The following is a 111,427-nucleotide window of genomic DNA, read 5'->3' as shown; positions in this document are numbered from 1 at the left end:
ATTTAATAACAGAATTATCTGTAACACATTTCATGATGATCAGGTTCGATTTCATTAAATCTACAATAGAAAAAACTGCAGTAAAAGTAAGTCTAAATCTGCATGTAAAAAGTTCATTGTTTTAGCCAGCAGATGTCACCTTTGCTTTGTAAGTGGTTGTAGAAGCTGTGGCTCCAGCTGCAGCCCTTTCATTTCAGTCTGTGTGGTATGTAAGCAGCCAGATCATGAACTCTTCTATGATTTAGTCTAACTTATTCCATCAGTACAGCATTTAGAATATCTGATCTGACTGATAAAATTCCTTTTCCCTCTTTCTCACAATGCACACAGACACTTGTGTAGGAGAAAGAGCTTAGACAGAGCGCAGGGAGAGGGAACAATTTATGTGGGTAAACAGGGAGGTAAGTACTGACCCACAGAATAAAAGAAGCATCTGAGCAGGAGGTGGATTAATTTAACCGATCTTTACTCCGCTGTAAACTTGAAGCCCTCTCAATACCTCTCTGGCCTTCATGAAAGAGCACTTGAACGGCTGAAAAACATTCCAGAGCGAGAAAGTACCTGGTGACAGAGAGCGGCTTCAGTTTAGAGAGAGAGCGGGAGGGAAAGGTTCTTATCATGAGCATGAAACCATTCACAGGCTAACCCAAGAAAGTGGATTCTGTGGGATTTTTTTAATTTTTTATTATTAATGGCAGCTTTCTTTGGAGTTCCAATATTACTTTTGACGATACAAGTTATGGATCTCCCTTTCTGCTGTGTTCACAGGAAGCGCATCCAGGGGAGAGCTAAAGATAAAGAAGAGATGGCACAGACAGACAGAAAGCTTATCTTTGTGTTTGTTAATTAAAGATAAGACATGGGAGAAAAACCATTGCTTTGCTGTTGCTCACACATATGGGGGACTGATTTTTTGTTTGCATATTACAGCGCAAAGCAGAATTCCTTCTCCTAAATCCCTGTGCTTGCCACATATTTATTTGTGTATCCTGATTTGACAAATTGTAGAAGCATTTGTAAGCAATTAGGATAAAATGGAAATTCAGTTGTATTAATAAACCGCTGATGAAAGAAAATGAAATGAATGAAACACACAGAGCATATGATTTACAAAGAAAAATAAAAAAGGTATACCATTGTCGAATATTATAATGGATGGAAAGGTTTACCGCTTCTTGTGAAGGGTTGTGGAAAAGTCAGGGGGGACTTTCTAATGTACAAGTGATGATATAGAAGAAGAGTCAAAATCGAATTACAGAGTCTTTTAGCACACTCTTCACTCTCCCTCATCTCAGTTTCTCAGAACACATGACAACATATAGCTTTCAACTTGATGCACTGCACTCAAGGCAATATTTTCTGAATGAATTTAGAAACAATGGGAATGTTCAATGCATTTTTACTCACTTCAGTACAGAGCCAAAGAGACGTGCTATAATGCTCGCGTGTACACGGACGTGCGCAGCCGTTCACACTATAGAGCTGCAGATGAATGTCATGGTGGGAGAGTAATTGTATCCCCTGTGACGCGAATTAAAGCACTGACCTGGTTAGCTTTCTGTCAGCAAGAAGGGGTGGGGGTGCTGCCCCCACAATTCCCAGCCCGTCCCACCCACATTAACTCTTCAAAGATTAACTTGTTGACTGACTGAACCATGAGGAGCACCCTGAGCCACAGAATCATGGAAGTGACACACCCAGGGATAGCCTTGGGAAGAGAAAATGTTAACAAGTGCTTAATAGCCATCTTCTTCTCATCTGCTGATAAAAACAGAACACGCATTGGGAGATGAGTTGTTTCTTTCATTTTAGTATATAGTGATAGTAAGGCAGGTTTGGAAGGGCTTCACTACAAACCCCTGAACGCCACAGATACATTGCCCGGCCGGTGGCATGCCAAATCATGCCAGTTTCATGAATTTAATTTCTTTACGTAGGGGCCACGAGCAGGTTAAACAGCCTTGACCTTTGTTTTTACTGCAGACCTTTTGATTTGTCATTGCAGGAAAAATAGAGGTGGAAGTAATAACATTAGCAATGAGTCAGTTAGATGTAAGTGTCCCAGAAGGGCCATAATGACTTGCTCATGCAATGTGCCATGGAAAACCCACGCTAAATGTAACTGGGGCATTATTAATGCTATTAATTACACCTGCGCCGCTCAATAACCAGTGAATTACAAGCATGAATGCCTTTGCCACCAGCACCTTTTACATAACAGTTCAAAAGGAAAACAGAGGACTGCTCAGAGTTATCGGGGTTGATGTTTTTTGGATAATATCTTTAATTTTCTTTAACAACAACAACAAAAAAAAGCAGGGCAGCATGCTAGTGCAGCGGTTAGCACCACAAGAAGGTCAAATTCAGCCTGGGGCCTTTCTCTAAGGAGTTCGCGTGTTTCCCCTGTGCATCTGTGGGTTCTCTCTGAGCACTCAGGGTTCCTCCCACAGTTCAAAGACATGCATGGGGTTAGGTTAACTGGTGATTCTAAATTGTCTGTAAGCACAAACAATGACAGACATGAAAAAGCAAACTCCTCTAAAATAAAACATGGCAATCCACATTTCCAAAACAAGTGTTTATGAAAAAAAAAAAAGAACACCAGTTCAATTACTGCATGGTTGAGATAAAGTCCAAGTTATTTACAAAGTCGAGAATGTTCCCAAACCTTTTCAAATATTTTTGTTTGGTTAATTTTATTCTGTTGTTTTGGTTCTTACAAAGCAAAGCTCTTATCTTTTTAGCACTCAGTAAACTGACAATGATTTGTTTTTGTTCATTTCTATTATAATTATTTCCTTTTGGAAACAAACCAAGTAAAAAACAAATTAGCTGGATCTGAAATACTCTTCTCACATCACCTACTGCTTTCTAAAATATTTTAATGTCTCTCTACACTTCCAAACACAGTGAAACAGCATTACGGTGAATTGTATGTCTGGCATGTTTTTATCATATGATTTAATCTGGCAGGAGTTACATATGTTTAAAGGAGCCAGTAACAGTTTGTAAATCAGTGTATATTCACCATGCCAGTCTGAACTCCATGCATGCTGATTTCCAATCCTATGCTGAGATTTAAGTTTTCACATATTTGTCTGACATTTTGTGAACTCCCTGATGAACAGGATGTCAGCACTCTGATATGATGCCCTTTTTAAAAAGTACTCCATCATCATTATTACGACAAATATATTTAGGGGGAGGTCTAATACATGAATTATGATGTTTTAATCACATGTTCAACCGATTTTTTTTTTTTTCAGAGAAAAAACAGATGGGAGGAGGAAGCTGCCTTGTGAAAGTATTGTCAATCATATCAAATAATACTTATAAGAATTTTTAAAGGGTTGAATGGTATGAAATGTAATCCAATTTTGATAGTATTGGTTGAATGTGTTGCTCAAATTCAAAATGGTGGTGAATGTCTGGAGTCAATGGTTAGACCACATATGTCAAATAAAAAATGTTTTTTCTACATTTCGATGTTAAAGAATTAGAGTGGAAGACGTTGCATGTAAAATAAGTTTAATTACTAAAAGGCCAAGCCTTCCGACAATTTATTTTTAACTAAAATATGATATAATTTAACTGTAAATCCTGGTGCCTATTGAGAAACAAAGAAAGTAGACCGAATTCATATTTTTGGCAGCCGCAAAGGATGTGGATTTATTTATTTATTTTATTTATTCTGTGAGAAGACACATAAGGGGGGGAAGTGATTTGATGAATCAATATAATATGTCGGGTTATCAACAGAGATGACGTAATGTGTATACTAATGGAGTATTCCTTTAGGGGGAGGTTGCTGTCGAACCTCGACAAATTACCATTTACATCAATTGTCAGGTGAGCCCCCAGTCTCCCCGCTCCACGATCATAGATGGTACAGTCCGCATGCAGTTCGGAGTTGTTGCTGAGGAGGTTCCACTGTTCCGCACATACTGTTAGATTGGCATGCATCCTACGCTTTGGTCCTGTGGTAGAAGGCTGCACGGCTTTTGAAAATGTTACCGTCTTCTCAAAGGAGTTACTTCAGACAGCAGAGGAAGGTTGCATTATTCCTCCTTTTGTTCAGTATTACAGGTGAGTGCTGATTTTGTGTGTGTGGTGATTTTTGGGGGGGTCCTACCAACGTTACAGAGAAGTTTTGTGAGGAGCCTGCGTGAGTGTCTCGCGCATCACGGAGAAATGTCAGTCGGCAAAACTAGCTGCCGCCGCGTCCTTATTTGAAGCCGCAAGTCTAGCAAGTTTAGCCGGTGGCATTTAAAGCCCCAAACTTGGTTACAAGTTCACTCCGACGCCTCGGGAGTAGTAGCTAGCCAGCGCCACCACAGCGGATGCTGGTGCGAACCCGGGCTGCCATAGAAACAGTCCGGAGAAACCGCCGAGGAGCGCGAGCGGTGATAGTCAGTCAGATATACCGTCCGCTACACAGCCTACACTTAGGTCACTGCAGACTCAGTGGCAGCCATATTAGCTCCCGAAACAGTTTCTGTTAAAGTAACATGATGCGGTGAAGTATGTCACGCCAGCTGCTCGTGCAGAAATGTTGAGGAACTTCAAGTCGTGTCACCAGAGAGGACAATGCTAGCGCAGCACTCCCCCGCCCCACTCATCATCAGGTCGGGATGAGGGTCAGCCACCATGTGCCTGCAGAGGAGCCTGAGCTCATTATGGTTTAATCAGGGAGTGGGGAGTTTCCTGACTCCACCCTGAAGCACGCCAACTTTGTGCTAAGTGTTGACTCAAAAGCACGAATATGACAGTGTAGCTCTAACCCTGCCTCTAAACTGCTTTTATCAAGTATGATGCTAAAACTATCTGAACAAAATATACTTCTTTTTTTTCCAGTGGAACATCTATAATTAAATCTTTGTCATGCCCAAGAATACTGATGAGCTGCAGCCAGGTATCCCGAGCTAGAGTGAATCAGAGCAAGCACTTTACTTCACTCAGCAGTCTTTCCATATCTAAAGGGCCATGAGACTGACTAAACGCATCAACAAAGTAGATGTATACACTGCTTAGAGGGGGGAACAAAAAAAGCAGGTACACATGCCATTGTAGGCTACCTGTGTGGACACACCAGCACCATATCCCTGTTTTGATAGTAGAGGGACTCTCTTGTAGTTTTGCAAGCAGACCAAAAAAAAGCTCTGGTCTCCTACACTACACCAAAACCCAGTGAAGCTCCATAACTCTCTAAAGACCTGACATGAGTTTACTGAGTCATTCTAAGACTGCGGTACATTTCAATGAGGAGGTTGACCTTGTGTCTTTGTTGAATGCAAAATAGATGCATATACATTTATGGCTAATAATGTTTAAGCCTTAAAGGGAAATAAACACTGTTTTCATAAGAGACTAGAAATGTCATGAAAACTTGCTCTACCAAGAAGTTGATGCCAAAATTCTGAAAATATGATGAATAAAAATAAAACGTAACCAGACCTATCATAGATGTCATAACAACAACATGTGGCGCAGAAGTGTTAAGTACAAGTTCAGCAACAGGTCTGGTGCTATGTGTTTGAAAAAATACACCAAGAGTCATGTATGGAAATCTGGGTTTTTCTTGTAGTTTTGGAGGAAAATAATGTTTTTGTGACTGGAATATGGATGGGGCATATACTGATTTCAGTAAAACGGACTCTTTGCCTTTACTGTGGGCTAGTCACACCTCTGAAGGCCCATTCTGAGGTAGGACCCCACCCCACAATCAAGTGCTTGTGCTTGAGCTTCAGATAATCGGGTTCAACAGCCAAAATCATCATGCCAACTATTCTGCAAAGCTTCCAGAACAAACAGGAGGCCTCAAACTTAGCTTAGCACCTCAGAGAGAGGCATGTGGGCATATCACAGAGTGGTCACATACATTTTAAACTTGTAACAATGTGCTGTCATCAACATGTTGTGATTCTGAAACAGTTACTTTTATTGTGTGGGAACTGCAGCTGTAGCCATCAGTTGCAGCAATGCTCTGCACAGTTTTCACCATGACTAATGATGTGTCCCATTTGACTTGGATATCAGAGATGGGAGTGACACCACTCCAGAGTTGAACGTGTTCCTGTAGTAAAAAGCAAGGGAAAACGGCAAGATAGAGCCATTCATGCATCACTAGCCATACCCAGTGGGTTGATGCCATAAGGCAAATGCAGAAACCCGGGTTCAAAGTCAACCTTGAGGTTATGTACTGCCCATCTTCTGCCAGGTGTTTCTTTCCTGCCTTCTCTTCACTGGCCTCTCACAATAAAGGCTCAAAGCACAAAAAATGTATATCAAAAATAAAATTCTAACTGGAAATTCAGAAATTTTGACTTCAAATGGCACACACAATAGCTTTATCTGTGCTTTGTTTATTTATCTTTTTTTTTTTTTTTTTTTTTTTTAGGGTGAGCCAAGTGCTTCTCATAATTATTAGGCAACTGCCATTATTATGTGTATGTGTTTGAATATGGTGTTTATGGCAGTATTTTCAAGTTTTAATATTCAAGGTTTCAGTTTAATATGAAACATTCAATATTCATTCATTGTTTTATCTGTTTGTTTATTTTCGATTGTGGTGTTGGATTTGTACAGGCAACATAAAAATGTAACTTTACAAGACGCAAGTAAAAAAAATGCCAAACGTTCTCCTGGAGTTAAAAGAAAAACACTGCAACATGTACACAAAGATAAGCTCAGTGTTGAACTTGAATAGCTCCTGCTGATTCACCACTGATGGACAGCCATTTTAAGACTGAGTCATTTGAAGTAAGAAGTTGATGTGACTATGGGTTAAGATCAGCTTATTAAACAGGTGTTTAATGCACTCCTGTCCTGCTCTACAAAACTGGATTCCCATCTTCGGTTCTATAACCATCACCTATTATGTTGTGATTTCCACTTTTAACAAGACATGGTGTCCTGTACCAAGATATTGCTGCCACACATGTAATGCCAAATAAAGTGAGAATGAGTAGCAGAATGTCCCAAGGAAGCAGTGTGTCCTTGATGCCAGAATATCTATAATCTGTTTTCTGCTCTGTGTCAATGAGAGACTGTGTTGAATTTGCAAAGCAAACTGAAAGTGTCTGAAGATTCTGCTCTTTCTGAGGATTTAAGGATTGCAAGATCTAAAAAAAACACTTTCTTTTGGCTGTCTGAGAGCATCAAAAGGAGAGGGAAGGAATCGCTATTATGTGAAGATAGGCTTCACATAAGATTTGATAGACTTTCTCTTCACTTTTTTTTTTCTTTTTTTACTCCAAGTTGGAGAAAACGAGGGCACGCTTATGTAAGGTTGTCGTCATGTCACAAATAAAAATTTAATGCAGTCGCTATACCTCTCCATTACACATTCAGTGCAGGAAAAGTGCTGCTTTCTTCCTTCACTATGCCTTCACTCAGGCAATTTAGTCAAGTCATTCAAAAGCTTGTACAACGAGCTTTCTTTTAACTCCAGGAAAAGGTTTGCTTACAGTGTGCTGTACTGTAGTTACAGTCTGGCATTTCACACACTGTATTAATCAATATTGATATTTATTTCTAAACCTTGTTGTGGTGACATGCATCTCGTGTCCAATTAGATGGCTTTCCCTTGTTTCGAAGATGCTCTGTTTGGGGGAACTTTCTAATTAATTTGAGCATCTGAACGAATAGCAAACATTTGCTGTGGGGTATTCTTTTATGTTCTGAACAGCTTTTCCTCCCTTGAGGAAGTTGTTAACTGTGTGTTAGGCGAAATAGGGCATACGCCTGTTTTAGAGTAGCTCGACTGCTGATGGTTGGTTTGCAGTCATCCTTATCCATCTTGTATTTGTAATTTTTTCTTATTTGCATAAACATGTGGTGCCTTCCATTTGTGAATAGGCTCAGTATGCTTGTAGAAAGGAATAGACATAGCTTACAGTCACGCTTTTAATAAATCATTTTACTCTCTCCAGAGTAGTGTAGCATTGTTTGACAGAAAACTGGCTTCAGATGGCAGCAAACCTCCATGTAATGAGCTTAATGGTAATGATTAAATCATAGTAATATTTGAAAGTAATATGAAAATGTTGTTAGTTTCTTAATAGGAGTAGATAAAATATTCACAAATGTTTGAGCTTTGATGAGATAATGCCATTTTGTACCCGTTAGCAATAAAAGGCTGATGGGGTATTGTCGTCACCCAAGTATGTGAATGCAATAACTCGAACGTGGCGACGTAGAATTTTCAAATTGATGCCACAGGTCTTTCTAATAAAAATCTCAGATGAGTTTAAACCTTAGTGACATCGATCTCAAGGTTAAAGGTCAAGATTTCTGAAATTCTTGTGAATACGTTAACTCAAGAACAAAGTCATGTAGGATTTTCAAATTGATACAGTAAGTGCATCTATTAAAGATCTTAGACAATTTTAAATCTCAGTGAAATCTTGTGGATGTGATAACTTGAGAAAAATGTAGGACTTTGAGACTGATAACATAGGAGACTGAGGGGTAGCGCTGGCAGTCACCAGTATTTTTCCATTATATTTATCCTGAGTATTGATGCACCAGTTCCAGCAGGTTTTCTTGGTCTATTACATACACAGACACAGACACAGCCACACACATACACCATGCTGCCCTCTCACTGACTCTTGGTGCGATTCTTTTCAAGTGACTTGTTCCATTCTCTCCAGTCAACTAGCAGTATGTTAAACAGATGGACACAGTCTCTCCAAATGGTTTTGATTGATAAATAAAACAGAAGGAGCGCTGTTTGGAAAATTTTGGACTTTGAGGGAAATAAACACAGGGAGACAAACAAGCCGTTACACAAATGTTGCTACAGAGCAGTGCTCGCCACCTGATTGCAACCGAGGGTTGGTGACATAGGCCCTAAATTATATCAGGATATTTCTGATGACAAGGAAAAGTGTAAGCAAATTCATTTTCCATTTTGTTTCCAAAGAGAAACTCTCATTGATGACACACTTCCTAGTTTAAAGTGTGAATGATGGCTTTGGATTGCTACTAGTTTATCTTATTGACCCAAAGAATTTTTATTTCCTGTTTGTTTGTTTGTTTGTTTGTTTGTTTTAACACAGGAGAGCATTCATAGCATATTAAAGTTCTTAAATTGCCTGTCAGTTCCCCTACTTTACATGTCATCCTGTTTCTCGAATATAGCTACATATCTATGTTTTCAGCCAAAAGTTCAAACAAAGAAACGCTAAGGGCACAACAATCTATACTGCAGTTTGTAAGGTAGATTATTCTATGTCATAATGACAAAGTCACATTATAAGCAACTTAGCTTTGATTACAAGAGTCATCTGGAAGTCCTAATGATTAACCTGTAATTAAATGAATCTTAAATTTTAGTGAAAACTAGAAAAACTGATAAATAAGTACAGTGTTGTTACACAACTCAAAAGGCTCCAGTGACGGTAACATTAGAAAACAGATATTTGCTTCTCATATTGTAGGGGTAGGAAAAATTCCTTGGGCTGTGCCAGTATTTGCGGACATGGCCTTTTTGAGGGAGATTGGTCGGAGACTGAGCTATTTTTTGGCAAAACAACAATAGAATATTTGAAGTCTGTTGCCAAGCAGCACAGCAGGTTTTGATTTATGATGATGTCTTCCTGCTGGCAGCTTGTTGCAATTAGCGTAGTTGAAGGCATTGGCAGTCCTGCAGTGTTGTGTTTATTTTTATTTTTTTTAAACCAGTAATTCCTCTTTTTTTGTACAGGAATCCTGATGGTGCATTTCCTTCCCCTGTGTTTTATATGACTTCGCTCTTGCTTTTCCTCACGCTCAGCTTTCTCTTCTCTCATCGATGATGTCATCATGTTAGCATATCTCTTCCCTTCACCGTTTTTTTTTTTTTTTTTTTTTTTTTTTTTTCCCCCTCCTTCTCTCCCTGCCCGGTCGCAGTCTGTTGTCTTCATATCTCTTTGACCTTCCACAACACTGAGCTCCTGCTTTCAAGACATGCCACATTTCTGACAAGCGCAGGTGACAGAGTGCACGGGTTAGTTATATTTGGACAAAACGCATACAGGCAGCCTGCTTTGAAGTCCTGAATTCAGGTCAGGAGGAGGAACACTGTAGAGACAAAACAAACTCATCAATGGGAACACTGAATCACAGAGTAAACTGTATTATTTGTTGAAGATCCGAGTGTCTGCTGTGGTAGGATCAAGTTTGGATTCTAGTCTGATACCCACAGATGTCAGATAGTTCTGTATAGATATTAAATAGATTTTTTTTTAACTAGTAAAGCCAGAAGTAACACCAGAAATACCCTCTTCTCAATGGAGGTATGATAGTATTTTTGAATTCCCACATAGTTTGAGCACAATGGCTCTGGATTCTGTACTCGTTTGTTTTTCCGTCTTTAATTGCTTGAAGTTTCGCCAGTTAAGAATTCAAAAACAACACAAAAATAGTTATTAATAGCTAAAATGTTTAGTTAAACCCTTGTTTACAAATTATCAAGGTGATTTGTATATCAGTGTTATTTTGTGCGTCTCTTTGGCAGGTGTGTGGTGCAGCCAGGTGGTGGTGCCTAAAAGAGTGAGTGCCGTGCTGGGGAAGAATGTGACATTAGAATGCAGGGTAGAGGTTGGCACAAACCTTACTCTTACTCAGAGTTCCTGGGAGCGCCGTCTGCCTTCAGGCTCTGTCACAGTGGCTGTGTACAACCCGGAGTTTGGCACCTCCATCCCTCCAGAATTCATCCATCGTTTGTATTTCCGCTCACCCTCCTCCCATGATGCCACCATCGTACTGGAAAACGTGGGCTTTGCTGATGTCGGGATCTATACCTGTAAGGTAGCCACATTTCCTCTGGGAAATACTCAAGCATCCACCACAGTCAGTGTACTTGGTAAGTGTGTGTCTTCATTTGATGTACTTTTCTTGAGAAAACACTGGCTTTCCTTTAGGCGGTTTTTGGTAGAGATAAAATAATTAGATCAATTATTCAGTTTTTATGTTTCTGTCCAAATCTTTTTGGGAGGAAAGTTTGTTTTTTGTTCTTTAATATTTATGCTCTTTTGTGTTCAAATGTTCAATGTAGGTAATGTGTCCTCCCTCGTGCGTGAACACATGCTGTACTCTACAAAATGTGCAATCATGCATTGAATACACTGAAAAGGTCTAGAAAAAGACAGAAAAAACAAATTTAGTCAGCATCTACTCCTGATGCTTGCATAGAAAGCTTTTATGTGCAGGTTAAATCCTGTGTTTCTAGTTTTGTGTTGCATTTATAAAACAAATTGTCATGTCTTGTGATATTATTTAACAGAATAGTACTTTATGTATGTTTGCTGTTGCCATTATTATAGTGAAGTGAATAGAAGCCAACAAACGTAAAACAGAAATTCACAGGATCATCATAGATCGTCCTCCAATATATCACACATTGCAGAATTGCGGTCTTTTGAGAGTCATATAATTAAATAATATTAGTTACTCTGCGTTCTCGATGCCTAGTGTGTTCTTTGCTTTCACAGAACAGATCACAGGTCTAACTGCTAACATTAACTTGGACAAAAAGGAATAAAATGCAATTAATAATGCAAGAAAAATATCAGTGTACTGTAAACATTTGAAACTCAGTAAAGCAACCTCAAAGTCTTTACTGTTGTCTCTGTTGATTCTGTTTTCACTCTTGTTAATAACAGTGGAGCCGAAGGTTTACGTGTCTGCTGGTTCAACTGCACTGATTGACGGTGGCAATGAAACTGTGGTCGCTACTTGCATCGCTGAGCGAGCCAGACCACCCGCTGAAGTGTCCTGGGAGTCCAACCTTTTTGGCCAGTCAGAGGTGCAGCTATTTGATGAACCCAATGGTACTACCAGCACACAAGTGCGTTACATCTGGCAGCCTACACGTCATGTTCAGGGCAACACACTCACTTGCGTGGTCCGCCACCCAGCTCTGCAGAATGACTTCAGGATCCCCTACCAGCTCAATGTGCAGTGTAAGTGCCTTGTGAGTGACTGGTGTGGGCTAACAAATTAAAAACTGAAAGAATAATAAATATGTGAGGAATGTGTTTAATAATTCTGTTCCTGCCAGAGTTAGTAAGTTAAAGTTTAGAGAAGATTTTGTGCTGTAAGATTGCAATAATCATTAAACCAGTTACCCATTGCACTTGTGGTGTCACAACTTCACTAAATTAAAAAAATAAAACACACAAACAAACTCCAAAAAGCTGATTATGTTTTAATATTGGTTTTCTAGAAAGTGTTCTCTTCCAGTCAGATCCTATAGATGTCACAGTAAATGTACTCAGCGTAGTACAGCTATTTTGCTACATAACATGTGCTACCAACTGTAAAGTGACCACCTCCAAAGTCTTTGTTTGACAGATACTTTTTTTTTCTTTGCTGTGATTTACTGCTTTGTGACATATGGTAACTATAAAGGATTTTCTGCTTATTCACTGAATGCAACAGTGGAAAAAATGTGGCAACAATTTTTCCATGTAACAAAATCTTTTACTTTGTAATAGTATATTTGTGTGAAACAAATGCATACCAGCAGAAGAGCCAGGGTGGTGCAGATGACTTCTCAGAAACCTTGTGAGCACCTTAATGAATAGATTTGTGCAATGTCAACACAATATTTCAGTTACATTATTTTCATAATGAATGTGCAAATGAAACCAGTAAACCGGTAAAAATGGGGGGACACTGTTTCATGGTTGCAGTTGTGTAGTGTTGATGGTTCTTTTAGGATTGTGAAAAACGTTGCAATATACAAGCACTCATGAATGTTTGCTTCTCTCTGCAGATTATGTTTATAGATTATCTAGCATCTTAGTGCATATTTGCAAGCTTATGTCTTTAGCCCATTACTGACCTCAGACTCACTATAATGCTTCAGACCATACCAGGAAAATGGTTGTACTTGGAGCACTGTTCTCTAAGGCCATTTACTGTGTCTGGCCATTTTGTGGTCATGTCACATAATTGCTTTTCTCTCTCTTCAGTTGCTCCTGATATCTCCGTCGTTGGGTATGATGGAGACTGGTACATAGGCCGGGAAAATGTTCAAATGACGTGCAAAGCCAACGCTAACCCGCCAGCTCATCACTTCAGATGGATCAGGTATGAGTATCTGTATGTCTGTGTGTAACGTTCACGGTTTGTCTGGGATTGAAATTGACCCAGCGGGCCAAATGCTGATCGAGCTAGGTTGAATTATACTCTGATATTTTAGTAAGATAAAGCTTTACATTTGATATAAAATAAACAGTAAAATTAAGGTTTTTACATCCTTGAAATAATTTTCAAATGATAATTTATTATGCTTTCCTCATGAAATGTCCCAATCAATTGTGTGTCCCTCTGCGTGTCTTAAGGTTTCTGTCTCTTGTGTGTCACAGGTTGGACAGAGAGATGCCTGAAGGGGTTGAAATGATAAACAGCACTTTGCTTTTCCTGCGTCCCCTCCAGCGGAATGACTCTGGCGTTTACAGGTGTGAGGTTGCCAATGACATCAACCTCCGCAGTCGGGATGTGCGTATTCTCATACAAGGTGAGCAGAGTATACACACCGGAACAAAGCTGACTCCTATTGCCTTCTCTTCCCTTAGGAAGCATTGTGTGTGTTTGCACGTCATAGAGGGTATCGGTGCCTGTGTCGTTGTCCTTCAAACTGAAATGGGACACTATCACTCTCGCTCGTTCTGTACATACTGACAGTTTATCAAGTAATCACCCATAGTACACTGTGTTCATACTGATATTATTACATTTGGTCTTAATTGCATGCTTATTAGGCTTGATTAACATTACGCCTCCAGATGTTCAAAAGAGTTCCTGGGCCAAACAGCTGCAAATAATTTCGGCCTCTTCAGACCACAGTGCGCTGCCTCTGCTCTGTCCTGCTGGCTTGGCATCTGAGTGCGTCGTGTCTCTCTGTTGTGAATGATGAGCATGTTCCTTTGGTTTCACAAAATCTGTCTTGCCAGTGGAAGCTCTCTTTCTGAATGAAGTTCTGATTATGATGTGATTTCCTTTTTCATCACTCTCTCGCCTCCTTTCTGTGTTTCTTTTATTCCTGCATGTGTCATGCAGTGAGAGGCAAAAGCCTGCAGCCTCACTGTGAGATGATGTCCCAGATTCATAAAACATTAACTAGTTCTTTTCAACTCCTATTTATTATTTATCATTCATATTTCATTTTCCTTTGAGAGACCTGTACGGGTGTTCACAAGCTTATGCATGTTGGTGTACCCTCCATTGTGCGTGCGTGCGTGTGTGTGTGTCGTGTTGTGGGTGTACTCATCAGTTCACTCTTCATGGAGTTGTACATTTCACATACTTGGAGACCACAGACCTCCGGGTTCATGTGTTTGCTCTTTCAGATGTGAATCTTTGCCTCACATCTGGCCTTGCACCAGGGTTAAAGTGGCAGAGCAATTTTGCAGCACCATTAAAGCTTTTAGACTCCGATTTTTTCCATTACTCTAGCTTCTTATAATTATAGGCTTTGGCTTGTCTGTTTGTGGATAAAACCCACTAATCCATTACATTTTAAGGTTGGTGTTCTATTCGTGGAATAGTGAAGGTTTATACTTGAAAAGTGCGGTCTTAAATGTATGTTCTTGATCATTTAAAACGTATACCCAAAATAATCTGCTTATACCATTGATAACCCCTACAGACTGCAGAATTTTAAGGACATCGCTGATACTGTTTGGTGTTTCTTATCATGTAGTCAAGTCACTTGTTTCTCTCTGCATGTAGAAAATGTGCTGAGCTGGCATCAGCATGTGCAAATACTTAGAAGTTATAAATTGATTGAGGGGACAGTACAAAGCCTGTTGTCATAATTTTTTTTAGTTTAAATTAATACAAAAGTAGCTGAAAACGTGACCTGATCCTTTTAGACAGTTTCTAAAGACTTTGATTTATGATAGAGATAAATCCATAAAAGTGTTTTCAATGGGGTTTTTTAATTTAGCAAAAATACCAAAAGTTGTAGCCTATGAAAAACAAAGTGTTGAACACATGGCATGGCCTGATTTGCCCAAAGTAAAAGAATGCACATTAACTTTAAGTAACAGTTTGAGCCATGTTAGGTCTGCTATCGCTGTCACCTGCTTTTTTCCTTTTTTGATCACAAGAGAATAGCTGTTATGTTGTGGTGTCTGGTTGAACTTTACAGAGATCTAGTGCTATGATTTTTGGGTACATACAAACTAACTCTTAGGTACAGTAAACTCAATCCCAATAAACTCCATTTCAAGTGGAATGGAGTATGTAAGCACAGCATACTACACCACATAGAAACACAGTGCAGTGTGGTGGTGACATTGCTGGACATATGTGTGCATTCCTGTTTTTCTGCGGTCAAAGAAACAAAGCAAACTCAATCATGCAGAATTTACTCTACAATGCACTCATTTTTCAAATAAGCATAGTAAGAATGACTAGTCGGCTGTCCATGTTGGCAGAGAGTATGCTTTTATTGTTAAGAGGATCTGGAAAGACATTACTGAAAATCAGAGTATGCTTAACGATACACATAGTGAGGATATAGTGATTAGGACAGGTTTTTAGATGCAACTTTTCTCATTAATCCATCATCTAATAGGTCAGCCCATTGTTCTCTGTGATACAATTTTATATTTACTTACTAATCTGTAACAGTGGGAATTTGCAAACCTGAGGCTGCTATAGTTTTAGATGTTTTAGTCAACCTCTTCCTTCTTAGCAAAATGTAGTTGGCATTGACATTCTGCTTCTGTCTTTCACTCTTTATCCCCCTCTCACCCTCCTTCCTTCCATTAGATCCTCCCACCATGCCTTCCACCATTACCACTCCTGTCCTAACTGGCTTCTCCTCCACTTTTGTGGATGATAAGGGCCACGTCCTTCTGAGCTCCCCCACACTTGAAGCCCTTCCCGAAAGTAATCTTGGTTCCATAGTGGGTGGGGCCGTGGGAGGAGCCTTATTCCTCTTGCTGCTGCTGTCTCTGGTTGGTGTGTGTTACCTACGGAAGCAGCAGACCTTTCATGGGAACTACTACACCAAGCAGTACCTGGGCCCAAATGATCTCCAGAAAGCTCCCACTCAGCACGAACTCCATCCTACCAAAGCTGGCAGCAGATCTCAGCATCGGGACCATGATCGAGAGGAGTGGGGCGACCGCCAGCTGAAGCAGGAGCGGGACCGCCGCCACCATAGTGACTATAACGGAGAAGAGTATCCTGTTAATGGGTACACTAGGGCAATGAGGGAGAGCAGGCGCCACAGTCATCAACAGAATCACCATCATGAACACACACAGTATTCTAGTCCACAGCAGGCCAGATGTGTCAGATACCCTCATTCACCCAAACTACAGGGAAACGGCTCCCCCTACATGTCAGACGACTGCTACGATAGCGGGCCCGACGGTGATTATGTATCTCATAAAGATGGCTCAGTCATTTCACGCAGGGAGTGGTATGTTTGACAAGGTACCTAGTTCTGCAGGAACGAAAAAATGCAACATGAGTTGGAAAGTTTTGTTTATCAAATTAGGGGGAACACATTATTTTCTTCTGTATACACACACAGCATCTCTAATGTGTGTTTTGTAGTTTCCATGTTTTTTGTTTTTTTTTTCCAAGCGTCCTGGATGACACTTGAGATGTAATGTATACGTTTCTGTTTTGAGTGTGGGCTGCCTGTGGACGGTGCGTGTGCGGACTAACAAAAGAGCCGATGTATGTGTTGTCTCTGCCTTACAACATGGACTGCTACAGCTGATTGAGCATAACTAATGTGTTACCGAGCAGAAGCCCCGGTGGCTTTAAGATCACGCACGATTGTCTGAGAGAAGAGTTTTTTTTCCACAAACTCTGTATTTTGTGTTCATGTGGCTTGTACTCGTTTGTTTAAATGAACTCTGGCCTCTTAGTGCAATTAGATGATGTCATGTAGTTATTGCAGGTAAATCCATAAAATTCAGATGGTCATTTTTCTTCAGTAAGACACAGCTGAGCCGCAGTACATCAGTTTATTTAAAACAGGATTTGTCTTCCTGAGAAATCTGAATTCCATTTTGACTAATTACCTAAACGCACTCTTGGTCATAAGATTTATTGAACTGCTGTTTTTGCAGGATTTTGTAATGGATTGCTGAGTCATCAGACCTTTTTTGTTTTGTACTAAAATCTTAGGTAAATCACAATGGAAGAACTGAGCTTGAGGAGTTGACCAGTAAGGTTTTGGCACATTTTGTGTAAACCTTGTGAGCGTTTCTCCTGCTTGTCCTCAGCTCGTCTTTTATCCCTGTGATGAGAGAGCAGGCAGGAGGGCTACATGAATGGGGCACAGTCTGCTGTGCCAGCACACTGGGTTTGTCATATCGGTCAAGCTTTGAAGCCTGGAAAAATATTTCTCTAGTTTATCATTTTTATTAGAACTTATATAAGCTACTGGTTTTTGGGAAGAGTTTCAGGTTAAACATTCCCTTTAGTTAACCACATTATCATGTTGTCTATCGGATGATAATGGATCTCTTTGAGAAGTTTAAGCCTGGCACTAAACCAGGACTCTTGGCATTTCAAGAGCGCCATCAGCAGGGGCATTGTTTAAAGAGGCTACTGTACGGGAGCCACCGTAAGCTGGCCTCTTAGTATTTTGTAGCACAGAGAAACCATGCAGCCAGTACACACTACCACACTCAACCACGTTGGACTGTTTGTCTACTTTGAGTAATCTATAGAAACAAGACATGACTGTGTCACAGATCTGTGACATGTATCGTTTGGAGTGTGCGGCCGCATGCTCAGACATTCACCATTTCATTTATAATTTAAACATTTGGTACTCACAAAATTTAAAAAAAAAAGTGTTATGTAGTTTTTGTAATGGCTATGTTGTCACTTTCACCTGTGATTATCAGCACTTTTGACTAAACTCCACAGCACAGGAGTTGGAGACAATATTTTGTTGCCATCATCATTAAACCTTTAACACACAGTTATCCTTTGAGTAGCTATTAAATAATAATGATACACCCTATGATTTTTCTTTTCCCCAAAAACATGTTTTATTCATTTGGAACCAGTCACCTTTTATTGCCAATCAGGACTCTCAAAAATCACATGCCATACCAAGAACTGTGATTAAACTGCGGAGAAAGCATTGTACGTGTTAGTGTCATTGGGCTCTGCAGTCCCAGTAGTTCAGGAATCAAACAAAGCTATAATGGATTTAAAGGTAAACTTAGGTTTTTGTACAAACGTAAAAAATTAGAGTATTTTGGCACATGCACCTGTTCACCAGACTGCATGGAAGAGATCTGACTTTTCTTTCATATACACTAGATGTGAATACTTGCCAACTTTAGTAGTATGGTTACTTATACAGTATTTTCTGCCAGATGCCAAATCTTTGTTTAACTTGTGTATATATATATGACGATGACAGTGTCTCACATTCGTATTACCGACTAGATAACAACTGATGATTAGCTTACTTAAATGACTAATGCATCACTGTTGTAAACGGGGGTTTTGTAGCCCGAAATAGGGGGGGGGGAAGATGCTTTAACATTAGAGTAACAGTTGTCAAAATCGAAGCTAGTTATGTTATAATGAACCTTCACAAATTCTGTCAGGGTGTGAATTTTGTGCAGTGGATCGGCTGCAGTTGTTGTCATGAGATTTGATAATGAGCCACTGTAACTATCAGTCTGAGACTCTGGCCCCTGACTGTGTTTCATGTTGTTTTTGAATGCTGTACAGTAGAAGTAATTTATAGACTGAAGGTGCACATTTCTATGACTTCCTGAAGGTTGAATCATGTTCACACTTCTGAAAACTGAGCATGTTTTCTTTTTCGCGAAAGGTTTTAATTTGCACTAATTTCCTTGGTAGAAAGTAGTTGAAATGATAAAGCATTTATAGTGGGGGGGGAGAATCTGCACAGCAAGGTTGTAATTGAGAATGTGAGAGTCTTTGTAAATTGGATGACTCTTTAATGGAGGTGTCACGGAAATGTACAGTTGGTAATTTGTTAGCCCTGTAGCCTCATTTTGACTGAATAATTACATGTATTGGTCCGCTGCTGACACCTATTCTGTCTGCCCTTCTGGTCACTTTCACATAAATGCAGAAACTAACAGGAAGCACGGTAGCCTAAACCCTTGTTGTGTTTGCTCCTATGCACTAAAACGGAAATTCCTCTGATCGATAGACTTTTTTTGCTTGGCTCGCCAGTTTGAAGCCCTGCACTTGGATTAATGAAGTACAGTTTTACTGTGACATTTTGTCTACAGATCAGTCATCAATATCCTTACCTTGAGAAATGCCCTTCACTTTCTGTTGAGAAATACACACCTAGTGCCTTAGATATCTAGCAGAAATGTGTTTCTTATCGTTTACCTGCGTATGTCATGACCCGATGTGTCACGTCTGGGTTTTGATTTTCATTGCATTCTGTATTTTAGGAGGAATTCGTAGTGCCAAATTCACTCTTTCTGCCCTTGTGGCAGTGAAACGCAGTATGTTTCCAAACCTAAAGGCACTAAGAAACAAAAAAAACAAAGCTTGAATACATCTGGATGTAAAATGACTTGCATCCTCTGTACTGTTCTGTCAGGGGTTTTGGTTTCTGTATAGCCACTGTTTTTTGTTTTGTTTTTTTATTCAGAGAAATGTATAATTGCCTTCAGTCTCAAATTGTCAATGAAAAGCACCTTGCAGTCATGTTGTTTGGTTTTTCAGGGGATTTTTCTTTTTTTGTGGGTTTTTTGTATATACAGAAAATGTACATTTCTTGAACGAGGGAAAATATTTATGTCATCAAAAGCAGTCGAACATTATTTTGTCAATCTCTTTGAGATACTTTAGTTCAATAAAGCACCTTAGCACCTGTGAATTCTTTTTCTTTCTTTTATTCTCTGGAGGTTTTTGAGCTTCCTATTACTCAGACTGCTCAGTCTCAGCCTCTTTGTTCATCTATAAATGACATCATCTCTAGCGCCGTAACGCGTAATGCTGCATAACCTCCCCCCCTACACACACACACACACACACACACCTCAAATCCAGTATGCATATGTGGGACACCACAAATGATGTAATTCCTTTTTTTTTCCTTCCCCTCCTTCACTTCAACTGATCCTCATTACACTTTAATAACTAAGATTTATCGGATGTTACCCTATTACATTTGCCATCTGGTTAAATACTGAACAGTTAATCTTCAGTGGTATTCCTGTGGTCGGGGGAGACCCAGCACCTCATGTGCTCGAGGTTCCCTCATTAATAGTCCTAGTTTGCTTTGTTTCAGGACAGAAAGGCCCTTGCTCTCCCCTGCAGCACCTCTCCTTTGTAAATCCACCACCTTCCCACCCCCATGTCTTTCTCCCACTGTCTACCAGCTGGTAAAATTAAACGCTGAGTGTTTCTGACTGGCCCAAAGTCCCTGCTCTCCAGCCCGTTGACTGTCCCCATGGCAACAAGCTCATCTGGAGGTGCTGATGGAGGCTGTCGTCCTACGAGCTCTACCTGGCCACACAAAGTAGGGGCCTGCGTGGAGCTCAGAGCTGGGCTGTGCTGTTGTGACAGCTCGTGCAGACAGACTGAAAATGGCCCATTACTCCCTGCAGCACTACAGAGAGCTCTTCTGGCTTATAAGGACATATACAAGTGTGACTCAGTGTTGCGCTGGCACTCTAGGTCCTCAAGACGCTCTTGCCATAAAAGTCTTCATCAGCTGACCTGTCTTGTCTCCTACAGATCTTATCATGGTCACAGCAGCTTCTCATCCTGACCTTGAAACAGGGCAGTGTGAAAACGCATGGGGAAGCAGCTCAGTGGCAGTAATGATGTCACCCCCCAATGCTTGAATTTGTTTGAGACACTCGTGCAGAAGATCAGCGGATTCGCTGCCTGCGACACAACAGTTTCCAAGGATACTTTTCACGAGACACAAAGGAGTGAGCGAACGTCTCAGGCAGCGCAGAGGGATGCAGTTCTGACAACTGTGAGTGAGGGGAGAGACTTTGATATTAACTCCCCAGCAGAGGTGGCATCACATTGTAACCATCACAAACTCAAAATATTGAAATGCTGCTCTAACCTCCCCCCCATCCCCCCCATTGTTATTACACCAGCATCTGCTCCCCAGGGGGGTCTGTTGTCTAGGCAATAGCATGACCCCTGAGTATCGGTGGGAAGGGGGGAGGTGTTTGGCCAACTCACTCTGTCTTACTTCTGTTTTGGCCAGAAAGGGTCCGTCTGAAACTGACCTCACTGATCAGCATGTGCTTCTGCTGGATTCACAGCAGCATTGTTTGTGTGGTGAAGTGCTGAAGCGGGAGAGACTCGAGAAGGGACGGTAAAAAGCCTGAAGCCGGATCCCAGTGTGGGGCAGTTGATCCACCACTAACACCAGTAATCCGAGGCCCACCACCCCTCCCCAGAATACATGGTATTTAAAACAATGAGGAGAAAATGTCAGGACGGAACATGCAGGATTGTTTCAGAGTACAATTTGTCTCGATATTTCTTAGCTAGAAGCATGCACGAAACACTACCTCCGTTAATGAACTCCTACAGCTGCTCCATGCGCTGTGGCTTTAAAGCAGCCACCCTGTGCAGGTCCCCTGAAAATGTCTGTCACAAGGCATTAAAGCAGCCGGCTTGATGAACTACATTTTTAAAGGCGTTTTGATCAACTCAAGAGGCCCTTGACATAGTTCAGCAGCCATCAAAGGTAATCGAATGGTTATTAACCGTTAGAGGATGGCAGGAATGGAGGAGGCAGAAGAAGTGACTTTCGGGGGTGAGCTCAGAAATCCCAGCTTGTTCAGTATGCATCATAATTGAACTGTTATTTAGATTTCTCATCTCAGCACATTGATTTTTTTTTTCTTCCCCCTCTCAAGAGCTAAATCAAGGGGAATTGACCATTATGCTTATGCCTCCTCTGTCACCTTTTGTCCTTCAGTTCCTTTAGTGTCCTACATTTGGTTTTATACATTACTGCTGATTTGCCAAAGCTTGCTGTTTTGCGAGTTTAATGCATCCTAATCACGATTAATCCTTAATCCCCTCTCTGGACAGCATGGAGCATATGTTCTAACAAAGCTAATTCAACACTTTGATAATACTGTTACACACACACACAAGACTGAGGTAAAGCAACGGATGGATTCAGTGTTTTAACCCCGACAGTGAATTTTTAGTGAGTAACAGAGTTTTTAAATGGCATTTTTATACCTCAGTTAAATTGCAAAAGCCCTTTCATGAATACCAATAATACAGGGCTGTCCAGTACCGACTCGGACACAGTAAAAGGCTACTGGGAGCAAAGTATCAGCACTTTTTCTTGGCCAGTAGTGGGTTTTTTTTATTTGAAAAGAGAAACTGTCTTTGTAGCTGCTGAGAAATATACAGATGAGGAAACAATTATTAGTTTCCCTATGAAAACTAAACTAAAAAGTCTTTCCCAAGTGTTGCTAAATACCTAATTCCAACATCCCACTAACACTCATGGGTCCTGAGCATTCCCACCCCATTCTTCTTTGGTGAATCTCTCAACCTCCTCCAGATTTGATTGTCTAACGGCATGGACCTTGGTTTTCAGTTCACCCCACAGATTTTCAATGGGATTTAAGTCTGGGCTTTGTGCAGGTCAATCAGTAACATTTATTTTGGTCCTCTGGAGGTAGTTCTTCACCAGGAGTGACATGTTTTAGGCCACTGTGTTAGAAGACAAACTAACTGGCCAGATCCAGTTTTGCTTCTGACTGCTTGAGGTTTTCTTTTGAAATTGTCACACATCCATGTTTATTTAATCTTTCCACATCTTTCCACCTTGATGAGATTCCCAATTCCCGGCGCACTGACATGTCCCCCCACAGTGTAATACTCCCACCACCGTGTTTAACTGTGGGAACGGTGATCTTTGGGTTGAACTACTTCCCTCTTATCTCTGTGGCCAAAGGGCTCTATTCATGTTTCAACTGACCAAAGATCATGCTTCCAGTATGCATAGTCTTTCTCCAAGTAGTCCTTTAGCATACTTCAGTCTGGACTGAACAATAAAGGGTTAAAACCCTCAGTTTTAACTTGATTTTACAAGGTAAAATCAGATCATTGCTCAATGATGGCTAATAATGGCTCAATAAAAAGCTCAGTTTTGGGGAGCTTGTTATTGTGTGCAAATCTAAAAGTGGTAAAGGAGTGTGTCACAGATTTATGCAATTTATTTGTTTAACAAGACAAGTTGTAAGAAGTGCAAAAATGCATTATGGTGGGCTTAACTGTTCCCATACTAGCCACGCCACTAGCCTACTAGCTTAATATTCAGCATGTAGAAATGACAGTGGTACCCATGTTAAAAATCCAAGGATGCTTGTTTCAGTTTGAAAGTGAATAAATAAAGAAATAAGCATAGAATAAATACAAGTTTGCAAGGCAGAGTTGGGAATCACAAAATTTCAACTTTCCGCCTCAGATTTCAGAGTAAGTTGTCACCAACAGCCCAAACCTAACATATCTGAATTACTGAAATGACAAACAGCAAACAGCCATATTTAAAAGGCTGAAAGCATCAAAAGTTGTTACTTCAGTCTTTACTTCAAAGACAACTTCAACCTTCACAGCTGTTGAGATGCTGGTAGTCTTTTAAACAAGAATTTGCTGGGTGGCTAATCAGGTAGGCTTCTCCAAACATTTTGCATGCGCGTGACTTAGAGCTCAATCAAATATATTGAAGTAAAAACAAACAAAAAGGGGTGCCGACCTGCAAAGTGTAGGTCGGAGGGGTTTTTGTTTTCTTTTGATTTCCTTTTTGAGCAGTGACATTTTTCTCCTGACTCTTTTTCTTTTTCTACAACTGTTTGATAATTGAGTTGATGCATGTGACAACCAATCACAGCTGAGCAGTCCTCTGGCTGACCCAATGTAGCACCAACCAAAGTGACAGCAGCAGTTTGGACTCTCATACTGTAGAGAAGTAGTGCTTCTAATTATAGTCAGATCTTTAATGTGGGCAGAATATTATCTCCATAAGGTAAGTAAAATAAACTGGAACAACTTAGTTTACTCTCCTTACCTCTAGGTCTAAACTGCTGCTGCTCTACTCTAATTGTCTTTATGGGTTAAAAGTTGTAAATTGGAACTATGAATGAGAATCTTTGAATCGACGCCTGACTGTGTGTACACTTTGATTCATTCACTGCCAGGATGTTAGTGGTCTGTCATCGTTGTGTTGTTGGTGGTATCCTGGACTGTTCTCTGTCCTCTCTGTCTCAGACCAGTCTCAAGCAGAGAGGTCAAACTCCATCACCGTGGCCGGAGCTGTGATGGGCGCAGTCCTCGCTCTCTTCCTCATCGTGGTCTTCATCATTGTGATCCACACCGCTCGCAAAGCCCCACCACCAGCCTTCACAGACAAAGTGTAAGTGGACCGAATTACTCATGTCGCATGCAGAACATGCTCAGCTGGTTAATTAATTGCATGATACAGTGTGAGGTGATGGGAGCCCACCGGTGGGTTCAGGGAGTTGCTCCTTCCTGCTGTGGAGAATGCTGCATCGGTGCGCGCCCTGGAGCAGGGAGTCTGCAGGACAAGGTTGAGGGGTGGCGGATAATTGCTGTCTTGGCAGCAAGCCCTTGTCCTATTTTGTACAGTGCACCAGCACTCATGTTAATGTTAGAGCAAAGAAGAATAACTCTGAGGTTAAATTATTTACAGGAGGAGCTGGGTCACCCTCTGCCAGAGTCCCATGAACAACATTAAAATCTTTGTGTGTGTTTTTTATACTCTAAGAACACAGATCTGAGCAGCATCTTATACATGTTTTTTGTGGACAGAGATGAAGCCTGGGAGGTTTTGATTAACACTATTTTTGACTTTGAAGTTCATGTAGCATCTCAAAAGGTATGTTTAATGTGTCCAGCAGTGCTCACAAGCCTAATACCCATTATATAAGAAACATTGCCGTGTACCTGTGGAGCATATCTGCAAGGTTGCAGGCTGATCCTCTCATCCATCCCTGTTAGTGTATGATTCAGCATGAACACTCTACTCCAAGTATTTCTCAAGTTAGGCAGCTATAAGGGCTAAACGCAGTAGCAATTCTGCAGTCTCTTTAATACTAGTGGTTTTATATCCACTGCAAATATGTCAGTGACATACGGAAAAAGTGGCAGTAATTCAACAGGTTTGACCAGCCCACAACCCCCCCACCCTCACCTTTACTACAGAGCCCTCTCCCTACTCTCCTACCTCCCTCGCTCCCCCCCCTCCTGACACTATGACACCCCCCCTCTCCAACCCCTCTCTCAACAGCAGAACTCCCCCCCCCCCCGCCACTTTATTCAGTATCGATCAGTCCAAGAAACCTGTTGCAGCTGATTTTTAGTCCATATGCCACTGTGGCCACGTCTGCCACTGTGGTCAGCAGCACAGGAGCACCACAGGGAACTGTGCTGTCCCCTCTTCTCTTCACCCTGTACACCTCTGACTTCTGCTACAACTCTGAATCATGCCATATTCAGAAGTTTGCAGACGACACAGCCATCATGGGGTGTATCTGGGATAATCATTAAGAGGAGTACAGGAGTCTGGTGAGGAACTTCGTCACATGGAGTCACACAAACCACATGCAACTCAACACTTCAAAGACCAAGGAACTGGTTGTGCACTTCGGGAGGTCCAGAGCAGGTCCACTGCCAGTTCAGATAGAGGGGGAGTAGGTGGAGGTGGTCAACAAGTACAAGTACCTCGGGCTGTGGGTGGACAACAAACTGGACTGGTCATGCAACACAGAGCACCTGTATAAAAAAGCCCAAAGCCGACTGTACTTCCTCAGGAGGCTGAGGTCTTTTAACATCTGCAGGAAGCTCCTGAGGATGTTTTACCAGTCAGAGGTTGCTGGAGTACTTTTCTATGCTGTGGTGTGCTGGGGGAGCAGCACAGCAAAGAAGGACTCATCCAGGCTGGAAAAACTGATCAGGAAGGCTGGCTCTGTGGTCGGCATGAAGCTGGACACAGTGGCAGAGAAAAGGACACTAAAAAAACTGCTGGACATTATGGACAATGCTGGGCATCCTCTGCACATGGCCATAAGCAACCAGAGGAGTCTGTTCAGTGACAGGTTGCTTCTCCCAAAGACAAGAACCAACAGACTTAAAAACTCCTTTGTCCCACACGGAGGGGAGAGGGAGGGGAAACAGGAGGACAAAGGAGGGGGAACAACTAAGCTGTAGTGCCTCTTCACTTCACTGTGCAATACTTTTTGTTAATAGTCAACGGTGCAATAGACTTCAATACTTGAAATGTGCAATTCCCTTGTATTCTTATTCCTATTTATTCTATTTATCCCTTTCGTATATTTTATTTATATATGTCTCTGTATTTATATATGTGTATATATATAATATTCTGCTCACGTTCTGTAACTTCTGTCGGTGCTGTGCTTGGAAACTGAATTTCCCAGAGGAACCCACCCGAGGGATTAATAAAGTTTTATCTTATCTTATCTTAATTACCAGGACACAAGTATGTGTTCTGTCATCGTCCTAAATAAGAACACTCAGTCATTTGTTCCCTCAATCCGATTTTATTCTCCCATGTAAACATTTACATCCTAATTTCAGCGACTGCGTCGTCAGAAGAAATCTAGTGTACATGCTCCCAACTGCGCCTCAAAGGTGCGGCTTGAATATGAACAATCCATCAGCCTCTGGGTGCAGGTTCAATGTATGTAGCCCGTGTGTCAGGCTGGTCAATGCCACGACAAACTTAGCATCTTAAGTGTGACCGTGACTGGAAGTCCCAGTGGAACAAGGCGTGGGTAGGGGGAGGAGGAGGGTGAACGCAGTCTTCATCACCTCCTTCATCACACGCAGACATGAGAGTAAGACGGCGGGTCAATGAGAAGCTCTGACTGTAATCGGTCACTTCGAATCCCAAATATGAAAGAGAGACTCGGCATTAAGTGACACACAGTGTTAGAAAATCGATGCCTGTCATGACGCTGTATTGTGAATGGCTGAGGTTTGTTCTTAGGCTTCAGTTTAGCAGGGCAGGGGGATTTCAGCCAGCGAGGGAGTGAGTCTGACTTCAGCGTCTTGCAGGGGTTTAGAGGAACAGCTGTCAGAAAATGTTCTAATTTACTCGTCCGCGTGGAAGTCCGTCACTTTCATACACCTGCTGTCATGTACACTGAGCCATCTTCATTTAATCATCTGTAATATTGGATTCCAGGGCTTCGAGGAATACCCTGTCTAGGACTATTAAACTGCAGGACTTGCAAGATGCATTTAAAAATAAAAAGAGAGGTAAACTTTCATCAAGTTTCAGACATGCAGTAACTGTACGGTGGCCCTCAGGTGCAAATAAAAACTATTTGACGAAACACACAAGACAAACACAACCACAGCAAAAGGAGAAAAAGTGCATCGTCATTTTGTGATTTTTGTTTGTTTGTTTTTGTTGTTGTTGTTGTTGTTTTCTGCCATGTTTTCTGAAATCTTGTGCCTTTGTGTTGTTGTGTTTTGCCCCTCAGGGCCTCTGTAGGCTCCGATGTTTTCCACAGAGCGTCTGTTTTTCATCGTCTCCGCCTAAAAAATTCTCACATCTTTAAAGCTCTGCACATCAAGTTGATTTTGCTGCCTCTTCTGTTGTGAATCCATCTCAAAGTTTATCGCAGGATACCATAAACAACATCAATATGCCTCAGAAGGAACTCGTTATAGTGGCTGCCCTTCAAATTTGATCCAGTAAATTGATTTTGTACCGATTTTATCTATCGCTGATCGTTTTATTCTGTTTCTTTGTGAGTACAGTGTTTTTCCACTCTGAAATTTGTCTCCATTGCCATTTCTTCTTCCCCTTTTTCTTCCTCTGAAGGATTGACCTTCCTCCGACACACAAGCCGCCTCCTCCCTACTCCGAGAGAGCACCGGCTGTTCCTATGGGAGTCCACGCGTCACAAGTGGCCTGGCTGTGTCAGGTAAAACCCCACTTTCTTTTTACAACCAGTTGAAAGTCACGTATGTGAATCATGACAGCTCGACACCACAATTATTAACACTGAATGAAGCGCACTGAGTCACAACAAGCAGCAGTAACAACGAGCTAACTCATGTCATAATCTGTTTATATTAAGCAGGAGGCTCTTTGGCTTTATTAATTTAATATGTTGGCGAGTTTAATTTTTTATTTCTCTGTCCTTTTTTTGGAGTCTCACACATTATAGAGGTCTAAAGGGTGACGATGACGATGAGCTAGGTGATGATTTGGTTTTTTTGCTTTTAATATACAGACTCGCAGGGCAGAGCACAGGCACGCGCTCACGGAGAGGCAGCACCCACCCACAGCAAGGCGGGGAGCCCAAAGCCCCACCCATCAGCGCTCCCGTCTGGAGTGGGTGTGTCATCAGAGTGGGACAGACCAGGTGTACATCAACCACCGTGAACACTACGTGTGAGGAACAGTTCCAATCACAGTCCACCAATCACCCGGCAGTCACTCTGCCTGAGCAGCAGAGAGCTTATAGGCTTCACCTGATTCACAGAGCCAGTCCACAGAAGGAAGCGGGTGGTAGTGTATGAGGAAAGTGTCTCTCTATATGCAGGCTTTTTTTTTCTTCTTAAAACATAAATCCTTTCTGCTATACGCTGGCTGTCACCCGTAGACTGTACAACGAAGATGGACATCGTCATGTTAGCTCCTTTAAACCAAATCTCACAGTTGCAGGCAGATCTGAATATAAAGCTGAGGGACACTGCAAGCTCATACAGTAGAAACCTGTCAGTCACAAAGTAGGCTCACATTAAAGCGTTTATTTTTCATACAAATGGGGACTAAAATGTACAAAAACTACATTATTTTGTATCATCATAGATTGAAAAGTAGAGCCTAAAAACTCATCAGATAAGTGTTCAGTGAGGGCTCATCAGCTGCTTTCCCATAGACTTTTATGAAACCGGATTTCTTTTGAAATCACAGGCGACGCCTTCTTGCTGGCTGTTAAAAAGCATTTTTAACCTCCTAGGACCTGGCATCCACATATGTGGACATCACATTTTGTGTTATTTAGACCAAAATACTAAATTTTGCTCTACAAGGGCCTGATATCCACTTATGAGGACATTATACTGCTGCTGTTCGATCGAAATTTTAAAGGCATATCCTCATATGTGGCTCTCATTTTTCTTAGAAAGAAAAATAAGGCACTCCTAAAGACACTCCTCCAACGCAAAAGCTACATCCATCTTTCATATACAGTCTATGGTGACACACTCTTGTCTATACAGTAAATATGTAGCTATAGCCAGCAGTCTGTTAGCTTAGCTTAGCACAAAATTAGAGATAGTAGGGGGAAAAGGGCATTTCACAAAAGGTCCAACTATTCATTTAATTACCTTTTGTTATAGGTTCTCAGTGTGTATCACTTAGGGTACCGAAGTGCTTTGGAAGAACTAACTGCATCAGTTTATATGCCTATACATAAGTAAAAGTGCTTAGAGACTAGATTAATGTCAGAGTTAGCCTGCAAAAATAAAGTTTTCTTCTTTTTTTTTCCTTGTTGGAGAGCATAAATCCATATTCTCAGTTACATCACCAGACCAAACTGTGAGGTCCAGTGAGACTAAATATTCTAGCTGCAACACAGACATAAAGGGATTAAAGTACTTCTATCGCAGCCCTGTGATGTGCGGTTGTAATGTTATGATGCTGTACTTTTTTTTAGGAACAAAAACATGTAGATTTGTAATCCTGTGGAGACTTAACTTACCACAAATCAGGGAAACGACGATATGCAACAGTAGAGATTACTGTTTTTTGGTTTCATGTGCACTGAAGAAAGATGCTTGCATTGTTTTTGTTAAACTAAAATAGATTACATAGTTCGTAATCCTGTAGGATATACAGTGTCGGATTATTATTGTGAGGAGCCAGAGAAAGAATATTTTTAAAGTGCCATTATAACATTTGGCAGGGGGGAGGGGATTCCCTGCTGATATGTGTATGCTGTAGTGCTCACATTCCTCCACTGTGACTAGATGGTTTTGAGCTATTTTTTTTGACTGACGTATGTATTAAAAGTGCATATTGTTGCCAAGTGTGTTCTCAGTTGGAAACATATCAAAACCACTTGAAAAGCTATAGGAATAGAAGAAAGAGTCTACTGAATTGCTGTGTGAAGACAGAACGCTCCAGATGAGGGTGTTCAGTGACCTTTTTAAAGTAAACACTCTGAGAGATGGAAGCTCTGAGTCACGACACGGGGAAACAAGAGAAGAAGTCCTTGAAGATTTGAAAAAGAGTTTGTAGTGACGAAGAGAGTTTGGTTTTATTTATTTTTTTAAGGGAAATAAAAATCATCTCAAGGTCACAGTCACATTGCAATTACTGTGACGCCCACATCAAAGAGAAAAGCTCTTATTATTACCGTGAGTCAATGATGTGGCGTTTGTGCTGTGAGAAGCCAGAGCTCACGTTGCAATGACACCACAGTGAGGGTGGAGATGTTTGAAAGAAATCAGTGATTTGTTTAGATCAGTCCTCGTGTTACGGGCTCTAGCGAAGACTTTCCTAGGGTAACACCTAGTGGACAAATGGGTCAGCGCAACCCCCGATAGAGCGTGTGCATCACTGAATACATAATGCGACCCTTGCCTGCTCCTTGTCAGAGAGAATTAAAACTTGGATGGCTGCAGTCTTACCGTCGAGCCTGTTTACACAGTGGAAAACTACTAACCCTTTGGCACAGACGTCGTTTTCACAGCACAAAACTACAAACGATGGAATAAATGATGCATTAATTCCATTTAGATGTTTCTCTATCAGAGTCCTGGTGCTGTGATTGCTCCCGCCGTCATGTCTCACTGAGTGTTGTTACATTCTTTATAACACCAGCTGAAATATACACTATAAAAAAAAGTTAGCTTAGGCAGTGGAGGAAAATTGATTAATTAAACACTACTGTGCAAAAGTGAAGAGTCACCCCTCCTTTCTTTATGTTTTGCTTCCAAGGAGCCAGACTTTCTTTTCATTTAAAAGTGATATTTAACAATGGATCTGATTTCAGAAGTTTTTCTCTGCTTCAGCTGATCCATCTGCTGTTCACTGAAGTCTCATCAGAAATGGTCTCAGTGGGGTGGGGGGTGGGGGGAGGCTGTCAAAAAGCCATTCTTAAGGAAGGGAAACAAGGAGAAAATGCTGACATATGGACTAAAAATCAGCTGCAACAGGTTTCTTGGACTGATCGATACTGAATAAAGTTGGTTTTACCAAATATTGACTTTCACGTTCAATGGAATTGTACAAACTGATTTTGCCTTATATACTGTATTTTCACGTATACTTACTTAAACAAATAAATGAGGGGTTGAGCTCAAGAGTTTTGCATGGTACTGTTTGTGAAGGCACAGAGGAAACTCGTCTTTATTTGTAGTAAACAAGATTTTATTTGGGAGCAAAATTACAATAGAACATCACAATAAAAAAAAAAAATCCATTACAAATACAGAGTAGACCTAAAACATGGGTTAGCAGATGATGCCTGACTTTAGGCAGCTGTTATTTAAGACCATGTGTTTATACTGATAGTTGTTATTACAGTGACTAAGAGAAAAAAGTCTGCTAATTTCACATCCAAAGTGCGCAGTACCACTGATACTACACTAATTCTGATATTGCACTAATGCATCATTTATGCAATCAACAGTTTTTGTTTAGAATATCCACGTTTTACTCTGTATACTGCAGAGGTGGGTAAATATGGTTGAAGATTAGAAAAAATACTCTTTCTAAAAATAAGACTTTTGAAAATAAATTGACAGAATATTGTGGGTAAATAAAAGCATAACTATCCAACATGAGTTTTACACGCTCATTAAGACACATTAGTATGAGCAGCAGCTTCTTTTTTATGGTCTAAAACACTGAGCGTTAGAGGCTTAAACGACACTGCTGACTACTGGCTCAGGTTTGGCAGCTGGTTGCTACAATAACGAAAGAGTTCACCCAAACTCTTCTTTCCCATTCGCCCACATGTCATGTTGTTTTCTGTGCTCATGTTTGTACAAAGTCACCTAATTTCTATGTTTACAGCATGTGTTAGCAACTACTTCTTGATAAGTGGTAAAAGTGTAAAAAGCATGTTTTATACTTCACAAACTGTAATGCTGTGGGGATATATTGATTATTTTTGGGGGAAAGAATGAAATTAAAGTCCACTATTTTGCCATCAGTGCTGATAATTCCATGAAATTCCTGAAACTGCACCAAATTTGACTATAACTGGGATTTAATGGCTTCCTCAAATGTTCCCTGAAAGCAGTTTAAGCATCTGGTTCCTGCAGTTATGGACATGTGATAATTGATTAGCTAGTTAGTGATAGCTTAGCAAGTCGTAACTCAAAACAATGGAAGATTAGTGAATACAGCCATAATACTAAATTACTCTACACAGCGCTGTACTCATATTTATATTCACAGCGAATCACATGCTAGTAATGTAAGATCACCCGGCTCTGTAGCTTTGGAGAGCCTTCTGGGCCTCGTTGTTTTGTTTTGCAGACAACAAATTAATAATAATGGACTTATATTCCAGGTTAGAAAAGTGAAGCCAGTGTAGAAGTGCCTTAGACATGTATTTCTTTGAATGTTCAAACCGAAGATAACGTAGTTTTTGTAAATTTTAGTCATTTAAAATGTCTAAAAGAGAATTACCCATGGTATTCTCACTGAATATCAACTTGTGACTGATAAGTCGTTAGCCAATGAGCATGCAATTTCACAATCTGACCCCAACCAATGTTCTTACAGTACATTTCTAAACACCAAGATCGTGGTGGTGAAAACACTCATTTCAACACTTTATAAAGGGGTTTTATTAACCACTCTTACCACTCACCACCTAATACACTAGGCATATTCCTAATAACAACAGTGACGGTTTAGTTGTATTTAGACACAGAAGCCTAATTAATTGTGATTAGTTCTAATTATTTTTAACTAGTATTTCAGAGCAAAATGGCTGCTGTGAAATGGGTTATTTGGAAACTAATGGAAGTCCTGTCTGTAAATAGACATCTGTTTGTTGTTGTTTTTTATCTTTGCACTGTAAACCAGCTTCTAAATGGTTAGAGCATAGCATTTCTTTCTAAGTACCAGCAGGGGGCGACACCACTGGTTGCAAAAAGTCACAGAAGTTTATGGGAAAATGTTCCTCAGCTTCCTTTTCTCTGTGACCTCAGTACAGAGAGTTGATTGGCCCAGTCACTACTTTTAGCCTTATTAAATACACCATCAAGTTTATTTTGTAAATTATTACCCACATTAGTGTCCAGAAGGACAATAAAGCAAGGAATGCTTTACCATTTGATTGACAAGTCATTAGCCAGGGAGCGTGTGGTGTCACCCAGTTACACAACGAAAACCGTCCCACACTCATGTCGTGTGGTTTAAAAAAACATGGCAATTTTTTTTTAAAACATTGGGTGATTTCATGGTTGCTATGTCTATCTTTTGTACACAGTCTAAGATGTTATCCAGAAAGTGCCTTTTTGTGTTTTGATCAATCAAAATGAACTGCATTTACTACAAGAGTCAATATTCCTCCCACTAGTTAAGAGTTGTACTTTTTTTTATTAGCAAACTGCTTTCCCCACAAATATGAGGTCACTGTTTGTTTCTAATTAAAAGTGATTAGCACTAAGATTAAAGGAGAACACTCTCATTTTTTCTCATGTAAGTCTTTTAAAGGTTGTAGGGCTGGCTGCTTACCAAGCTTTTTCCTCGACTTAGCAACTGCAGCACTATTAATGCTGATTAATAGCAGGCAATGTTCATGTCTTTTTATTCTATGAAGCTAACAATGAATGATGCTTCATAATAAAAGCAGCAATAATGCTGCAGGGCTTCATTATAAATACTTCCACAGTTTGACAGGAACACAGCGGACTAGTTATGTAAAAATACACTTGTTATTAAAGAAAAAAAAAGCTGTGATGTTCTGTGCCATCCATAGCCCACTCGAAGAGTATGACTGTGTGAACTGGTTCTATTAGACGCTGCCCACAGAGAGCATCACAGTAAATAAAATTCCCCTCCTCATACACCTCCTCATCCTCTCTCTCCTTCAGTGAATGGCAGCTTTGTTTAAGCTGTCAGGATCAATTATATCTTGCTCCCATAAACAAACATCATGGTGGAGAAGTGGAAACGAGCAGCCCCTCCAGCCGCCCCCCAGAGGATGTGCCCTTCCAGTCTTTCCCCAAATCCCAAAAGCTGGGTGTTTTCAATACGTGACCAACACAGTTACTTTGACTTGGCTTTCTGTTTGGGCACATTCGCAGCTGAAATTGCAGGTTTTGGTGCAGGAGCTGGAGGGGGCCTCACCAAATCGTACACACTGGAGAACCTACAACAAAACGGGGGCATCACAATGAAGAAAATACCAGCACCGAAGAAAAAGCTACAATTTTGCTAGCATGACATGACCAAGAACAGAAAACAATATCACATAAATGGGTAGCTCACTTACAGGCTTTTGACTCTCTTTAGAAAAGCTCTGACGGCTCTAGCAATCCTTCTTATCCGCACCTGTCACCAAAATATCACAAAGGTCAGTGCAAACCAGCAATTTCTGCATCTTACATAGAATTACATGCATACATAAGATATGTTTCTGTTTTGTTTGGTTTTAACTATTAATCAACTTTGCTGAATCATTTTCATTGAAAAAATTTTTTTAACATAAAATAAACTCACCTGCTGCTTTTTGTACAGCAAAGGAAGGGAGAAAACAGCGATCACAGCTGGACAGACAAATTATTCATGTAAATGACTGGACTGCTACTTTTAGAGCACTCTAGCTGAGCACTCAAAACACTTTCTACTACCAGCCACATTCATCCATTCACACACACATTCAATCTTTGTTTTTGAGAGCTTTGTCTAACATTCACACACACACACACACACTTCAGTGGATGCATCAGAGGCAGCTCAGGGCTCAGTATCATGCTCAAGCATGCTTTAATATGCAGTGTTGAGGAGCCAAGGATCAATCTACCAACCTTCCAATCAGTAGATGACCCACTGGGCTTTATTTCACTTTAGCTTTGCACAAAAATAATCTAATTGGTTCTAATGAAAACATTCTCCTACTTAAATAATTGGTGCAAACCAGTCATCTGAGGCGACTGATGGAGGCATGACTTCAAAAGGAACTTGAGGTTTGCAGTAAAAGTTATTCCTTAAATCTTAACCGTCACACTTTAACTACTGAGATGATAGATCACTCGTGAGTCTTACAAACAGGAAGATACATTTGAAGGTGCTGGGAGCTTAATATATGTAGGTGGAGGAAAGAGACATGGAGGAAATTAGATACGTGTGTTAGCACAAAGCATAAGTATACACCGGGTGCAACTTACCACTTATTACCAGGGTCAGTCCGTTAGTTTGGATGCCAACATAGGTCAGCAGATACAGAAGCACAACAAACTGAGAGAAAGAGCACAGAAAAAGATTACTGGACAGTTTAATAGTTTAGTTTATTAACTGTAATTTGATTTGTGAATGATGCTGCTTTAATACATGTCTCACTGAGATTTAAAGCTGTTGAATGTAGTCTTGATCCCATGAGAAAATGAACACTGCATGGTGGCTCTGTTTCATTTTTAGCTGCTTTTAAGCAATATAGCCTGGATTAAAACAGTACAGCTGCTCAGAGCCCCACACGAGCGTGTGTGGTGTGTAGCTGCCACCAGGTGGCACCAAAGTCAAAGAGTCTTTTAATCTTGGCTTTGTGACATCTATACTATTGCTTTACCATCACACTCATACCTTAATAGAGTCAAATATGTTTTCAATGAAAACGAGCCGTTTGATTTCTGTGACAGCAAATGCGATCAGCAGCACCGTCTCCTCCACCAGCATCACCGTCTCCTTATTTGTCAGAGAGCTGTCGTAATCCAGACATGACCTAAGCACAGGATAACACATTTGTGAGAAAGTGCAACATGCTTCCAGAAAGCAGAGGAGCAGCATTTTTAGCTGGAAAAGAAAAGCCTGTGTGTGAACACTGATGGACTCACTGAAAGGGGTGAACCCCGGGGTTCCAGCGCAGGAGCTCCAGGAGCTTATAATAAAAACGGAGGGGGAAGGTGATGCACATGATGCCCAGAAAGACGTTGGAGACCACAGTGACGGCACTAAGCTGGAACAAGCTGGCCAGACCGATTACCAGACCTGTAAACACCACACCAGTCCTCCACATGTGGCGCCAGTACACCAGATCCACAACTGCAAAGCAATTAAGCACAAGACATCATCTTAAATGAGTGAACAGAGAGCGGGGGTATATCTGAGTGAATATGCAACTGAAATGGGAAGTTGTTAAGCTTAAATTAGTTACAGGCTAATATTTCTTATACTTCATGACCTGACTGTGAAGCAGGGTTACCAAGAGTGGTAACATGACAGAAGGTTGTAGAGAAGTCGATGAAACTGGAGGGGGGAGATAAAACTAGCAACGAGGCAGTAAGTAGTTCAAAATTAGGAAAGTACTGAAAGACCCAGGAAAAGAACTTCTCTATCTCTACTTATTTTAATCCCACAGAGGTCAGTTATATTGTTGATAGTTTTACTTCTTCACTGTGTAGGACTCTGGATATTGTAGCTCCTCTGAAAAAGACTTCCTACTAAAACTCTCAAATCAAATATGCACCTTAAAGCAGATAACTCCAAAGCTGGAGAGTAAATAGGATCTCAGTAATTTAGAAGATTGTCATTTAGTCTGGATAAATACTGCTGCTTTGTAAAGCTAGAAAACCTTACTGTTCATCACTGATTGAAGGACATAAGAACAGCCCTAGGTTTCTCTTCATTAGTGTAGCCTGACTGACAAAAAGTTAGAGCACTGTTAAGCTAACCATTACTTTAACATTAACATTATTTGAAGAGTGTCAGTCAGGTTTCAGAGCTCATCACAGCACAGAAACAGCTTTAGTGAAGGTTCCAAATGATCTTCTTATGGCCTCTGACAGTGGACTCATCTCTGTGCTTGTCCTGCTAGACCTCGGTGCAGCGTTCGATACTGTTGACCATAATATCCTATTAGAGCAATTAGAGCATGCTGTAGGTATTACAGGTACTGCGCTGCAGTTGTTTGTATCATATGTATCTAATAGACTCCAATTTGTGCATGTAAATGGAGAGTCCTCTTCACACACTGAGGTTAATTATGGAGTTCCACAGGGTTCAGTGCTAGGACCAATTCTGTTTACATTATACATGCTTCCCCTAGGCAGCATCATTAGAAGACATAGCATAAATTTTCACTGCTATGCTGACGACACCCAGCTCTATCTGTCCATGAAGCCAGATAACACACGCCAATTAGTTCAACTGCAGGAATGTCTTAAAGACATAAAGACCTGGATGGCCGCTAACTTTCTGCTTCTTAATTCAGATAAAATTGAGGTTATTGTACTTGGCCCTGAAAATCTTAGAAATATGGTATCTAACCAGATTATTACTCTGGATGACATTACCTTCGCCTCCAGGAACACTGTGAGGAACCTTGGAGTCATTTTTGACCAAGAAATGTCCTTCAATGTACATATTAAACAAATATGTAAGACTGCTTTCTTCCATTTGCGCAACATCTCTAAAGTTAGAAATATCCTGTCGCTTAGTGACGCTGAAAAACTAGTTCATGCATTTATTACTTCCAGGCTAGACTACTGTAATTCATTATTATCAGGATGTCCAAAAAACTCCCTGAAAAGCCTTCAATTAATCCAAAATGCTGCAGCAAGAGTCCTGACAGGGACTAGAAAGAGAGCATATTTCTCCTGTTTTGGCTTCCCTTCACTGGTCCCCTGTTAAATCCAGAATTGAATTCAAAATCCTGCTCCTCACATACAAGGTCTTAAATAATCAAGCCCCATCTTATCTTAATGACCTTGTAGTACCATATCACCCTATTAAAGCACTTCGCTCTCACACCTTCAGTTTTCAGGCCCCTCTTCTGTGGAACCAGCTTCCAGTTTGGATTCGGGAGACAGACACTATCTCTACTTTTAAGATTAGGCTTAAAACTTTCCTTTTTGCTAAAGCATATAGTTAGGGCTGGATCAGGTGACCCTGAATCCTCCCTTAATTATGCTGCAATAGACGTAGGCTGCCGGGGGATTCCCATGATGCATTGAGTTTTTCCTTTCCAGTCACCTTTCTCACTCACTGTGTGTTGATAGACATCTCTGCACTGAATCAAATCTGTTATTAACCTCTGTCTCTCTTCCACAGCATGTCTTTTATCCTGTCTTCCTTCTCTCACCCCAACCGGTCGCAGCAGATGGCCCCACCCCTCCCTGAGGTTTCTTCCTTTAAAAGGGAATTTTTCCTTCCCACTGTCGCCAAAGTGCTTGCTCATAGGGGGTCATATGATTGTTGGGTTTCTCTCTGTATCTATTATTGTATGATCTACTGTACAATATAAAGCGCCTTGAGGTGACTGTTGTTGTGATTTGGCGCTATATAAATAAAATTATGAAATGAAATAAAAAATGAAATACAAGATCTTGACTAATCAGGCCGTATCACCCCATTAGCTCTCAGACTGTGTGCTTACTTGTGGTTCCTACAGTATTTAGAAGTAGAATGAGAGACAGACGCCATCTGTTGGGCTTTCCTTTTTGCTAAAGCACATAGTCAGTGCTGGATCAGGTGAACCTGAATCCTCCCGTAGTTGTGCTGCAGTAGGTGTAGTCTGCTGGTGGATTCCCATGATGCATTGGGTATTTCTCCTTCAATCACAATTCTTACTCTCTTTTTGTTTATACATCTCTCTACATTTAATCATTACTTATTGTTAATATCTTGCTCTCTTTCACAGCGTGTCTTTTGTCCTGTCTTCCTCCAGTCGCAGCAGATCGCTGCCCCTCCCTGAGCCTGGTTCTGCTGGAGGTTTCTTCCTGTTAAAAGGGAGTTTTTTGCTTCCTACTGTTGTCAAAGCGCTTGCTCACCAGGGCTATGTGATTGTTGGGGTTTTCTCTGTTTTCTTGGTATTACTGCAGGGTTACATTAGGGTTACCTTACAATATAAAGCGCCCTGAGGCTGTTGTTGTGATCTGGTGCCGTGTAAATAAAAATTAATTCATTTGGTTTTTAAGACATATGAGGTATACAAAAGATGCCATGTGCTACTTTTGCTAGTACAGTGAATGTTTTAAACTAAATTTAAACAGCTGCTATGAGTTGCTGTATCATATTCTCCCTTTTCTCTCTGATAAGTCCCACTGTGGATATTTGAACTGTTTTGAGCCATAAATAGAGACTAAGACTTTTTCACATGGTCTCATAAAAGTCATCTAAAATTCTTTCTACCACAACGACCACAGCTAATGGGTGTTTGGACACGTGGTTATTTAAAGTGTGGATAAGAAAGAGAAAGGGGTAACAAAGAGAAATGACAAAACAATTTTACAGAAAATGAAGGACACCCTCACCTCGTTTCATGCCATGCCATGCTCCTTTAATAAAGGAGAAAATCTTTCTGAATGAATGCTGTTTTTACGTTTTACGATCTGTACGTGTCTGAAAGTAAATCATAAATCCTCAGATTAGACACTAGATCCTTACCCACCAACATTACATGCGCATCCTAACTGCAGCACAAATTTAATATAATTTTATGATTAAAACAGATTATTTAAAAGCAGCAGAGTATTGATGGTTTTCATAGTTGGGTTTCCTGAGAATTATAAAAGTAGATGTATTCTTATTCATTTATAAAAACAGAAACATTAATGCTGTCACGCCAGTGAAGTCACTTCAAAGCTGGGCACAAGTATGCCCTCTCATTCTTATCCGAATAACTGGAGTTATGTGTTATCAGAAGTAAAACAGCCCTGACAAGACATCATTTCTTATCTCCTATAACAATTTAAACCTTTACAAATAAAACAAACTACATTCAGTCAGCAGTGGGCTCTCGTTTAGCTCAATCCCATTCAGCCCATCTGTCGACCAAATGAAAGACACACTGGATTCAGTGTTTAACTTGCCATCCTGCCTGCATTCACACCTGCACAGCGGAAAGTAAATAAATTCCCTTCTTCTCCACCTGACAGCTGCACTCTGACCCCGTCTGCTCTCCTTCACTTTACTTAAAGCTGTCAATATTGATTTCCTTACGTTTGGTGGCCATTTCAGCGGCGGTCCTGCTTGCTCCCCTCTCTTTCTTGTGCTTCCACCGTTGGCTTGCACTCCAGGCTTTTTTTGGCCACCCCAGCTCCGTCAGCAATATAAGGCCCGGCTGGCCTAATTTTATCCTGTATTGGATTCACACACACTCAAATTGGGAACCTGAGACTTGAGCATGTACATGCCCCACAGCTTGTAGAGGCTAATGCTTCCTCAACCAGTTGGTGGCTGATTTGCACACAGAGGCCTTTCCATGCACGACAGACCATGACAGTTTTTTTAACGTAAAATGATCATCATTCCAAACTGATAAGAAAACAACTAATGTTAGCAGGAAGCTAATGCCAAAAGCTGCGTACTACAGCACTGACATCAAGCTGAATACATACAGTCACTGCAGTCACTTGCCACGTTTTACAGATAAGCAAGAAAGATGAGTTTCTCTATAGATTTCTTATTCACTCTGCACAAATGTCCCTCATGACACCTTCAGTGTGTCAGACCAAAACACGGAGCCAAACTCGCCTCGCCATCTGTATATTTAACACTTTCACTCACACCTTTAAAGCTCTAAAGATAACATAAGAACAACCTTATAAAATAGGAAACCCATGTTAGAAAAGCACAGGCTCAGATGTATACTATAAAAGGGAGCTGTACTAACATTTGTATTTAAAAAAGCCATGATGTGTTTGCTCATTAAGGGTGTTATATAACTGTTATTCAACAACTGATACATTGCTAATTAATAGTGTCTAATACACATGTGAAAATAAAAGTATGTACTTTTTTTTGTATGTTTTTCTACATTTATGGTTGTAGAGGGTTATACTGATGTGTCCTATCAGTACAGTTGTCTTTTGAGTGTAATTAGCAAGCCAAAAAAGTGCCAAAACACACAATAAAGCCTGGCGGCACAGTGGTGCAGTGGTTAGCACTGTGGCTTCATATCAAAAGGATTCTTGCTGGACCCTTCTGAGTTGCATTAGGATGTTGTTCCTGTGCTTGTATGGCTCTCTACAGTTACTCTAGAGAGCCATGTAAGCAGAACAAGGACATGTATGTTAGATTAACTGGTGATTCTACACTGATCATACATTCAATTCAGACTTATTTATATAGTATAACTCCAAACCACAACAGCAGTCACCTCAAGGTGCTTTATACTGTAAAGTAAAGACCCAACAGCATCAGAGAGAAAACCCTAATGATCCGACGATCCCCTATGAGTGGACCGAAGGCAACAGTGGGAAAGAAAACCTCCCTTTTAACAGGAAGAAGCCTCTGGCAGAATGAATTGGACAGGTAGCATTATTGTTACATTTCAAGCACAATGGCAATGTTGTTAGCGAAAACGAGATCTCTGCAGTGAAAATCTGACATTAGCATGAAAAAAAGGACGGAGGCACATCTAACACATCTATTCTGCCTCTTCTTGGCAGGTGGTGACAAAACAAACTAAGATGTTTATTTTTATTGTGTGTATCACTTTGACAAGTGGTTTTTACACCATCATGACTTATTAGGTGTTAAAAAAAAAATTCCGCCCTTCTTGTCTGATTGCAGTTTTACTAATATCTGTACCCAAGTCAGAGTAATGTGGAGAATTACACAGTGGTGATGTCACTGATGTTCACTGCACAGATGTAAGCTGTTGTTTGGGGAACGGGGCCAAACAAAAACAGCTGTAAGTCCTGTTAGGGTGATTAATCATGAAAATAAAAATTGCAGTTTAAATGGCAAAGACACGCATATTTCTGCCTCTGTGATTATTAATCACGCAGGATTAAAACGCAGGAATTTTAACAGTTTAAACAGTTTCACTTTCTAAATAACATCAGAAAAAATAAGTAATAAAATAAACATTTTATTACTGAGCAGATATTGCAAATGCAAAAATAAAAATACAGTCTATCTCCCGCCTAAAGAATGAACGCAGCTTTGATTTGAGGAAAAAACACCTCACCCTGTGGTTTGAAATGTATGTACTATTATTGTGTTTAATAAACAAAAAGATAAGGACGATATACGATCAGTTTAACAGGATCAACCTCCAACCTCTGTGTGTCTTCTTCAAACCATCTCACACTTTGTGCTGCGTGTCCGACAGTACTGTAATCCACAAGCCTATAATCCAACCGATCAAAGGTTGAGATTAGGAAAGATGTGGGAGGGGCAGAGAGCTGCAGACAGGAGGATGGTGAGTGAGAGTGAGCGCAAACATGACAGTGGCAAAGCAAGCCAGGCAATCATTGGTGCACACAAATAGCCAGCCAATCACAGCACGGGCAGGGAAAATAACAAGGCAAGGGAGAAGCTGGTGAAAGAGGGAAGAGCTATGAAAAAGCGAGGGAGAAGGTGAAATCTCAGCAGCACAGAGAAGAGGCCAAACAAGCAGGAGCGGAAGGATGATCGGAGGTAAAAGCGCTGATCAGTGAGGTTTCCAGAGAGGGAGAGGAGAAGAAGGAGATGAGCAGCGAGAGGGCGGTAAGCAGCCAGCACACACAACATCCATCAGCTCAGGCAGCCATGCTCTGAGCCCTGGAGCAGCAGGGCTACGCAGACACTGCACAGGCCCCACATCAGGCCTATAGCTCAGCTCTCCATCCTGGCCAGCAACACCAGGGCAGGGACAAAACAAGATTCCCTTCACAACACCTGTGCATAAAAGCCATGAGGACAGCCAGGAAGGGCAGTGTAGAGATGCCTGCGTTTGTGCGCCAGCTGGTGAAAGAAACAGAAAAGAGGGTCAGCTCTTTCTTCAAAGGGGGCCGTGGAGGAACAGCAGAAGGAGAGCAGCAAGGGGAGGGGGAGGGGGAGAAGGAGGAGGTCATCCCCAGTCCCTACTTAGACAGGCCAGTCCTGGACAAGCTCACAGAGGAGGGCTGTGCCCGCTGGGGCCTCACCTATGCCCTAGGAAGTATGCAGGGCTGGAGGGCCAACATGGAGGACTTCCACAACTGTGTGCCACAGCTGGGTGGAGAGCTAGCTGACTGGAGCTTCTTTGCAGTGTTCGATGGCCATGCAGGCAGCACGGTGGCTCAGTACTGCTCCCAACACCTTCTGGGTCACATCCTGGCTACGGGTGAGAGATCTTTTCAGTGACACCTGACAGTGTGTGTGGGTGTGTGGGTGTTATCTTATAAGGATATTATTTTATGAGATATTCAGAATTTTAAACAGACTGGTGATTTTCCTTTGTTATTAGTCATAATATGATGACTGCTATGGCTGCTGGGTTTAGAAAATACTGTTTGTGCTCACAGATGGAATAGGACCAGAAGATGACCCGCCAAAAGTGAAAGGGGCCATTGAAGAGGGCTTCCTCCAGACAGACAAGCACCTGCACTCTGTGGCCCGTCGAGAGGGCTGGGAGAGGGGCGGCACCACTGTGGTGGCCACTCTCATTTCGCCATATTACATCTACTTTGCCAACTGCGGTGACTCAAGGGCCATGCTGTGCCGGTCTGGGCAGGTCTGCTTCTCCACTGAGGACCACAAACCTTACAGCCCTCTGGAGAAAGAACGTATTGAGAGCGCGGGTGGCTCCGTGTCCTTCCAACGGATCAACGGCTCCTTGGCAGTGTCACGCGCTCTGGGAGACTTCGGCTACAAGGGGGCAGAGAACCGGACCCCGAGCCAGCAAATGGTTTCACCTGAGCCAGAAGTGTGTGTGGTGGAGCGCTCGCCGGCAGATGAATTCCTGGTGCTCGCCTGTGATGGCGTGTGGGACACCATCAGCAACGAGGAGCTGTGCGCCTTCATCCACAACCGGCTGCGTGTCTGCACCGACCTGAGGGACGTCTGCACTCAGGTCATTGACCTCTGCCTCTATAAGGTCAGCACTGTTACACATACTTACTGCATGCGCTTGTGTTGCTGTTCAGTAGTCTGAATAACAAATCCTTTCAACTGATTAAAAACACAATTTCAGTTTCAAGCTGAGTTACATAATTTTTAATCAGCTTTGAATTTTATGGCTTCTAATCAAGTAAAGTAATCTACTACAAGACTGACTGTGTTTTTAAACAAAGACATAATGGACTGGATATTCATTTTGATATACGGTAATGGGCTCTGCTTCCTCTTTTAAAGATAACCCTTTAAAAGTTCTGAGGTTGTAAAGGGTGCAGAGTCACATGTGGAAATATTTTCTTACTACATAAATGTTCATCTCTGCAACTAAAAACTTATCTTGAGGTAAAACTGTTTGAAATCAAAAATAAGCACGAAGTCACCATTAAAGTTTGACCCATGGTGGTCCTGAGAACCCATTGAATTTTAGGAAAAAACACAAGATAAAACAGAAGCAGACTAAGTGAACTTCCTCACTAATTCTATAGCACATGCAACATATTTGTGAAAGGTGCTCCAAAGTCAATAAACACATCCATATATGGAAGCTTAGAATATAAAAGGGTTTTTTTTTTTAATCCAAAGATAAGAAATGTTCTTCTTAGAGTGTGCTAATGTAAGCTCTCAGGGTCACTTTCTCATGAAGCTGAGGGGAGCTGCAGAGTGAGATGATAACTGAGGCCCGAGCAGAGGCACATACAAGACGTGCGCCTTTTATTAAATGTCTTGTTTTCATCTTCTTAGTTTAAAATGTCATGCCAGTCCTGTGTGGTTAAATGTGGCTTTTCCTGATTCTTTTCAGCAAGTTCTGCCATACTTATCAATCCATTTACAGCCTACAATTTCGTTCCCATATGGAGGGAAAAAAATGAACAGGATCTTTGGCTGAAATGGCAAAAGTTAAAAATTCAAAAAGCAACACTGACCTCAGCTTAAGCTTTGGTTTAGTCTCACTGAGACTGCCGCTGCTGTTCATGGTACAACAGTCTATCAGACAGCCTCAAAATAGACTGCAGGGGTGTCGGAACAGGTTACATCGCATTATTCAGGGTTCCCATGAGGCCTAATTACCGACACTCTCGCTCAGAGATTTTACAGAATGTTACAGGAATGTAACGAAAGAAAGTAGATATTGGATTAAAATTACATGACAGATTACAAACACAGAAACACATTAAGATAAACTTGAGCCACATGTGCACTCTGTTGGGTCCTCATGTCACGCTTATGTAACAGTGCTTCAGCTTGGATGTGCACAATGACCTCAAAATGTCATGCCTTCTTCCGCACTCCATTTCCATTTTGCAGCTCCCCTGAGTCTGTGTGACATTGGAGTGCAAACGTTGATGTGAAAAAAAAAAAGATCTATTTGTAAAACTGCTCAAGTGGGATGTTTCGGAAGTTGACATTTGTAAGGTCAGCCATCATTACTCACCTCTGCTGATGCCGTTTTGTTCCACAGGGCAGCTTGGACAACATCAGCATCATCCTGCTGTGCTTCCCTGGAGCCCCCCAGCTGTCAACAGAGGCATTACACCAGGAGGCTGAGCTGGAGGACCTGCTGGAGTCCAAGGTGGCAGGTGTGTGGGTAAAGATGCTTTGCAAGTCACACTGTGGACAGTGAAAACCTTCATATTAGCAACCTGGAGTCTGTTTTTGCCATGGTGTAATGTTTCAATTCTGACACGCTTTGGTGTTTCAATGGTTTGCAAAACAAGTTTGAAAGATTTGTTAATCAATGTTTTTTTTCCAAGATAATTATTTAAATGATTTCTGACATCACGTGTCAGGGTAAAAAACAAAAGCAAAACACCAAATCTGTGATTCTTGCCATGAACCTATTTACTTATGAACACAGGCACTATCATTTATTCTGACTAAGTCCCACAATTACCCTAGTGTGGTAAATACTCATTAGAAATCCTGATGTGTATTGATCCACAGCTGAAAATAGTCCTAAAAACTGTGCTCTTTACAGACTTTTGCCTAAATCTAAAGTGTCCAGTGTATATTAGAAAGAAACTCTCTAAAAATGCATCTTTCTTTTTAATCAGAGATTTATGATGAGCTGTGTGCCAGAGGGGAAGAGCCTGAGCTGCTGTCCGTCCTCACAGTTCTTGCATCCACTGTCATCCCTGGATTACCACCAGGTGGAGGCATACAGAGCAAGTAAGACACAAATGAGCATCTATGTGCATTTGTACATGTAAACCACGTTCTGCTGGATGCAGTAGTGGTTACATTGTGTTGCTTCTGTGTGTTACAGGAGGAACTGCATTATCTCTGCTTACTATCAACAACGTGATGCGCACAAGCCCATGATACCAAATGTGAGTGACAGTTACAATTAGGTCCATACGTGTTTCTTCAGCTTTAATTAAAGAGGCTTTACAACAGGATTTACAATAATGTGCAAACCACTGGTTACAGTCAAAAACAAGAATGCAAGATTAGACATTGCCCGAAAAACAGCTGATAGAAGCAGCAAGATGAACTGTGAATGTACAAAGCTGTACTCTCAGCTCAGGTTCAGCCAAATGCTGCAAAACTGATCAGGCAGCTCTTCACAGTGCAAAAAGATAAGGACCTAAAGCATTGTGCAAAGGCAACCCAAGAGTTTCCTAAAGCACAGAAAAGGAATCTTTTTCAATGGCCAATTCAGTCAACTGATCTCACTGGGTGAGATCAGTTGACGTGATAGTGATGGCAGAAAGACCCACAGTCAAGCTGCAAGTGAAGGCAACTGCAGTTTGGAAGAGCATCTCAAGGGAGGAAACAGCATCTAATGGTGTCAGGGGCCTCTCTGTCTGCAACCAAGCAAAGGATTTTTACCTCAGTCATAAAAACAATCCTTATATGCACATTTATGGTAAAACCATGTCTGCACAGTCAATGCAAACTTTTTTGATAAACCCCTTGAATTAAAGCTGAAAGGCTGCACTGCAATTATATCTTGATTGGTTGATGTAAATATCCACTGTCATGATGTAGAAAGGCAAAAAAAACAACTAATGGACCTAACAATATAAGTAAAAAGACATGTTCAGGGTCTGGGAGGCTCTTGAGAAGGCCAAGGGATTTAGATTTTGTCTCCAAAGTTCCTCAAAGGAAAGGGACAGTAATAAATGTGAATATTAAACCTGTTTTTTTTTTCATGTGTGCAGTTTCACAACAAGACAATGGTGTTTGTTAGCGAGCACCATCTTGTCATGACAAAAAAATGCAAAAACAGATCTAGTAAAGCCTGATACTTTATATTTATACAAGAAAGATATTTTGTAAAAATGACTCAGAGACACTGACCCAGCAACCAAACCTCAACCTCAATAAAAAGAAAGTGCAGATGACAAATTGAACTGAATAACAACCAACTGTGACATAGTTTGTTTTCATTGGATAAAATAAGAAAGATTAGTACATGCAGGGTTGCATTTTGAAAATGATGATTTAAGACTATACATATATGTGTGTGTGTGCGCGTGTGTGTGTGTGTATTAAAGAATGAACAGGTTTACCTTTCCTCTTCGGGAAACATTGTCACCATTAAATAAAACCTAGCATGCAGCAAACATGTGTCCATTTGTTGTGACAGGAAATGCTAGTAGTTCATGAGACAGCTCGTGGGGATGCACACAATCGTTTTCCCTCGTTGCTGTAAGTGAAAGGCAAATAAACTCATTAGATATCTGACTCTACTCACAATTCATGTCACGGGATCTAAAAACTTTTTGACAAAGTGTTTTACATTTTCAAAAACAAGAACAAAATATGTCAAATTTGAAATACTTACAAATGGAACTAAAAGTCTCCCCCCTAAAATGTGTCCCGCTGTGATTACTGTCTAAATTTACATGAATGCGTTCAGCATGTACACAATTTGCAATTCTTTCTAAACATATATTATTTCTAAACACATTCAAAGGTAAAGTTTACATGAAATGATGCCTTATTCCCCTTTTTTTACAGCTGACAAAACAAACAGCACAAGAGTGGGTCAGTTTCTGGATGAGTTATTTTACTGCTTACTGCATTGTAACATTACGTCAGCGAGTCATTTTCTGTGTTACGTTAAGGAAATTACATTAAGTGTCACTATTGTTTTAAATCTAAATAAAGAATATTTGTCTGATGACTTTCTGTGCTCGTTTCTTAAATAACTCATTTTGAACACAGTGAAGACAAAGTATGAGCTGCGACTGCTGAAAATGGGTGATTATGATTTTCTATGGAAGCTTTTAACCTCACACTCATCATCTACTCACAAAAACCCTCCTTATAAATGAATGAATTACAAACGGCTTTTGTTGCATAGTAAAGGATTTCATCTAGTTACCTAAATCTTTCTCTCTGCTCTGCTGACGTGATCCTGTGACTATCTGCAAAGCCCTCGTTGACATAAGGACGTCCTCTACAAGTCATGTTTCATTAGATCTCAATTAAAAACCCTGGATCTCTTTCATGATTACTCTGAATTTCAATGACGTCCAATTGAAAAATGTCTTTCTTGGTGCTTCTGAGCTCCTGCAGTTTGTTTGAGAAGCTCTGTTTAAATACAAATCATATTTGAACTGTTTTATATATGCAGCTAGTTATCTAAGAGGAGATATTTTGGTTTCTACGTTCACTAACTACCACCTTATGTACAACGATGTCTTCTGAGGAGCTCGGGGAGGGGGACATGTGCAGTGTCCTTAAATCAGCAGTCCTCTTTAAGTGCTCCTTCAAAGCTTCTCTCATCTGATTGCGTTTCTGTGAGTCAGTCACTTCAGGACATCAAACCCCTCTTCAAATGATGCTGAAGTCTTTAACACATATTTGTCCTTTAGCTTCCTCTTTCTCCTCACCAAACAACGTATGAACAATTATTTGCTGGCTACAGTCCGCTTTTCAGAAACAAAATATTCTATTCTTGGATATTTTTTAATACAGAACAAATTACTCATAATAATAAAAAAAAAATCCTAAGGAAATGTAAGGCTTAAATATAGAGAACCCAAAGAACAATTGAGGTGTTGTTATGATGCTATCTATCCACACTGGTTTCCTGTAAGCGATTATTCATAATCCCCAGTGCTCCCACACCACCAGAGAAACCATTCTGATGGCTGTAGCTCTGCCGCGGGCCCTGGTGAGCTGTTTCACTCAGCTGTTTCTGCAGCAGTGCCAGAGACACCTTGTTGGACACCATGAACTCATTGACTGAGATCATCTCCCCTGACAAACGACGCCCCACTTGTACTTCAGCCAACGCGCCCGCATCCGTCTCGCTGTCGCACACAGTCTCAACCGAGCCGTCTGTGTAGCGGTGGTGGGATGAGATGGGCTGCACAGCGTTGCGTTTGATGCGTTTTGGCCTGAAGTGTGCCAGTTGACGCAGTTGACGCCTCTGTTTGTGATTTTTGTTGTGGGGACAGGGGCAGCAGAGCCACAAGCAGCCAGGGGTGGAGCAGGAACAGAGCTGATGCTTCCCTGAGCAGACCAGCTTTCCCAGGATCCAGTTGAGAGTCTGCTTGATGACGATAGAAATGACGTTGAAAAGTGAGTAGATGCAACAAACCCCCATTAAGATGAAAAGACAGTTTCCAAACCGGTAGGCCTCCTGAGAATCGTACTGCTGCCTCTGGCTGCTCACCAGGTCCCCGAAGCCAATGGTGCTGAAAGCCACGAAGCAAAAGTACAGAGAGTCCACGTAGCTCCAGTTCTCCATGGAGCTGTACAGAGTGGAGGCACTGCAAGCAATCACAACAGATGCTATCCCTAAGATCAGCATCACGTAATAGACGGATGGCTTCCATCCTTCCAGACTGTCCTCTTCACCAGATGACTCCTCCCTGCTCGACACCACCCCAACTCCAGCACACCTCAGCCGACGCTCATGACACCAGCGCATGATGTAAGCTAACATGGTGATGATCCTCTCCAGGAAGAGGTTAAAAAAGAGGATGGTGGCAGCACAGCCAATGAGACCATAGAAGATTAGGAATATTTTTCCTGCTATGGTTGCTGGTGTGGTCATGCCAAAACCTTAGAGAGAAAACACAAAATACAAGGTTAAATAAATGATCACAACCGTGAGCAAAACTGAAGAAAAATCAGGAAAAAAAAGTTAAGTGGAGACTTACCAATAGTGGAGACCACTGTGCCCACAAAGTAGAAAGCTCCAGAGAAGTCCCAGCGTGGCCTTAATGTGTCCACCCTGATGCCAGCTCCGTTTGCCTCCTCATACTGCCTCAGCAGAGTGTGCAGGGCGCCCAGGTTGACCCTGTATCTCCTGGTGAAGTTGTCCAGCTGCTGTTTCCACAGGAGGCGTGCACGGAGCTCAAACGGGTGTTCCAAGGCTGAGAAGATGGCAGCTCCGCACAATAAGTAGAGCAGGATGAGTCCGGCCAGCAGGCAAAAACGAGCATTGTCCTCTTTCATGGGCGCTCTGGGGCAGCAGCAGCAGCTACCTGCAGCCCTCCTCTTAGCCATGAGCACAGCAGCAGCGGCACAGAGACACCACTGAAACAACATGCACCGCCTCTGCCGGCGCTGCCAAGTCACAGACTCACCGTGTGTGTTACATGCATCAACAGGCACAAATATACATGCACTAGCAGAATGAAACTTCTGGTTTAAACACGCATGCATACATTTGGCTCTAACATCTCACAGGCAAGCTTTCTGAAGAGGTTTTTGAGGACAGGTTGATCGTTTTGTTGAAAGAATTTCACATCAGATGAAATATCTGTAATAAAATGAGCAAAAAAAAAAAAATAATGCAGATGCAGATTAGTCAGATGTGGTTGCAAAATCTTAAGTTTAATAGGTTGACTCATTTAACATGACAAATTGTCAGAAAACAGTTTATGTCTTATAATAATGGATTGGATTTATACAGCGCTTTTCAAGGCACCCAAAGCGCTTTACAATGCCACTATTCATTCACTCTCGCATTCACACAACATAAAATACTGAAAGTTTAAAGTAAATAAAAACCACAGTACCTGGTCTCGCTGGCAGCACCGTTCACTTAAGCGCTGCAGATCTGCGTGTGCTCATTCCATGGACGTTCTGAACAATGACCAGCCAAAGGAAGCCTCTTGATTTTGTGTCTGTGAGTGTGTGTGCGCGTGTGTGTGTGTGTGCAGAGAGACTGTCTGATGTTTCATCTGTCAAACACTCACATCATCATCCCTCTTCTCACCGCCTCCTCCTCCGAGCACACCCTGATTGGTGCAGTCAACTCTTCATTTGTAAAAGTGCTTTTTTTTCTTTTCTGTCATCAAACACCAGTTTAACATTTTAAAAAAAACTCTCACGTTTGCTTCAAATAACTGATCGTGTGGTCATTTGCTTTCATCAAAGCATGGGACAAGAATTTCTTCTGATAAAGTAAAACTAACATTAAAAAAAACATTGTAGTAACATGATTAGAAGCTTGCAAGTTCTGCTGAATTAATCAAAGTGGGCAAATTTTAGTTTCCCCTGCTCTCTTGTTGCCAGTGCTCAGGTGCCATTTCCACACCCACTTAGAGTGCTTTTTTGTTATCGCTGCAGACTGTGTGGGAGGATTTGTTGAGCGTGGCTATCGGTTCCTCTGTCTGTTCGTTCCTTTAATCTTGTCTGGTGCTGCAGGTAAGGGCATGGGGTTCCCCGCGCCTGCCGACTAATGGCTGAACGTCAGCAGCGGACAGGTGTGGAAAACAGACAGTCCATCTGCCTTGTCACGCAGAAAAGCAGCAAAGCAACAATTTCTCTTGATGCTGGTGTTTCAAACGATAAAAAACAAGATTTAAGGCAATCAGCTTTCACAAGCAAACAAGACGTAAAAGATCACATTTGTGGAACCTTGATCATTTTATATTGATGTGAAATACTTAAAAGTGCATAAAATACTAACTACTTGCTTAGCTTTAAAAAGATAGAAGTGAAAAACGAAATATAGTGCTGACAACAATGCAACAAATAACCATCTACAGAAACACTGACCCTGCTAACACAGTGATTTTCAGCTGGGGTAAGGTTGACTGAGTTCTCTCTTGGCTTTTCTTGTTTCTCTACTCTGTCCTCTCTCCTCCTGCCTTGGGCCCATGAATGTATTTCAGTAAACCTTGTTGAAGTAGATTTCCAATTCCTAAAATATAATAAACCTCCTCTGTTCTCTGTCCATCGGGACAGCAGGCCTGCTAGAGAGGCTATCATTGAGAATGCACAGATGTATCCTTTGCATTAGTATTTTTACCTGAAACATGTAGAAGGAACACTGTATACAGCTGAAATGTACAAACTGTGGAGGGCAGACGGGGTCTTCAATCAGCTAGTCTTTTGTATTCACACATTCATTCAGGTATTTTAGATGATTTATTATGTGATCAAACATTCTGACCTTCACTGTCTGTGTGTGTTTTACTCTTGTTGTGAATATGACTAATAAATTCTTTTTTTTTAAAGTCTAACACTGTTGTACCTCATAAATTAGATCTGAATATGCAGCTGGTTAAATTCATGACGCGATCATGACACACACATCAAACTGAGGATGTCTCATCTTTCTAACTGCTTGTTGTGTTGACTCCTCTCTCTTCATGTCTCTTCCTCTCCTCCTCCACTCTTACCTCTAATGGGAGGGACTAAGACATCAGGGGAGGAGTCTAGGAGAGGAATCAAAGACGTCCAACTGCCAGCAGGATTCAATGTTAATGTAATGCGCAAGTTTGGCTGGCACTGGCACACCATCCAGATTTACTTTACAGGTTTACGCAGACACACAACCAAGTCAGTAGCACAGTGGGAACATTTTCCAGCATGTAGCCAATCAAAACAAATAAATGTCAATAAAAATATTGAACTTTAAAAAAAATTATGCAAAAAATGTAGCTAAAGCTATCTTGCTGAACCTTAAGGGCCATCCTTCTCTGTACTGATCATAACTATCAATCTTAATCTGTTATCCGGAGTTAATGAAACAGTCGCACATAATGTCACTGAGGGCTCAGTGTAAATTTGTCAAAACCTTAAATTGCTGATATCAGTATGAGATAAGCTACAATGGTTAATATGAAGCATTATTCATTCCATTAATGCTTCATATTAACCATCATTACCATCCATCTATTTGCTTCTGCTTCTCCAGTTCAAGGTCACATGGGTGCTGTAACCTAACCCAGCTGTCACTGGACGAGAGGCAGGATACACCAATCTGTCACACCATCCGTACAAAATAAACACTTAAATTAAATTAATGGGGTAAATATTTTTGGAAAATTTAACAAACAGTTAATAACTGATGTATAAAACATTATATTAGTGGCTATTATAAAGTTACAACTGATGTTTCTGAATCTTTGTAAATGCTCATTATCAACTATTAATAATGACAATATCAAAGCAGAAAGAATATATCCACTTTTCATATACTTTGTACCATTTTAGTGATACAATGTCACTTTTAAACTGATCAACCCAGAGGGGATGTCCATATTTTTAGCTTGTAATTGGTAGAGGCATGTGTTTCCTGAAATAGTGAGCAGGTCAGCTCAAGACAGAAATGTCAGACATCTCTGGCTGAGGCTGGAGAAAACTGCATTTGTGTTTGGCTCTGCAGTGCAGGTGGGGATAATTTGTAATGCTGGATTCACACTGCATGCCATGAAGCTGAGGCCATCATCAAACTATTAACAAAATATGGTATGTGCAGCAAACAGTAGTGACTTATTTAGAGTAGAATAGTGTTTACACTACTTTAAATTTCCATTCATGTAAACTCATTCTGCCTGACCACTTGCTGATGTTTCATATAAGTCATAACAAGTTCCCAAAAGTTCTCTGAGTTTAGTTCTTCTCGGAAGGACTAAACATCTTCAGCCATCCTTTAGTACACATACAATCCATGTCACACTGCGCTGATCCCAGTGTGTGTGTTTTATTTCCTTTCAGACAGACAGCGAGCACCTCACACTTCAGACTCAATCACTCAACTTATGGGTGAACACTGTCTCCATGGTAACAGTTCCTCACCCAGATTGAGCGAAGGCAAGCAGAGGTCAGGTTGTCCAAACGTTTAGGGGGAGGCACTTGTTTCCGACAACTAATATTAACCACTTAACCAACCAGTGGAAAGTAAACACACACTTGAGACAATGTCAACACGGTTGTTTTTCCTTTCTTGAAACACTGAGCTGACAAAATGATGTATTTTTTTTTTTTTTTATTATTATTAAACTGGTAGCAGCTTCAGAAACACGAGGAGATCCTTGGTACTGTCTGATCATTGCACAATAGAAATATACTCTAGCAGCACTGTTTGGAATTACTTATCTAGATAAGAGAAACATGTCACACAAGAACTAAAACTTTTCAGTAAAACATTAATTTTATTCTACTAAAATAAGTGATTTTACTATTATACTAATAATAATACTACATAATTCTAATACAATATGTTGTAGAATTATATTATCATAATGTAGACAAGGAACAGTTTTTTGTTTGTTTTTTCAGCATGACAATGATCCCAAACATGCTAACAATCCAGCAAAAGCATACCTGGATAGAAAAACACACAATGCACACAACACACAATGCAGTATCAGTCATGGATTGGCCTCCCCAGAGACCAAACCTCAGAATTACTGAAACATTGTGGGGATCTTGTTGCACCTATTTCCCATTTTCCAGCAAAATATGAAGAAATGAGGGCTCATATTTTTTCACATTACTTTATAATGTATTGGATGCTTTTAGCAAATTTTAATACAGCTAATATTATCATTACTCGTTCAATTCAATTCAATTCAATTCAATTCAATTTTATTTATATAGCGCCAAATCACAACAAATGTCGCCTCAAGGCGCTTCATAGATACAGAGATTATTACTGTTACATTGTCGCCGTTACACTGCTGCATCGTTACATGATTAGCCTATCTGACATTTTCGTGCACCGTGAACATTCACCGTATTCCATTTCGTGTGGTTGTAAGAGCAGTGTCTGATCGGTACCTGTGGAGGGCGCCCACACGCCTGCGAGGCGTCGAGCCTTCATCTAATCGAGACAGAGGAAGAGGCGACAGCGGCAGAGAGAGGTAAAGAAGAAGAATTTAACGGTTCCCGGTTGTTGAACCGCTCCGGTCTCCACGGTGCCCTGCGGCTTATGAACAGTTTGGGGCTTGGGATGACGGTCATTTAGTCGACTAGCAGTTATAGTTACTTCATTTAGATAGGTCACCACCATGTTTTTACTAAAGGTAGAAATGTTTTGACAGCTTACCACCCTAAGGAGCATCACTGCACGCAGAGGTAACGTTCATTTGTTTGATTGCACATCTAATAACGCTGTGTGGTTGATGTACAGATAGCTCTGTTAGCGCTCTGTGAGTCCACTAAGATAATACTTGTGCTAACTAACCATAGTGTCAGTGCTAGCTAACCCTAACTAGCGCTGGTCAGTTGACCAAAGATGTAACTCTCGCTAGCTGACGGAGAAGTAGGAGAAAATGTAGCACCGTAGTTTAGAACAGTGCAATTATCTCTTCCAACGAAACCGTGCTTAAATTTAACGCTTTTTCACTCGAAGTAAATCTTTTTTTCCCCAATGCGATGTGATAAAATGTTGCACATATTTTATTAGCATTTTATTAGCGGAGAAAGCGAAGTCGAGCGCGAAATCTTTCAGCGTTTTAAAGCCACAAAAGAGACGCAGTTAATGACGTACTTTATTAAACAGTGGCTTAAGATCACTGTCAAATCCCTCAAGTCCCATACCGTTTGACTGAAGCCATCAATCAGAACTTTTACTGTAACAATGTTGACACCTTTTAAAATGAACTATGTCCGCTGCCGCCCCCTGCGGCTTACTTGTGTAATAACAGGCTGTGCGAGAGGAGCCGAAAAAATAGAATTACATTTAAAAGATTTAAAAAACAAGAGAGAGAAATGGCTATTGAAGATATCTATTTGAAGATAAGAAATGCATGTATTGTGAATAATATTTTATGCTTTTAAAATTAGGTTCTTAAGGAAGGTATGGCTTGTTTCACTAACCTGTGAAAATATCAACCCTGTGCAATCAATAATGATACAAGCACACATGTTTTTATACACACTAATATATTTATATTGTTTTATTTATTCGAAATTGTGTTATTAGTCTTTGTACATATGAAAACTATTTAATTAGATATATTGCTCACTTTCTACTGAATGGGACTGCGTACTTTTTTTTTTTTTAATTTTTTTGTTTAATGACAATAAAAATTCTGATTCTGACTGTGATGCTGAAAAAAAATCTTAATGTCACTGTAATAAGACCGAGAATTGCAAACATTCCCAAAATGTTGGGATATTTTTGTGAGATGCATGGAATGATACACTATATTTTTCACAACATATCATTTAATTCCCATTTTATATATGATTATGCATGTCTCCTTGCAGATTTTCCCTGTTATCCTTCGAACAATACAGTGTTGAGATTTATCAGTTGCTCAACATGATCTTAAAGGCTCTGCTGTGTGTGAAGAAGCGTGGGTCAGCTCAGGATTACGATTATGCTTTATATTTTGGCTCAGGTGTCAGATGTACGCATACATCTGTCTCTGTTTTAACAGGAAAGGAGTTGGTTGATTCAGTTGCTTCTAATCGATTGGAATAATTTGTTTCTCCGATTTAGAGCCGGAGCAATGGAGGAAGGCTCTGAGCTGATGGAGGATATTGTATTTCGGGGGGTGGAGTTTTCTGTGAAGATGGAGGTGGACAAGGGTTTGCTCTTTGTCGAAATCTCTGATTCAATGACAGCGGATCAGTGGAAGGGGGAGTTTGATCCAGCATGTAAGTGGCTTATACATCTCAGTTTACATATCACTATAGCCAGTCATTCATGCTGTTTAACTTTAACTGCTTTTTTGTTTATTTAGATATTGAAGACCTCACTCGCAAAACTGGCAACTTCAAGCAGTTTCCTATTTTCTGTAGCATGCTGGAATCTGCAGTGAGAAAGGTGTGTGGGTGTGTGTGTGGGGGGGGTTAGAGGCAGAACAAATGTAAACACTGTTAATAGATGAATACAAAGAGACAGATTTCCCTGAGGCTGTGTGAGCCGAAGAGGAGACTCGGTTGTGTTCATTGTCTCCACTTAAGCGAAAAATGCCCAGTTATCCCAGGATGTCCTACTCCCTTTTTCCTTTTAATTAACGTGTAGTAGCAGGGGGAAAAGAAGGAGCCTGGGGGAAATTAGGAGAGACAAACGGAATTTTTGGCACATTTTTAAGTCTGCTGCAACTAAATTGTCATGAAAGCTAGGTATACACGCACACTGTAAATGTTAAAGCAAGACAGAAAAACATGCTTTCTGATATGTCTGAAGATGCATTATTAGAAAATTAGATCCATGATCATTAGAAGAGATGGCTGATATTTTTTTGCCATTAAATTGCTGTAAATTGGGGGGGGGGGGGGGGGGGGGGTAAATATAAAATCAGGAGCCTACGATCATAAGACTGTTCCCTAAGGTGATAATGGCATGTTTTATTATTCTGATTGTTGAAAGAGATGCTTCTTTGCAGACGAGTGACTCTGTTACGCTTGACCTCCTGACCTATGCTGACCTGGAGCTACTGCGAAACAGAAAAGCAGGGGTGGTCAGTCGTCCTCGCAGCCATCAGCAGCCATCTGCTCTCACCGCCAAAAGATATCTCATTCTCATATACACGGTGGAGTTTGACAGGTTTGCTCACAGCTTTGCTGCTTTATGCCCTCTGCGTCTGTAGTAGAAGCTGTGCTGATGTTCTGATTTTCTGTCCATGTGTAGAATTCACTACCCACTACCTCTGCCCTATGTGGGGAAGCCTGACCCAGCTGTCCTGCAGAAGGAAATCAGAGCGCTCAGGGCTGAGCTCAGTGCTCTCACCTCTCACGGAGTTAACAAATCTGCAGATCTAGAAATACAGCGGCTACGAGCAGAGTAGGTTTAATCTCTACCAGTGTTACCAATATTAGCAGATGCTGGAAGTTTTCTTCTTCTCTTTTTTAAATGTCTCTTGCTGTTTTGAAGGCTGGCTCTGGTTAAAGAGGAAAAGGAGAGCATGGCGAAGGTTCTGGAGCGACTGCAGTTGAGTGGAAGTGATCCCACGTCTGGACGAGAGGACTGGAGAATGAGAGATGTGGTGAGGACGCTGGAGGAGCAACTTGTCAAGGAAAGGGCCAAAAGTCAGCGCTCGATGAGCAAGAGATGTCAGGAGCAGCGACTGCTAGTGGAGCAGGTGATGCTGCTTTGTTTTTTTTAACTCGTGTAACGCCCCCTTTTTAAAATAAATCAGCAGGTTTTAACTTTTTCTTCTTTCCATTCCAGTTAGAGGAGCTGAGAGCATCAGAGTGTGCTCTCCGTGTTCGTGTCAAGAGTCTCACCAATGAACTGGCGTTACTACGGAGAGGGTTAGACAATCTAAGCGTGTACTATATCTTTACTTTCTCTCTCTTTCATACATTCGCTTACACACTTAAAATTTCAAAACCCGAATCAAGTCACCCACTGAACACTCGTGCTGTTTTTCTTGTGTATGCAGCAGAGTGACTCCTGTGTCGGGTCGTATCAGCTCACGGGTAGATGGAGAAATTTATCGCTCCCTTTCTCGGGAGAGAAGGTCTGGGTACGGGACAATCAGGGCTCGCTCGGGATCTAGAGAACGTACAGAGGATAGAGGACAGAGGTCGGTGGATAGAGGAAGACGTGCAGACTCCTCGGGACCGCGTGCTCGCATACCCAGGCCATCACCTTCCCCCACAGGTACTAGCTCTGCTCCTGATGTCATTTCTGTGAATGAATTCTCAGTAATTAATCCCACTGATAAAGATTTGTACTTGATAAGCACTTCTGTTTTTCCAGGGTCACGGGTTCCACGCTTTGATCCAACAGCATATATCCAGGACAGGCAGCGCAGACAGAAGGAGGCAGAAATCAAAAAGTTGGTTTCCTCACTTTGTGAGTATACGCCAGTATTCCATGTAGTAGCTGCTCAAGCATGTTTTTCTGTGTCAGACAGAGGAAGGTGCGAAGGGACATGCTGGCATCACCCGTGCTCCCCGAGAGAGGCCGTTCACGTTCCAGAGAAGCCTATCCTCAGCTAACCCGGTCAGGCAGCAGAGGCAGGAGTTTATCTATGGAGCGGCGAGGGAGCAGGAACTCCTCTGAAAGCTCGTTAGTGGACATGGATGAAATGACCAAAACTCTGTACAGGTGATAGTACTTTGGATGGATTTGTGAAGGCTCTGTGGGTGTAGCTGGCTATTTTAATGTCTGGGTTGTTTGTTTTTTTTCTTTTCATGTTTTCAGAGGAAGAAAACAGACTTACAATGGACCCAATGTGGTGAGTTATGACTTTCCTGTTATTTATTTGTTGTCCTCTCCTGTATGTATTTGAAAAGGGCTGATACCAGCCTTTTTTGGGCATGAAAGCAGTGCAGGTAGTAGATGTTAGTGGAATTAAATCACTGAGAGTTGTAGTTTTTAATGGTTTTGTAGCAACTAAGTACAGAATATTACAAGCCTTAACAGTTACAGTGCAATTTATCTGTCTCTAGTCCAGGGGAGGCCTTCTGTCCCGGAAGCCGTTATGCAGCACACCAACACTCAGAGTCAAAGACAAAGGTAACTTGTACTCTTTTTTTTTTTTTTTTTTTTTGTCCCCATCAGTTTACATGCATTTTTGGTTTTTTAAAGTCTAATTTGTCATTTGTTGTCCCAAACCCCAGAAAGCTCTGCAGATACAGGTGCAGAGCTATCAGAGATTGATGCGAGGCTGCAGGCACTGCAGGAGTACATGAGAGACTTGGATACAGGACATTGACCTGCTGCACAGGATTGTCTGATTTCGTCATCTGCATAAAACTGAGGAAGAAATCCTGATTTGGACCTGAGCTTCGGGTTTAGCAGAGTATGCACTAACATCAGAGACTAAAACTCCCTCTGGAAGCTCAGACTTCTGGAAACTACAGCCACGAAGGTCATTGGACTACTTTTTGTGGACTAATTTCTTTTTTTATGTTTTTATAAATTAACTTAAAATATGATTGTGTCTGTGTGTTGCCAGCTTTTTTTCCCTTTTTTAAGCCCAAACAAACTGATACATGTGTGTAAAATTTGGCATTGCCTGGTAAATGTTGATCTTTCAAAGGCTTGTTTAATAGTGTGGGCAGAGTTGAGTCCTTTTATATTCAGTCCATGATGCAGAAAGGCGTTTCATCACTGGGTTTGCAGGTAGATCATTTGTTTATCTATCAGCACGCCTACATCCATGTCTGATCCTTGCTTTCATCATCAGTTTAAAATGCGGAACTTTTTTTTTTACGATTTCTCCGTTAATGAGTTGGTGTTAAAAAAGTGGTCCATACATCTTTTGATACATTACATAAATGTCCATGAGTATGATGGAGTATACCAAAATGTTATAGTACATTTAAACATGTAATGGGCTGTTGTTTCTACCACCCAGTGCTTGCTGGGATGCCCTACAGCTCCTGTGCTCTGAATCAGTGGATGACATAAGTGATACATGGTGGTCAGTTGTTTTCCACCTTTTTGTTTTATTATTATTATTTTACCTTGTCTTCCCACTTTGAAGTAAGGATTATCAGTGCATCTCAAGTATTTTGTTACCACTATACAGTCTCTAATTGTTCCACACAGTGCAGTGCAATACAATACAGCCTTTTCTGCCCTTTAAATTCAGCATTATTTTGATGGTATCACAAACTGATCCCAAACTTGTTAGACATTTCTATAAGGGAACAATATTTACCATAAAAACAATGTTTTAATAGGCTATGCTGATGGTGCATGTAAAGTGTGTAAAAACTTGGCACATTTTTCATAACAAATTGCCAAATATTTTCTGAAACTGTTGTCTGCAGACTGTTACTAGAACTTTATCCATTGTTTTTATACCACCTAAAATATAATTTATAAGAAAGATATGCTGTGTGTAAGGAGTCTTTTTTTTTTTATAGTTTTATACATACTGCTTTCCTTTGGATTAGCATTCGCTGACAAGAAGCTTGAGGGGTACCTTGAAGATCTTCCAGCACTGCAGCTGGTCTGCTTTCACTAATTAACAAGTCCTCTTCTCAGGCAAACCAGGCAGTGTCTGAACAGCTGCCGTGTGCCTAGCAGGACACTCAGGAGGGGAAACATGAACACCTTATGTTGGTTTATGCCATGCAGAAATTTGGCAGTCACTCACATCCACAATGTGTTGCAAGCTTCACCTTTTTTACACAAGAATGATTAAAAAAAGATTAGTGTAAGACATATTTGTTTTGTTTTTTATGGCAGGTTAACCCTTTATGTGCCAAACAAGTAGCTTCTTCTTCTGTCTGTTTGATTTGGCAGATTTTTTGTTGATTACGCCTTTCCTGACACAACACCAAAGGGATTTGTGTCTCCTGGGACTGAACGGGGGATCTTTCACTTGTTAGTCCAAAGTCTAGTGGTTATACATTTGGCTATCTACTACTGTCAACAAATCTAGAACAATTTCCTTTGTGGGATCAAAAACATATCCATCTGTTACAGCTTTATATGATTCAAAGTTCAATACTGGGCCTTGGTTCCATCATTTTACGTTCATCTTTTGAAACAAACCCTTTAGCTCTCTTTCAGCTTACATTGTAAACAGAAGATTTGTATGTTTGACCCTAATAGGAACACTTATGTCATACATATTAAATAGTTGGGGGAAAAATCCTCTTGACACAAAACATTCAACGTAGCCTGAAGCCTGGATTAAATGTACAAACACTGACCTCGTTATTTGAAAAGTCATATTTAATGATCAATACCATCAACATGTGACAGGAGATAAGGAAAATATAAAAGGTGTATTTACTATATAACTTTAATTTAATATAGAAAAATATTAGAAGAGTTAATCAATCAACAGGTCAAGGATTAAGGCACGTACCAGTGTTCACCAGTTAGCTTTTGGTAGCAGCGAAACAGCCAAGCAGCTGAACAACTACATACATGATAATGTTTCCTGTGAAAAGGCTGAAAAAGTGCTAAACCAAAGTGACACCACTGGCCTGTTGTTTAAGTTTTAAACAACTTTGGAAGCTCAGTGCAAACTACTCTTGTAAAACATTCAATCTTCTGGAGGAAATAAGTAATAAAACAAAAACTACACATTTCTCCTCCTACAAAGACACAATTTTCTTGCTCAAGTCTGTCCAGGCTGCTTCACAGTCATCTGAGTCGCATCATTTCTTCGACTGTTCAGTATGCTTTGTATTCTGAATGTGAGCTAAGAAGGGGAATGATATAAAAAATGTATATTAGTACAATAGTATGTACACACAGGTGCACTCACAGGTGTACAAATAACTTACTGTTTGTTGCTGTCCAAGAGCGTCTCGATAAAAAGCATATAAATGTTCCTGCCTCTTCAGATCGTATTGTCTCCAGACCTCAGCTTTGCTCTTTACCTCGGCCTCAGGCAACTGGGGGTACTGCTGCCGCTGTAACAGAATATTTTGAACTCAACTTACATAAGTTTGCATTGTAAGTCGTCTGAATTCTGTTATCTGCCACTGCCTTGTGAAAACGCTGGTTTTAAGTTGATCCCGGATTGGCTGATCTTGTTAATGCAAATCCTATTTATTCAGTGACTCAAAGCCACAAGAGAATATGAACAGCCAAGATAAAATTATTGACCAGAGAACATAATCCACCATCAGAAACACTGTGGAGCTGGAGGACAAAGAGAAGTGTTTACTGACATTATTGACACAAAACAGTGCCAAAAACTGACCGACATTCATAAAAGGCCCAGCATGGCACTGAATGAATTCGATTTCTTTAGAAGTACAGATATGCAAAAGATTTTGCAAAAGATGTTTCAATTTTAAAGTGAATTAAATACTTTTTAAAACTAACATAAATCAACATTTAAAGAACTTTATTTTCCTTAAAAAATGCCCATTGCCACAGGACATGAGGGTCACTCACCATTAGAAACATGTATTCCTCCACAGTGTGAATCCTCATTTTCTGCAGTGCCATGAAGGTCACTGAAACAGTTGTTCTGCTTTTGTTAAGCAGTTCCTGTAGAGACATTTTTACTTAATATATAATATAAAACACAAATGTTACTAAACAGTGAGGCGATAAAATGACATATTTATACCAATAGCTGCTCATTGGTCTTTAAATCCAAATCATCTTGGTGAGAGGTCTCTGGAACACTGGCTGGGTGTGACTGAGTAAAGACAGACAGTTTTACTCATATGCATATGATGTAAAAGGTAGGGATAATCAGTGCTTTGCAGTGAGCAGTCCTGTACCTCAGCTTCATACTCATCCCAAGCAGCTTTCCGTTCTGCCTCACTGAGCTCCTCGTCTTGTTTATGGTCCAGCAGGGATTCGTGCTCATGGTAAGTCACTATGTGGTCTTTGCAGTCTTCTAACAGCTGTGCCAGAACCGTATCCTGAGAAACATACGAGACGTTATCTAGTGCTGCAAAATCTTAATCAAACACCTACGTGGTGTTTGATTAAGATTAAGACTGTAAGATTGAGACTGAAAATTAAGACTGTCGTTACCATTGGCAATACAGAAGCCGGTCTTTTGCTTTTCTTAGAGTTTGGATCGTTGAGCAGGTCTGGCTTGAATGTGTAAAGTTCAGTCAGCTCATGAAAGGTGAAGTGTCTCTCAATCTGCTGCTGATCTACTACTCGGAAGGACAGCGACTGCTTGGTCACCTGCCGATCGTAGATTTTCTCCTCCATGGTGCCCTGGAGATGACAACAATCACAATAACTAAATAAAAGAGTTGCAGCTGCAAGAATTAGTCAATATGAATTTCAAAGGATTTCAGCTTTTCAGTTTACGTCTGATGTCGTTTTAATTTGAAAAGGACTATTTAGTGACCAATCTTAAACTTTTCATCTGTTGATGTAACGTGTGCAGAACATACAACACTGGCACAGTAGAAAAGAAGCACATATGACTTTTAAACAGGCCACAACTGACTTAAGGTCAAGACTTTGTGGAGCTCAATTTTCTAAATAAAAAAAGCAAGCTTACCTGGGCCAAGAAGCGGTACACAAACACTTGTTTCAGCTGACCAAAGCGGTAAACTCTGTAAATGCTCTGGATGTCATATGAGGGATTCCATGAGGCATCAAAGATGATCACCCTGTTAGCAGCCACCAGGTTGATGCCAAGTGAGCCGGCTTTTGTTGAGATGAGGAACAATCGGCCGCTAGAATAAAGATTATTCAAATTCAATCAAAACCTTCTGTTATATCAGTGTAGTCCATATAAAAGATGTGACAGAGAGAGACATTCTTTACCGGACATTATCAGGATTGTTAAACTTATCTGCCCACTTCTTCCTCAGTGTGGCACTGGTGGAACCATCGAAGCGGTAATAATCAACATCTTTAACCCAGCTGCCCGCTGTTAAAATTTAAACACAAGGAGGAAAAAAAAGCATAAAAATATAAACAGGCATTTCCTCTTCCTCATTCTTTTCCTCTCACATTAATAGAATACTACCTTTGAATGCTGATGGGTCTCTGGCACGGTGAGAATCCGCAAGAAAATCCTCAATCAGGTCTAATGAGATCAGCGACTGACTGAACACAATCCTACAAATGCATTTATGACATTAGACGCTGGCAGGCCACTTGTTTAAATCTGCTTCATATCAGAAAACAAACATACACTTTATCCTCCAGTTCTTCAGCCATTCTCAGGATCTCAAACAAGAGCACCATCTTCCCTGAGTGCTCCAGGATTTTGGCATCTCTTTCAGAGAGAAGATCCTTGTACCAGCGCTCATCGGGACTCGGAGGCTTCAAGCTGATGGATGCGTTCTCTACTGCTAAAGACATAAAATGGGACAAACTGTAGCTCATTTCACAAGCTATATTGTTGGAGTATTAGTGGCATGTGGAGCTTTTATACCTTCCACTGCACGGACAATTTTGACATCATCAATAATTGGTGTGCTGTTGTGAGTGTTATTCCCTTCTTGTCCTTCGTTCTCTTTCATTCCTTCACACCAGCTAAAAATAAAGAAATAAACATAACCATTGTAGCATATGTATGCATGTTCCACATCTCTTCCTGGACGAGTGGACTAACCTTGATGAAACTTTGCATAAACATTGCCTTAGGGTACTTTGACTACCAAAATCTATATGGCGTATACAAATATTCTATACAAACTCCACAATCACATATATTAGTGACACTTCTTTTGATATCGTTCTATACTATTCTATACTCTTGTTTCTTAAACCAGAGTTTATACACTTCCTGTCTACACAACATCCATTTTTCAATCTAGATTTATGCATCGTGTTTCCTTGGATTGCCAGTTGGTCTACAATCTGTATTTGTTCCACCACTGCTTGAGAATACATCTTAAAGGAAAGGTCTTTAGTATTCCCATAACCCACCAGAAGTGCTTTAGGCTTTAATGAATAACAAATGAAGAGGTCTTACCCCTCAGCCTCAGTCATAGGGGTCTCTGCATCCTTGGGCAGATCTCCTGCTTTACCTTTACTCTTCTTTGAAAAAGACAAAGAAAAACATGTTATTTCAGACTAATGAGTAATCAACATGCAGTTACAGAGCTCTTTCTACCTTCTTTAATTTGCTCAGGTAGCTGAGCTGAAGGCACCACGGATGAGTCCAAATTCGGCCGAGGACCTGAAAGTCCTTGAACAGGTTTGCTCCAGGCCTCATCTTTTTGCTGTTATGTAAGGAGCTTACACCTGGGAAAAAGCACAACCATCTACCGGTATAAACTCTTCATGTTAAAAAAAAAAAAGACACATCTATTTTAGGTTTATTTTAGTGCACCATACAGATCAGCACCTGTGAAATGGTCAAGGTAGTATCGGTATAGGTTATACTGAAGTGGGGAAACCCTCACTGCCAGCACGTACTCATACTTCGGAGGCAGAAACTGTCGAAGCTCCGAGTAATCTCTTCTCTAAGGAAAAGACAAACACAGTATTGTGAGCTGGAATATAAATACAATGACGACAGCATTCAGATTTTCTATTATTTTTACCTGTATGCATCCGCCTAGCACTGAATGCAGTACATGTGCTCGCTTCTTCATGATTCGGACATCTTTCGGGGTGGAGTCAGCGCACTGGCCGTTCTCTATGGGGTTGATGAAGCGGTTTCTGAATTCGCCCAGTGAGCCCAGAAGGTTCTTCTTGATGAAATTGACCATGCAGTGGTCTGGGAACAAAATATGTATTCGCAATAAGATTTCTAAACAAAATAACTAATAGATTAGGCTAAAAGCCTTTAAAAATGTTGAAGTGAAGCACATTGTGAAAAACAAATCAAAATTCAGAGTTTTTTGGATGCAAATTTGTCACGTCACGTAAATAAACACTAAAAGTCTCACAATTTTGCAGAAGATTTGTCCTTAAAAACACAGTATGGAAAAAAAGGAGTCAACATCAAGCGATGATGAGCTGATCCTGATGTTTCTAAACACGAAAAGGAAGAAACAGAGATTCTGGGTGTGTTCAGTATTCAAGAGGAGGCAGTAGCAGGGAGAATTTCATGGTTTGGTATGGCGACCACTTTCAGGATGTCGGCGGAGTGGTCATTTGAGGAGGCAGAGAAATAATTTCAGAAATCATGTCAATATATTCAGTACCGTGGTACGTTTTTGAGCAAGTACACTTTTTGCCAAATGTAGTGGCCTGATTGGTCAGAAAAAAAGGGAAAAATCAAGCCTGATCTGAACTTTTGTAGTGCCAACACTATGTTATACTTTGACTTGAATCCACATAACGAAATGAAACAAATAAAATAAGTCAAAGCAGAAAATCAGTAGCTTGGCATCATCAGACAGATCTACAAAGGCAGGAAATTCTGGATGTTCTCATGTCTGTTGTCGATGTTCTGAAGCGAACAGAACTACAACCAGAATTTCAAAGGTGTGATATAGCACTGAGCAACAAAATAAATCAAAGCAACCACAGCATTCAGGGATGTTAGCAGTAGGTCACACCTGCTGCATAATGAAAGAAGTGGCAGTGGAAGAGCAAACAGACACTTTGCAGCATAGCAAATTAAGAGCTCTCAAACTAGCTTTGTATCCTGGTCAGAAAAAAAGGTTAAAAGCATCGAAACCAAACTACACAACTGGCTTCTAAACACAAATAAAGGAAACAAAATTTGATGACTACAATTACTGCAAATCCTGTTTAAATGGGGACACTTGAGAGAGTAACTCCACCATCATGCACTTATTTAAACTAATTATAATCCCCATGTTTCTCTGTAATCACTTTAGGACTTCATGGCCACAGTTATGATGACCTAGCGCTGCAGACTTACACTCAACGAGGTTGTTCTGCAGTGGCGTGCCAGTCAGCACCACTCTTCTTTGAGTTTTGATGGCATTCATAGCTTTGGAGATATTAGAGCCATCATTACGCAGGATGTGCCCCTCGTCACAAACCACAAAGTCGGGACCTGAAAGGAAAAACAAAATCAGATTCCATGAGCAAAGGCACGACACCTAAAATAGAAAGTCTTTTAATAGTAGCATGCCATAATAAAGTCACTGGACCTGGATCCACAAGTGTGCGATAAAACTCCTCCTTCCACTCGTCGTTGTTGATTTTACAGTCTAATGACAGGATGCGGTACATGTCATACCCCATTATCATCACACCTCCGTCTCTCTGCCACCTCTGCAGAGCTCTGAGTCGACCTAAGGTATGCTTCATTGTAGCCAGTTCTATCACCTGTGACCAATAAGGACATGTTGCTGACACCATATGAGGCAAACCAAAGATTTCTGGCCTTGTTTATATATATATAAATATATATATATATATATATATATATATATATATAATTTTAACACTTTTAAATTCCTTTGGTTACCTTGACTTTATCTTCCCCCATGTTGTTTTGCCATTTCCTGAACTCACTGACCCAGTTGAGGATGGTATTAAGCGGACACACAACCAAAGCAGTTCTAAATTTCAGTTCTGTTGACAGCAACACTGTGTGGAGGAACGTCACCACCTGTCAAATGAGACAACTATGAATATGACACATCCAGAAGTACTGTCCCCTTCTAATGGACAAGTTCATTTAAAACAGACTGAGATTAAGTGAAAAACTTTCCTGTAGTATGACTGATCACATCTTTCATTTCTGTTTTCCGAAATCAACGACTCTGCATTCACTAGGCTAAAGAAGAGACGGACCATAAAGCCCACAGTGTGTCAAAAGTACACAATTCATAAGTCAGCATTCGTGACGCTGTAGGGGTGTAAAAGTGAACATAGAATGCATAAGTCACCATAATGCTGAACAAGACATACAGGTTTTAGAGCAACATTTACTGGCATCCACTTGAAATCTTTTTCAGGGAAGTTCTTACTTATTTCAGTAAGATGACATCAAACCACATTCTACATCTATTACAAGATCATGACTGAAAGCAAAAAAGAGTCAGGCTGCTAAACTAGCCCGAAACACTCCAGGCCTGTCACCCATTGACCCAACAGAACTGCTCAGAAAAATAGGAAACAGCAATTTGCTAAAAGAAAAGAAAAACATCTCACTGTCTCAAGGCATAAAATGAGCAGATATTTTTATATTTTCAATAAAACAAATACTCAGTTTCAGCATTTGATATGTTCAGTAAATGAACCTAAATAAATGTTCAAATACATAAATAAAAATGACTCCAATCTACTTTTCCTGACGTTTCACACAACTTTCTGAAAAGACCGGGCTGTATCAAAAATGAAAGCACAGACAGAAAATAATCTTTGGTTCAGGGAGTGTGATTCGTGATTCTGTGCAACTAGCATATGAAGGGTGGACGTGTGTGTGCCTTTACCTGCAGAGTCTTCCCGAGGCCCATGCAGTGTGCCAGTACACAGCCTGATCCAGGAGAGGAGTTGGCCTTCTTCACAGACTCACAACAACTATCCCAAATAAACTGGACGCCTTGGGGAATGACATTGTGATTAGGTTTTTGGGGTGTTTTTAAATAAATTTTAAAAAGCTAAATACAATTAGCTCATATTAGACACGAGTTTTAGGAGAGACGTGGATTTCAAACACAAAGTCTTAATGAACACAAAATTAAAAATGTATAATTAATCTAACTGCCCTAAGCATCAACATGATTGCAAAGCACAAAAGACAGAAACTAACCGTCCACCTGGTGAGGCTTCAATATTGTGACCAGGTTCCTGTGCACCTGAACGAGAGGCTTCTTGGTCTCCTCATCCTGATCCAGGATCAGCTTGGTTGTGACGGGACACGCCACTTGAGACAGCTCATCCTCTATGACAATGATCTGCAACACAAACAAATATGTCCGAAAAGGTTTCACTGCCGCTAGCAAAACGTTGCATGTGCTGTGCTCAGTGTCCTTGATCTACAGGCACAAGGCATCTTATCAGCATTTCCTGCTCTAAACACTGATTTCTATTGCTATGGTTAAGTTTACTGCACTACCTCTCTCCTGTCTTCCATCTGTTGATCCCTATTTGCCAAACGTTTGCATCTCTCCTCCTCCTCTCTCAGGGCTTCCTGAGTCTCAGCACGAAGGTTTTCATCTTCAATAATTCTGCGAATCCTTTTGCGTCCTTTCGGGGTGACTTTATTTTCGCGGGCCTCCTCAGGTGTATCCTCTTGATCGGTCTGTCCAGAGAACAATCCAACAGTCAGTATGTCAATCAGGCACGAGAGTTGTCTGTTTTGTTTTGTTTTTTAGACAAGGTTTATGGTATCACACATAAACAGGCCGAGATAAGAAGAATAACACATAAATTCATAAAGAGATAAAAGAGAAGAAGATGATAATTCGATACCTTTTCACTGCTGGAGTCTGACAACAAAATGTAAGCCACTTGCGTTTTCTTTTCGTAACCATGAAGCTCATCATTCACCTTTGTGTTTGCTCTGGAGTTAAAAATAAGAAAGTATGTTTTCAAAAAAAAGGAGAAAAAAAAGAAATTGGCATTCTGTGCCGATCAGGTTATCCAGTAAATCTAAAACTACTAAGCTGCTTGCTCAAATCTAACCTTTGCGTTCTTCTCTATATTATTTCAGTCAATTTGTGCATTGGCACGGTATAAATTTAACTGAATTGAACGCTGATTCTTATCAGTGGAAGTTGAAATAAACATACTTTTTGAGCCTGTCTTCACCAGCCTCGTCACCCGACTCGCTCAGCTCCTCGCTCATCCCAGCATCTTCATCCAGCTCATCGCCGTCGGCCTCACTTTCACTGTCGGCTTCACAGAAATCAAAGTCAGACGAGATAGTCATCTCCTGTTCCATCTGATCACTGTCTAAGTTATTCTTACAGCTCTGATTTTCTTTCCTGGCTCCTCTTTTGCGCTCCCGTTTTCCCTCTTTGCTCTTTGGTGCATCCTTGTTACTTGATGTTCCCTCATCTAAGATAAGTTTGTGACGGAGGAGGTGGTGCCTGGAGATGGGCCCATCAGAGTAGCAGTCAGATGAATCTTCGGTAAAGTCTTCCCCTGTATCAGAGACATAATCTATCATTATTATTATTTATGCTCTTTAACCACCCCAAGTGATATAACAGCCCTCTGCCACTGGGATAGCTGCGCAATTTTGTATTAATTTCATAACTGAGATACTGGTTAAATGAAATCTGGAAAATCTATTCATAAGGAAATGCACAAGATTAAAATTTGTAATACTAAGAAAAAAAACTTACCATCTTCATCTGTTCCACTACCGTCATTGCCTCGTTTGATCTCCTTGTCACTCAGTGAACCAGATTCATCCTCCTGTGTTTCTTCATCTGAAGAGATTTCATCACCCGAGGAGTAGTTGGATTGAATTTGTGCCAATAGCAATTTCTTAGCGATTCTTTCAAAAGTAGAAGAGAAGGAAAAGGCACCTGAAGTTCATTTCATGATCAGTTTCATTGTCTTCAGCTGGATATTGTTACACTTATTGTTACACATTACAACAAAATATGGTAATATTTGGGCTATATTACACAGAAATTATCATTTAAGTGCTCAGCTGCCAATATTCCAAAGTGATCTTTAAGTGATGAGCCCAGTTTGAAGCTTTTGTAGTTGCTTCACAGACCAATTAAAGAGAACTGCCACAACACTGAAAGACATATTCAAAACATTAGTATAGAAAGCAAAAGAAAAACGAGACAGAGGCATTTTTAAGAGTAAGAATTTATTACGACAAACAAGGATTCTTCACACATAAAAACAATAGTCTCAAACTCTCAATAGTTTGTTCGCCCTTGGGAAATCGCGAGTAACACTTTTCTTTCTTTTTCCCTCTTTTTTTTTTTTCTTGCTCGAGTCTGACAGACATATGTTTGCAAAAATGACATTATGTTCATGTATTCCACTCATATTTTAAACTGTGACAGCTCTGATTTGAAGACCTAGAATCTTTCGAGGCGACCAAAAGGCAATATAATCATGATTCTCCCAATTTTCTTGAAAAGGGGGACAAATTACACGTGGGACACAAAAACAGAAAAGTACTGTACATAAAGATTTACTTAGAATGAAACATTAACTTTTTTTCCTACCCCAGGGGGTATCACATTTCAAAAATGGCTGAAGTATATTCAAACTGCAGTAAAATTCAAGTAAAAAAAAAACAAAAAACAAACATGTAAAAAATTTATTGTTTTAATACCATGTGGTGTTTTGAAGAATATATACAATAAATAACCCTTTTAAACTCCATTTACATGGACCCAACACTGCATGAGTCGTATCTGGCTCGGGTTTGTCTACTGCATCCTACTTCAGCCATTTCTCCCACAGGGTTGACCCTGTTTTCAAGTAGGCTATAATCCAGGTCAGTGGACATCGGATAACTGCCACTTTCACTGACACCAAATCCAACGTCCGGTGAGAACTTATTGTTAAAGTACACACAGTACAGAAATGTTAGACGACAGCAGCAGGAACAGATGAGAGTCTTGAATCTCATTCGATATGTTTCAAGTTAGAAGAAAGACGCAGCAGAAAGCGCAAAGACACTGAAATGAAAATGAACACAGCCACATGCTACGTTTTAGCCCAGTAACTACAAACAATGTAAACTTTACATTTCTGCTGACCATTTTCCCCATGATAAAGTTGCACTACAACTACACACAGACGTCATGTGATGCTATTCATGTTGATAGGAGGCTACAATATCCCAGATTTAAGTGACTGTCGCCTAACAGCACTGCATTCACTGCTGTGCTGTCAGAAAATCCGCCCTGAAAAAAACATGAGAAAAACAAGTCACATCAATAAAGACATAGTGTAAACTTGGTTGCTTGTTTTTTGCACTCTAACAACTGTTTCACAGCCCACTCTCATTTCAGATAAGGTAGAAATGATCACCAATTATAATCACTGTTCCGAAATAAATGTTTTCATCTGCTTTACGTGAGTAAAAGCACAAGCCGGGTCTCCTGTTAAGCAGGATTTAACTGGCTGCAAGTTTCAGTCATTACGTTTAATGGTCAGCAGTAATATATAGTCTGTGTATAGAAAGTGGGCCAAAACACTAGAAAAAGCATAGGTGTGTCTCTAAAGAACACTGCATAGCACGTACATCACTTTGGAGAAGAGTAGGCCAAATGAAGAAATTTAGATGCGAGGTGTTAAATTAGAGGGGGAAAAAGGAGATTAGGATTCATCTCTGATTGCACTTTACGGTAAATCTTAGCTACTTCAATGGTATTGCACAAATGCTGTGCTATTACTCTGGGCTTAGCCTCCAAGAGCAGTAATTAAATTTCACTCACTTCCACTGGAAAGAGTTGGTATCAGAAAGCTCAACAGAAAGATATTAACAGAGGTAAAGAGGTGGAAAATGAGTGTGAGACGTAAGATAATCTCAGTCAGAAAACCAGAATAATACTGAAAGTATTGAACTTCGTCAAACTCAGCTTCTACTCCCTACCAATATGTAATAGTTTTCAGAGCTCAAGTGAACTGACTGGATTTCTAGCTTTTATTTGAGACTCCTGACAAACTGAAGCAAGTAATACCTGCATGTCCACACGCTTTGACTTAAGTCATTGGAATGAGCACACAGGAAAGCGAGTGTCAGGCTGACACAAAGCCTGCTCTAAAGTGCATTAGCTGTGACTGTGGGTGTCAGCGGTGCAGCAGGATTTCAACTTGTTTCCAGAGATGAAGTAAAAACTTGCTCAAAGACAATTGTTGGGAGTCTCCTAACTTTCAAAGAAGGCTGACTACATACCAGATTACAGAGGTATTTTATCAAATTAGATTGTACTATATTATTCATCGTGATGGCTGAGTGTAAACACCATAGCCTTGAAGGTGCATCAAACAAACACTTAACTATCAAACATGTTAATGAAAAAAAAGCACATTACTTCTACTGCAGCTGGTAGTTAACTTACCACAACTTGCATAAAACCCAATAGCTGGTTTGGAAGGGTGGGTGCGTATCCTCAGCTCATGATACTGTTTTGAGGTGAGGGCTGTGGGAGACTTTGAGAACTGCTAAACTAACAAAAGTTTGCATTTTTGTTTGTTGGACTGTGAGAGGAGCCATGTAACAAATCGTGAGACTTACAGACGCTCACAATACCATAAAGGTAATTACACTTTGGCACTTCTTTCAAAGTGCAGCAATAAAGTAAACACTTTTATAATGCAACAACTCTGTGGTGTCAAATAAAAACCCATTTGTGTGTGACGTTCGGGTCCTGTGCTGTAGAAAAATTACAAAAAGGGACTGCACGCATCAAACTTTTGGGCCTATATATATATATTATTCAAAAGCTGAATAAATTCAATCTAAACACATGTACAGAGCCAGGTACATTGTCTCAGATCAGTTTATTCAAAAACCAATCTTTTTACCATCTAGCAATCTAGCCCACAATTGAATGCTCACACCACAACTGTGACCATTAAAGCTAGGAGCAGGTATTCAAAAAAAAAAAAAAAGGTGAAGCATAAAATTTTTAAACATGTTTTGCAACTCTGCAAGCATCGCTCCCTATTTGTAATATAAAACAGAAAAAGGTTTTGATTAAATTATATTGTTTTTAAAGTCATAATATGTGCAGATAATGTTGCTGGCAGGTTTCAAACTTTATCCTTCACCTGGAAAATAACAACACTCCATTTACTTCAGTTAACAGTGCCACTCCATGTTGTTTTTGTGTAGTTTGTAAAAACACAGAATGAACAGTACATCGAAGCTCACTTTAAACGTATGCTCACAATGAAACCACACCTGTACTCGTGGTGCTCAGGTTAAGCTGTACGCCAAAACAAGCTTCACTGTTCAAATGTATACTTTGACCTCCTTCATTCAAGTGGGTCTCTTAACATCAGCCAAGTGTCCCAGGGAGAATACGCAGGTATGATATAAGAAATAATACTAAAATGTTCTTGCATTTCTAAATGTAAAAAATAAAACAAAGACGAGCAGATTACGTTGCTTATCAATAACAAAAACCACGTCATGATTTTATCTCTAGAATGTGTATTTGATTGCTGGGGCCCTACTGCAGCTACGTTTGGGTCGTGTTTGAATTGGCTGTAACTGAGTCCTAATGACATGGGTGTTGCTAGACTTTGCGCAGACGTCAGGATTTGAAGTTGCAGCTTTTCTTCTACACCTAACTTGCTTTACAAACTCTACATCCGGGCTTTTTGAACCGTACCTATTTTCTGGATCATCGTCATCTTCTGCTGCCCATGAGGGCCCAGATTGCTCCTCATCTCCTAAAAGAACAAACATCAGAAACATGAATTTCAAAATGAAATTAAGCTGCTACGTTTTGAAAACAAATATATTGCCAGAAAAAGTGTTTAATGAATGCTGGATTGTGTGGACATTGAAAGAAAATATTCATATTTATTTCTGTCACAGTTCTTACTTCATGATTCATGACGAACCACTAATGACACAAAGTACTGTTAAAACTTCTTGAGCCATCACTTATTTCTTTATATTTTGCTATGAAAATGGAAAATAGGTTAAACAATTTACTGAAACATGTAAACATACATGGTGACACAATATAAAAGCAAAACAAATGACCACTTTTATTCTTCAACACCATCTTCAGGAATAGTTCTGCAGGCTTCTTAAAGGACATTCAAACAAATCTTTGGATGCTGGCTGCCTTTTGTTCTTTTCTCTATCAATATAATCTCACACTGCTTCAACAATTTTGAAATCCTCTCTCTGGGGCGGCCAATCAATGACTGACAGTTTTCCACTGTGTGTTTTTCTATCCAGATATGCTTTTATTGCATTGGCAGCACCACTGTCTAAAATGCAGTTTCACACCATTAAGAGCTTCCACCATGTTTTTTTAAAGGGCCATTTCTCAAAGTTTCCCTTCCTTCTTGACAGTCACTGGTGCTTTTTCAGGTCTTTACTAGATTTTTTTTCATGCTTCCTAATCTCTTGACCCAGATACTGTTCATCTGCTGTAGATAGTTTATTTTAGGCCTGCCACTTCTTGTTCTGTCCTTACACTTGCCCTGTTTCTCAAATTTTCCACTGACATGCTGGATGCCATGTTGAGATACATTGTTCTTACTCAATAGCTCTTTGGGCATCACTTTGTTGGTGCGAAAATACTATTTTATGCCTGCCGAACTGTGTTAACTTTGGCATTTTTTTGTGCAAAAGAAATGGGAACAAGCTGCTACTAACAAAGTGCCTAAAGATACAATTTAAAATTGGTTCTTTGCTAAGTTCTCTGTTATGTGACTGGTTAGTTGACTTTTTTAAGCTTAAATGATTCATAGATCAGTGGTAAGTAGCTCTGGTCAGGTACAAGGACTGGGCTAAAAATGAAAAAGTGAAAAGGCAGCCAATGACCTTCAACAAGCCTGAAGAATTATTGCAGTCTTACTTGTTGGAAGTAAAATATGAAGAATTAGGGGGTGGCTCAAGACTTTTGCACAATGGATCTAGACACCTGTAAAACTCACCTGACGATTGGTGGAATGCAGCTGCTCCTAATAAGGCCACATCTTCTGTGATTGGCTTCATCTTCTGATCACTTCCATCGCTCCCAGAGTCATCGTCATGTTCTTCTTCACTTGATGAGGTCGATGAATCCATTGCTTCCTGACGAGATTTAGTCTTAGCGTCCTCACCTTGTATCCTACTCCGCTTTCTAGCCACACCCTCCTCTCCTCTCTTGACAAGATGAGGCTTCCCTATTGACCTCAGCGTATTTAAGTGTTTTATTTTCTTTTGCGAGTCTTGCTCGTCGCTAGAGGAGTCCGTCCCACTTTCACGGCAAGCTTTGACTCTTCTGTTAGTTGAGTCGGCCTCAGGGGTGCGATCCAGTATCTTGCGTTTCCGCCTAATATTCTCTGGTGAGATTGGAGTGTTCTTATTAAGCCAGAAGAGACATTTTTTCGCCACTTTATTTGGCGATGCTTTACCACCATCTTCATCACTCTGGGGTTCATCAGAACTTTGTGTCATCGCTGCTCGCTCAAGCAGAGCAGCAGGGACTTCATCTGAATCAGAGTCGTCTCTTGTCCTGCTCAGACTCTGCTCTTCAGTTTTTTTAGCAGGCACTGTGTTGGGGGCCTCTTCAGTGTCAGAGTCGCTGTCACTGTCTCCTACTGAGAGAGATGTTTTGGTTTTCACATCACTTGGTCGGCGCAAAGGGGTTGTCTTCACCCGAGGAGAACGTCTATTGCCCTGTTCTTCTTCTAGATACAGAGATGCACTGGAGTTGTCATTGCTCATCTTGCTACCACTTGTTTCTTCATCTTCTGATACATGTTTTTCCTTTGACTTCTTATCTTTCTTTCCCTCCTCGGTTTTGGGGGGCACAGATGACGGCTCCTGCTCCATAGCTACAGGTGTAAGTTGTACTACTAGTTTTTTAGTCATGTCAACGCCGCTTTCAGTAGATTTCAGGCCAATCTTTTGTGCTCTCTGTCTGACTTTATGTGAACCTGAAACCATCTCCTTGCCCGGACAGTCTTGTAGACTCCCATCTGCAAAGCCCTTGGAGTCAGAGTCGTTATCTTCTAAATGTTCAGCTGCCAATTTCTGCAAGTCACTCAAGCACCTGTCATCAGGCATGTCTATCTCCATTTCTGCTTCTGTTACAAGTCCATCAAAGTGGTCACTAAGCAGTTTTTCCCAATTGCTCGATACATCCAAATCACTGAATTCTTCCTTAAGGCTATCCTCCAGTGCTGCTAGGGATTTTCTCAAGCCTTTAACTACTTCCAAAAATGACTTCAGGTACCTAGTGCGAACACCAGGTGTTGGTTTGTTTTGTGTCACACTATGAATGAAATTGACAAAAGTTTGGTTTAAGGTATTTGTTGAGTCCACTAAATGTTTGGCCTTTTTGGTAATGTCCTTGGAAACCTGCAGCATGCTGTAGTTGAACATCACATTTCCATCCATACCAGTGTGATCCCATTTATCCAGAGAAATGTTTTGAGGTGAGTGTGGTAAAATGTTGAAAATCTCAGACTTCCCCGGATCGACTCGATTCCTCTTGCGCTGCTGTTGCCACAAACGTTCCATGTTCTCAAGGACACTGTCACAAGCCATGACCAGGTCAAAAAGAGGTTCCGGGCTACACACATAGCAGTACCATTTGCTCTCCAAGATGCCCGACAGTTCCTTCCTTCCCAAATTTCTTAAAATGCACTTCTTACAGAAAGCATTGCTACAGAAATCGCAGCAGATCAAGTTGCCTCCTTCAGCACACCACCTGCACGAGGGGAAAAGAGAGATGATAAATGTGGCTGACAAAAGTGAGTTAATGGAAATGTTAATATTTCAGTTAAATGACTGAATGCTACTAAATCGTGCCTGCACTGCTCATCCATCCCGTCACAATCCTTGCTGATGTCATCACTTGAGTAATAGTTGTAGCAAGACTGGCAAAACAAAACATTTAATTAGAAACAGCTCTGAGCAATGTATTATAAACACTAACAAGGTGAAAAATATAATTCTGTTGATGATATCAATATACTTTAGGTCAGGTTTTTTAATGCATCTTTTTTTTTTTCATTTTTGCTATTGTGTTCAATCAGGCATCAAACCCAGTGCTGACAAATGAGTCTGGCTCAATATGGTGCATGACAGTAGTTTCATTTTTGTTTTACTGGTATTCATGACAAGAAGCCACCCACACAAGGCCAACAGAATAAACACACATCACCAAGACAAATTATGAGCTGCACCACAAATAAGGACCGAGGTTTAAAAGAATTAAAAACACCTGATATGCCTGATGATGTTCATGATTAACAATCAAAAAACCCAAAGAATATAAATGTAGTATTTAACAGCACAAAGTTATGTATTCTTTTCTGTGCTTTGGACTTACTGACTATATTGTTCTGATAACGTTCAAAAAGTGGGTGAAATAAAAAATTCTAGTATATCAATAAGCAGACTCACCTTGCATATAAGGACTTTCAGAACTGGATGGCGATACAAGGAATCCCTCCGGAAGTGGTTAACTTGTCGGCCACACGCAGTGCAACTCACAATTCCAATGTGTTCAACTCCTGGGAAACAAAAGCTCCATTATTAGCAATTACGTGGTTATAAAGAATAGGTTGCAGGACAGCTTCTCTTGTTGCATCTTTACGTACACCCAGTACATTTTCCTGGTAAAATCTAAAAGAGCGAGATCCCTTACCCGGATATAAAACCTTGTGATAGGCAGTGGAGATTAAAAGTGAGGCACTGCAATCTCCAAAGTGGAGTGTCAGAGGGCTCTCTTCCAAAATAATGACTATTTAGATACTAAGTGAAGTGATATTTTTTTTCATATTACTTTAAATACTTGAGCATTTGTGCCTAAACCATTAATAGAACTAATAGAATAAACCTTCTCTTTTTGATGTGTTGCAGATTTGATTCTTTATACTGAAATTCCTGCCTGAGCATTAGCTAGTGAGCAATTTCATAGGAGTAGTAACTGACCTCCACGTCTTCTTGAAAACTCTTTCCGCATTACGCTTGATTTCCGGCTGCGAAACTCCGGGCCCCTGAAATCATCTCTGCCATTGTCGACTGCTTCAGGCCTGACCAGCACAGTGCCTGTGCAAACAAAAGGTAATCATACAGTTCCATCATTATTAAATATGAAATTAGAAAGCCAAAGCCAGTTACAGACTTGAAGATCCTGCACACCCTATAGGCACTTCGGCACATTTACAATGACTTAATTTTGTTAATTTCATCATAAAGTAAAAAAAAAAAACAACACGTAGATATAAACGTGAAGTCTATCAACGATATACTCTGAATGAAACACTAGCCCACTTTCTAGGAAAATGTTATGATGGTGTATAAATAATTATGTTTAGTGTCAAAGTAGCAGTGTGTGTGCAGTCAACAACCTTACGACCTACCTTTAGGCAATCTAGTGATATCAAGGTGACCATTTGCATTAACTGGTCCAAGAACCAAGTCCTCACTTGCATTTGAGTCCCCGGATTCATCCAATCCAGAGTGCTTCATGACAACTGAGGGTTTTCTGTAACATCAGTTAAAGAGAAATGAGCTATATTTAACAAAGTTTAAAAACCTACATGGACAGCAAAAAGGGAGATGATGCACACCACAAATTTTGTGGTTGAAATCCTTTAAAAAAAAACAATAAACTCACCGCCTCGAATACTTGCCATCAGCACCAGCCTGCAAAACGAGATGGTTTGTTTATTTAGGCTGATGGTCATCATCGTTAAAACATTTTTCTGAGTCTGTGAGTCATTTGAATAGAGCATAAGGACATGACATAATTTTCATAATACTGAGCAAATGTGTTTTACAGATACCTCCAACCTCCATACAGTTAAACTACTGCTCAGATGACAGAAATAACTGAGTATTTGAGAGAAATTGTGACACAAATTGTTAAGACTATCGCTATTCCTAATAAAACAGCAACAAAAACATGTAAGTGGATGAACCGGCTATATGATTCTTTGATACAGACAATGTGTGTGAGGTGTACAAGAACAGAGTTTAATCTACTTGACATTTTATACACTTTAGTTATCCACTTGACAAATATTTGTTATTTGTCTCTCTAGATTAGGTTGTAGATCGAGTCTGTGTTAATACATTTTGGAGAAGGGCTGTTGTTTTTACTAAATCCAGATAAAACCGTTAATGGCACCATTAGTGCCACCAGTGTTACGCAACATGACGAAACACTACAAACACACATACTACACTGACATGTGTTTATTATGCATGTTCACTTACCTCTGTCAAAGTAGAACAGCACCTGTTTGTCAAACCTGTGAACAAAAGATCAGTAAAAAATAAATTGGTAATGCATGCAAACGTGTTTCCATTAGTCATGGTTAGAGTGATTAAAAGATGTACCATCAGCATTCTCAACTTTTGCTGTGCCACTGCTGTCCTCAGTGGAATTAGCCAAGTATTCATGAAGTTTGTTGACCAATACATTTAGCTTGCTGGTAGAGTTGCTGGACAGGAGGGGGGAAAGCAGGGCAGTGTTTATTTGATTAAACAAAACAATTCGGATTATACAGTGCTGTGGAAAAGTATTTGTCTGCTTTCTTAGCTTAGACAAAGATAACCAGAGTAAATACTAAATGTAGTTATTTAAATGATTATTTCATTTATTGAGGGGGAAAAAATCTATCCGAACCTACATGAAAAATAACCTGCCCTTTAAACCTAGTAAATGCCTTTGCCAATGTTGGCATCAAGAACTGAAATAAAGCATTTGTGATAACTGGTAAATAGTTTTCCACATCGCTTTGGAGGAAATTTGGCTTAGGTTTCCTTGCGGAGTTGCTATAATTCTGTGACATTGGTGGGTTTTTGAGCATGAATGACCGGTTTAAGGTGATGCCTGTCTCAATCAAATTAACTAGGCCACTCCAAAACCTTCATTTTGGTCTTCTTGAAGCATTCACTGGAGGATGTCGCAAAACATTAGAAGTGGCTTTGTAACAATTTTTTCCACACAGAGCCAGGTAGCTTTGTTTGCTTAATAACTGAAATCATTTAAAAACTGCATTTCGTATTATCGGATTATCCCCACAAATATTAGAATTTGTGGGGATAATCTGGCTAAACTGTATAGAGGTACTTTCTTCCGTTTTAGATAATCATAACCTATGTTGTGTCCAAAACTTGTTCGTTTATACCAGCTTTACATACAGTATCTTAATTGTTGCTTGCTTGGGTGTTGGTGAGAAAGTCTTAGATGTATTTTATTTAGCAACTTGGTGTGGCTTTTTTTTTTTACAATTATTGAAAGTTTAAACTAAAAAGTTTACACTCACCTGATCAACATTAGAATTAGAAATAACTCACTTTCCTGATCGATGTAAATATCTTTCACATGAGCCAAAGGCCCAACCTAAAATCTACAAGTAGATGGTATGAAGACTACTTTCTGATGCCCCCTTATTTACAAGTGGTCAGCACAGCTTGTTTGGATTGGACAGACTTTTAAGCAACCACAAAGAGATCAGATTCTGCTCCCGGGAGTGTACTGTAAATCACTACACTCCTTTGAGTTCAAATTATGAGCCAGCTTATGTATGTTGCGTTCAGCTCCTCCAAAATTAGCTAAGAAAAGGCTTCTAGTACTGTTTACAAAAAGCCACGTTTTTCGATTTATATAGCCTAATGTGCTGTCCTACCTCCATTACTATTATGTTACTACTAAACTAAACTTGAACTGGCCCGAGTATTATTACCTATACGGCCATTCTGGTTTAAATAACAGTTAGCTAACTCTGTTAGCAAGTGGCTAAGCTAGCTCGCCGTTATATTTGCTAGCAACACTAAACAAGCGCACTGTAAACCGCCGGTTTTACCTCAGCGTCACTGCAGACATGTTGCGAAGCAGCTGAACAACCGAAGTCGTTCAAGTTTTTACACTTTCATAGCTCAAAATAATGTGGCAAAAATGTGGCGCTCAATCTATGGTCCACATCACATCCCACACATCCGCTATTGACAACAACTGAACCGCAATCCATAGCCCGTCAACGGATCTATTTCGCCTCTTTTTTCCTCTTTTTTAATGCGTACGAGTGAGCTGTCGCTCATTATCGCCATCTGTTGCCATGGCGTGTGCATGCTCAGTTGTGTTGTTTTCTACGGTTATTGGTTGTATTGCATGGCTTCTCCCTTTGGGATCAGGTTCCAGTCCCCCTTCCCTCCAAAACCACCTCAGAGAACCTGAATTGGATGATCATAAGAAAATGGATGAATGGATGGAATAATTTAGGTGAATTTGAGTGAGTAATGCTCATTTTCAGCCATTTTTAAATTACTCTCCAGCTTATGTTTTTCAGTTTTCTAACAAAAAGTTATTAAATCTTCTCATAGGGAGTAGTCTGTTTGTCTATCTGTCTGTCTGCCTGTGGCTGACAGACAGACAGCCACACACACGCACACACACACACACACACACAAAAAAAAGCCAAAGAATGTATTTTAGCTTTAAGTTAGAACAATTGTATGTTTTAATTTTACTTTCCTGAAAATAGTTCAATAGTTCCCGCAATTTCTGTTAGTCATTTGTTGGACAACTCTATAATAGACATCAAAGCCAGATCATATATATGATAATATGTTAAGGGACAACAACAGCGCTAGCCCTGAAGGTCATTTTTCTGTACTCCAAACTTTATGAAAGGAGTAACTTAATTTATGACTTTGCTGAAAGTTGCTGAAAGCATGCCTTATATTTTTTTTAACGCAGCTGTAAATGTCTTTTAAAAAACATGATGGGATTCCAGAGCTGTAAACTTTGTGTGAACCTTCTGGTTTTTATGTACTTGTTTGCTTCAACAACATGTCTTTCTTGTTATTTAACACATAAGTTCCATAACATTTACATGTTATCTTCCCTGTTAGTATTCTGAGTAGTCTATGTAGTCTGTAAAATACCAGTAAAATCCCTAGTGCCCACACAGTCCCATTTTATAACACTGTCTGTCCCACATACTTTTCAAGTTACAGATCACCTCTGCTTCTGATCCACTCACATCATTCCCATCCACCTGAAGACAATAGGTAAAATAAAGCGTGGAAGATATTTAAATTTCATATTACTTGTTATTTTTCTGAAAAAAAATCAGGCATTGTTAAATCTGTTAACAGGGGTCCAAGGTCCAAGGGGAAAACAGTTAAATGTGCAGTACAACTGAAGGTTTTCACCTGTCATATAATGTTGTTTTGTATTCATTGTGAAAACCTCACCTTAAAGAGCAACAATTACTTGGAAAGCCACGCTGGTGGCAGTGGTTTAGACAGCAGACCAAATGTTTTTTTTAATTATAAGGTCAACAGTTTTAGCCCATTATTTGTCTTCTATGAATTATGGATTCAGCTTGTAAATTTATCAGCGTTGTACACATAATAACTGTAGAGTTTTTAAGTCCTATTAGGAGTGTCCCTTAAGTGTGTCGTTGACCCACTATTGATCATCTGCCTAATCACACGAGCCAAGGTGTGAAAACAGGTGTGGGTCACTATCAACCGAGGTTTCAGGTGAACCCATTGTGAGACCTTGCCCAACCCTATCATGTGACTTACTGCAATCAAATGACCTAAGATGTGAGTAGGCGATAAGGAGTCTGGGAGGGGGTGAAAGAAAATCTGGTACTCTCCACCATTTGCTCTTAGAACTGAAGAAGATTCTCAGATGAGAGGTGAGTACAGATGCTTTTCTTTCCAAGCTCCTAAGAAAGTGTAGGTAAATCAAAATACAAGAAAAACTCCCCACAATTTAAATATAAAGGGAAAACATAGTTAGGTATACTTTGAAAACATTTTATGAAAAGTTAAAAATACTACATTTTCAACTGAAAATATTGCTGAATATATACATATATATTTGTGCACTTGAGTTATGACATGCCTATAAAGAATGTAATTGATTTATTATTTCTATAATTGTTCTAATAAATCAAATTAAGTTAAAAAAAAAAGTTTAATACAAAAAGACTTTTCACTGATGTATTTTATTTCAGTTTACATTTTTGGCATAGATAACCTTCCATAGTCGCACCGCCTGTTTGGTGACGTCACGAAGGGCGGGCGAGCATTCCTGCCGTCTACTTTTGTCTCTACGTGGAGGAGGCAGGACTGCAAACTGGACAGTGTCTGGAATTTAAGGCGCACTAACAGTAAGTACCAATTTCCTGACAAGTTCTAGACCAGCACCTACTTATAGATAGAGTTTATATCAGTTTTATCAAAACAACATCCTTTGTCCCAAGCTTTCCTCCCTGTTATCCTCTGTTTGTAGGGATGGGTTTGCTGGAGTAAGCAGGGGTAGTTTCCTGCCTATGAAACTTACATGTCTGTCGCTAGCCGGCTAGCTCTAGCTACACCTTGAATGTAGCTCGTTCATCCTGTCGGAGCTGAACGAGTCTGAAAATGTTGAAATATTGCACTCTTTCACTCCTTAATTGTGACCACATAACTTTTGGAAAAAGTAACTACTGCTCAAAGACGTAGTATACATATACTAGTTTCATTGTGTATGTATCACTTTTATACACGAGGTTCACATTTCTAGTTATTTTTTATTTTTGTAGATGCGGGCTGTTTAGAAATTTTTGAATATGTAAAATCCTACAGGAAAAGTCAAGTTAGACAGAAGCAGGTTTGTTCCTTCATCACGCAGCCTCTCACCGGAGGAAGTATAGGTGGAGCCTGCACTATTTCTTTTAAGTTTTCTTTTAAGTTTTCTTTTTAATCTTCCCGCTCCACCAAGTTAGCATATAAAAGCCACATACCAGAACACAATATCACAAAGAGTCTGTAAATAAATCTCGTGTAACACATCTCTCTGCTCAATGTTCTTTACTTTGCTGAGTGTTTCTCCTCTATGTGTGTGTGTGTGTGTGTGTGTGTGTGGGTTATTTTCTGCAAAGGTCTGACTCTCCCACTTTTTGCCAATGAACTGTAAACGTCTATGACGCCTTTGCACTCAATGTGCAAGAGTTAGCGTAGCTGATCCTTGAAAAAGCATTGTTCTCATATGGTCTGTACTGGTAAGCCTGACAAATGTTTCCGCACCAAAATAAGGCAGCTTGCTTATGCACAAAGTGACTTTTTGTCTGTGTGTGTTGAACAGTGGTCTATGTAAACTTGTTTACTGCCTTGAGCGATTTACCAGATTTTTCCTGGAGCCCATCTGGAGCTGCAGCGCTCACTTACATCTGGGATTCCAATCCTGGATCGTTCTTAGGACACGGCTGATCAGCAAGGTCGGCTGATAATGTCAGAGAAGCCCGTATTTTAACTTCATAAATGTTGTGACTTTGAACATAAAGCGTGTTGTGAATACAGGGTCTGGCCTTCTCTTAAAATCTTGTTTCACTTGTATGGCAGGATACGAGGATGCAGGAGACGAGGTGTTTAATTCACAACCATGATTAATACATTGTTAGCTGTGCTTGTAGTGTCAGTGAATGTGCTGATTGCATTTCCTTTGTGGAGAAAGAAAAATGCTGGATGACATTTTAACTGTAACCTGACTGGCGTGGTTAGATTGCCCATGAATGTACTGGTATGTAGACTATGCTCCACAAAATAGCTGAGGTAAAGTGTAATTTTCCCTTGCTCATGCTGTGGAAGTATAAGAGCGCCTACTGTATGTGTTATTTAAAAGCACAGACATTACATGTGCGCGCTGGTGTCTCTCCAACCAGACCTTGGAGACGGTGGATGGGTGGTGTATTTTTAAAAAACCTTGTGCTTCCAGCCGGGCTCACACCTGTGCGAGTGAACAGGTTTTCCCACTTTTTTCCACCATCAGGATCTATGGGAACGGTCACTTGTTCTGCAAGTCAGTAAAAGTGATCAGGTTACGCTTTAGTTGCACTTCTTTCTTTATTCAGAAACTCCTTTTTTTTTTTTTTTTTTTAATTGCGCGTGCAATGTTAAAACAATGCATTGCTATGCTAGAATGCCAAGTCATTTTAAATAAATCATGTTCCAACTTTAATTAATACTACACATCAAATGCACCAGAATATTAATGCAATGAGTCACTAATGTTTTCCTTTTTTTTTTAAAGGCCCCAGCTTATTAATGTGGTTTTTGAAGCAATCGGATACAATGTCAGTGGTATTTTTTACGGTTGCTGTGCCTTTTGTAGTACTGTGAGTGTGCCATGCTTATAAAGGATAATGGTATGCAAGGTTTTTGTTGAGTAATAGCATAGGTGTAGGTGTGGCTGCTTACCTGTAGGAGTAACAAGCTAACCCAGCTGATTCAGCAGCACCTCTGTTTGCATGGACTCCCGTACTAGCCCCTTTTAGACTTCCTTCATCATTTAGTAAAGCTACATGCTTTCATTTGGCCAACAGTGGTACGCTATAGAGAGCAGATTGTAAAGGCTAGGTGGTTGCTGTCATTTCATTTGAATGTTTCCATGATGATTCACCACATGGCCTGTCTTTTAAGGCTTTTATAATATCACTTTAACCCAGCCCAGGGTGTTACACTCGCAGCTGTACATGATGTCAAAGTAGAGTAAACTCCGCAAACAATTTGTTGTCATCACCTCCCTCCTTACCTGTCAGTACTGCCCTGCTGATCTTATCCCAACAGCCTGAACAGGAAATAAAGGGCTGGCCCTACAGACTGGCTTTCTGCTCATGAGTCATTTTCACATCTGCACAAGATTGTGAGTGTAAAAAAAAAAAAACGTCCCATGTTCTTGCAGACCGTGTTGGGTGTGTGCTTATTGAACTTAACCACATTTGGGAAGGGTGCCCAATCTATTTGTGTGCCTCACATTTCCCACGTAACTGTGGAAGAAACACTGGCGGGGCGGGGTGTGTCGCCTCAGCTCTGCACATTTAATTCAGCCATCTGGGAGCAGCCCTCGGCTTTAAATTGAGCGAAAGATTCATCAAAGGCGATTGTAAATGGCGTCAATGTGCTGTTTTTGGCTCAACAATTAAAGCCGCTGCTGGTAAAGAAGTGTGTGTGCGTTTGTGTTTGTGCGTATTTGTGATATCCAGTTGTAAAATGAGCTAGGAACCGAGAGAGCTTCTTGAACGGAGGGGGGTTAGACGTCTTAAAGCCTACAAAACAAGTCCAGTTATGCTTGTTTTGCTGCTGCTGGGTATCACATGACTAGGATGACTGCACATCTATACAGATGAGCATTTGTTTCAGTCCAGCTTAATTTCAGCTGGAGCTACCAAATCTTGTATTTTAGAATATTTACAATATTTTTCTGTTTTTGCTTGGTTGTTTGTTTGTTTTTTAATTAGTGAAAAGTATATAGCTATGGCACTCCTGAGTCATCCTCTTTGTGCTATAGCCAAAGACTGACCTCTTAATAATGTGTCCTCTATCAGAGGTATTGATGTGCTTTTAGGCAGACATCCATTTAGGAGGTTGATGTTGCTTTCAATGTTAAAGCACAGGATTTTTACAACACACACACACACAAACACACACACAAACACACGCAAACACATGTACAGCTGTCAAAGAAAACAACTGTCTTTGGAAACCAGCTGCTCTGAACTCTACTCTCTAGTGTAACACAAGATTTATGGCCACAGCTTTGCTACGGTGATTACAAACGCTCTATTCTTCCGTGCATCTCACATTTGTCCATTGCCATCTGTGCCCTTGCTCCACGTACTTGTGCCCTTCTTCTGTTGTCACTCCGCCTCCTGTTGAGGGTGTGACAAGTGAGCGAGTGAGGTAATGTTTGTGGGCCCTTCTTGCAGCAGGCCCGACTCAACCGGCCACATTTCACATCCTTTTTGGAGAAAAGTTAAATATAGCAGTGCTGGAATTGGCATTTTCCTAATAGTTGAGTGGAGTTTGTGCTCGGCCTGATTTGGGGTTGCTTTGTTGAAGGAAAGCACACTCGTCTTTTCTCTGATTTATGGTAAGTCTTTTAAAATGATTTGTGTTTTTGATGTGGCTCATTAATGTGACAAATCCCTTACCGTCACCTAGTTTTCGAAATTATGTAATTTTGTCTGAAGGACTTTTTTGGGCAAGTCTTTCTTGTTTTTGCAGGGCCGTGTGTTTTTTAATTTGTCACTTTGTTTTATATTTATAGCTTTATGGGAACTGCATCACGTCTCTGATGCCTTGTGGCTACCAATGAGTCACCTTTCGTGACTATTAATAGTTCATTAAAGCGGATGCAAACTTTGGGTCACTGTCTGCTCAGCTGTCTGGGATGCTGCTGAGGGTAGAAAGATAATAGATGGCTCAGTTCACTCAGAGACGTTCAGGCACAAATTCCACTATTCGTTCTGTTATTTTTATATGTTTTGTTGGGGAAACCAGGCGTTGCCTTGGATTTCTGACAAATGTGACGATCGCACATCTGTAGCTTTAAGTCTGGCAAGAAAAAGGGAACATGTTTCTATCTGGAAAAATCTTTGCTCTTTTGCTAACCGCTTTTTGTTTTCTCAACCCTCGTGTTGGAGAGGAATGCCATCATACCAGTTTAGCCTTGGAGAGCGAGGGAGCTCACCTCTCTGTAAGTGGAGCTCACTCAGTCCAGGCCTCCTGCATTCCTTTGCAGCTACTGAACAGGAAGGGGGTGCTGACAGAAATTCCTTATTTTCAGTGCCTTTTTTTCTCAATAGTTCCTTTGCCTCGGAGGAGAATGGGAAGCAGTGGTTTTTGTCAAGCAAAGTAGCTCTCGAGACAGATTCTCACTGACTCGTGGTCGATCCGTGACTTGAGTAGTTAACCTTTGAACCAGACGAACCTGACGGGTCATGTTTCATTTGCTCTGGCTGTTTAAACAGATTTCCATCTGGTCTTGCCCATGGCGTGCCACTCGCCAACGTTGATCTAATATTCAATGGGTTTGAGCTAACCTATCAGCACACTGCAGTCTCTTTGCACTGATCTGTCACTCAGTGCTGTCTTTTTTTATCTCTATGAAACAGTCGTGGGTTTGAATATGCAGGAACTGTAGACAAGGGTTAAGTGTTTGGTGTTCCTGTTCCAAGTTCCACTCTTTAAATAATATTGACCAGTGCTATTAAATGGGATTTGGGTGCATGCAGGTAAACAGAAATAGGTGGTTAGAATCACCAGCTTTCCCTTGACAATAATTCATATTTATAATTATTAGTAAATTTGAATGGGATATCTGATGACCTACCACAGAACATAGACCAGAGGTGGGCAACTCCAGGCCTCGAGGACTGGTGTCCCTGCAGGTTTTAGATGTGTCCTTGAACCAACACAGCTGTTTTAAATGGCTAAATTAGCTCCTCAACATGTCCAGAGTCCTGGTAATGAACTAATCGTGTGATTCAGGTGTGTTGACCCAAAGTGCGATCTAAAACCTGCAGGACACGACCTCGAGGCCAGGAATTCCCCACCCCTGCCATAGACCCAAGAGACTTTATGGTCTTCCTTAAAGTTAGCTACACAATTCAAATGCCTTGTGTAGCTGTTTGGCTGCACAGAAAGAGGAGACTGCAGGAATTAAGCCAATGTGGAGGTCATAGAAACATACTAAAAAAGCAAACAGTGTGTAGCTTGACAGCCACTGTGCTATCTGTTAATCAAATGTTGATTGGTTGAAAAGTCACCTTGAACAGGAATGGGAACGATAGAGTTCGCCACAAAGAGGAAGAGATTAAAAATGAATAAATAAATAGGAGAAAAGCAGACACAGGACAGTTCGCCCTCTTGTTTTCACTTTACTACAAACAGCTCTTTGTGTGTTTTGACTCATGTGTGCACTGTAGCAGGTACTAAGCTAAAGGTCATGGTCACTGCTATGTGTGATTGTCCATGATGTGTACAGAGCTCATCACAGGTGCTTAAGTCATGTAGTGATTGGCACTGGAATCCCAGATTGCACATTTTGTTGATTGTTTGTAGGTCAATCCATTTAATTTCAGATGCATTTTGGTGATAACACCCCACAAATTTTTTGCATTTGCACGTTTGTCTAGAGATCCCTGGCTTTTGAGTCTTTCCAACTGCTTGAGTCTTTTGAGTCTATTTCAAACTGCATGCACAGTCTTAACTTTTTAATTGCAGCTGTCAGTAAACGGATTTAACTTGCTTTGTCAATTTGATTTGTAGTATAGGCACACAATAAAAATAAAACATTGTAGTTAAAAAAAAATGTATATTTTACAAGATTTACTGTATAGTATAGTATACTAACTGAAGAGTAATCATTTAGTCAACCAAAGGCTGCTCACATCTTGACTCATCTAGTAGTTTCATTGGAAAATGGGCTTGCTGCTATACAATAAAACTAATAGGATGTGACTTTGATTAAGGAAAAGGAAAAGCGATAGGTAAATGAAGCTATTTTAGGCCTGACAGAAAATAAAAGGTTCACTTATCTGCTGCGTGTCGATGCCACTCCCTTTGCTGGTTGAATGCATAGAAAGTGACAGCAGTGTGGGTGAGTTTGCAGGAGTGATAAAGATGCTGTTTGCCTCCCAAACTATTTTTAAGATGTTGTGACTCTGCTCTCTTCACAGTCACACCTTTCTTTGACTGACCACCTCAGGTCAATCTCAGAAAAATGTCTGCAAAGCTAACACAAGAAGAAAGGGAGGAGATAAGACAGATATTTGAAAGTTACGGTAAGGAAAAGTCATGTTTCTTTTTATTGCCGTCATTGTTACTGCTGGTTTAACCATATCTGATGATTCTTTCTGTGTTTTTATAGATAAGAACGGAGATGGGAATATCTCTAAGCAAGAGCTTGGTGACCTTCTTAAAGACATCGGCCATCCGTTGCCAGGATTCAGGCTTCGAGAGCTCATCCAGAAGCTCGATACAGACAATGATGAAAAGCTAAACTTTAACGAGTTTACCTCGGTACGTTCTAAGCAGAGCCAAAAAGCATCCACATGCCACAAATGCATACAAGCAGGAATGTGAAAGTGATAAACTGAAGAAATGATTAATCCTTCACAGTAGCAGCTTCTTGTACAGTCTGCATTCTTTATCAGTCAAAACTTGGGATCATAAACAGCACCCCAAAATGTTATCACCCTTGGTCCAAACATCTACTGACTAATTATGTATGTATGTATGTATGTATTTATTTAATAATTAAAATTTTATTCAATTAGACATTAGAAACATCAACATATAAAAAGGCAGTTCAAACACACTGATGTAGTGTGATGTATACGAGGGAATTTGTACAATAAGTACAAAAAGATGTTTTCACTTTTTCTTTGGATATGAACTCACAGAAAAGGCCCTGTTGCTCCTTGGCTATCACATTTTTTTTTTTTTTTTTACAATTGAGCCTTCCCAACATCTTGTCTGGCACAAGTCTGATTGATTAGGTATTTTTTTATGGCGCTGCAAAGTTGGGATCTGCAATCCAGCATGGTCCATGTATAGATAATAATGACATGTATAGACATATGCGAGAAAGATGAATCAAAATGAGCAGAAGTGGCTGAAAGTATTAATAATCTCCACAAGGCTGCTATTGTGTTGTTGCGGTTGCTTCTTTCACCTACACTGGATAGGAAGTGCAAGCTAGCATCCTGTGGCCTTCTGCATGTAAAGAGTGCTGTGCTAGTTTGCCCATCAGCTCATTGTGGTCACACCGACAGCTGTGGAGGCGAGGCCACTGATGAAGCTCTGATAACTCCGGCTGCAGGAAGTATCACATACATTCCTACTGAATACATATTGTCAAACCAGCTTGGTTTCAATTCTCTCCCATGTTGCGATTTACTGATAAGATACGCTGCATATCAAGAACTGTCACCACATATTGCTCCCATTATTATTGTTAAATGGCGTTTAAATATGTGGGTGTTTAATTTGGAGGATAAGTGCTGCAGCTGTTTCTGTCATAATCTCATCAACCCGAGGCCATCCTGGACCTTTAAAGCTCGTTGATGCCGTCAAAACCTCAGCTACTAGCCTAGATACTCACCATATCTTCTTAGCCCTGTAGCCAGCAGGTTGGGTTATGTTTTCGTGCCACTGAGGAGAAATTCCAGCAGATCTCCTGTGTCTGCCGAGCAACCTGAGCTGCCACGGTGGCTCACAGGAGACCACAGTAACAGGAGAGAAGATGGTTGAGGCTTTTTGCACAGAAGTATGACTTAATAAAGATTGTTTGCTTCACTGATTCCGATTCATTGATTAGTCTGCTGATTCCACTGAAAAAAACTTCAAAAAATTCAAAAATGATCCAAATCCTTCCAAATGATTTCCGATTAAAAAATAGAAAAAATAATATTAAAATGCTGAATTACAAATGAAATTGCTGGATGAACGTAATCTTTAGTAAATTTGCTCGGATACTCATACAGTAGTTTGACACATACCTGTTTAATCCAATGTAATTCAAAGGAAGTGTCTTTCATTGGCCTGTTATGCTGAGTCAGTCATTGTAGGTACTGGTAAATGATGGTGTCTTATCTAATCCAATTCTCGTAAATTAGGATTATTTCCACCACTTTTTTAGAGATTACTACGACATAATCCCAAATCAGTGTCTTTAAATGCAACACAAACATGCCATAGCCTTCAGCCTTCGCCATTTCTAACCATTCTTTGCTGTTATTTTAGATTGTTGATGAACTGAAGGCCGGCCAGATATCCAAGTCTTTCCGCAAGGCCATCAACAGAAAGGAAGGCATCCTGGCTATTGGAGGGACGTCTGAGCTGTCAAGTGAAGGCACACAACATTCGTTCTCTGGTACGTCAGAGATTCCCAACCTCATTGGCACTGTTTGCTGCCAGTGTTTGTCATGAGCTGTTGACTTTGTACCCTCTGCAGTTCACGTGCAGGCGCTTCATTTAACACTGAAGTAATCTATATTAGACAATGTGACCTAGTGAAATTAGGTGATATAAGCAGCCCACTCATGTTACCTTGTTGGTGTTTGGATTTTAACTAACCTGTGTCTATTTGTCCTCATAGAGGAGGAGCGATACGCCTTTGTGAACTGGATCAACACCGCTCTGGAAAAAGACCCTGACTGCCAACATGTTCTGCCCATGGATCCCAACACAAACGCCCTCTTCAAGTGTGTTGGAGACGGTATCGTACTCTGGTGGGTGCTCCTGTTACTGTCCCTCACTGAGCTCTAACACTGCTCTAAAGGTTGTTCATATTAAAAAATGTTTTTATATCAACATATAAAGGTCTAAAGAGATCGCGTTGTCTGTGCCTAAATTGCAAAATGATGCTTCACTGTTTGAATTGGCTACTTTTAAAAATCTGTTCGAGGTGTAGGTGTGGCTCCCTGGGTTGAGCAGGCGACCCTATCACCATGAGGCTAATGCAGCATGCCCGGGCTTGAAGCCACTGGGCCTCAGAGTGCTGCTCTATCCCTGTAAAGCCTCAAAATCCCAAAACATATATTAAAAAAACAAAAGAAAAAACAATACACACACACATTTGCTTCTGAGTTACACCTCCGTTCAAATTAATATCCACCTTTCACACCCTTCATTTGCATTTTTGTGACCTGGCAAACAAAAGCTATGATTTTGTTTATTACATGCTGAATTATTTGTTTTGTGATACTGTACAACTGTTTAAACATAAATCAGTTTTACATTAACTCAAGCTCACTTTATAAGACTGAGAAAATATATGATTACTTTAACTTAAGTGTTTTTGACACCAATGGCTCTGAAGTAATAAAGTAACAGTCCTTCATGTTAAACATATTTCTGATACAGCTAATTAAGTTGCAACATAAAAGGATATTGTTAGTTTGTCTAAGGTTATGTTGCTACAATATAAAAGCAAGAATCAGTTAAACATCATATGTTTGAATTTATGTTAAAGTTGAAAAAAGTGCCACAAATTTACTTAAACTGTGAATGCAAATCTTTCCAACCATGATGCCCTAAAAGTTGGATATTTACGCCCAAGTTGCTTAATATTCACAAACACAGATGCTTTAGAGACAATAAACATTTGGATTTCTGTCTCCTTAACAACATGCATCAGACATGTTAATGTTTGTGGGGTTTTTTTTACTCTTTGCACAGCAAAATGATCAACCTGTCAGTGCCCGACACGATTGATGAGAGGACCATAAATAAGAAGAAGTTGACTCCTTTCACAGTACAGGTCAGTCAGTTTTTTCTTATGGTGCTTTTTTCCCCCTCACATTTTTTAGCAAATGTTTTTTTGTTGTTTTTGTTTTGTTAACTGTTAATTTGTGCCTTACAGGAGAATCTTAACCTGGCCCTGAACTCTGCTTCAGCCATTGGGTGCCATGTGGTGAACATCGGTGCTTTAGACCTGAGAGAAGGGAAGCCCCATCTGGTGTTGGGCCTACTGTGGCAGATCATCAAGATCGGTCTCTTTGCTGACATTGAGCTCAGCAGAAATGAAGGTACAGGGCATTAAATAACATGCGCTTCAGTCCTGTTGTTCCCCCAGTCTGTTTTCAAGCAGCTTAAGTGATGATTAATGCTCCTGAACAGCACTGGCGGCATTGCTGAGGGATGGGGAAACTCTCGAGGACCTGATGAAGCTGTCACCAGAAGAACTGCTGTTACGCTGGGCAAACTTTCACCTGGAAAATGCTGGACAGAAGAAGATCAACAACTTCAGCTCTGACATTAAAGTGAGTATACTCACTGGCACTGAATCCAGTTGGTGCATCTAAATAGTAGATGCAGAGAGAGGGACACTAAACAAAACTTTAGAACATAATATTACAGGTTTAATGTGGCTTTTAAGGTTCTTCACGGGGCTTTTTAAATCCATTTTTGACTTGTTTTTCACTCCGGTAATAACTACGTCTACCAACACAGGCGTCTGTCAGCCTACCTGGACAGGTAGCACATGTTTGTGTTTGTACAAACTTACCCAAATATCCACTTATCTTTTCCAAAAATAGGAATGAGTGGGTAGCGTCTCAGGCTTAGCTGTGTATGTAGGGATTAAGACAAAGACACAGTCTTTCTGTGGTAACATGCATTTTAGTAAGGTAGTTCAGGTGAAAGGTGCCACTACATCAGATGTACAGCATTTTGTATACAGTTATGCACCTGTATGTGTATGTATTTTTCTCAAGCTCTGCATTTGTTTCTTTGTTTCTGATTAATTCTCATTATTATAACATTTAGCGATGTGATCCTCTAAAAACTTCTAAAGTTCAGTTTTTGTCCCTGTTGAAGTTGTTCTCAAACTAAATCAAGTTTATCATCACCTTTCTCAGAGTGAAGCTGCCTTCAATAAGATAAAATGAGTGTAGGTTTTGTTGTTTGTCCAATAGCAGGAACCTACATTTTCTTTGTTTGTTTGCTTTCCTTTATTCAGGATTCAAGAGCCTATTTCCACCTTCTGAATCAAATCTCTCCAAAAGGCACAGATGAGGATAAGCCACGCATAGACATCAACATGGCAGGAATCAATGTAAGCACTCTGACAGTCAGCGCTCACAGCTGAGCATCTCCAACACATGCCAGCAGCTGTACAGGGCCTCTGACTCAAGTGTGTGTGTGTGTGTTGTTCAGGAGAAAGACGACATGAAGAGGGCAGATGCCATGCTGCAGCAGGCTGATAGACTCGGCTGTCGGCAGTTTGTCACTCCAGCTGACGTTGTCAGTGGAAACCCCAAACTCAACCTTGCTTTCGTGGCCAATCTGTTTAATAAATATCCAGCACTGACCAAACCTGAGAATGAGGATATTGACTGGGGACTGTTGGAAGGTGGGTTATCAAGACGTTCACAGGTGGTAATCAAATAAAAGCTAAATTGGAAGATACAAGAGGCCCCAGGGATCTGTAGTATTTCTCTGTTACGTTATTTATGGGTGAATGAGTAAAACAACATTTTACTCATTCAACCATCTTTGATGGAAAAGCAGAAAATGAACATGAGAAATCTCCAAAATTAATTATAAAAAATCTGCTTGAAAGAATCTAGCTGACAAAATGGTTGTATTTAGATTTCTCCAGATAGTCAGATGCTCTGACTAACACAAACATAAAACATGTAAGTTATAGCCAACAAACAACAACTAACAGGCGTACTGTAGCATAGAGATAAGTCTTAATATGACAACAAGTCCCTCCTGGCTTTGGCACCTACTGGATACGTTAGTCAGTACATTTGTATTTACAATAATCTTTACTGTTCACTTGTATAGTTACATACATTCATCATTAAGTCCCTTAAGACTCACAATCCTGTACTGTCCAGGTGAGACGAGAGAAGAGAGGACGTTCCGAAACTGGATGAACTCCCTGGGAGTGAACCCACATGTGAATCATCTGTATGGGTACGTAAACTTCCTGGCATCTGAAACAAAAAAGTGCGATACTAGCTTCTTCTTTTTGTCTTATTTAATGTTTATTATTAATTACAATGCTCACTATTCTTACAGAGACCTACAGGATGCCCTGGTCATCCTTCAGCTCTATGATAAGATTAAAGTGCCGGTTGACTGGAACAACAAGGTCAACAAGCCACCATACCCTAAACTGGGAACCAACATGAAAAAGGTAGACCTAATGGCCGTATTCTTTTAGATTCAAGAAGAAACATGTTGGCTTTCTCCAACTATTTAATTTATATTTCCCAGCTGGAGAATTGTAACTATGCAGTGGAACTTGGCAAAACGGCCAAGTTCTCCCTCGTTGGCATCGGCGGGCAGGACCTGAATGATGGCAATGCTACCTTGACTCTAGCACTGGTGTGGCAGTTGATGAGAAGGTACAAAAAGCACAACACCGTGTGATTTCAGGAATAGAATCAAGTAGAAGTTCCTCCTTCCTTTTGTTTCTGCGTTTCTGCTTTTCTTGTTTTCAACAAGATAAGGAAAAGGTTTACAGCCTGGCGTGCTGAGCATGCATAGCACATTTCTGTGTCCAGCTGACTTATTTTTAAACACTTAAAAAATAAAAACAACAGATTTTCTGAATTGTTTACGTTCTACAGTAACACAGATTGCAAACTTTGGTTTTTAAGCCTTAAGTGGCATCAACAACCTTTATAAGTCATATGTAGTACATTAAATAATAAAGTTATGTATCATGATATTTTAAAGGGACTTCTTATCTTCATTTACAGCATTTGGGAACAATTGGTCGCCAGGGAAAAATGAGTATTTAACTGGCTGCGAGTGGTTTCTGGAGGTTGCTGGAAGTCACTGTGAAATTGATCACTATGCCTTTGACCCCATGGTAGCCATTAATCACTAAGGAAAAATGCTCATCCCACAATCGGTTGCCAGTGTTTGCTGGAGGTTGCTTGATGAACTTGCGTACATGTGTGCAGATAAGGTGGCGTCTTCATGCAAACTATTGGCAACCACAACACTCTGCAGGTGCCCAAAGCAGATCACAAAGAGGCACTCTTTGTGACTGACTTCACCTGGTAACAGCCGGCAAGCAATCGAGGAATACACATTTTCCCAAGCAACTGTAGGCTACCAGGGGTTCACTGTGGAGAGTTGGTAGTTGTAGTTGGCAGCCTCAGCACACAGTTTTTTTGTGTGTGTGTGTGTGCGTGCGTGTGCGCGTGCGCGCGTGCGCACATTCCTCATATTTGTGATTACATTTCCATAGCTGATTCCAGTGTTAAAGATTCTTCCCTGATGTTTTTGTCTTTGGCCTTTTAGTTAAAAACTGGAGTTCTCTGTTCAGTCCTGTAATAAATATACTGCGTCTCTACTCTTTCAGATATACGCTGAATGTACTGGAGGACCTTGGTGATGGAGAGAAAGTAAATGATGACATCATTGTACGCTGGGTGAACAAAACATTGGCAGAGGCTGGAAAATCAGCCAAGATTTCAAGTTTTAAGGTAAAGTGACATTGGAGAATCAGACATCTCTACATATGTAAACCAGCCCTCATCAGCATTGAGCAGCGTAAAAAGATGTAGTCAGGTGATTCGGTTGGGGAGAGGTGGGGTCTCATTTTGCTGAGACGGCTCCATGTGTGTGTCGGAGCCCTAATCTGTGTGTTATGTGGCGATCAGGACAAGGAGATCAGCAGCAGTTTGGCAGTACTGGAACTCATAGACGCCATCCAGCCTCGCAGCATTGACTATGATCTGATCAAAACTGGCAGACTCTCTGAAGACGAGAAGCTGGAGAATGCCAAGTAAGGACAAAAAGAAAGAGAAGCAGCTTTTTGACCATATACTGGTAAGTAGGGGTGACCAGCTTTTATATAACTTACCATGTCTGTATCCTCTCTAGATATGCCGTTTCCATGGCGAGGAAGATTGGAGCCCGCGTCTACGCTCTCCCAGAAGACCTCGTGGAGGTCAAGCCCAAAATGGTGATGACTGTCTTTGCCTGCTTGATGGGACGGGGGATGAAACGAGTCTAACTAGCTGGAATCATTGTGACAATTACTCATACCCACAGGCCATTAGCATTTTGAGAGAGCTGCCCCGTTCGAAGGAATTATGTTTTTGTTTTTTCTTGTGTGTCAGAATCATACATTTGCATGTGTCCCTGCATCTTCTGATTAATAGAGGTGTTTTCTGAAGAATAATGTGCTTTCATCTTATTTAAAGTGAGGCTGCAAAACTAAAATTTCTAAAGACTTTGATCATCTTTACAGTTTCAGTATGCAGAACTCTTAACGTGTAAGAAGGCTGTTTTGTTTTGTGTTTTTTAAGCAAGCGTGCCTATTTGCAGCTGCAAGGTTGTTTACATATTTTTACTCAGCTCGATAAGTAAATTATAGCCTTGAGTAAGCAAAACACATTCCCAAATACCATAGATATGAATAAATGTTTGGAAAGGGGGAATAAAAAGAGAAGAGGCATCAGACAACCATTTCCTCTCACTTGATGAAGTAAAACCATGGCCTAAACTGGCATCTTAACTGGCAACGTAAACGTCTACATATCCATATACAGAAGCCATAAGGTCTGATCATAGTAAAGACCATGGTGATGTGCTATCTGTATTCTTGTACTCGTCATTTGTTTGTTTATTGGGATCATTATGCGATGTAAATGCTGTTCTTTGGGTGTTTCTGGTCTTAGTTGTTTGGGTTTTTGTTTTTTTTTGTTTGTTTTGTTTTTTTAAAGTATCTGTTACGTTGGATGAAGAGCAGGCTGACTGGATTCTCCTGGCTTCTGCTGTGCCTTCTTGTCTCAAAGACAACTTGCACTCATGCGTTGAGTTTTTCCTTTCCTTTTGTATTCACTGTTACCAAATATAAATTGCAACTTCATTCCAGGTAGCTTTATGATACTCTATGACAATGGCCAGATTGTATTTGGTCTCGTGTTCATGTCTATTCCTAAGGGCTTTACATGCAACAATAAATATGCCTTGGAAAACCAGTCTTATGTTTGATTATTTCTGACCACAAGTTCATCTTTTAAGCTCTTCCACTTTTCTTTAAAAAATGAAATTTACTATTATGTTTTCACTTTACAACATTAGGTCAAAGTGGATGCTTTGTGATTGGTTACTTGTAGATCAAAATAAACATGTTGTAATTATATAGCACTAATTCAGGGACTTTATATTGTAAGATAAAGTCTCTACAATATTAGAAGGAAACCTCACACACCTACTTCGCACATCTACACAACCCACTATGAGCAACAGTGGGACCTCTGGTTAGACATTATGTCTAAGATTTTTAGGACAGAGTGCAATAAATTCAGTTTTGCGGAGATTTAAAAGCACAAATTTAGAGGTCGTCCTGGCTTCAATGTCTATAAGGCATGCCTGTAGTTTACCTAACTGACTTCATGGAAAAATATAGGTGGGTATCATCTGCATAGCAACAAAGCTGTCCTATTCAGTTTCTTGTTAAACACAAATACCTGCATGTCTGAAGGCTAACATGTCTAACCTTGAAGCAGTTGGACTACAGCAGCAGAAGACCACACAAGGTGCCACTCCTTTCAGCTAAGAACACAAAAACGAAGCCATAATTCTCATCGGCTCACCAAAACTGGAAAATAGAACGATTGGAAAAATGTCGCCTTGTCTCATGTGTCTGGATTTCTGCTGCACCATTCAGAAGGTATAATCAGAATTTGGTGTAATCAGTATGAAAGTATGGATTATACCAACAATTTTTTACTTGACACACTTTGGGCCCCTTAGTGCCATCTGAGCATCATTTAAATGCACTGTTGGTGACCATGTCTGTGTCTTTTACATGGCTAATATATCAGTTTATCTGAATAAAGTGACGTATTAAGTATAATTAGTGATGCTGGATTCATCATGCAAGAAATGCATCATCTTGGCTCAACATCTTGAAGGGTATGAACAAACAGTGGTTGGTATAGTTACAAGTAACCATAGAAGAGGATACATACAAGTCTAAAAACACTTTAACATTTAATATGTTTAACCTGATGTTATGCCCGTTCTCCCATGACTTTAAGCATTCTCCGAGTACTTTCAGTGTATTAGATCTTTTGTTTTGTGAATGATTGATCCCAAAATGTACTCAGGAGGAAGTTCTTTGTTTCCAAGCACCTCTTACATCAGATACCTGTTGTTGTTTTTTTACTGCTTCTCCTTCCTCTTATCTGAGCTTCTGTTAATGTTACTACCTTTATGCTTTATGTTCTTCCTCTTTTTCACCATAAAATCCCCCACCTGTTTTGTTTTTAAAAAAAAAAAAAAAAAACTCTGTAAAAGAAAAAAACAAAGCGCTTACAGTTTCTGCGTTTACTCGTCTCTTCACAGTCCATCAACAATCTCGTTGCCCAACAGAGATAGTAATGGCAGATTGAAGTTTACTGTTCACTGGGCTGAATCTTAGTCAGATGGAAAGTCCTCTGGGCTTCACTCCCACTAAGTTTTTGAGGATCTGATTAAAGAGGAAACTGCCAGGCTCTGTCGGAAAGCTGCATGATTATGAAGAAGTCTCATGTGGTCCCCATCGCCTGGGTTTTCAAGCTCCATTTGCAGCGGAGAGTGTGGCTGTGGTGAAAGTTTAGACTCATAAACATCGCTGCTCTTGTTACTTTTTGTCAACAAGAGAAGATTAAGCAAAATATTTCAAGTCAAACTCTCAAAATCAAACTGTCAACAATCATAAATATCCCACAGATCCTAATGATCCCATCCTAGATCATAAAGAAAAAAGGCTAAGTTTGTGTTTTACCTTATATCTAAGGTACATCCTGGCTCCCCACCTCTCACTCTATAGTAGCTGGAATAGGCCCCAACCCCCCACGACCCTGATAAGGATAAGTGAATAGATGGATGGATAAAGTTTCACAGTAAGTCTACAAATATAAGTGTACAGCCCTAAAATCATATGTTAGTACAAAGGTACTGTGAGCAAAATACACTTAATTCCTCACATTTATTATATGCAATGTAATGAGACAGTTCATAGTAGGAATCAGCGCAGGAGCAGCAGCATAAGCTTGACTACATTCATGTTTCTGTTTCTGCTAATCTTCCTTTTTTGTACTGCACACCTCTTTGAGCCAAACCGGCTACTGTTAAAATGACCCATCTGCTCAGACATGAATGAGCTTAAGAAAAGTTATCATTGTGTTTATGAGAGCGCTCGCAAGCGAACAAGGGTTATGATATGTCATTAAGCCGATATGTTACAAATGCTGATGAGCTGTCAAGCAAATATGAAAAATGTCAGACTAAGAAATGCTGAGAATATGAATCAGGCAGACTACATATATAAAGAAAACCAAATAAATCAGATGAACTGGCTGCATTCTTTTGTTCTGTTTCTCACGATTCTCCTGAGTAATACAAGTTAAAAGGAACAAGGTTTTCCTAGAATACTCTTCAGTTTGATGCTGACATCAAGGCTCTCAACTACTTGAAAGATTTCCACACCTTCCATCTCCCACCCCTACCTGCTTCCTCGGCACTCAGCCCATCTGAGGATGAGGTGGACCACGTGCTCACGCATGTGAGGAGAGCGCTCTTCGAGAGGAGGCTCACAACCGAGAATGGTGCAAGAGCAGGACTTGCATCCGGCGTGGGCACAAAGGATAGATTGGCTGGTGAAGACCAGCTCTGGGTGTCCCTGTGTGAAGTCACCATGAGGATTTTTTTTTTTTGGACTAATTCAAGGAAACTAGAGGTAGGATGATATGTTTAAGCTGAGGCCAGTTTGGCATATACTTTATTATGATGCTAGTAATCTACATTTGCTGTGGAGCACTGTGGAAAAAAGTTGTGTTGCGTAACATATTCAATAAGCGGAATTAATAATTATTTGCTAAAGTAGAGGGAAAAAGTCTCATCTCCACATTAGTAAAGTTACAAAGTGTGGACTGGCAGGCAGCTGGATGACTTTAGGGGTGAATTATCACTCTTTGTGGCCTCAGCAGCCATCGTGCTGTTATGTCATGCCACACTTTGCGCTCTCTCAGCAGCCTGGTTTCCTAAGCGATGTGGTTCCTGAGGGAAAGCAGCTGACTGGTTCACTGAGCCACAGAGCTCCAGGATGGCTTTGTGTGTGTTTTCATTAATGACCCACCAATTAGTCACACAATGGTAACAGTCATCTAAGCACCCCATCATCTGTCTGTGCTGCAGGGAGAAAGTGTCACAGCAGCCTTAATGTGACTTTTTGTGCTTTAACTGAACTTTGACTGTGTATCTAAAGTGCTGCTGCGTCCATAAAACTGAGCTTTTTATTTCTCATGAGTCACCACAGCAACCACCTGCTGTATGATGGGCTAGGTTAGGGACTATCTACCACAGTCCCAGTTGTCCCCCACCGCCCCAGTCCCCTGACTATTATCTGAGACATGCACTATAAACACTTTTCTCTCCTGCCACAGTGTAACTGAAGCAGGAGAGCATGTCCAACACTCCACGATATGGATTAAATGGCTGTAAGTGGGTCTTTAATATTAGTGTTTGTCCTTACTGTCAGATCTAAAGATGACGGGCCAGCTGGCAGAGAGAGATCGGTCTCCCCACAATCTGTCAGTGAAGACCAGCTTGGAGGAGGAAATCGAGAGAGCAGAGAGCATTCTCAGCAGGTAACAAGAGCTTCCTCATGTTCATTATGTTTTTCTCAGCGGTTTTGTTCAGAGACACAAAACAGAGGCTCTAGTAATGGCTTAAAGAAGCCGGGCTGTCACTTTTTCCTACTAGGGTCCCATCGATCTGTGATGACACATCCTCGGAGCTGCAAAGAGTCGCTGCTCTTGACCCTCATGGAGGCGGTTCAAGAAATTCTTTTCAAAGGACCGGAGCCATCTCAAGGTAAACCTGTGATGACTCAGTTGTGGCACGTCAGCATGGTATGGCAATTTCAAATGGACTGATTCAAGGAGCTGAAAGATTATTGTGGAGCTCTTATTACATATTAAATAACTTTTTTGTAGCAAAGGTCTGGCTTTGTAGAAATGGCTATAGAAGAGCTTTTTGTCTTTTTTCATGAAGGTCGTCGACTGCTGCAAAATTCATTACATTTGTCCAGTGAAAATCCTTTGACCTCTGATGGGTTGCAGGAATTTAGAGTCCCTTTTTTCATTCAGGCTTTTCAAGATTTTCCAGTCCTACAGATAGAAAAGGAAAGACAAAATGAGGTCTCAAATCATGTGCGCTAATTTGCAGCTCTGTGATGGTTTCGCACATTAACTGTGTTTGAACTGATGCCTTTTGACATGATTTTAAGTTATAAAGCTGCCTAAAGATGCAGAGACAGAGGTGTTGCGTTCCTTTTGTGTGTCAGACTGGTGAGCCTGGTGGTGAGACTGCGGGAATGGGCACACAGGAGTCTTTTGGAGGAGGAGGAGAGGCCAGACTCTTTCCTGGAACGCTTTCGTGGCCCTGAGCTGAGAACAGCCCCCAGTCGCATCAGCAACACACAACTGGATGCCAATGGCAACAATGCCAAAGGGATCTTTAGGTATGCCTGGGTACCACCCTGAACCTTTACTATGTACACCTTCATGTACATGCATAAGGAGTACAGAGTTACACTTGAACAAATCACGATGGGACTTTCTGCTTCATGGCTAAAATAAATCCTTGAAAGGTCTTATTAAGTTGTAGAGACACCCAGAGTTACAGACAGTGTTTATTCCGCTCAGTGCTGAGGCTGTAATTTATGTTGTCCTTGCTGAAATATAGGTTTACTGCAAGGTGCTATGTAAGGAAAAGAAGATCAATTGAGCTTTAAATATTTTACATTTAGTAGAACATCACAATATTTTAAAATGACCCGAAAGATGTCACATTTACAAAAAAAGTAGCTGTCTCATATAGCTGTTAAAACATAATTATATAGCTATTGTGTTGTGATGCACTATATTGCTGTTTTTCTCTCTGTTGTTGTGCACTAACCATTTTTGCTGAGTGTCATAATCACAGTCTCCTTTTGCTTACAGGAAAAAGTGGGATTTGTTTGTGGTGTCTCCCTCCGATGACGTATACTACCGCTGGTTATTTGTTATTGCTTTGGCGGTGCTCTACAATTGGTTCCTTGTTGTCGCGAGGTAATAACACTACAGTATGTGCGTCAGTGGGGCCCTGCAGCCTCCAGAGGGTGTACAGTGTAGTGTTCACTTCTTAGACTAGAGCACTAAATCCTTTTTAAATGCCTTTCCAGGGCATGCTTTGACGAACTACAAGTGAGCAACTACATCTGCTGGCTGGTGCTGGACTACCTCTCTGACGCTCTATACATAACAGACACCTGTGTTCGACTCCGGACAGGTATGCCACCTAAAAATGTAGCTTCTGGCCTTCTTAAATTTTAGATTACTCTGATGACATAGTTTCCTCTCTGCTGAAAATTGGTACACCCTGTTGAATGAGTCAGTGTTTGCTTTCATTTTATATTTTCTCAGCTTTCTAATTCAAACCTCGCTGCTTCCTTTTATTTACACATCAAATGCAAACTAACTTTACATTTTAGTTACAACATTCACTAAATAACAATATCACCAAGTAGATGACCCTATGCTAAAATTTGCTTGTGAACACATCAGGGATGCATGATGAAATAAAACCATTAATGTGTGTGAAAATGTGTGTGTGTCTCCAGCACAACACACAGCACCATGTACTGTTAAATTCTGTTATTTTAGTATTGTGCCAAAAAACTGATTGTCTGTCAAAAAGTGATTTACAGTGTTTACAGGTGTTTTTTTTAATATGTAAAGTCTACACCTATATTGGTAAATAGACTTTAATGAACAGGATTTAGAAAGAGGTTATATAGAAAATGTAAAAAGTACCTGTTTTTCCAAGTATCTTTATGACTCTGGTTTATTGTACCTACATTATAAGCAATCTAGTTTACAAAATTACTGTTATACTTGTTGTAATGTCTGCTGCCCTCTTGGGCAGATCACCTTAAAAAAGACATTTTTAATGTCAACAAGATTTTTTAACTGGCTATATAAAGTAACTTTGCCAAAAAAGTGTGGCTTCTAACTTGTAACAGGAATGCTGATTAATGTTTGCTATAGATGGCTTGATATGAGGCATGCATTTGACACACATATTATAGGCCAACAAATTATTTACAGCAGTTTAAATACGGGCAATCGGTTTTTGGCAGGACATGTTGACCACCAGCGCTTGAAGCGTGCAAAATGCTTCACTTAATGAGTTTTGACCACTCAGTCAAACAAGTCTAGCAAACATAGAGGTCCCAGGTGTATCCAATGGTAGCCCTAGTTAGCTGTATAGGCAGAGATCATTCTCTAACTTCTGATGTGGAAGCAGGCCTGAAATATGGCAGAAACCAACTGAGTTCATAAAAAAACCCAATAACGGTTACCCCTGGTCATTGTCCAAGAGAGAAAGAGTTAACCTAGTCACTAGCTTTATCTGCTGCTTGGTACTTGACATGGAGCACATGTAGAGGAAGAATGTTGCATGCTAATTTATAGCTAATGCTAGCTTGGTTAGCAAGGTGCATCAATAGACTCTGTCCTGTGCACTGATATCATTTTATTAGTGAAAAGAGGAAAAAAAAAACAATATCAGAGCATCTCGAATGGGCTTTAATTATTTTTAACTGTGTAGAAAGCCATATCATTAGTTCAGTGATATGAATAAAAAAAAGGCTATTTTTAGAGCTAGCCTCCTGTGGCCTTTGGAGGAAATGCAGTTTGGTGCAATTAAAGCCCTTTCACATAGGAAGCAGCATGAGCTGCACTGATATGATCACGAGAATGTGTGTCACACTACACCACAAAGTATGTGGCACGTGCCAGTATTTCCTGGGTGCTTCCAGTTGTGCTGGTGTTTGCCTGATACAGTAAGAAACTTTTTGGTGCAGTGTAGTAAAGAATGTGTCTGAGAGCACAATGTAGCACAACCCATGCCACTTCCTATGTGAAAGGGCCTTTAGGCATTAGCTTCAGACCCAGAGATTGCCACTTGGATTTATCAAATTATGCAGCTCAAAAAAAAAACGGAACAATGTGCTTAAAGACTCTAAAATTAAAGCTGAGAGGATCTAATCTACCAGTTTAACTGTTAAATAAAAACTTGATTTGAGCCGCCCTCTATTTTTTTTCATCCACCACCAAGCTAAACACGAGTTTTATTTATTTTTCTCAGGGTTCCTGGAGCAGGGTTTGCTGGTGAAGGACCACGCCAAGCTAAGAGACAGCTACATCCGTACATTACAGTTTAAGCTTGACTTGCTGTCCATCCTGCCCACTGACCTGGGGTACATCTCCACAGGCATCCATACACCACAGCTCAGGTTTAACCGTCTGCTGCGCTTCCCACGCATGTTTGAATTCTTTGACCGCACAGAGACACGCACCAACTACCCCAACATCTTTCGCATCTGCAACTTGGTTCTTTACATCCTGGTCATCATTCACTGGAATGCCTGCATCTTCTATGCTATATCTAAGTCTTTGGGATTTGGCTCAGATACGTGGGTGTTCCCAAACATCTCTAAACCCGGGTATTCCACCTTGACTCAGAGTTATGTCTACTGTCTCTACTGGTCGACTCTTACCCTTACCACCATTGGAGAGATGCCTGCCCCTGTGCGAGATGAAGAGTATGTGTTTGTGGTCTTTGACTTTCTTGTTGGGGTATTAATCTTTGCTACAATTGTAGGAAATGTTGGCTCAATGATTGCCAACATGAACGCCACCCGTGCCGAATTTCAAGCTCGTATTGATGCCATCAAACACTACATGCACTTCCGCAAAGTCAGCAGAGAACTGGAGACACGTGTCATCAAATGGTTTGACTACCTCTGGACCAACAAGAAAGCAGTAGATGAACAGGAAGTGCTAAAGAATTTGCCAAACAAGCTGCGGGCTGAGATTGCTATTAACGTCCACCTGGAGACCCTGAAGAAAGTACGGATTTTTCAAGACTGTGAGGCAGGATTGCTGGTGGAGCTTGTGCTTAAACTACGCCCTCAGGTCTTCAGTCCAGGCGACTACATCTGCAGAAAGGGCGACATTGGTAAGGAGATGTATATCATTAAAGAAGGGAAGCTGGCTGTGGTGGCTGATGATGGGGTCACACAGTACGCTCTCCTCACCGCTGGTAGCTGCTTTGGTGAAATCAGCATTTTGAATATCAAAGGTAGTAAAATGGGAAATCGTCGGACAGCCAACATCCGCAGCTTAGGTTACTCTGACCTCTTCTGCCTCTCTAAGGACGACCTGATGGAGGCAGTGACTGAGTATCCAGATGCTAAGACTGTGCTAGAGGAAAGGGGCCGGGAGATTCTGATGAAAGAGGGTCTTCTGGATGAGAATGCTCAGAGTGGCGGGCTACAGAAAGAGGACACAGAGGAGAAGGTGGAACGATTGGAGTCCTCTTTGGACACCCTTCAGACTCGGTTTGCACGGCTACTCAGTGAATACACACACACTCAGCAACGGCTAAAGCAGCGTGTCACTCTGCTGGAGCGTTTCCTCAATCAAACAGACTGCTGTGCAGAGGCAAATGTGAATGACATGGATGAAGGTGCAGGGACAGTCACTGAAAATGACTCTGGGTTTGTTGCCCATACAGATGGATCACCAAGAAATCACCTAACGGAATAGGAATGACTCTTTAAGACTATAAGAAACCCATATGATGCATTTTGTCTGCTTTTACTTGTATTATGTGAAGGTTTTATCAGTTTAGCAATTGCAAAGAGAAGTTTGCATGTTAATAAATATAAGAAGAAAATTTACAACACTGCTATGACCATGCATTCCTTGAGTTCATAAACCAGTGACACTGAGATAAAGTTGTAAAGTTACTTCCTGAATCAAACCAAAACAAAAGATGGAATACGTGAGAATATATTTTAAACTGTAAATTAAAGATGTATTTAAATGCTACCAAAATAAAGGGAGTGATTCTACACTAAACACCTGAGACCTGCTCCAGTTTACAGTTTCTAGTTCACCTGTAAACATCTTGTTTTTGCTTGCATCAGCGGGAGACTCAGTTCTCTCCATGTCCTGTATATTGCGCTCTGGGTGTGCACACATCATCTCTTGCCACTCCTTGAGGGGAAGAAGGAGTCCACAGAGAAATGGTTTGCGGTGTTCAACTGCACAGGGATCTTTTTATGCGTGTCCTTATTTTGCAGGTTAGACTTACTTGGGCTCTTGAGGGACATCTATGGAACGATCGTATTTCTTGCATTTTAAGCAAAGTGACTTAAAATGGGCTAAGTGAATAACTGCTCAACTGAGTTATTATTAATCTCTGGTTCTCCTCCACAGCGACCTGTCTCCCTCCCCTCAACCCCAACAGGTTGTGGCAGATGGCCTGAGCCTGGTTCTGCCAAAGGCTTCTTCCTGTTAATAGGGAGTTTTTCTTCCAACTGTCGCCAAAGTGTTTTCTCACAGGGGGTCGTCTCATTGTTCAGGTTTTCTCTGTATTCTTGTAAGGCCTTACCTTCCATTATAAAGCACCTTGAGGCAACTACTGTTTTGATCTGGCGCTATATAAATAAAACTGAATTGAAACTGTAACAATAACAATAAATAAATAATAATCATTTAAAGATGAATCATCACCAGCTGCAAACTCTGAAGAGATTTTAATGACTACTAATCACTGTGGTTTTTTCCTTGCAATAAAAAATATTTGACACAGCTAAAAAACACATTTCAGCTTTTCATGTTTCTCAAAACTGTTTTTTTGGAAACATGAAATATAAATGTGCCTGTCTCTAAACAACTTTTGGTCATCTCCTCTTGTTTAAATGTGCTATAAGCTAAAAATAAAATAGATATGATAATCTCACTTGACGCTTAGGTTTAGGAATCAGTAGTATTTAGCTAGGTTTAGAAAAAAATCATAATTTGGGTTAAAATACACTAGGAGTCAACAACATTGTAAAAAGGCAATATTTGCAAACTTACTAGGCATTTACTGGCAGAGATTCTATGTGCACTTCTTTGCAGGACCAAAAAATGTCTACGCAATTCTGTGCCTATTAGCAATATTAATGGGACTGATAACAACAAATACTCGCCATTCTGTAGTCTAAATCCAGCATCCAGCCATCATGCAAGGCGAGGAAACAAGATGATCCATTAGAGCAGGACCCACTGCCAGAATCCTAATGTCTGACACGACAGTACAACCCAGTGTTCTTGATCCTGTGGTTCAAAGCTGTTTTGGTGGCAACAAAGGGCACCTAAAGTATTTGATGCATGTATGGATTAGTGCATGTCTAACTTGCTATTGACCTTAAATTTCTTTTTACAAAGTTTACTCAGTCAACTTTCCTCAAAGTCTTACCTTCAAATAAACAATCTGCTACCACTATATGAAATAACTTACTCCCAGTTATTTCATGCAAAGTCACTCACTGCGGGGGGGAGACTGGGGATTTTCCAGCTATTCAGCCTCTGCATTCCAGGATACAGCTCAACCGCATGAACACTGTAGATAAGCTCTACTGGAACAATGCCTCCGGATCAGATCTGGCTACAGTAAAGAGGCAAGGCATAATAGCCCATATCCCTTGCAGACCCTGAAGGAGTTGGTGGTATCAGGTACCATGACTAAATCTCAAGTTACTTTCCATGGACAACATGAATAAATACTGTTTCTCTCTGATAAGAAACAAATGGCATGTAAACCACTCAAACCTTGAAACCAAACTTAAAAATAAATGAAAGGCTTATTCTGGGTACATACACAGGCCACTTTGTTAGGTACACCTGTTCAACTACTCACAAATGCATATAAATGATCAGAAAAACAGCACCACAGCAAATCAGTGCATTTAGACATATGAGGAAGAAGGTAATTTAAGTGACTTTGCATGTGGTTGGTTGTTGGTGCTCGACAGGCTGGCCTGGGTATTTAAAAAACTGCTGATCTGCTGGGTTTTCCTGCACAGCAATCTCTAAGGATTACAGAGGATGATCTCAAAAAGAAAAAATACCCAGTGAGCAGCAGTCCTCTGGGAGAAAAGGTCTAGTTGATCCCAGTGATCAGAGGAGAAGGGTCAGATTGCTTCAAGATGACAGGAAGACAACATTAATTAAAAAAACACTGGTTACAACTGAGATATGCTGAAGAGCATCTCTTAATGCACAACATGCCAAACCTTGAAGCTGATGGGTATAGCAACAGAAGACAAAACATGGTGCAAGAACAGGAAACTAAGGCTGCAATTAAGACCAAAATTGGTCAAAAGATGGAAAAAACCTGCTCTGATGAGTTTGCTTTTCTGCTGCGACATTCAGATAGCAGGGTCAGAATTTTGTGTCAGAAAGCTGCTGCTGGTGGTGTAAGGAGAAAAATATTTTTTTTGGGCCTCATCGTACTAACTGAGAATCATTTAAACACCACAGCCTACACCCAGCAGTTTCATCTTGATGGCTCCATCTCACCAAACACATCTTCTCAGACTATTTTCTGAAACATGACAATGGGTTTACTGAATGCAAATGACCTCCACACTCACCACATCTCAATCAAACACATGTAGAAATGTTTAGCTGATTTAGAGTTTAGAAATGTGTTAACATAGAATCTAGAATTATTGTAGAGACATTGACACTGCCCTCAATGTAATAAAGGCCTGATGGTGTCCTGAATTTAGGAGCAGAGTATAGGAGACCCTCCCCAGTTGAACTGTGAAAGTAAAACAGAGAGGAGTTAATCCTGAGAGGAAATTCCCCAGAGAATGTTTGGGTGGGGGTCTCAACATTTGACCTGGATAACTGTGGTCTGGAAGGGAAATGGGTTTTTTATGACCTCTAGGGAGTCACCTACACCCACAGTGTTTTAACTGTCACGCACACACATCCACACGCACACTCACTTACGTGCACACACATACATACAGGTATGCTACACAGTCACACACGAGCACTCACATAGACACAGACAGAGTTTGCAGCACACCGTAGGGGGGTTTTATGATGGGGACACCTCTATAAAGCTGGCTGTAACTAACAAAGGGGTGAAGATTTTGCAGAGGGACACACCGGCCTCGTCTTCCCTTCTAGAAGTGCAT

At 40.5% G+C, this 111,427-nt stretch overlaps 8 protein-coding genes across 19 annotated transcripts; 5 read left to right on the top strand and 3 right to left on the bottom strand.

The window, feature by feature from the left end:
• Positions 1–3,875: 3,875 nt before the first annotated feature.
• nectin3b (nectin cell adhesion molecule 3b) lies at positions 3,876–30,968 on the top strand. Of its 2 annotated transcripts, XM_085175430.1 has the most exons (8): positions 3,876–4,086; positions 10,502–10,849; positions 11,649–11,948; positions 12,963–13,080; positions 13,359–13,510; positions 24,244–24,388; positions 27,848–27,950; positions 28,263–30,968. In XM_085175430.1, the coding sequence occupies exons 1-8, from the start codon at positions 4,008–4,010 to the stop codon at positions 28,425–28,427; spliced, it is 1,410 nt and encodes a 469-aa protein (XP_085031556.1). In that variant the 5' UTR covers positions 3,876–4,007; the 3' UTR covers positions 28,428–30,968. The 2 variants fall into 2 exon arrangements, with proteins under 2 accessions (XP_085031556.1, XP_085031555.1); XM_085175429.1 differs by lacking the exons at positions 24,244–24,388; positions 27,848–27,950; positions 28,263–30,968 and adding an exon at positions 15,772–19,855 and having other exon boundaries at positions 3,880–4,086.
• A 298-nt stretch (positions 30,969–31,266) lies between these two features.
• Positions 31,267–40,807, bottom strand: rtn2b (reticulon 2b). The gene is made up of 7 exons (XM_085175436.1): positions 40,160–40,807; positions 36,055–36,262; positions 35,804–35,942; positions 35,392–35,461; positions 34,724–34,770; positions 34,497–34,555; positions 31,267–34,373 (listed from the first exon to the last, which is right to left on the bottom strand). Exons 1-7 carry the CDS (start codon positions 40,170–40,172, stop codon positions 34,271–34,273), a joined length of 639 nt encoding a protein of 212 aa, XP_085031562.1. The 5' UTR covers positions 40,173–40,807; the 3' UTR covers positions 31,267–34,270.
• Positions 40,808–42,447: 1,640 nt separating this feature from the next.
• ppm1nb (protein phosphatase, Mg2+/Mn2+ dependent, 1Nb (putative)) lies at positions 42,448–49,551 on the top strand. 3 transcript variants are annotated; one of them, XM_085175432.1, is made up of 6 exons: positions 42,448–43,253; positions 43,435–44,006; positions 45,486–45,603; positions 46,078–46,192; positions 46,290–46,353; positions 49,438–49,551. In XM_085175432.1, the coding sequence occupies exons 1-6, from the start codon at positions 42,842–42,844 to the stop codon at positions 49,483–49,485; spliced, it is 1,329 nt and encodes a 442-aa protein (XP_085031558.1). In that variant the 5' UTR covers positions 42,448–42,841; the 3' UTR covers positions 49,486–49,551. The 3 variants fall into 3 exon arrangements, with proteins under 3 accessions (XP_085031558.1, XP_085031560.1, XP_085031559.1); XM_085175434.1 differs by lacking the exon at positions 49,438–49,551 and adding an exon at positions 47,071–48,153; XM_085175433.1 differs by lacking the exon at positions 49,438–49,551 and having other exon boundaries at positions 42,449–43,253; positions 46,290–48,153.
• kcnk12l (potassium channel, subfamily K, member 12 like) lies at positions 48,262–50,653 on the bottom strand. Its single transcript, XM_085175431.1, has 2 exons — positions 50,146–50,653; positions 48,262–50,047 (listed from the first exon to the last, which is right to left on the bottom strand). The coding sequence occupies exons 1-2, from the start codon at positions 50,651–50,653 to the stop codon at positions 49,047–49,049; spliced, it is 1,509 nt and encodes a 502-aa protein (XP_085031557.1). The 3' UTR covers positions 48,262–49,046.
• Positions 50,654–54,953: 4,300 nt separating this feature from the next.
• ccdc61 (coiled-coil domain containing 61) lies at positions 54,954–60,971 on the top strand. 3 transcript variants are annotated; one of them, XM_085175424.1, is made up of 13 exons: positions 54,954–55,303; positions 56,676–56,833; positions 56,920–57,002; positions 57,568–57,728; positions 57,813–57,965; positions 58,056–58,263; positions 58,353–58,435; positions 58,570–58,787; positions 58,887–58,965; positions 59,040–59,237; positions 59,334–59,367; positions 59,582–59,648; positions 59,753–60,971. In XM_085175424.1, the coding sequence occupies exons 2-13, from the start codon at positions 56,686–56,688 to the stop codon at positions 59,845–59,847; spliced, it is 1,527 nt and encodes a 508-aa protein (XP_085031550.1). In that variant the 5' UTR covers positions 54,954–55,303; positions 56,676–56,685; the 3' UTR covers positions 59,848–60,971. The 3 variants fall into 3 exon arrangements, with proteins under 3 accessions (XP_085031550.1, XP_085031548.1, XP_085031549.1); XM_085175422.1 differs by having other exon boundaries at positions 58,353–58,453; positions 58,567–58,787; XM_085175423.1 differs by having other exon boundaries at positions 54,956–55,303; positions 58,567–58,787.
• Positions 59,934–82,233, bottom strand: LOC146509650 (transcriptional regulator ATRX-like). Of its 5 annotated transcripts, none has more exons than XM_085175400.1 (35): positions 81,897–82,233; positions 80,425–80,528; positions 80,302–80,336; positions 79,700–79,728; positions 79,443–79,567; positions 79,012–79,128; positions 78,481–78,590; positions 77,884–77,951; positions 76,020–77,782; positions 74,735–74,795; positions 70,760–70,914; positions 70,380–70,574; positions 70,202–70,307; positions 69,882–69,972; positions 69,526–69,711; positions 69,220–69,364; positions 68,900–69,009; positions 67,930–68,073; positions 67,610–67,787; positions 67,375–67,512; positions 66,083–66,258; positions 65,884–66,001; positions 65,650–65,780; positions 65,509–65,573; positions 64,966–65,066; positions 64,723–64,882; positions 64,555–64,646; positions 64,350–64,455; positions 64,081–64,258; positions 63,597–63,788; positions 63,338–63,481; positions 63,181–63,252; positions 63,003–63,098; positions 62,384–62,512; positions 59,934–62,298 (listed from the first exon to the last, which is right to left on the bottom strand). In XM_085175400.1, the coding sequence occupies exons 1-35, from the start codon at positions 81,914–81,916 to the stop codon at positions 62,215–62,217; spliced, it is 5,724 nt and encodes a 1,907-aa protein (XP_085031526.1). In that variant the 5' UTR covers positions 81,917–82,233; the 3' UTR covers positions 59,934–62,214. The 5 variants fall into 5 exon arrangements, with proteins under 5 accessions (XP_085031526.1, XP_085031527.1, XP_085031528.1 ...); XM_085175401.1 differs by having other exon boundaries at positions 64,723–64,879; XM_085175402.1 differs by having other exon boundaries at positions 65,509–65,570.
• A 1,850-nt stretch (positions 82,234–84,083) lies between these two features.
• On the top strand, positions 84,084–99,329 carry pls3 (plastin 3 (T isoform)). Of its 2 annotated transcripts, none has more exons than XM_085175420.1 (16): positions 84,084–84,218; positions 90,549–90,653; positions 90,740–90,891; positions 92,617–92,746; positions 92,972–93,104; positions 94,054–94,135; positions 94,238–94,403; positions 94,495–94,637; positions 95,336–95,431; positions 95,533–95,728; positions 96,222–96,300; positions 96,406–96,523; positions 96,604–96,734; positions 97,703–97,826; positions 98,004–98,128; positions 98,227–99,329. In XM_085175420.1, exons 2-16 carry the CDS (start codon positions 90,593–90,595, stop codon positions 98,357–98,359), a joined length of 1,869 nt encoding a protein of 622 aa, XP_085031546.1. In that variant the 5' UTR covers positions 84,084–84,218; positions 90,549–90,592; the 3' UTR covers positions 98,360–99,329. The 2 variants fall into 2 exon arrangements, with proteins under 2 accessions (XP_085031546.1, XP_085031547.1); XM_085175421.1 differs by lacking the exon at positions 84,084–84,218 and adding an exon at positions 86,008–87,958.
• Positions 99,330–99,436: 107 nt separating this feature from the next.
• Positions 99,437–110,885, top strand: LOC146509648 (cyclic nucleotide-gated cation channel-like). 2 transcript variants are annotated; one of them, XM_085175418.1, is made up of 7 exons: positions 99,437–102,076; positions 102,878–102,986; positions 103,102–103,212; positions 103,685–103,861; positions 104,343–104,450; positions 104,564–104,670; positions 106,531–110,885. In XM_085175418.1, exons 2-7 carry the CDS (start codon positions 102,886–102,888, stop codon positions 107,991–107,993), a joined length of 2,067 nt encoding a protein of 688 aa, XP_085031544.1. In that variant the 5' UTR covers positions 99,437–102,076; positions 102,878–102,885; the 3' UTR covers positions 107,994–110,885. The 2 variants fall into 2 exon arrangements, with proteins under 2 accessions (XP_085031544.1, XP_085031545.1); XM_085175419.1 differs by having other exon boundaries at positions 99,437–102,986.
• The last annotated feature ends 542 nt before the right edge of the window (positions 110,886–111,427 follow it).

This window comes from Neolamprologus multifasciatus, chromosome 10, assembly GCF_963576455.1.
Source record: "Neolamprologus multifasciatus chromosome 10, fNeoMul1.2, whole genome shotgun sequence".
Taxonomy (NCBI): Eukaryota; Metazoa; Chordata; class Actinopteri; order Cichliformes; family Cichlidae; genus Neolamprologus; species Neolamprologus multifasciatus.
Note: the sequence above shows the minus strand (reverse complement) of the source record. Positions and strands in the feature narration are given on the sequence as shown.

Coding starts and splice junctions, on each gene's coding strand:
- kcnk12l (XM_085175431.1), bottom strand. CDS start 50,653: ATGCATGCGTGTTTAAACCAGAAGTTTCATTCTGCTAGTGCATGTATA. Junction 50,048..50,145: donor CACAGTGGTCTCCACTATTG/GTAAGTCTCCAC, acceptor TTTCTCTCTAAG/GTTTTGGCATGACCACACCA.
- ppm1nb (XM_085175432.1), top strand. CDS start 42,842: ATGAGGACAGCCAGGAAGGGCAGTGTAGAGATGCCTGCGTTTGTGCGC. Junction 43,254..43,434: donor GGGTCACATCCTGGCTACGG/GTGAGAGATCTT, acceptor TTGTGCTCACAG/ATGGAATAGGACCAGAAGAT. Junction 44,007..45,485: donor TTGACCTCTGCCTCTATAAG/GTCAGCACTGTT, acceptor TTTGTTCCACAG/GGCAGCTTGGACAACATCAG.
- pls3 (XM_085175420.1), top strand. CDS start 90,593: ATGTCTGCAAAGCTAACACAAGAAGAAAGGGAGGAGATAAGACAGATA. Junction 90,892..92,616: donor ACTTTAACGAGTTTACCTCG/GTACGTTCTAAG, acceptor CTGTTATTTTAG/ATTGTTGATGAACTGAAGGC. Junction 92,747..92,971: donor CACACAACATTCGTTCTCTG/GTACGTCAGAGA, acceptor TTGTCCTCATAG/AGGAGGAGCGATACGCCTTT.
- nectin3b (XM_085175429.1), top strand. CDS start 4,008: ATGTTACCGTCTTCTCAAAGGAGTTACTTCAGACAGCAGAGGAAGGTT. Junction 11,949..12,962: donor CTACCAGCTCAATGTGCAGT/GTAAGTGCCTTG, acceptor CTCTCTCTTCAG/TTGCTCCTGATATCTCCGTC. Junction 13,511..15,771: donor TGTGCGTATTCTCATACAAG/GTGAGCAGAGTA, acceptor TCCTTCCATTAG/ATCCTCCCACCATGCCTTCC.
- LOC146509648 (XM_085175418.1), top strand. CDS start 102,886: ATGACGGGCCAGCTGGCAGAGAGAGATCGGTCTCCCCACAATCTGTCA. Junction 102,987..103,101: donor GCAGAGAGCATTCTCAGCAG/GTAACAAGAGCT, acceptor TTTTCCTACTAG/GGTCCCATCGATCTGTGATG. Junction 104,671..106,530: donor CTGTGTTCGACTCCGGACAG/GTATGCCACCTA, acceptor TATTTTTCTCAG/GGTTCCTGGAGCAGGGTTTG.
- LOC146509650 (XM_085175400.1), bottom strand. CDS start 81,916: ATGTCTGCAGTGACGCTGAG. Junction 74,796..76,019: donor TGCATTCCACCAATCGTCAG/GTGAGTTTTACA, acceptor TTGTTCTTTTAG/GAGATGAGGAGCAATCTGGG. Junction 63,482..63,596: donor CGGCTTCTGTATTGCCAATG/GTAACGACAGTC, acceptor TATGTTTCTCAG/GATACGGTTCTGGCACAGCT.
- rtn2b (XM_085175436.1), bottom strand. Junction 34,771..35,391: donor ACTGACCCTGGTAATAAGTG/GTAAGTTGCACC, acceptor TTGTCTGTCCAG/CTGTGATCGCTGTTTTCTCC. Junction 34,374..34,496: donor CTAAAGAGAGTCAAAAGCCT/GTAAGTGAGCTA, acceptor GTTTTGTTGTAG/GTTCTCCAGTGTGTACGATT.
- ccdc61 (XM_085175422.1), top strand. CDS start 56,686: ATGGAGGAAGGCTCTGAGCTGATGGAGGATATTGTATTTCGGGGGGTG. Junction 57,729..57,812: donor TACACGGTGGAGTTTGACAG/GTTTGCTCACAG, acceptor GTCCATGTGTAG/AATTCACTACCCACTACCTC. Junction 57,966..58,055: donor ATACAGCGGCTACGAGCAGA/GTAGGTTTAATC, acceptor GCTGTTTTGAAG/GCTGGCTCTGGTTAAAGAGG.